At 46.5% G+C, this 143,709-nt stretch overlaps 1 protein-coding gene across 6 annotated transcripts; it reads left to right on the forward strand.

The window, feature by feature from the left end:
- The first annotated feature begins 2,528 nt into the window (after positions 1 to 2,528).
- PLPP4 (phospholipid phosphatase 4) lies at positions 2,529 to 118,831 on the forward strand. 6 transcript variants are annotated; one of them, XM_032313727.1, is made up of 7 exons: positions 2,837 to 3,062; positions 45,286 to 45,394; positions 55,414 to 55,504; positions 60,385 to 60,448; positions 62,083 to 62,207; positions 108,430 to 108,600; positions 118,284 to 118,831. In XM_032313727.1, the coding sequence occupies exons 1-7, from the start codon at positions 3,007 to 3,009 to the stop codon at positions 118,481 to 118,483; spliced, it is 816 nt and encodes a 271-aa protein (XP_032169618.1). In that variant the 5' UTR covers positions 2,837 to 3,006; the 3' UTR covers positions 118,484 to 118,831. The 6 variants fall into 6 exon arrangements, with proteins under 6 accessions (XP_032169622.1, XP_032169618.1, XP_032169617.1 ...); XM_032313726.1 differs by lacking the exon at positions 2,837 to 3,062 and adding an exon at positions 30,003 to 30,201; XM_032313730.1 differs by lacking the exons at positions 2,837 to 3,062; positions 55,414 to 55,504 and having other exon boundaries at positions 45,338 to 45,394; positions 62,118 to 62,207.
- The last annotated feature ends 24,878 nt before the right edge of the window (positions 118,832 to 143,709 follow it).

Consider the following 143,709-nt stretch of genomic DNA (forward strand, 5'->3'; position numbering starts at 1 on the left):
TAGTGTGAAGTTTCCACTCCTAGCTTTGGGATTGAGCCTGTGACCCAGACTTGAGGCCATCCCTCCATCATGATTCCCTGGCCACTATGATTGCTTCAGGTGGGGTGGTGCCAATGACCGTTGGTGACACTTTTGCTGGGAGCGCTGGGGTCAAGGTCAAGGTCGTTCCCACCAGATTTGATCCTGAGAGCATGTAACACTGGGATTCTTACAGCCAACTTGAAACTACCAACTACCTAGGAACCTGCGATGGAAGCCAGTACAGTGCGGCTGGAACGGACAGGTGGGAAGAACCAATAGAAAAGAGTCAGGCATCAGATAGGAGGCTGAACTGCTCACCTCTTTAGATGCGTGTGTTTCAAAGTCACTTCTTTTTTTTTTTTTTTTTAAAGATTTTATTTGTTTATTTGACACAGAGAGATATCACAGTAGGCAGAGAGGCAGGCAGAGAGACAGAGAGGGGGAAGCAGGCTCCCCGCCGACCAAAGAGCCTGATGCAGGACTTGATCCCAGGACCCTGAGATCATGACATGAGCTGAAGGCAGAGGCTTAACCCACTGAGCCACCCAGATGCCCTCAAAGTCACTTCTTAATGACTACAGCAGTGAGATCACTTGCCTTTCAAACTCCTCTGTAGGCGTCTCAAATACAAACACAAATGATAAAGAGAATGTGGCACAATGATTCGAATTCTGTGATCTTGGTGATGGACTCCGGTGAGCAGCACACTACCACTAACTCTGCACCATGAGCCTACCCTCACTTTGCCCCTCTGCTCCGCCAGGGAGGGGGACTGACTGTGCCCTCCAAACTCCTTCCAACCTTCTGCACCTACACTCTTGCCCTCACCCAGGATCTCCTCCTTTAGTGTTATCCTACTCTGCTTACAAGAACCAACTGTCCTCTACAAGGCTAGGTCCCTGACTGTCTCAGACCAAAGGAATGACTCTTAACTTCTGACCTCTGAGTGATCCAGTTTTCTGAAGCACTACTTTGGACTTGGTAAGACTGGTTTGCATAGTTCCTTGGCATTTCTTCATGACTCTTTGGCTCCCGATCTTCTTGAGGAGGATAGGGATTATGATTTTTAGCACCTAGCACTCAGCATTGCACCAGCTGCACTTGGCTGATGTTTAATAACATGGACTCTTGTTAGTATCCTCTCCTGGAGCACGGCCACCTGCCAGTCTCCGTTCTGGGTCATCAGAGTTTACTGGGTTGACTAGGGCATCTCCTACATCATTTTGCCAACCGATGGGATTCCAATTGTATCCAGGACGTTGCCGGGCCCAAGACACAGAGGAGACAGGACCGCACCTCCTCCCTCCAAGTTCTTCTCACTCCCCCCATACCTGACACCTCAGATGAGGCATATAGTGCATTCATTCATTTATTCACCGAAGACTCACCAAGAACAGTGTGCCAGGCCTTGGGTATCCAGTGATGGGCAAATCAGATGCAGTTCCTGCCTGCGGTCTTGATATGAAGTCCCCTCCACACAGAACTGGGATTGCTTTTCCTCTGCCTGCTTCTCTGTCCCTAGACCCTGAGATGTCTGGGCTTAGGTACTTGCTTGGGTCTGTCATCCCCTTGGAGGTAGGGTCTGTCTGTCCTTTGCTGATGCAAGAACCCTCCTTGGAAGGTCTTCTTTCTCCCTACCTATTCCCCCTTTTGTGCAAGACTGAGATACGGCTCCTCATTCCCAGGGACAACCCTCTAATCCATTTCTCCTGCTCACAAATTCCTGGCTAGGTCTCTCCTAAAACTCATGAAATCTGGTCTCCCCAGGGACAAATTAATGGTTAGTTTGAACTTTGCATCTTGAGTGTCCATTTGGTTTAAATTAGTAAACCTAAGGAAATACACTTAATCATGACAGGTGATGGGAAAATAAAGCCAAATTCCCTCTGGGCTCTGGCTTGAGGCAGTGACTCCAGGCCACCAGCCAGGGGTGATGGGTCTGGCCTTTGACTATGAACCCCAAGGATAACGCTCCGGGTCTAACCTGCAGCCTCAGCTGCCTCAGGTGCTCAGGACTGAATGCTGTGTCAGCGACTAGCGACCCGGATGGCCTGTCGTGGGCAGGGAATGTGCCAGTCTCTTTTTTGATTTTCACAGAGCGCAGCGGCTGTGAAAGATGCTGAGGGTGGGGGTCGGAAGAACTCGTCCCAGGGGCTGCCTGGTGCTGGTGGCTTGGCGAGGAGCCAGGCTCACCTTTGTCCCCAATCCGTGTGCCAGGGCGTGGAGCCTGGCTGGCAGTTCTGAGGCAAAACGAAGCTGCGAGTCTTCTCAGGGGAACTTCCTAGGGAAGGGGGGAAAAAAAACGAATTTCAGGTCGGAAAGGAGTAGGGAGAGCAAAAAGCGGGAGGGAGGGAGCTCTGTTCAGCAGGGTGCCGGGGCTTCCTGGGCCGGAGTCCCCTGGCGCGCCTCTCCCATCTGCCCACGTGCGGGCGGTAGCCGGGAGCCCGGGGCCGGAGAGCGGGAGTCGGAAGCCGAGCCTGGAGCCGCAGAGCAGCCGCAGGCGGGGACCCAGCGAGCGCGCTGCCCCGGGAGCCGAGCGCAGGGGCCGCCCACTGGCGGGGGAGCCGGGGAGCGCGCAGGGGAGGCGGCGGCCGCCGCGGTGGCAGCGGGGCTTCCCCGGGCTTCCCCTCCCATCCCCGGGCCGCGGGCGCACTGCTCCGACCAGGGCGCGGAGGCGGCGCTCGGCGCCAGGGCGCGGGGAGTCCCCAGGGCGCCCCCAGCTCGGCGCCGGGCTGCGGGGCGGGGAGCGGCGGACGCGGCGTCCGCGAGCCCCGGGGCCCGCGGCGGCTGGTGGTTTGGGCTGAGCCCTCCCCAGCGCCCTGCCCGCCCCCGCCCGGCGCCCGCCTCCCGCCTCCCGCCCCCGCCCGCGGCCTGGAGCGCGCCTCCCTCGCCGCCCGGGGTCTGGCGAGCCCGCGCCGGTCGAGCTGCGAGAGCCGCCGAGAGCACCACCGCCGCCGCCGCCCCGGGAGCTGCTCCGGCCGCACCATGCGGGAGCTGGCCATCGAGATCGGGGTCCGAGCCCTGCTCTTCGGGGTCTTCGTGTAAGTAGTGGCGCGCCGCCGGGCGGGAGCGCGCGGGCGCGGGGACCCACGGACCGAGCATCTCTGCGCCCCAACTTTGGTTTGCGCCACCGCGTCCCCTCGGGGCCTGGATTCGAGGGGTCCTCCCCGCCCAGTGCCGGTATGTGTCCTACGGGACCCTCATGATCCCCTTTCTGGGATCCGGGCCGCGGAGGACCCGAGTAAGCCGGGCTAAGACACGCTCCCGCCACCCCCACCGCGCCAGGGAGCGGGACCGGCCGCCGCTCGGTCCCCTCGCCGGCGCGGGTCGCGGGCTGCGCACCAGCTGCCCGGGGAATCGGGGCTGCTCCCCTGGAAGCGGGCGCGCAACCCCGCTCGCGCCCTCGGGAAGTTTCTCCTTGGGTGCGATCTTCGGAGCCCGACGTTTGCAGTCCTTCCTCCTGGCCCTTCTTCTATAGCCCCTCGCTCTGCCCGGGGCCGGACTCCGCCTCCTAACCTGTGCCTGGCTTTGGTGCCCCAGGGTTCAGGTGAGCGTTTTCCAAGGAGACGTTTGCGGTAGTTCTCCGGCTGGAAAACTGTTGCTGCGGGGGCTCCGGAAGTCGGGGGCCGCAGCCCGAGCCACCGGCTCCCTATGCCCTGAGCTCAGTGCGGAGCCGTTGTCCGCTTCGGGTGCAGGCGGGGGCTCTTGGGGACAGCAGCGAAATGCCCCTCCTGTCTCCGAGCGGCTGGTACCTGGAAATAGCGATCTTGGAAAGAGGAGGGGGCCCTGGCACAGACTCTTTCAGAGATGTCTGAACCCCAGGGCGCCCCAGGGACCCGCTACGACTGGCCTCCCGGGCCCAAGCGGCTGGGAGCGGTCGTGTCTCTGCCTTTCAGCTGCAAACCCTGATCACGCCTCATCAGCTCAGACCCACTCCACAGTCCCTTTGATCTCTTGTGACAGAGGGGCCGCACCTGCACCTGACCCTCCATTAGCTGGTCAGGTTCTCTTTTCCCATCTGCCCATGGTTGTTTTCTGACAGCGCTGTAAATATTAAAGTTGCATGAACTTTCTGGACTCGCTGTCTTCTTTTGAAAAGCCCAGGCAGCGGTTCCAAACAGGAGGCCCCTCTCTGGATTCCTGCCCCAATCTGGAGTCATTGATGGCAAGTGGGAGGCTGTGAGTTGACTTCTGTTCCTGCAGCCCAGGGTATACACATGGAAAGAAAGACCCTTTCTTGCATGTTTTCCTTTCCTAGGGATCAAATTCATCCAGAGTATTTATTCACAGCATCCTAAAGGATGGTGAGTTCCCCCAGATGCGGACAGGCCCCCTCTCCCAGCTTCTGACCAAACACTGCTGTTATTCAGTGGGAAAAAGGAATGAGAATTTCAGTTGGGTATTGATGCAGTTGGGAAAACAACAACAAAACAAAACAAAAAACACTTTTCCCTTCTCCTCGATTTTTCTACCTTTGGAATAGATATTAAAACTAGTGATAGCGTGTGATCAGATGGGGACAGTTTCCAGTTGGCAGCTAGGCTAAATCCCATTAAATTATTATATGATAGAAATGATAAAACAGTGTTCTGTACACGGTAGGATTTAGCATTTATTTGGGGAGTGTGTGTGTGAGTGATGCTAAAATAAAGTGAGGTAGGCTTGCAGGTTGCCTGGTTTGACTGTTGCTGGGAATTGTCAGATTAAAAAAAGACACGATGGTGTGCAAATATTTATATTGTTTACAGATTTCCCTTCACGTATTCCCGAAAACATTCATGAGCTGTTTACAAATAGATGATGGTCTGTGTCGTGGATTTGAAGATGTGATAATTATTGTTTTACATGCTTTTTGCTTCCTCAAAGAATGTTATGTAAAAATCAGGCAGGCAGTTTATATTCTTTTTTCCAAACTTCCCCTTTTATTAATTAATGGGGATCTGCTCTCACCCAAAGGGAAACACCTGGGCATTGATGGTGTTTTTGGATGATTCCCTGATTTCATATCAATTGGATATATTAACAGTGTGTCCAACGTGTGGCTCTTTGACCTGCGAAGACCAGCTGTGGTGTCAGTGGGAGACTCCCTGGGTGGGTGGGAATCTTGGATGTTTAGATGCTGTTATCATCGAGTCGATAGCCACCGTCGGAAGGACAGACTGGACGCTCACAGATACAGATGACCCTTTGTTTTCTTAGATAAGCTCTGGTGAGGTGACAGAGGTTGACTTTTGGAGGAAGTTTTATTGTTCCTTTTGCCAGTGCTGGTCTGATGGCAAGATTCCAAGGTTTGTACCCAACTCCGCTCGTGAAGGTGGTGATCTCGGTAGCAGGCCCTCACCTGAGTAGGTGGAGAAATTTCTGGGCAAGCTGCATCTACTTTCGCTGCTGCTGAGAAATTCATTATCTGCTCCTGCTTGGCGTAGGTCCCCTATTTCTCAGGTTAAGAGAATCATCTTTTGGGGGAAAGATACCTTGCTTCTCTGCTAACTCGTGCCTCTAGGGGAATAGCACCTGTGCACACACTTGTTCTTGGATTATATTTGCTCTGAGTGAGAGCAGGATCCCACCAGCTGATGCCCACCTGCTCCTAGGAGTGCAAAGTTAGCTCTAATGAAATGCAGCTTTGGACCCTTGGGTTGTAGGTTATATGTTATATGGCTATATGCTTTTTCTTTTTCCTTAGGGAACCAGTTCTCTGTCTCTAGACCAGGTGTAGTGCTGAGGTTCGGTGATTCAGGGTCCCAAGAGAATGCTCTCCAGGAAAACCCCATAGATCATCCAAGAGGTGCACACTGCCTTTTGGGCAGCCCTGCCTAAGAAATTCATGCCACTGGAAGAAAACTAGGAACGGGTACTGCAAAGCAGGGCTGGCACATAAAGCTTAACCTAACAGGAAATAAATTGGTTAGAGGACCCCAGTGTTTAGGAAAAATCAAAGTATAACGTAGCTTTGAGGCTGCATTTAGTGCTCGGAAGCTGGCGTGGAGACCCCTTTGCTCTTTCTTGTGGACCGTGGGCGGAGCAGCGAGCAGGAGCTCCAGGGGGCTGCCTCTGTCCTGCTGCCACCCAAGACTCCAGCAGAGATCCTGGGAGCTTTGGTGGACATGTGAAGCCGGCCCGGGACCTTGCTGAGCCAGCATGGTGTGGATCCGAGGAGGTCAGCCAGCCGCCCCGCAGGCAGGTGCCCTAGGACTGGAGTATATTACCTCCCCCCACTGCCCTCACTGGCACGTAAGTGCTGTTGATTGAAGACTTAGTATGTGCCAGGCGGTCATGAAGCCAGTCACACGTACCACCGAAGCCTTGTACATGCCCGATGGAAGGGTACATTGGCAGCTGTGCTCATGCATGCAGAGGTCGAAGCGCAGACTGAGGACCCGCCCCGGGCACAGAGCTAAGAAGGGCAGCTCTGAGATCTAAAGGTGCTCCTCTGTGTCATCGGGACACTCCATCACCTCACTCTACTGCTCCAGAAAAAATAACTGCCTGTGAGGGGCACTTGGGTTTATTGTGCAAAAGGCGTTCTGTGGGATTTCTCTGGTCTCATTGCGCTTGAGATGTTCTCCCCACTTTACAGGTAACCAACGTTTACAAAGGGTAGGTAGCTTGGCCGAAGAGACTCAGTGGCAGGAGGTGTAGTCTGGGTCTGAACAGGCGGTCGGCCCCGTGTCCCTGGGCTGCCGGCCACTGTTAGGGAATGGGTCCAGCACCAGGCTTCCGGGACTAGAGCAAAGGGGACCCGCATTCTAGAAGCCGTCTCCTTCTACAACCCGTTGTCTCCGGGGAAGCAAATGAATGCCCTGGAATGATGTGTGGAAAGGGCTGTCACTCTGGTTCTCACATTGGAGTCTCAGGGCAACATTTCAAAGGGGGGTGGGGTTGGTGAAGTTTCCCGTTCCCTAAGAGTTACAGATTTTGAAAGGTCTTCCTTAGGTCTCTGGAGCCCAGAGGGCGAGATGTGGAGAGAAAATTGCAAGTCAGAGCCTAAATGGTAGGCTCTAGAACCGATAGTAGGCCAGTAGGCTTGTGTACCTGTTGGCCTTTGTCTCCAGGACATCAGTCTGTCTGGAAAACCCTTTGTTTCTAGCACTGCAGAATGGGCTCTGGAAACATGAGAAATGCTGCATCAGAAATGCAGATGGAGGGGGAAGATGGCCTACCTCTTTCACCCGTGAATCTGTGTTTCCTGCGGTCCTCAGTCCTGCCCTCTTCCTCTTTCTCCCCTTTGGGGTTCCGGGTGACTCCCCGGCTGGGATGTCCCTCTCGGAGCTATGGGTCTGCTTGGGACACTGGGTTGCTCAGGAATGAACGCCGTTTGCCTCCATTCAGATCAGTCCTGCATCCTTCTTGGAGCCCTTCATGGGTTGGGGGCCTGTGCCGGGGGCTGGGGATATTTGAAGAAGGAAGACTGGGGGTGGGGGGGCCTCCCCAGAGCTCACAGTTTGGTCAGGTGAGCACAGAGTGCGCTGCTGTTCGCGTCTTTTCCCTGCTGTCATCACTGGCTTTGAAAAGTTTTGCCTTCAGACCTTTTTCTGGGGGCGGGCACTTGTGCTGGTTATTTTCTTCCCCTTGGTTGGTACACTTCCACTGGTAGGATTCGAACAGATCCAGGGAAACCTGGCACTTCCGCTGGTCCAGGCGGTTTGTTTGAGGGCACTGGCTGTCAGGTAGGTTTTTGGAGTATTGGCAGAAGGGAGCACACTTTCATTATTACCCCTCAGAGTCCCATCTGGGGCTGTAGGCCGGGGACGGTTGTGGTCGTAGGACAAAGTGCTCAGTTTATGGAGAGGGAGGGAGTAATGAGTCCTGGGAGGGAGAGAAGGAGGAGGCGGGGGCCAGGGAAGGCTGCCCAGAGCTGGCATCCCACCGAGTCTTGAGCATCGAGTGGCAGGTGTGGAGGGCCTGGCCCGAGGACATCCCTGCGGACAGTGTGTCTGGGAGCCAAGGCTGCAGGGTTTGGAGGTGTATTTCGGGTGGGGATCAGGTCACTAGGTGTGGCCTCAGCACAGAATGTGGGTTTGGAGGTGGTTGGTAAGAGTGGCAGGAGGAATTTAATTCAATTTAAATTTAATTAAAAAAAAAGAGTAGCAGGAGGTGAGTCTGGGACGAGAATGTGGGTGCCCTGACAGGGCACCTTAGAAGGTGCCCTTAGAAGCAGTAACTGGGGAGCCCGGGGAGGTTTGAAACGAGCAAGCCTCGTGCTCAGATGCTTGCCCAGGATGGAAAGCGATAGCTCCCTTCGGTGCAGAGGCTGTTTGCTTGTGTGACAATACCCAGCTCTGCCGCCGCCGCTGTGCCCCACTGGGGGCCTGTGTTCTCTTCTGCCTTGGGTTGTGGTCAGCCGCCTCCATGGCGGGTTCCAGACTGCTGACTGCTGGTCGGTGGGGGCTGGGACTCTGTTGTTATCTTCGTTGTTTTCTTTGTACTCCCAGCCAGGCCTTCTTTGGCATGAAACGTGGTCGGTGCCTCCTGAGTGCCCTCCGGATTGCACACGATTTTCTGGTGGTCATCCAGCCCTCCGAGCGATCAGCTTCAGTGCAGGGCGAGGCCTCAAGTGTGGTTTGCTGACCACCTGTGTCAGAATTGCCTGGGGCTCAGTTCCCACTTAACTGAATCAGCATTTGGGGATGGCATTCTGGGAATCCGCATTTTTAACAGCAGCTCCTTCTGTCCATCACAATCGGGATCTCCTAACATGCAGTCTACACCCTCTTGTGGTAGGAGGGTCTCCTCTGGTTCTTTTCTCCTTTCTGGCCACACAGAAGACTACCCTTCCTAAACCCCTGCTGTAAGGTGGGGCACATGTGGCACATGTGGCACATCGTACATCCTGTAGTGGCCTGTCATTGTCCCTCTCTGACGGTGGCGAGCATGGAGCTCCGTGTTGCGATGACAGAGCTGCAGCATGCGAGCTGTGGGACGGCAGCCCTGGAGAGCCATGCCCTTGGCCGTGGGCTTTGTGGGATAGAAGGAGATTTCATGTTAATGACGATATGGGGGCTTGATTAGCTAATGTAAAACAAGTCTGTTCCGTCTGGCTGATATACCCGGACAGTTTTGCTTGCTCTCTAGAAACAAAGAGTCACTGAGGCAAAGTAGGATAAGGGAAGCCCATGGACTTTGGAGCTAGGCAGGTGTATGTTTGGAGTTTGGCTGTGCCCAGTGATTAGCATGTTGCCTAAAATTTCTTCATGTGGGAAATGGGAACCATACTCAGCGTCACTGGACATTGGTAGATAAGATGCTCTAAGTGCCGACAGTACTCAGAACAAAGATTAGATGCTTCTCCCACTCCTGTGATTCTCAGGACCCATGAATGAGAGTGTTAAATGAGGGCATGTTCAGCTTAGCACAGGTGCTCAGCAAATGGTAGTTAGGACCACTGTCCTTTTATTGAGATGAATCCTTAATGTACACTGAAGAGAAATGCTATAGGCAGTTAACGATACTCAAGATTCAAATGATTCACTGCAGGATTTCTATAAAATAATAAACTTGTTTAAATATGTTTCAAGGGATTCCTTTTGCCCCCATCAGTGATGTACATGAGTTGCCATGAGCTCATTCAATGGATCGTCCCCCCCCTTCCCCCACATAGAGCAGTGTGGCTGGCTCCCTGTTTAACGAAGGGGTGGCCTTAGCACTGTGCTTTCTCGTTGGTCACTTCAATCGCCGGCTGTTTACAACAGTGATTTTAGGACACTGAATCAGAAGGGGTGTTAGCAGAATTGCCTCGGGCCATGGGGAGGGAAATGCTGCATTCTTATCCTTTACTTCTGAGTCTGTGCTCATCACCCAGGGCTCTGTGAGAAGCCCGGCGCAGGGACTTTTCCATCAGACACCCTGTCCACCCCCAGTCGGTGCTGGGCTGAGTGTGCCGAGTGCCTCTCCCCTCCCTGGGGAGGCTTCTGCCTTGTCATCTGATAAATGAAGCAGCCTTCTGTTTGAAATATTATTCGCCACTGTAAAGTGAGTCTGCTGAACCCGGAATTCTGAGAATTGATGATGTTTTGCCACAGGGAGATAAATGCTTGTAGCTTGGCAAAAAAGGAGAGCATTAGTTTCAGAACTTGTGGGTAAAGTTATCTCAATTAGTTATAAGGATTATGCCTTTTATGACCCACACAAGGCTCATAAAAGCGCCCTACTTTTATTTTTCTGTGATAGTGTTTTTAAATATGAAAATCATCTTAGTCATAGTTATTTCCTTAAAACATATAATCTTGGTGTTCCGTGGATGGATTAGGAGCCCTGGTTCGTGGCAAGGAGCTGGACTCACACAGAACCAGACCTGTCCGTGTGTTCTCATTGATCAGCTAAAGGCACAGAGGTATCGAGGGGCTTGGAGATGTTCGTGAGCAGGAGGCAGCTCTGCGCCCAAGGATGGCTGCATCACCAGCTTTCAGGATGACTGTGAAAAACCATCCTGCAGAGCTGAGGGATGAGTTGTTTTTCTGTCTCCACCGAAGACGAAGCAACGAGAAACAGGGTCAGAAGCCGCAGGAGCATCTAGGTTGGTTGTCAGAAAGGTAGCAGTCTGCCAGTCAGTGCTAGACGTTTCCTTTCTCCTTTACCAGCGGGTTTTAAAAACATTTCTATTCAAGCGTTAGTTCAAACCATATGCAGTTGCTGATATTTGACTGTCTTGACCTACAAAAAGAGGAATTGCATTTAGCTCAACCTAAAAATAATATACACAGAAAAAAAATGCATGATTTATAATTGCATGCTTCCCAGAATACGCTTTACCCATCAAGCCCCATCCCCCCCACTGGGGGGCGCCACCTCCCTGACTTTGAACATCATTTTTGAACTCCGTGTAAGTAGAAATCATACAGCGTGACCTCATTGTGTGTGGACCGTCGCGCTCAGTCTGTTTTAGAGGTTTATCGGTGTTGCACTTGTAGCTTGTTAATTCTGATCATTGTAGAGCCTTTCCTGGTATGATGGGACATCTTTCTTCTTTCACTGTTTATGGGCGCTTGGGTTATTTGTTGGCTTGGGTTAGCAAGCATAATGCTGACTGCTGTTTCTTGGTGAACATACTTTATAATTTCTGTTGGGCGTATACCTAGGCATGGAAAGGCTAGAGTTATTCATTTGAGGTTTTTAACGAAGAATTTGGCCTTTCTTTATCTACCTTCTGACATAGGGATGTAGTCCTGTATCCTGCTTTACTCTCCATCTTTCGAGCAGCTATTCTGTGAGAGTCCATGGTGGGTCTGGTGAATGACATGGGGGAGCCAAGGGCTGGGTCCCCACTTGGCAGGCGGGCGGGCAGCGTGGCTCAACAGGAGGGCTTGGGAATTATTTCCTGACTGCTGATTCTAAAGACGAACCTTAGCCTTCTCATCTGTAAAGTGGGGACAAGAGTATCACCCACCGGGATGCTGTACCATTGAAATAATGCAATGCGTGACAGGTGTCTCTACAAAACTGACACCTAGGAAGTTTCAAGCCAATCTCCGTCCCTTGCTCCATCTTCCTTCCTGTGGGGAGGTGGAGTTGGTGGTCAATGTAAAAATACCCTAATACCCAATGAAATAATAATAAGAAGAATGCAACTGGCAGCCCCACAGGAGAGCTGAGCCTTGAACTAGGATTTAGGAAGTTTCAGGGGACCATTCTAAATAATCTTCTAAGAAATCATTGAGAAGAAGACACGGCCAGTACATACATATGTGGAGGTATCTTTTAATTGAGCTGTATCTCCAGCTGTAGAGGGAGGAGAGAAGACAAGCTTTAACGCTTCCTGTATATCCACTTTGCTCTAGGCCCTTGTCACGCCTTGGATGATTTAATCTTTGCAACTTCCCAAAAGGCCATATTGTTGTCCTCATTTATAGAGTGAAGAGTTAATGCTGCTCCTATACAAAAAACTCTCACCAATCAATAAGAAAAGAGCTCTTTAAAAGAAAAATGGGCAGCAGAACTAACAGGGAACTAACAAGTATACAAATAACTAATGTGCCTTTAAAACTGTGCTTTCCATAGAAATGCAAAATACGCATCTGAAAAGAACAAAATAACATTACATATAGACTAGCACATGATTTTTATTGTGCCAGGACAAAAGAATGCACCACCATTGGAATTAGTGAGGTAGGAACTATCTTTGGCGTGGGAAGATACCCATACACCGTCGTTAGTGATAAAAAGTAGGTTACGTAAGTGTGCATAATTGTTACTTTAACGTGGTAGTATAATAAAATCAATTTGTGTTTACATCTGTAAGAGAAAAAGCTATAAAGATATACAACAGAATCTTAATGGTGGTTATTTTGTGCGGATGGGTTGTATAAACATTTACTTTTTTCTTCATACTATGTATTGTCACATTATTTACAGTAAACATTTATTACTTTCATACATTATCAGAAAAATCAATATAGGGAGTTTCCTGTTGTGGGGGAGAAAGAAACTAATGAAATATCCTTCCGTAGGGCACTGGGTGAATCCTCTGGGGACTGCTTTAGAAATATCTGAAGTGGAATGTGTTGAAGTCAACCTTTCTATATATTTTTTAAAAGATTTATTTATTTGAGAGGAAGAGCACGACCAGAAGAATGGGGGGCAGAGGGGGAGAGGGGAGAGGAGAGACAGAATCTCAAGCGGACTCTGTGTTGAGCGTGGAGCCCGACCTGGGGCTCAAACTCATGCCCCGAGATCGCAACCTAAGCTGAAATCAAGAGTTGGACGTTTAATCATCTGAGCCACCCAGGTGCCCCTCCCCCTTTCTGTATTTAACAGGAACTAAGATATCTAAAGGAAAACCAGAAAGTAAAGAGTAACATCCAGATGTACAAGACTGTGGTGAAGCAGATGGCTGTAGGCAGGATGTAAATAATTTCTTAAAAGAGTGGTGTTGCAGTGCACGGACAGCCGTGAAAGTATCCTGCCCTCTGACTTGAACTCTTAGAAAAATGTCTTGAGGCACTGATGTAAAAATCCTCATGTATGAAGACATTCATTGCTGTAGCCCATACAAAGCACATCTATTTGTCAAGCAAAAATAAAATAAATTAAAACTCAAATGGTCAACACTTGAAGAATAGTTTGATAAATTATGAACATAAGAGAATACTATATGCTACTTAAAATAATAATTTTGAGAATCAGAAGAAACATGGTAACATTTTACGGTGTGATCATTGAGAGGAAAAAGTACTATATGAGAATCAATCTCAGAATCAAATCTATGGGGAATATGTTTGATTTGCACAAATATTAGGAAGGATTACACAAAAGTGCATGTGTGTGCTGGCAATGAATGTTTCTCCTCAGGTTCACATTTTCTTTAAATTATAAAATAGTTGTGAAAGTTGAAACAATACAAAAGCGTAAAGACCTGCTTCGCCTCTGTGCCAGTTCCATTCCCTTGACTTTTAATTTTGATTTATTTTTTTACAACTTTTTTAAAGTAACATGGGGCTCTACATGGGGCTCAAACTCATGACCCTGCGATCTACAGACTGAGCCAGCCAGATGCCCCTCCTTTCACTTTTTAAAGTCAAATTTTTAAACAGTGTGTACTCTTTTGTGTGAGTATTTTGCTTGGCACGTACCTGAGATTCATTCATGTTGTGCTTTGCTGTAATTTATATATATATATGTATATATTACATATTTTACTTAATATATACATACAATAAAAATATCAGTACACATAACATAAAATAAAAACGGAATAAAAACTGAAAACACATTTTATATCTATAGTTGAAATTTTTTTACTTAGTTTACATCTACTTGAGTCTTTTTACTGGCTGTGCAGTGTTTCATCATATTAACCTATTCATGGAATTTGCAGGTGTTTTAATTTTTTCCTGCAGCACACAATGTTACGATTGTGCTTATGCTCTGTAGCACACCTGTTAAAATATCGCTGTGATAGACTTTTGCAAATGAAATTTCTTGGTCAAAGGCCATGTGTATTTTAAATTCTGCTGGACACTGCCAAATTGTCCGTCCAAAGGGATATATACACGCCTACATTCTGTTTTTCGACATCCTTGCCAATACTGGATGTTGGTAATGTATATTTATACAACATTTTTATCTTTTCACGCTGGTATTGGCTATTTTTCTTTTTTTCAGTTAAGTTTTCATTTTAATTCCAGTGTAGTTATCATACAGTTTGGGTCAGGTGCACGCCATAGTACTTCAACAACTGCCTACGTGACCTGGTGCTCATCATGACCGGTGCCCTCCTGACTCCGCGTCAGGTGACTACATCGCCCACTCATCTTCCTTTGGTGAACCGTCAGTTTGTTCTCTATAATTCAAAATCTGTTTCTTGGTTTGTTTTTCTCTCTCTCTCTCTTTCCTTTGCTTATTTATTTTGTTTCTTAAATTGCACCTATGAGTGAAATAATATGGTATTTGTCTTTCTCTGACTTATTTCTATTAGCATAATACCCTTTAGTTCTTTTCACATCGTTGCAAATGGCAAGATTTCATGCATTTTATTGCTGAAATTAGGTCCCATCATATATATCACATCTGCTTTATCCCTTCATCTCCTGATGAACAATGGCTGAGCACCACCCTTCTGTTTACTGTCTCCGTGAACTTGGAAGTCCCTTTATCTCTGTCCTCCAGTTCCCTGTTCTTCAATATGGGAGAGGGGCTGCTGTGATTTCTGTGTTTTGTAATTCGTTCTGGTTTCCTGTGTGGTCATATACACTGGCAATTTTTTGTGAATTTATACAGCTTGAACATAATAGTCTGTGTTTGGTGGTGACAGAGCTCTAAATATATTAAAGCAAGTTAACTGTACTATGCAGATCCTCTGTATTCTCACTTTAAAGAATTCATTCTTCTTAATTTGGTCTTTTCTTTGTTAAGTAATCTCTACACTCAACGGGGGCCTCAAACTCATGACCCTGAGATCAAGAGTGGCATGTTCCATCCACTGAGCCAACCAGGTGCCCCTAATTTGGTCTTTTTAATGTGAAGATAAGCTACCTCTCAACCTAAGGTAGTTAGAGCATTTACATTTTTGGGGGAAATAACTAATATTTTGTCATATTGCTGCCAGCTTGTTCTGTGTTTACTTTTCGTGGTACTCTTGCTCTTTCCCCCCTGATTTCTTGCTTTTGGCTGAATAGTTCAAGTTTGCTTTGCTGTCCTTTTTTTCCTTTAGTGATTTGGAGATCAGAATTCCTATATCTATCTGTCAGGTTAGTGTTCTTAAATCTTATCTCCTTCTGATGAACCTTTTAGTATTACGAAGTTTTCATCTTTGTGTTAATATTCCTTATCTTGAAGAACGCTTTATCTAATACCTGTATCTAATACCTATATATCTAATAGCTACATTATATTTCTTGAGATTAATGTCTGTACAGAATATATTTCTTATCCTTTTACTTGTAACCTGTCTGTGTTTTTAATGTATCCCTCTTATAAACAGCATTTAGTTGTATCTTTTAATTTTATTCAATATGGCTCATCTTTGCCATTTACATTTGATGCAATTATTGATATGGTTGAGTTTAAGTTTACCAGTTTGTTATTTGTTTCTTATTTGCCCTATCTGCTTTTTGTCTCTTTTTTTGCTTTTCTTTTAGGCTAATACTTGTTAATATTCCATTTAACTTCTTTTTTTTGTGACATATTTCTTTTTAATTTTAATTTTTAGTTGTGATAACAAACACATAGGAAAATTGACTGTCTTAATATTTGTAAGTGTACGTTTCAGGAGTGTTAAGGATATTCATGTTGTTTTGCAACAGATGTCTAGTACTTTTTTCATCTTCCGAGAATGAAATTTTATTTCTTCTTTTGTGAATTTTGGCAGATTGTTTCAGAGAATTGGTCCACTTTACCTCGGCTATCAAATCTGTGAACATAAGAGTTGTAGTTGTTCATAACATTCCTTTAGTCTCATGTTAAGTTTCCGTGGGATCTGTAGTGACATTCCCTTTTTAATTTCTGACATTTCTAATTTGTGTTCTCTTTTTTTCTCAGTGAGGGTGGCTAGAGGCTTATTGATTTGATTATTTTTTGGAGTTACTTTTAATTTCATTGATTTTCCTCTCTTGATTTCTTATTTTTGATTTCACTGATTCTTTTTTTTAAATTTATTTTTATTTATTTTCAGCATAACAGTATTCATTATTTTTGCACCACACCCAGAGCTCCATGCAATCCATGCCCTCTCTAATACCCACTACCTGGTTCCCCCAACCTCCCAACCCCCACCACTTCAAACCCCTCAGATTGTTTTTCAGAGTCCATAGTCTCTCATGGTTCACCTCCCCTGCCAATTTCCCCCAACTCCCTTCTCCTCTCTAACTCCCCATGTCCTCCATGCTATTTGTTATGCTCCACAAATAAGTGAAACCATATGATAATTGACTCTCTCTGCTTGACTTATTTCACTCAGCATAATCTCTTCCAGTACAGTCCATGTTGCTACAAAAGTTGGGTATTCATCCTTTCTGATGGAGGCACAATACTCCATAGTGTATATGGATCATATCTTCCTTATCCATTCGTCCGTTGAAGGGCATCTTGGTTCTTTCCACAGTTTGGCGACCATGGCTATTGCTGCTATAAACTTTGGGGTACAGATGGCCCTTCTTTTCACAACATCTGTATCTTTGGGGTAAATACCCAGGAGTGCAATTGCGGGGTCATAGGGAAGTTCTATTTTTAATTTCTTGAGGAATCTCCACACTGTTCTCCAAAGAGGCTGCACCAACTTGCATTACCATCAACAGTGTAAGAGGTTTCCCCTTTCTCCAGATCCCCTCCAACACATGTTGTTTCCTGTCTTGCTAATTTTGGCCATTCTAACTGGTATAAGGTGGTATCTCAATGTAGTTTTAATTTGAATCTCCCTGATGGCTAGTGATGATGAACATTTTTTCATGTGTCTGATAGCCATTTGTATGTCTTGATTGGAGAAGTGTCTGTTCATATCTTCTGCCCATTTTTTGATATTCCATTTAACTTCTTTATTTTATTTTTAGCTACACCTCTTCAAAAATGTTAACAGTTTCTCTAGAGATTACAATATACATTTTTTAACCTACCACTATTAAGTCAATATTACACCATTTCAAGTACAATGTAAAAATCTTATGACAACATATTTTCAATTCTTTCCTTATGCCTTTGATACATTGTCATAGAATTCGCTTCTATGTATAAATCACATAAAACATTTATCTTAATTGATATTCTTTTATAGAAATTATATAAAAATATTTACCCACATACTTACCATTTCCAATGATCTTTATTACTTCTTTCAGATTTGGTTTTTCCTTTAGGATTATATCCCTTCAGCCTGAAGAACTTCCTTTAGCTTTTCTTGGAGGGCATATTTGCTAGAAATGAATTCTCTTGGCTTTTGTTCTGTTAGAATTGTCTTTTTTTTTTTTTAAAGATATCTTTGTTAGATGTAGAATTCTAGGTTGACAGTTTTCTTTCAATAATTTAGAGATGGCTTTGGAATTGTCTTGTAGATTCCAATTATTTCTGATGAGAAGTTACCTGTCATGGTCATTGTTGCTTTCCTGAACATCATGTGGTTTTCTTGTTGGCTGCTTTTAAGAGTTTGTCTTCATCTTTGGTTTTTAGCAGTTAGACCATGGTATGTCTACGTTGGTCTCATTGTATATTTCCTGCTTGGTTTCCTGGACTTTCTCAGAGCAATGGTTAGATGTCTTTCATCAGTTAAATATTTATAAGACATTATTTTTTCACATACTTCTTCTGCCCTGATCTCTTTCTCCTTTCTTTTTGGTTTTTTCAGTTATACAGATGTTAGACAGCTTTTATTACTCCACAAGTCTTGGATGCTATGTTGTATCTTTTTTGTTGTTGTTGTTATCTTTTTCTTCCCTGTGGCTCAGTTTAAGCTAATTTCTACTGACTTATCATCACATTCACCTATTCTCTATTTTCTACTCTGTCTATTCTGCTGCCAAGCCCATGCAATGAATGTTTTATTTCTGATGTTCATTTTTTTTCAGTTACAGAATTTCTATTTGGTTCTTTTTTAGAGTGTTAGTTTTTCTGTTGATGTTTTCTTCTTATGCATCCATTCTCTTCATCTTTCCCTATAATCTTTTAATATATTTATAATAGAAAGCCCTTTCCTGCTAATTCCAGCATCAAGGTGATCTATGGTTCTGATATTTTTTCCTGTGGAGTGTGGGTCATATTTTACTGCCTTCTTCGCATGTATAGTAATATTTTGTTTCCTATTGGACATTATGGATCATAGATCATAGGAACATTAGATCATTACTGTCTGTTAAAGATTATTGGATTTTATTCTTATAGGAAGTTGATCTACTGTTAGGTCATCTTCATCCTTAGAACCTTGGTTCTAGGCTATATTTGTGTAAGTCTGTCTTGGTTTTGCCTTTGATCCTACGGTGCATCCTTTAGTTCTGGGATGTGCTTTTTATTACTGTACTTTGGCTCTTCTGAGGTCTCAGTAGAAAGTCTAACTTGGAAAAACTTCAAGTCCAACTCTATCTCCTGGGACTGGCTAGCTGCTGAAATTTCTGCTTCACTTTTAGACTGTGGCTGTTACATCCCAATGGGGTCTTTGGGGTCTTGTCTTACATGTTGCAATATCTGAGTTAGCCAGTAATTTAAAGGGAATTTTTACACAGAATTTTAGGTTTCCCTTTTCTGGCTAAACTTCTTTTCAGGAAGGTTTCATCTTTGTTGTATTATCTGGTATTTTATTTCTATCTGCTTTTTCTTTTTCATAGTTTTTTTCCCCTTCTTCTGCTTTGCTGATTGTTACACCTTAAGGTATAAGACCAGCTATGGATTTCTTTAGGTTTTCTTTCTTTTCAGTGGTGTTTTTTGAGAGGAAAGAGAGACAAAATGAATGGGTTCAATCAGCCATCTTAGGCTGGGTGTCTTTTTAAAATTATTTTGCAAATTTTTCTTGGATACAATGTTCATGTTTTTTAATACATAAATTATATTTTTTTAAAAAAATTCATTGATTCTTACTTTTACCTATGAATATTTTTGTGGTTTTCTGAGTCATCATTCACCTGGCCTCTTCTTTGCCCACCTAAAATCCTACAGGTATTTTTCAAGACTTGGCTCAGAATTTGCTTTTCTGTGTTATCTTGTCTGAACCTAATAGCCCTGAATGAATATGTATAGATAAAATGCTGATGACAGAGTCATATAGAAGACCCACATTTATCTTTTCACTTAATGATGGAAATATTTTGTTCCTGAATGTGTTGTGCTTTTTTTTTTTTTTCTTTTTTTTTTTTGGTAAAGATTTTATTTATTTATTTGACAGAGAAAGAGAGACAGTGAAGGAATACAAGCAGGGGGAGTGGGAGAGGAAGAGGCAGTCTTCTTGCTGAGCAAGGAGCCCAATGTGGGGCTCGATCCCAGGACCCTGAGATCATGGCCTGAGCCAAAGGCAGACGCCTAACGACTGAGCCACCCAGACATACCATGTGTTGTGCTTTAATTGAGTTTTGTGGACCAATGAAAAGATTTCAGTCATGTAGGGAGAACATATTAAACTTTAAAAATATGAACATGTACTCATGAAAAATAACATGAAACATAGATGCCTTGCTTTGATTTTTTTCGGGACACAGAGGATGCTCTTATTATTTGCTGAAAGTAGCCAGTTGGGGTGGTTTGGCTCTGGGGGGTGATGAAGATGATAACAACTAGTATTTATTGAGCACTTACTGTATGCTGAGTAGTGTGCTGTGGCACTTTGGACTCCTTATGCCTTCACACAGCCCTGTGAGATAGAAATTTACAATTCTTCTTATTTTTGGATGAGAAAACCAAGGCTCAGAGAGGTTAAAGAACATGCCCAGTGTCACACTGCTAATCAGTGAGATGAAAGTGCTTTCTGTGAAAAATTTAAATTGAGTATTTTAGGAGCTGGAACTAGGCACAGCAGATTTGGGCGCAGAGGGGATGCGAAGGGATTGGTAGTGTGGCTTTCTGATAATGAGATGACCCTGGCAGCCCCCATGAAGTCATGGACGTGAAGGGGAGAAAATGGAACATTGACATTTTACCAGAAGGCACCACAGAGTGGATTATATTATACCCAGTGTCTGACCTGGCTGGGCTCTAGGCGTTGCTCATCCATCTTCCTCTGTATTGTCTCCCAGATGCCCTTACTTAGATCCTCCTTATGGTTTAGGAGCAGAGCTTGGCCTAGAACCTCACTCTCTTGACTCCTGGCCACAGGCTGCTGGGGCGGCTGACTTCCTGTGCTGCTCCTGCGGCATGAGTTCTGCACAGTCGCGCTGGTCCGTTCCCCACCCTGTTGGGATCCCTTGAATGCAGCTGTATTTCTTTTCCTTTTCCTTTTTAAAAAGATCATTTATTTGTCAGTGACAGAGAGAAGGAGAGAGAGCACAAGCAGTGGGGAGCGGCAGGCAGAGGGAGAAGCAGGCTCCCCTCCGAGCAAGGAGCCCGATGCGGGACTCGATTCCAGGACCCTGGGATCATGACCTGAGTCAAAAGCAGACACCGAAGTGACTGAACCACCCAGGCATCCTTGCAGCTGTGTTTCTAAACAGCCTCTGGAGGGCAGCTGGAGAGGAGAGCTGCTTTTTATCAAAACAAGCTCTTGCTCAAAAGGAAGTCCTGTGGCCAACACTGGTTTCCCTACCACCATCCAGGTATAAGATGAGTAAGTTCTGGAAACCCAAGGCACGGCATAGTGGTTGTAATTAACAGTACTGTATTATGTATTTGAAGGTAGCTAGGAGAGTAAACCTTCAGACTTCTCATCACAAAAAAGAAATGATGGATCAGTGCCATGATGGAGGTGTTAATTAACACTAGAGCATAATCATTCTGTAGCATGTAAATGTATCAAAACAACACACTGTGTCCCTTACACATACACAGTGTCCATTAGATCTCAGGAAAGCTGGAAAAAAGTCCTGACAGTTGACAGTTCCCCCCTGAATTTATCACACTTCTGTGGCACACATGGGAGAGACGTGTCCACAGTCCCAGAGCACGTGAGGTGACAAGTGAGTCGTGCCTTCAAGTCTGTCCTCTCCTCATGGTTTCTGTGACCTAAAGTTTCCTGTGGACTTTGTCTTAAGTATCAGGACAAGGGATGAACCTGAAGTTCAGGGGTAGTTGTTTCTGGAGGTGTTTTTTTTATTGTTGTTTTGTTTTTGTTCTTTGTTTTTAGTGAAGTCCAGCTTTGAAAGCTGGAGGGCACTGCCCGTCACACTGAGAATACCTACACTTTGGATGGAGTATCTACGGATGGTGACACAGCGCTTTCCTTGGTCCTGTTCCCTATCCTGGGAGCAGCAGTGGGTCACACGGGGGCCGAGACTGCACTCCCCTCACTTCCGATGCTGTAGAAATCACCCCCATCCTTCACTCCGGCAGATTCATACGTGCCCTGGTTGTGTCCCATACCGACCCAGGCTTGAGAATGTGAGACAAGGAACAGCACACACCTGCCTCACCAGGCCGTTGGGACGCAGCAAGGCCAGTCCTTCTGGCTAGGGGAATTGGCGTTATAGGGGGACTGGCCAGGAGGTGGGAGGGTCCAGTGGAGTTGGGGTTTGGGTGGGAAGAATGGCAGTGCTCAGAGATGGGACACCAAATGGAGTGAGGATGTCTGGGAGCCGCGTTGCCCTGGCCAGCTGTGCCCTCCTCTGGGCAGACCTCACTCCTGGCTCTCCAGCCTTGGGGGCTGCCCTTAGAAGTGCTTCTCCAGGAGTAACAGCATCTTTCTTTTTGGATGCTTCCTCTGTGTCAGGTGAGGGTCTTTTTTAGCACAAGCACATTTAATTCATTTTAAGAAAATCTAAAAAGTGAAAAATCACGCCTAAAATCAGAATGACCTCATTAATATATTAAGAATTATATCACTCAACATCAGAAAGTATCTTTATTTTCGCAAAGAAACTCAGCAGGAGTTTCTGGAGAACAGCACAGCCTAATAATTTCATTGGCCACATTTTTCACTGTCAAATCGGTTTTGCAAAATACCGTCTAACGATTATTGTTCCACATCGCTGTTTTGGATGACCTGGAGAGGTCTCTATGGAAATTAGTGAATAGTCAGAATATAGGATTATTTAAAAGAAAGGCAGCTTTACGACTTTACAGAAATACAGTAATAACAATCCTACGTTTTCACAGTGCAACCGGGTGAGGTTCTCAGGCTTTGTGTGCAGTTAGCTCATCTAGTCCTTATGACACCAGCATGAAGTGAATGCTGTTACCTCTCCCCCTTTGCAGGTGGGGAAGGGCGGGGCGGGGTTGGTGATCTGTCTGTGCTCATTTGCCAGTAGGCAGTGGAGGTAGAATGGGTTCAGGTCTGCCTGGCTTGGGTAGCTGGCGGTTTCTGTCGCTCTCTTGCTGGGGTTGGGTGGGGTGATAGCTTCGTCTGCAGCCACCCACACATTGGTCTTCTGGACACTGTGCCCGCCAGGGGTCTTGGTTGTAACAGATCCATGGTCAGAGGCCGGGGAGTCTCGTGTCAGGGATCCCCGGGATCTGGAGCCAGACTGCACATCAGATGCTGTCTCCATCTCTGCTTAGATTTCTTCAGTCTCTCCTTTCTCAGTTTGTGAATCTGCAAAGTGGGGATAAAAATAGAACCTACCCAAAACTGTCAGGGAATAAATTCTGGCGGGCTGGTGCATGGCAGGCAGGGCACGTGCTGTAAACGTAAGCCATCATCATCATGGCGGTAGGCATTAATCTAGAAATTTCCCCACCCTGCTTCTGGTCCCATCTTCAGAGAAAAATGTCTCTTTGGGTGCATTTCTCCCAGGGGTCCTCTGGTCACCTTGACCTCATCTTGTCTGTGAGAGCCACATGTTTATAAGGTAAACCTGTTTTAGTCTACCATAATTGTTGTTTCTTTCTTGAGAAGAGAAGTAGAGCTTCTCTCTGGATGTCAGTGGGCCATGTTGGAAAACAGTGCTGCCTTAGAATAAGCCAACATAAAAAGCATCAAGAGCCTTGGGTGAAGCTTCATTAATTATCTGTGTACTTGATGCCTCAAATATGAATCATGGTTTTCATTTTCCTCTCAAGAATGTGAGCTGCCTGCTTTGAATTAATACAGGAGAACAGTGTTTTAAAAAATTTCCCTACTGCTTTGTCAGCATTCAGAATTACTGCCTGAGGGCTTTCTTCTTCCTCTTTGGAGAATCTAAAGGTAAGTTGAGTACTTTTTGGATTAAATTTAATTATTTCAAGTTTGAAAAAAAGAAATGAACAGAACTTTGTGAAGGTGGTACTCCAGAAAAAAGTATTCCCATTGTCAATTTTTTGTTTCTGAGGTGTTTTTAAAACCAGGCTCCTGGGTTTTTCTGCTGGCTTTGTGGGAAGTCATGAGCCCCTGCCTACAGAGGGAAGTCGGAAAGCAGGTCTCATTCTGGAGTGAGCCAGGTTCGACTTCACACGGAATGGAGTCAAGTCCTAAGTACAAATCAGTGTCAGATAGAAATGAGTCCAGACCTCATTTCTCTGTGTGGCTTCGGGTTATGAAAGCATTTGTCCTATTCCATTGCGAGCTTCTTGAGAGGGGGACTCTGACTTTTGTGTTCATCACTGTCCCTCCTACCCCTGATACATGCCTGGCATATAGTAGGTGCTCATGTAATATTGAGCTTTTGCTGAAATCACTTCACTACAGCTGGCACCTATGTCTATTGTGGGAAGGAACTCTTCCAGTTGGGATCCCCTGGGCCTATATACAGGAAGACAGAGGTCAAGGCTTGCCCTTTAGATGTACAGAGAAGCTCAAAGGAGAAGTCGAGGGAGACCATGGGGCACTCAAGTTGGACCACTTTTCCTCCTGAGGGAGAAATACAGTGAGGAAAAGTCCAGATGCTGTAGTGAGATACCCTGTGGGTTTGTGGCTCTGTCAGGTCCCCAGGAAAGGTGACTTCTGACCTTCTTCCACTGAGCTCTGTCATTTAGAGGCTGTGCAGGCTAGCACCAAGCAGGGAGATAGCAAAGGTGATGGTGCGATAGTGTGGCCATGTGTGTTTGATTAAATGTCTGGGCACACACTGTAGTCTGCCAGGTTTCCATCCCTGGCAGGGCCCATGTCCAGAGCGGACTCTCCACAGCCTTCTTGTGTGGAGTCCTCAGTGGGGTCAGACCCGTTTCCTCAGGTGCAGACTTCACACTCAATTACTTCCCATCTCTTCCTAGGGCATGGGCTTGTCACATGGCTGTGTTACCTCTTAGTCAAAGTTTACCTCTTCCAGAACTACAGCATTTCAAAATGTTACCTTTGCTAGAATTTTTTCCTTTTATTTTCAATAAGCAATATTTTAAGATTATAACCCAAATAAATATAAGCTCAGTGCAGGAAACTTCTATAATATGGAGAGGAAAAAGGGAGGAAAGTGAAATTATTTATGATCCTACTAGACAGAGAAAAACCACAGTTAACATTTTGGTTTGTATTCTTTTAGTGGTTTTTTTTTTTTTCCTTCTCCTCTGCCATAACACGTAATACTTTTCTGCACAAAAGCTCTGCCTTGTCTAAAATATAATTTTGTAACCTGACTTTTCTATTTGGCATTATACCCTCATTATCTTTCTATGCTAATAAATATTCATCCTCAACTTGTTTTTGTAAAAGCTGTGAAGATTAGCAGGATACACCACCCCAAAATATGCCACTTTGACATAAAGATTATTTTGAGTCGAAGGCAGCTGAGACAGATGAGGAAGGCTCCATGCCTTCCCCCTCTTTACCTAAAAGTGGGGCATAAATTTTCAAGAGTTCCCCCCTTCCTTCTGTACCAGGAAGGTCAGAAATTAGTCACTGGAGACAGCCTTGGACCCTATCAGTTTGGAGATGGCATTGGAGAAGTTCACATAACAAACCACCACTAGCTTTTATGTGCCATTAGTTTTCTCTCATATACTGACCTTCCTGCAGTTTGCTGCCCTTGAAAGTGCTAAAAACTCTTTTCCTTTGTCCTTTCATTTCTCCACAAATTTATTGTTCTTTACAGGGGATGCTGTACAAGCTGGAGTTCTAAGCACAGCTTTGAGCTACTCATTTTTCCTTGGGTATCTCCCATGTGAAACTATAGGATACATGTTAATAACCTCTTTTTTGTCTTTTTGTTGTTAATCTGTCTTTTGGCATAGGGGTTCCAGCCAAGAACTCAGAAGGGTATCTCCCCTATAGCTGCAACACAGTCCATTAAACTAAGGCAAATAATTTTATACAGTCAGCTTGCTGGTGGTGGACATCAGTAGGCTGTTCCTGGGTTCAGGTTGATGTGAACAACACTGAGTTGAACCTTCTGGCTCATGTGTTTTGTGCACATCCCTGATTATATTCTTAGACTTAATTCCTGGATGAAGAATTTCTGGGACAAAGCGTGTTTTTTCTCTACTTCTGCCAAAGGGCAGAAAGGTTATATCAGTTGACATTCCTCTTTGCAGTGCCTAATCTGTCTTGTTCTTCTCATCCTTTCTGCTCAAATGTCCCTTGCTGGAGGAACCTTTGCTGAACATTTTGTTCAGTGTCCCATCCCCCACCCTATTGCATTATCATATCCCCTGTTTTAGTGTTTGAATATACTTATTTTAATCAGAAATGATGCTGTCCATTATATATTGGCATCCTTGTTTGTTGTCTGTCCCCACTCAGCAGGTTGTAATCTCTGTAAGTACAGGAACCTTGCCTGTTGGGGTCACTGCTACTGGGCAAGGCCCTTCCAACCCCTTTCCATTTCCAACCTACCTGTGCATCTTGGTGTGCAAGACAAGTTTGCTGAATGAATAAATGTTTCCTCACACTGCAAATAACTCATATTATACATTTTTTTAAAAGTTGTTACCTTTATTCTAAAACAAAGGATGACAAACATAATATAATTTATTGCTGGTGACCAGTGGCCTCAGATGGTTCTGTGGTTCTTTTTGGTGTACTAAGGTGTAAGGCACCTTTCTCATGCACTAATGGAGGGTTTTAATTAATGTGGTTTTTTTCTTATAGTTTACATGTTTTTCTATCTATGAGAAAGGCTATGGACACTGTTTTCTTAAAGCAAGTGATGTTTCTACTATAATTTGCAGCTGCTAATCTGCAAAGGGCCTTGAAAGGAGATAGTCATCTTATTAGAACTGTGTGTAAAGTAAGAGTGACTAGGTTTAGCTTCAGGTCTAAATAGCTCTCCTGTGGTTAAGCGCGTGAGTATGGGGCATGCCTAGAGGCTTTTTAAATTGTTCACTGGTTCTTAGAGAGGAATGGCCTTGATAGTTGTGTTCTGCATGAGTGAGATACTACAGTTCTTGTTACTGAGTTTGTGTTCCCCTGGAGTACAGCAGGAGACTATATCATCTGGCTACTCTAGTAGTTAGAGGTTGAACAAGTAGCTCATCCAGAGAATACAAACAATGGCCGTGCATCTGGGGCACAGCTGGGTGACGCTGTCAAGCCCCATGCCTCAGGACTCTGAATCTGACCTGCTCTGTCTAGGGTTTTATCAACTACTTGGATAAAGACATAGACAGCAAGCTTATCAAATTTGCGAATGACACAAAACTGGGATGGAAGTCTAATATGTAGGATAATAGAATCAAGATTCATAAAAATCTTGGCAGGAATGATGGGTCTGAAACTAACAAGGTAAACCCTAACAGGATTACATGTGAAGCCTTGCAGCTCCCTTCTGCAGGGCCAGCAGCAGCTGCCAGCAATGGGAGAGGCCTGGCTCAAAGGCAGTTTGAGTACAGAAGACCAAGAAAGGACTTCAGGCCTCCTAGATGCTAATTTTTAAAATTAATTATGCCTCATATGCTTTTTAAAATTAATTATGTCTTGTATGCTATTGATAGCAGTAGGACCTTGAGATCTGGAGGATGGTAAATCTCCTCATAGCACTTCTTTCCTGGAGTCCTTTTCTGGTTCCTCTCTCCCACCTTCCTCTCTCAAACTGTACTGGCTTCCAGCCCTCAACTGAGCTCTGACTTTCTCTGGGCAGCTTCCCCTGAACCTGCAAGATGGACAGTACCCCTTCTCCCCATTATAATGCTCACCAAACCATGTGGCTGTTGTCTGATTGTCCATCTTCTGCTTTGCATCAAGGACACATAGGGCCTCTGTCTGCCTTATTAGATGCTCCTCCCTGAGCAGTGACCCTATGATTGGCTCACAATAGATGCCCAGTGGATGCTCTGATTGTTGGTATGACCCCTCTCAGAGTATGGGGCAGGATTCTAGACCTCACGCCATTGGATCTTGTACCCCACTTGCCAGTGACAGGTTTGCAGACCCTGTGCTGTGGGGAACAGGGCATGGAATTATAGATGCTTAACTAGACTGTGCCCAGGTGTGGACCGCCAAGGAAGGAGAGTGTAGACCATCCTGGGGGTTCCAGGACCTCATCGGGGATGTCAGAAAGAAAGGACAATGCAGTTCGTCGAATGAAAGAGCTTTAAAACAGGTGCTACTCTCCAGCCATGTCCCGCTGCTTGCCTGGTGGGCATCACCGATTAACTGTGCAAGTGGAGTGCTGGAGGGGGAGTTGAAACCCAGTGATTGTAACAGCCACCACATCAACAGCACACCCTGTTTCAGACCCATCATTCCTGCCTGGGCTCTCCCTGGCTGCCAAACACTTTGTGTCACAGTGCCCCCGGCCTCTGGGTGAGGTTTTGTGCTCCTGCTGTCTGTGTGGGACAGATGAAGACCTTCTTCCAAGCCAGCTAGTAAGCCCCTGATAACTGAAATCTGCTCCTACTCCAAGGGACACTGATGCTATGATTCTGCGGCCTTGGGGTTTAGTAACAGCCCCTCCAATGTCTTTAATTACAGAACTTCAGTGGCTGGGAATTTGTGCCTGCCTTGTAGAGGCCCCTTCTGCCTTCTTTGTCTGTTTTTAGGTGGGGAGCTGACCCTCTGGTGCCTCAGTATATGATCCTGGGAGGCTGGTGCTGGATTCCACTCTTCTCCCAGGATGGCAAGTGACCCAGCTCGTCTGCATTAACACAAGACACTTGTCCTCTGCAGGCCTTGAGGTGGTGTGGGGTGATGGGTAGAGCTCCCAGGCCCGAAGCCAGACAGCCCTGGGTTTGCGTCCCCGCTGCCGCTTAACTAGCCGCAGAATTGGCATCCGATCACGTAAACTCTCCGAACCTCAGCTATGAAATGTGGAATTAGTCTCCTGTTCTGTAGAGCACTTGACCCCGGGGCCCACTTGACAAAAGATGGTTCACGTTCCCGTCTGCTTCCAGGTTCTCAGCTGTGTGGCCCATGGGCGAGGTTGTTAGAAAGCTGTTGTCTAGATGAGCTGAGCCTTTCCATGAAAACCGCTGACTCCGGATTTCCACCTGTGTGGGGCTTGAGGGGCTTTTCTGCCTTGTAGGGTTGGAGGGGGTGGAGGGAAGGACGGGATCAAATCCTCAAACTCTCCTGACCTCAGGCAGCCCAGGTCAGGTCTGTGTCCAGGCCTCTCTGCCCTTGTCATCCTGGCCTGGCCATGCTTGGCCTTCCCAGTTGTCGCGTACATGTGCGTGTGCGTGTGCGTGTGCGTGTAGGACACCTACCTCATTTTCCACAACTCTCTCTCATAGCCAGAACTATGATTACAGACCATTTGTGGGAGGGGATATCAGCAAATGTATGAGTGTTTTCTTTGTTGTTTTTGTTTTTGTTTTTATTCTGAACTCGTGGACAGAGAACATCCGTTCCCCGACAGATTCTTTCCTCTGTTAGACGCCAGGTGAGAACTCTGGGTCCTGGAGACATAGCAGCAACCAGACGGAGAAAGTCTTTGCCCCCGTCGAGCTTGTATGCCAGTCCAATGAGAAAGACTAAAATAAGCACAGAAATAAAAATATAGTCTGTTGGATGGTGACGAACGGTTGATGAAAAGGCAGCCGAGGAGGAGAGGGAGGACTGGTTCGCAGCGGGTGCTGCTGTTTCATGCCGAAGTGTTCGAGAACACCGGGCTGACAGGATGCTATTTGAGCACCAGCGTCCCAGTGAAGCAAGTGAAGGGCGAGCCTTGCAGGTGTCTGGGGGGTATGTTCCAGCTAGAGGAAATGGCAAGGACAAAATCCCCGTGTGGGGGCACTCTCGGCAAGTTCAGGGGCCCCGGGGGAAGCCACGTGGCCGGAATCAAGCTAGAGAAGCACAAGTCCCGGAGGGATGTGGATTGGCCAGCCTGTGGATTCCAGACCCTGTGGGGAGGGCCAGATGCCATCCTTACCTCTGCTAGTCCTCACTGCTGGGCCAGTGACAGCCCCAGGATCACAGCTTCAAGTTAACAGTTCAGGGTCTAGTGTGGACGCACATGGCTCCCAAGTCCTTGCCATTCCCGCTGACGGGGCTGGAGCACGTCTTCCCCATCGCCGTCCCTGACCACATCCTCACTGTCCTGGTTCCCTGTGCCCCTGCCCCCAGTTTGGCGGACTCCTGGCCTGCAGAGGGGTGTCCCCCCTTCCCTGAGGAGCGCTCCCTGCTAGGGCTCCACGTCATCTTCATCCAGGTGAGAGTTGGGATAAATTAGACATATTGTTCGAGTTCAGGACAGGGAGTAGGTGCTGTCTTCCATCAGCAGAGGGGGGGCGACAGTGCCAGCGACCTTTCCCAGGCCCCACGGTCGTTTTGAGCGAGGTGGGCTGGAGTAGTTTTGCTCAGGTGCAAACAGCAGAGCTTAAAATAATGCCGAACTCTGTGGGGATTGTGAAGACTGAGTGCCGTGGCGTGTGTGACGCACTCAGGAGGTGCAGGGGCAGCGTGAGTCCTGTCCAGTGTCTGCCGTGGTCACCATGGGGGCCTGGGGTGGAGGGACATAGACACGGGCGCTGTGCTCACGCAGCTTCCAGCCTGGTGAGACGCCAGCGGTCCCCGGATATCGGTGTGGTAGTAAGTGTCACACAGGAAAGTGGACAAGTGTGATGTCACAGTGACTGGGCAGAGGTCACCTGTGTTATCATTTTGGGGACTTTCTTTGCATCTCTCTTCTTTTCCTGTTCATGTTTGCATGTCATGTCAACAGCAATGACAAAATAGGGGCGCCCGGAATCTTCCCTTCACCTCGCAGTGCGTCGTCACAGTTGGTCACCGTAAATGGCCAGCATGTGGCAGAGTCATGTCCTGCAGGGACATCCACAGCATAATCCCTGGAAACTGTGGACGTGTTACCCTACGTGGCAAAGGGATTTCAGGTCCCACAGGTGGGTAAGGCTACTCATCAGGTCACTGGGTGTTGGGGAGTGTTAGCAGGTGGGATCCGTCTAATCATGTGGGTCTTTGAAGCCGAAGGAAGAGGAGGCAGAAGAGGGGGCCAGAGAGGTGCGGGGCGCACAGATCCAGACCTACTCTTGCTGGCCGTGACGTTGAAGGGGGTCATGAGTTAAAGAATGAGGAAGACCTCTAGAAGCTGGGAAAGGCAAGGAAGTGATTGTCCTCTGAGCTTCCAGAAGGGAATGCAGCCCTGCTAACATGTCCATCTAAGCCCAGCGGCGAGATATGCAACAGACTTTTTTTTTTTTTTTTGCGATTTTATTTATTTATTATTAATAACGGAGAGAGAACACTCACAAGTTGGGGGGTGGGTCACGGATGGAGGGTGAGGCAGAAAGACTCTGAAGATATTCCACACGGAGCCCAGAGCTGGACCTGGGTTGAGCTCATGACCTGAGCTGAAACCAAGAGTCGGGAGGCTGAACCAACTGAGCCTCCCAGGCACCCCCGCATCCCACTTTTGACCTCTAGAACTGGGGTTGTTAAAGCCACTAAGTTTGTGACCGTTTGTTACAATAAAAGGAAACTAAAACGGTTGGGTTTCAGCCCCTCCCGCCCGCTCCCTGGCTCCCTGGGGATGTGCACTGTGCCTCGTTCACTCCGAATTCCCATGCCCGGGGCTGCTTTGGGCTCCGCAGACATTTATTAAACTCTTCGCACGTGCTCCGGGTTGTGCCTCCGAGGTCAGGGCTGGGGTGTGTCCCTTCATCTCTGTCTCCAAATCCAAACCCTTCTTGATGCTGCCCACTGGGAATGGCAGCCAGAGCTTAGGGACCTGCTGCTGGCCCAGGCCAATCTCAGCCCAGGACGGGGCAGCGCAGACCCTGGGGACGCGGTGCTGGCTTAGCTCATAGCTATTGAGGTCTTCGGAGGGGACTCCCTGCAAAACAGAAGGGCTCACGGGTGGAACGCAACACAAGCACACATGTGTTTTGGTGCCGGAAGCTGGATTCTTTGTCACATTTTCAGAAGGACTATTACGGATTGAGAGGTAAAGACAACATCAAAGAGAAAAAACACAGAAAAGAGAAAGGAGCAGAAGTTAAAGGAGACGTGTCCCGTGGGCCCCTCATAGCCTCCTGCCTGTCTCTTCCCTGCAGAGCGGCTCCAGAGCAGGGACACACCATGGTTCCCCAGAGATTCAGTTTGGGTTGGTCTGGGACAGGGCCAGGCCAGGGGTATTCTTACAAGTTTCTCGAGTGAGTGTGATGTGCAGCTTGGGGTCGAGAAGCGTCCCCAGGACCTTCTTGCTCTGTTCTGGTCTCACATCAGAAGCTCTTCAAACCCTAGAAGTCGTTCCGTGGTATTGCTTAGAGGCCACCCAAGGACTTTACACATGGAGGGATGGAGGTTTAGAGAAACACGTGCCCTCTGGAAGGTTAGGAGGCATGCTGGTGGCCTCATGGAGAGCAGGGCCTCCATCTGTAGACTTCCTGATCGGCGTTGCCAAATACCTCCGACCATGATGTGTCACCAGCTTCCCTCGGTGAGTGGCTTTCTTTCCGATTCTTTAAGGTTTTCTCACTTCTTCCCAAATCCTCCTTTAAAAGAGCAGCTGACCCTTGGATGAGAGTAGACCCCTCTGTCCCAACCTTTCCCTTGATGAGGCAGGAGCATCTGGTGAGCATGAGCACGGATTCTGAAGCCACACAGAGGTGGCTCAGAGATCTGGCGGCGCGGATGCTGCATGGCCTCTGAGAGCCTCAGTTTGACCCTCCGTAGAATGGAGGGAATGTCAGTCATACTCCAGAGGGTTTGTGTTTTTTTTTTCTTTAAGATTTTATTTATTTAATTGACAGGGAGACCTTGAACGAGAGCGAGAGAACACAAGCAGGGGGAGCAACGGGACAGGGAGAAGCAGGCTTCCTGCTGAGCAGGGAGCCCGACACGGGACTCGATCCCAGGACCTGACCTGAACATGAACATGATCCCAGCAACATGACCTGAGCCAAAATCAGATGCTTAATGACTGAGCAACCAGGCGCCCCTTACTTTGGAATGCACTTGGTGGTGGTCGGGCAGTGTACGCACATTGACCTGACGGGGAGTGAGTCCTGTCCCAGAGGGAATGATTGTGAGTTTCCAAGTGCATGTACGGTTCGAGGACCTCTGGCTTTGGAGCAGAGGCTCCTTGGGCATTTGCGCCTCATTTACACCACCTGTGCTGAGGTCCATCTCCTGTAGGAGCCCAGGCTCCCCGGGAAGAGCCGAGCCCCCTTGCTGTAGGATTCAGGGGATCGGCTGCCTTCCTCTGCATGTCTCTATTACATAAAAATTTTCCAGGCAAGTAATTGCAGAATGGGGTAACAAGGAGGATAATAGGGGGAGATAATTGTGAATAAATCAGCTTGATTACACTTTTCCCCAAACTCGATTACCCAAATTTGCAGCGCTGTGCAAAATCTCGAAAGCCAATTAAGACCTTCCAGTGAGGACCGTGGAATCTGGGGACGCCTCTCCGATAAGGCCAGCTGGCTGCCCAACAGGTTGAGAATGGCGAGAATCCCCCTTCTGTTTCTGCTTGGTTATATTTTGGAAACAGCCTGGAAGTTTTATTGTTATGTTTTTGAACAAAGCGATTGCATGCGCTGGTGAGAAGGTCCTGTCTCTTCTGCCGAGAGTGTGTAGAGCGGTTTAGAAGCACCTGCGGAATTCTACAAGGCAGTCATTCTTCTTTTTCTTTTTCTGTGTGCCGCATCTCTTTTTTAAATTTTAAATCCAATTTACTTAACATACAGGGAATTATTAGTTTCAGAGGTAGATTTGAGGGATTCACCCGTTGCATAAAACAGCCAGCGCTCATTCCATCACGTGCCTCCTTCATGCCCATCCCCCAGCCACCCATCCCCCGCTCCGGCAACCCTCAGTCTGACTGGCAGTATTGCCCCGCTGCAGTGGGTACTGATTCATGTGAAGACGCATGATAACACTCATAAAATAGCCAGCTCAAAGACTTGGAAATCATTTAAGGCAGAGAAGCAACAGTTGCCTTCTTTAGCAGTATACTGCTAACCTCCTTTTCCAGTATTCCTTGGTCTTTATGCTCAGTGTTTTCCTAGCTTTACTGAGCGATAATTGACAACAGTGCATAAATTTAAGGTGTATAATATGTTGCTCTGGTACATTTGTATATTGAGAAATGATTTTCACTGTAGTATTAGCTAGCACCTGCACTGTGTCACATAATTAGTGTTATCTTTTTTGTGGTAAGAACATTTAAGATCTATCTTAGTACATTTCAAGTATATAATATAGTAGTATTAACTACAATCACCATGCTATACACTAGATCTCTAGAACTTATTCATCTAATAGCTGGACGTTGCTACCCCTTGAGCACTGTCTCCCCATTTCTTCCACCCCCCACCTCCAGCCCTTGTTAACCATCATTCTGGTCTCTGTTTCTGTGAGCATGGCTTGTTAGATGCCACATATGAGATTATACAGTATTTGTCTTTCTCTGTCTGACCTGTTTCTCTTAGCATAATGCTCTCAAGGTCCATCCATGTTGTCACGAATGGCAGATGTCCTCACTCTTATGGCTGAGTGGTATTCCATTGTGTGTGTGTGTGTGTGTGTGTGTGTGTGTGTGTGTATCTATATATATCTATATCTATATATATATATATCTATACCACATCTTCTATCCATTCATCCATCATTGGACACATAGTGTTCTTCCCATATCTTGGCTATTGTGAATAATGCTGTGGTGAACATAGGCGTGCAGATGTTAGGGATGAAGATGTCAATTTGGAAAGACCAAGTTGGGCTGGCATGGTCCTGGGTATACATGTTGTCCCCACTACAGAAGAGCCCAAGTCCTGGGATGCCCTCCTGGGGCCAACATTATTCAGGGAGGGCCTGGAGGGAGAGAAACTTGGGAAGGAGAAAGTGGGCAGGGAGATGGATCAGAGCATAGGAGGATGGTGGCCCAGGAGCCCAGGGTCAACACTAGCCCCTTTGAGTAGAGTCACAGAACCTTCTCCTTAGGCAAGATGGTGAGGCTTGTTGAATGCACGAGTGAATGAAGGGGGAGTAGAAACTAGCATTTATTGGGCCTGCTTCCTCTATGCCAGTCATCTCATTGATAATAATTCTTTTCCAGATGAGAAACTGAGGCACACAGAAATAGAGTGATTTGGCCAAGGTCAAACCAAAGGATATGTATTTCAGAATCTGTGCTTCTCATTTAACTACCCTGCTGTACTGCAAACGAATGGATGAGTAAGTGAACAGATTTCCACTTTATTGATAAAGAAGCAATGCCACTGTAAGAGAGATCTTCCTACAGTTACAAGCTAATCAGCTCTTTTGATTCTTGGTCCAGTGTGCTGCTACCTAAAGCCAGGCTGATTCCCGTGTTCTGCTGGCAGACTCTGGGTCTGTCTGCTGCTCCCGGCACTCAGTGCTGCTGTCTGTAGCCTCCCGTGGTTGGTGTGCACAGCAATGTCCTCTCGCCCATACTTCCAGAAACAGGGACCTTGGAAATAGCCCAGGATCATGCTTAGAATGCCTGGGTTTGAGCTTCAGTCTTGTTGCTTGTCCTGCTGAATACCCAAGGAGGCTCTCTGGGCCTCAGTTTCCCTCTCTGGACAATGCGGACGGCAGTGCCTACTTTTTCATTGTGAGGAGTGATGGAGGGGAGGTGTAACGCATGCGCAGCAGGCTCCCGGCAGGTAGGAACTACTCAGACAGCGATCAGCTGACCCACCCTCCCTCGCTCGGCTTGCGCCCTCCCCTCCTTTCTGTCTGGATGCCTCTGAAGACAGCATCTCATTGACTGTGTTACTAGGAACCATTCAGACAGCCTGTGTGGGATCAAACCCAGTTCTCAGCAGTGCCAGCGGCTGGGGCCATGATGTCACTTGGGACAGAGGAGAAAGCGAGGCAAATTGGTGTTTCGGCAGGGAGGGGGAGCGGTTGCTGATGGTGCTGGTGGGGGTATAGACACGGCTAAATACACAAGTGCTGTGACCCTGTTCATCCTAACAAGCCAGTCAACAGATGAGCGCCCCACAAATCCAGGCTCCCCGAGAAGAGAGGGACACACTTGTCCACTGGGGGCTCTGGCCTCATAAAGTGGGGGCTCCTGGAGACTGTGAAGTGACCCCCACTCGGGGCCCAGCCAGCAGTCAGCCTACAGCAGCCACAGAGATGAGCCCAGATGTCACATTGCGGAGTCTAGCTGGGGGATTCACAGCCACAGCATGAGTGGGGGCAGCTGTGGGTGCTGGACCCCGGGCAGGCTTTGCCCACCCAAGTGGGCAGCTTCTTCTTAACTCCGTCATCAGCGGGTTGCTCTGGAGGGATGTGGGCCTGATGTTGCCAGATCAAATTCTTCACTGGAAGCCAGAGATTCAGATTTTGCTGTAAGAACTCCTGGTTTTTAAATATCGGCCATGAATTATACATTAAAAAAAAAAAAAAAAAAGAAAAAAATCTCTGAGCTGCCCAGACCAAATGTAGCCATAAGTTGCTTTCAGTCCAAGGGCAGCCAGGTGCCAGCCTCTGGCTGAGGATTCCGTGTGGCAGAAGATTGGGTCTTTATAGAAACAGCTGCCATGGGTTTGTTTAGTCCTGATGCAACATGTGTTTATTGAGCACTTACTGCATGCCAGGCACTGCCCTAAGCCCTGGGGCTACAGCTCTGATCAGAAGCGGACAAGAATCCCTGGTGCCCTCTTGGAGCTGGTGTTGTGCTGTGGCCCTTCCGCTCAGCCCGAAGCCGCTGTATCTTTGCAGCAGCGGTGATGACCCAGCTGTTCTCAATCCTTCTTTTAGGATGGTTTCAAGCGAGCAGATGGATCCTGGCCGTAGAGCCGAGTCATACTAACAGGCAGTGATTGCTAGGTCCTTGATTCTAGCTGGCCGTCTTTGGGGCCACAGAAACCAGCACGGGGGTGTCTGCGACTGTGCAAGGTCAAGCCCAAGTCCACAGGCCAATTTGACTCTGCATTAAGGATTTGAGGGTTTGTGTGCAAGTGGTCAGGAAAACACTTAATGATGCCTACAGACAACCAAAGGCTTTGGGGACCAACGTGAACATCCTTTATCTGCTTAAAAACCACAGGCTTGGCCATGCCTCAGGGTAGAGGGGAAACGTCTGCCTTCCCCAGACCTCAGCTGCCGAGCAGGTCGTCATGCTAAGGGCAGGTGTACCCCAGTGTCTTGTCTCATATGCTCCCCACATGCTCTCCACCCTGACCTGGCCCCTGCCATCAGCCTTTCCTCAGATCGTGGCTGCCCCCAGCCCTTAGCCTTCCAATCTGTGGCTGTTTTGTGTCACGCACGTGCCTCCTCTCATCTAGCAGCCCAGCTGAAGATCATTCTAGAACGTGGACAAGCAGGTCATGGAGAACATGGTCAGGGGCTTCGTTCAAGTCAGGGCTCTGCTGCTGTCTGCCAAGGACCTGGGTAAGAAAGGCCTGCTGCCTCCCTGCCGGCTGCCGACTGACACCAGGAGGAAGTCCTATGAGGCTGGAAGGAGGGAACAGCTCAGAGACACTCCAAGGGCCCCTGGCTCGTGTGTCTGAATGAAAATTCCAGCCCAGAAGCCCCTTCAAATTAAGTTCTGTCTTCACTGCGTTTTGTCCTGAGTGTGGAGTGGCATTCTGTTCTGCCCCAGTGTTCTGCTCAGTGTGGCCTGGTCCATGCAATGTAGGGAGAATGTTCCAGAGTGCTTTATGCTCTGGCTCCATTCCTGAAGACTTATTTAATCCAGGAGCGAATGCTTCACTGGGCATTCTGGAGTCAGAGCTTAACTGGAGACGAAGTCTGTTAGCAAAGAAATATATGCTTCCCTCCTGCTTCTTTTACTAGGTTGTTTGTTTGATTGTTTTTTTTTTTTTTTTTTTGGAGCGGCTTTTGTTTGCCTATGGCTCAGACACCGTGTGGGCAACATTTTCTGCTTGGAGATGTGTCTGGCTCAGAGGATGTTCGTTGCAGAGGGGAGAGCTTTCCTGGGGGAGGGAGGACTCTGAGCTCCAGGAAGCCCTGCATGCAGCCAGTGGAAAGCAGATTCCATGGGTTTCCTGGAGTCCCAAGCTCGGTGGCCTGGCTCTACCCATAGTCACCTGTCACCCACGGCTCCCTGTCACTGACCTCTCACCACCCTAGTTTTTAAGAGTCTGCTTCCCGACATCCAGTGTGGGCAGCATCTGGGCCAGGGAGAGGACTCCTCATTCCCTTGAGCTTGGGGCCCCTCAAGCTGAGGTCTAGGGATGCAGGTTTTGGAAGGAACCTCCTTTCGTGAAGGATGTGACCTCTTCCCTTGTCTCTCCTTTCTTCTTGCTGAGTTTTTTTCATTATTCTTTGTGTTGTCAGACTTGCCTGAAATGATGCTTTCCAAGAGCATCAGTTGCTTTTGTTGATAAAACACTTAATTTTGTAAGTATCTTTTGGGCCAATGAGCAAAATCATTAGAAAAATTTTTTTGGTGTGGAAATTGTCAAATACCCTCCGCCAGTTACCAGCACTTTGATTTCATCCGTTTCCCCCTCCCACACTGTTGGTGGAGTATTTTAAAGCAAAGCCCAGACATGGCATCATTTCATACGTCAATGCTTCGAAAACCTCAACCAATGAGAACTTAAAACAACAACAACAACAAAACTGAACCAGCTCCCCAGGAACACCATACCATTTGTAAACCCTGATCCAAAGAACACCAGATTTCTTTGAATCAGGACCCAGATAAGGGCCAAACATTCTTATGTGGTATGCATTTTTTTAGGATTTTTTTTTTTTAATCTGGAGTTTTCCAGTGATAAGTAGTCTTCATGCCAATCGTTGACTGCTTCACATGGACCCCAGTTATGATACCCCAATTCTCACGACATTTCAGGTGAGTGTGCTGCTCATTTTACAGATGGGGAGGGGCCTCAGCCACTTCTCCAGGTCATGAAGCCCCAGCTGGACCCAATATATTGGCTTTTGCAGGCTGCGTATGTGTAGACCAGGATTTTCTGTTCGAATTCAGACAATTAAAATGTTTTCCGTCTTCTGTTTACTTCCAGAGGGGAGGCACCCTCTGCGGAAACGTTCCGAAATTGGTGGATTAAATGTTTGGAGTTCTGGAGTGATGTGAATAGTTTTGAATATGGTGCTTCTGCAAAATAGACTTCCATGTACGCCCCTGCTCTGTGGCAGGCGGGTTTGGGTGTGTCCTGCTTTTTCCATGCTGTGGTTTGAAAATGCTGTTGTGACAGAAGATGACTCTTGGGTAGGGGGTGTCTGCTGAGCGCAGCACAATGGGCTCTATGTGGAGGTCCTTGTGCACGACCTCACTGTTCCTTCCTCAGTGTGGCCCTGAAGGCGGGGTCGGGGTGGGTGGTGTGCGGGGTATGGTTAGCTGCACTTCTAGAGAGGCACCCAGGGCTCAGAGAGCAGGTGTTCTGTGCCTAGGGTCACACAGGTCATAAGCGGCCAAGGTAGAACAGAAGCTATTCAACTCCCCAACTCTGCTAACACTGTATTTCCATTGCTATATTGCCTCTGTGCTCTTTCCCCCTTTGGGGGTTCCTGCTCCTGGACCCCTCTATACCAGCCTCTCGTCCTGACCAATTTCCAGTATACAGAAAAGTTGAAACAGTAGAACGATCTTCCATCCACTCCCCCTAGATGGGGCAATTAACATTTTACGCTATTTGCTTTATTCTGTAGTTATATGTTTTATGTACAATTTTCTGAGCTATTTGAGAGGAAGTTGCTGACAGATCATTATCCTAAGCTCCCTAAATGCATCTCCTAAAAACAAGGCATTCTTCGCCATATCCAAGTGCTATGACACTGAAGGAAATTAGTACTAGTCCCTGATGAGCACCTGATACCTGGTTTGGTCCAGTCCTTGTTATTACCTTAGTTACCCTCTAAATTTCTTTTTATGGCTTTTTTACTTTTTTGACCCAAGATCCAGTCAAATATATGTTACATTTGGTTGTTTTGTCTCTGCAGATTCTTGTAGTCTGGAACATTCCTTCTAGCTTTATTCCAGGACTTGTCTAATTATTTGTTTGAGGGCATTTGACTTGTTCTCCTGCCCCTATACTCTGGAAGTGGGATCCAAACACTTGATTAGGGTCAGAGTATACGTATTTGGGAAGAATGTTCCTTGAGGTGCCGTGTACTTCGTGTGTCAGAGGCACACGGGTGTCTGTGGTCGCAGTACTGGCGACCACAGGTAGGGGAGGCAGGATAGGGCTGTGTTCCTAAAAGCTGAAGAAGAGCTGGCATGAACAGGGAGTCTTGGGGCGGCGGCTTGGTTTTATTCATGCTGCCTCCTCTGGGTCCTTTCTCGCCCTTCCTGCAGCTGGGTAGGTCAAGGACATTCCCAGGCTTGGCCCACATATTTCCACCATGGTCTCATCCCATAATGTTCAAGAGGGCCTTGGCCAGAGGTATGTGCTCTGATACCCTGTCTTTACCCCATTGACGAGGAGGGATTCCTACCCTGGGGTTTGGGGATGGCTGTACGTGACACTGAAGATGGGACAGAGAGATGGACGGAGTTTCCTGGTCACATATACTCACAGCAGGAGGGGAGGATGCTGCCGGCTGGGCAGGGCTAGGATCCGGAGAGCAAACCAGCAGGGCCTGTGGGAGGCGGGCTCTGTAGTACCAAGAATGTGGGGTGTCCCCGGTTCCTGCAGGAGGATGTGATTGGCCTATTCCTGGGCTGGGAAGGGCTGGAAACCCAACACTCCAGGATAAGCAGAAATTGCACGTGGTCTCTTGATAAGGAGGATTGTTTGGTGGGGGGACCTTACCTGAGGAAGCAGAGGGGGCGGGGAGCTTGTGGTCAGCCTGTTTGAAGTCCCTGTGGTTTCAGCTGTCAGGGCAGGATGTGATACTGGGCTGTAGTGTAAGGCTTTCCCCCGCAGGCCAACAACATATGCCCGTGCCCTTCTAGCACTTCACATCTTCACCCTGTTTAGAATCTGTCCAAGCCCCCTGAGATAGGTGTTCTTGTCAGCACTACCTGGCAGAGGAAGAGACCAAGGCCAGGAAGGGAGGTGCCTTGTCCAAGGTCATGCAGCCAGTAAGGGAGAGTGGAAATCCAGCCCAGGCTGCCCCTCCGGAGTCTGTGCCCATGGAGGGGGAGGGGCATGAGCGTTGGAGCCAGGCTCTGCCTGCGCCTCGGCCCCGGGTAGCAGTCGCCCTCGCTCAGCCTGCCTTCTGTCCTTCGTGAGGCTCGCTGCAGAGAAGAGAGAGCTGTTCCTCATCTGGCCAGGCTGGTCTCCTGGATGACATTCTCCCAGGGGCAGGTGAGTGGCAGGTAGCTCTGGTGCAGGGGCACCTGCTTGTCCCAGGAGCCGGGAGGAAGGGGCTGGCGGAAGCAACTTCTCGGGGGCTTCACGTCTCTCGTGATTTCTTCCCTCCCCTCCTTCACGACAAACATCCAGCTGACCTCAGTCTTCCCCCGACTGAGAACTGAGATCCCGTGTTGCCTTTCCCAAGAGTAAGGCTCTATTTCTAATTGTGGAAAACGATACCTCTCACTAAAATAATTGCAGATGTCTTTACACTGGTGGGCAATGCCTGCGTGTGCGTGTGTGTGCGTGGGTGTATCTGCATGTTCCTTTCTTAAAGTTCCAGAGTGTGCTCAGGAGGACGTGCGATAGTGGACATTCCATGGCACGTGGAGCTGTGATGACTTAGGCAAGAGACCCTTCTCCTTGTGGCCTCAGTTCCCCCAACTCTAAAATGGGGATAACAGCAGTTGCTGTCTCACTGGGCTCTTACGGAGAGTAAATGAGTAATGTTGGAAAGCATCCAGTCAAGGGCATGGTGCAAGATGGCTCCGAACATGGTAACTAGCCATTTTTATAAAAATTGTTACTCATGCCTTTGGGGGCAGCCAGTGACCAGACTCAGGAGAAGGCTGTTCGGGGGCACGTCCCTGGCCTGCTGGCTCATAGAGATGATTTATCAGCATGTTCTCTCTGTAGCTTCATCTTACCCCAGCCCCAGGACTAATGGTAAATCCAGTCCCCTCCTCCCTCGGTAGCAGCTGCCTGTCTGCTGACCACATCCAAAGCCCACTTGTCCATGTTTGCCCTCTTGCACGAGAGAGGCCCGCTAGAGAGGACAAATTGAACTAGAGAGTTCAATTAAGAAATGGGCTTTACTTTGTTCTTGCTTGGAAAACTTCTCTCTCATGAGTCTTGATTTTCCCTCCTGCATGTTGCAAGGTTCAGAAGTGACTGCCCAGGTCCTTGTTGGCTCACAGAATGGCCCTGTGGTGAGTGGTAGTTGTTGACATCCTGTCTGATCTCTTCCCTGGGCACGGAACCTCATGCCCCCCGGGAGGGGATCATGGGAAGGGGTATCCTTCTCAGACCCACAGTGTGTCCTCAGCACTGTTCATGCCCACGTTGCAGGAAGAGAATTTGGCTGAGGCATCCAGTGCACCCAGACACCATCCCAGACCCCAACTTTTCTTACCACTAATGATAGCAATATTATTACTGCCCTGGAAGGTATGGTCATCCTGGGAGGGGTTGGGGGGGGGTATGAAGTCTCAGAGAGGTTAAGTGATTTTTCTCAAGCCACCCAGTGGGCAAATGCCAAAGCAGGGATTTACACCAAGTTTAAGGGTCTGGTTAAGTTCATGTTTCAGTATAATCGTGTGTTGTTTTCGGTTGGGAGTAAAGGAGGTAGAAATCTGTGTCTAGTATGTGACTGAAGTGTTAACCTTTTCTTGAAAAGGGTATGTTATCAAGGTCCATGACTTTAAGATCATTGGCAAGTCTGTGGAGTCTTTTAGAAGATAATGGGGAGATTCTGGGCCTTTGAGAACTTGACTTTGGGTTAGAAGAGGCATGGGGGACAGCGGCATCACTAAATCCTTGCTAGTATGATGTCAAGATGAGCCAGTCTTCTGGTTTCCTAACTCTGGGCTAAATCTGTTGGCACATTCAGTATGTGAACAGTGATAGATACACATCCTATAACATTTCCAGGGGTCAAGGTTCTTATAAGTGGCTCTAGCCTAGAGGCTCTCTCTTGGGTCTAACTACTGGAACGCTCCTAACCTGGCATCTCCTCAGAGCAGGGTGGGCTGGCGATCTGTGTAGGCAGCACTCTGATACCTGTAACTGAAGACTTCAACATCTCATTCCCCAATCAGTTGGCACTGAGGGTCCCCTGACTGTAATCTTTGCAAGAGCGGGGACCACATATGTTTTGTTCACCAGGGTTCGTAGAGCAATACCAGGCATATCACAGGCACTCAGTAAGGGTTTGCTGAGCGAGTAAACAGTAGGCAGAGTTGATGGTCTGCTGTCTGTCCCCTACCGCACTCCTTCCTATATAAGCAGATATCATAGGCTGTTTGAAGTCATGTTGGGCTGTGGAAACAGGACTGGCCACTAAGAGAAAAAGAAAGACGGGGGGCGCGGGGAGGAGATAGGAACCCAGCCAAAGGAGGACGTACACATTAATTAAAGAGAGAATTGCCCAGCATAAAGTTAGAATAACATCTTTGAATCTTCACAGTGTATGTTTCCCAAGTTCTTCCGACCGCATTATCAGAAAGCTGGGGAGAAGACAGAAACACGGTTCTCCTTTGCCAAGAATTGATATGGAGTTTGATTAAGATAATTGTCAAATTCAAACAACCAAGAAATGAAAGAAGCATGACTTGGATCCACATCCAACAGCAAGTTACCTGACTTTGGGCAGTTAGAATCTTCACAAAAGAAAATGTCATGTTTCCTTTAGTAGTAACTCCTTTCTTTTCCCATCAAAATGTTTTGACCTGCTTCCATGACCACAGCAGTGCTGGAGAGAATTTTATGGGCTTCGTGAAGTGATTTCAGAGGACAGATGGGGTGTCCCCACTTCCGCACTCATGGGGAGGGCACCTGCCGTTGGTCTTCCTTCCCGGTCCTTCCGTCCTCGCTGCCTCGCGGGGAAGCTCTGGAGGTCCTCCAGAGACAGGGCAGGCGAGACTCCCAGGCAGCAGTGCCGAAGTGGAATTTAATAGCAGTATTTGGTTTTCATTGTATATATTTTGACGTTTACCAGCTCTTTATGGAGGGAATGCTGATTTCATAATTAAGCCCTGACATGAAGTTTCTTCTAGGCTTTTAGTTTACAAAGTCTCACGGAAAGTCACGGTCTGGAAGGAGGGGGGATAGGGCAAAATTGGTTAACTTGGTTCTTAAAAGGCCAAATCTGGGAAGTACCCCATTTCCTGCTGGAGAGCTGTGTGTGTCTGACTCTAGGGCTCCTGTGCATCCCCTGGGGGTTTTTATTAAAAATGAAGTTTCTGATTCAGTAGATCTGGGCTAAGTCCCAAGATTCTGCATTTTTCATAAGTTTCTTGCCTGTGAGTTGGATGCCCTGGCCCCTTGTGAATCACAGGTTGACCACAGGTCAGCGGCATTGGCACCACGGGGCAGCCGGCTGGAGTTGCCAGCTCTCTGGCCCCTCCCAGGACTGGTTGTTCCATAAGTACAAGACTTGTGCCTTGAAAGCTGGGTTTCCGTTTCCTGGCATCCAGACCACCTCCAGAGAGCTTGTGGAAGGGGGTTTCCAGGCCTGCGATGTCCTTTCATGGTCACCACCCTATACCGTCTCCAGAACTTTCCATCTCACCGCGGGCCCATCTCTGCCCTCATTTGCTTTCGGAGACCCAAGTCCTCTGCGTAGCTGCCTCACTGTCTGGATTCTCGCAGGCAGACACTGGTGGCTGGAGCGTGGCTGGAGAAGGGACATCTATCTTTCTTGGCTCTGCTGCTCCCAGAGGATATAATTTGCTTGATAGATGCGTTCTGGCTGCAGCTCCTTGGGGTGGGATGTGGAAGTGTGCAAAAGGCTGGGTGCATGAGGCTTTAAAAAATAGCCAAGAGGGTAATAACATCTGGGGGACAAGCCGGGTGAAGAGGGATGTGCTCCGTGCTTGGCCAGCTGCGTGGGGAAGGCATGCAGACCAAGGTCCTGGGGCCTCTGAGAGGGGAGCCGTGGGCCCATTGCAGTGATGACAGCTGGGGGTTGGCATATCATTATTTTAAACCCAAGTCTGTCATCTTAAGCAGCCTCTCTCTGGTGGGACCTTGCTATATCCCTGCCAAGAAGGGGCATCCACTCCCCTCTTGAATCTGGGCTGACCGCATGACACACGTCACCAGATGACACCAGACCTCTGAGACTAGGTCTGAAAAGACATTCAGCCTCTGCCTGGCTCTGTTGGACCCCCATTCTGAACTGAGTTCGCCAGCCGGAGAACTGGGCTGGTGGGTCAGTCTGACACAGCAAACCATACCCCTGCGGGCTCTGTCCCCCCGGCCCCCTTTCTGCCCCGTTTTACTCTTGGTGGTGTTTGCTTTCCCTCCGCCTGGGTGTTGTGGGCTCCTGGGGTGTGGGAGGGGTTGGGAGGGTCATGAGAGGAGGGTGTGGGTGCATAATGCTGTCTGGTTTCTTGGCAGCAGCCCCAGAATCCTCCCCATGTCTCGTCTCTTTTCTTCCCTTCCTTTCTGTGCTCCTCCTGCCCAACCTAGTCTTCTCTGGGAGGCTTTTCTTGCTCACTCTGCCCCCTACTGGTGGAGAAGTGTCAGCACCATCAGGGGAAGGGAGGGAAGGAACCCTTGGTTCGTTCGTAACGTGGTTCCTGGCGCTCCATCACCTTTGCTCCATGTTGAGCACATTTCCTTCCCAGAGCTGCGCTGCTGGCCTGGCCTTGCCCCACTCTGAGACCCCCCCACCCCTTTTCTGCCCTTCGGCTCCTAGTTCACTTTGAAGTCCGGACTTCTACGGTCTTTGTTTGTCAGCTTTGCCGCTGTTCTTTCGTGCCCAGAATTGGGCTTTGGCGGCAGGTGCTGACAGAAGGTTCTACAGAGTCTCAGTAATTCTTTCCATCCATGTTCCCCTCCCAGGGCAGCCTGTTATTCCCTTCTCCTCCCCCAGAGGTTGGATTCTCCACCGAGGGCCTGTGGCCGTGGCCTTCTCGGGAACTACAGGTGACAGATGAGCACTCAAGCCCTCACGCATCTGTCTTTGTTTTGTTTCAGTTTCACAGAGTTTTTGGACCCATTCCAGAGAGTCATCCAGCCAGAAGAGATCTGGCTCTACAAAAATCCTTTGGTGCAGTCTGACAACATACCTACCCGCCTCATGTTTGTAAGTACCGTGATTTCATGGCTGATTTGACCAGTCTCCCAAGTATGAACCAGATGGGTTTCCGTTTTTGCTCTTCTGTCCCCTGCTGAAGACTGTGAGCTTTCCAGAAGAAAGAGGAGGGGAGCAGCCCGTCACATGAAACTCAGTTCCAGATCATGACGGACGCTGCTTGGTCATGTGAGAACTGGTAATCGACCTGCCACTTTGGAAAGAGAAGGGACCCACTTACCTGAGCTGGGCCGAGTTGTTTCCCAAGTATTTACAGTAAAATCAGACCAGAAACCGATTTCGCTGCTCCATCATCTTCTAGGATAAAACTCGATTTTACCAGACTCAGGCACCATCGAGGGTGCTGTGAATGGCTCTTCTGGTTCTAGCTGGACAGGCAACCACAGATGAGACTGCCTTGTATGACTCAGTCCCAAGATAGTGTTTTGTGTCTTTCTGCCTCTAGAGTAAATGGCCCAGCATCCAGAGAGCTGGTGGATATAGTGGCCTTACTTTTACCTCTTCACCTTGACCCCCCCATGGCAATCAAGGCCTTTTATATTTCATTTCCGATGTGCTGGACCCTTTGCTGAGAGCTTGAGAAAGAAGATTATCTCATTGAATCCCACTCATCATTCCAGTGAGAAAGTGGTTAGTCTTGTCCGCATTTGCAGGTGCAGAATTGCGTCCCAGAGAAAGGAGGGAACGTGCCCAGATCCACACAGCTAGTGAGTGCCAGAGCCAGGATTCAGATCCAAGCAGCCACCTCTGAGCCCGGTCTCAGCCCTGAGGCTGCCTTGTAGGGTAGGAGCCCAGTGTCCAGGACTCCTTGTGGATGCTGATTGCCTCCTGGGGAATTGCCATCAGGCCTTTCTGTAGCAGAGGAAATATTTAAGCTCCTCTTTGTTACAGAACAGTAATGTGACTTTTGGGTGGCCAGCCGTCTGGCTTGAAGTTTATCCCTAATGACCAGCCATTGTGCCTTGTGCCTCTGGGAACATAAGGGATGGGGCCAGAGATTTCTTAGGGCACACGAGGAATCTTTTGACATTTTGAAAGAAATCCCTCCAATGTTATGTAAGGAAATCTTATTAATTAGTGATGATTAGAAGGATCTTTGTGTCTGCAAACATCCTGAAATGCCCAGAACATCACATCAGCTTTGAAGTAGTATTTTAATTACTCTTTAAAAAATTTTTTTTATTTAAAAAAATTTTTTTTTAGATTTTATTTATTTATTTGACAGAGATCACAAGTAGGCAGAGAGGCAGGCAGAGAGAGACGGCGGGGGATGCAGGCTCCCTGCTGAGCAGAGAGCCCGATGCGGGGCTCGATCCCAGGACCCTGAGATCATGACCTGAGCCAAAGGCAGAGACTTTAACCCACTGAGCCATCAGGTGCCCTTTAATTACTCTTTAATAATTGCTTTTCCACTGGAAACTAAGCTGGGTTTTTGTAAATTTCAGGGAAATTGAAGAGTTTAGGCCTTACCTAACACTTGAATATGAAAATTAGACTTTTTCTATTTCTGCTCCAACTCAAATCTCCTATAAATCCTAGACATAGAGGAATTTGCATATGTCTAACTAGTTTACTCCATGGTTTTGAAAGGGGGAAGATCCTACTTCCCACTTATCCACATTCCTCCCAGGTTTCACATTTTATGTGCTATAAAACACAATTTGGAGATGAGTGTTCATGTGGGATATGGTGAGAAATTTATGCCTGTGTCCTAGATTTATGAACAATGGATTGTTTTGAAGTCTAGATACCAATGCCACAAAAATTCTGGCTGCAGACACAAGTAGGAGGGGGCGCATTTGCATGTTGGCAGTGGAGGACCCAAGGCAGTAAAGGAGTTATTCAGTGCTGTGATTCTCAGAGAATAGAAGTGTATTCAGCCTCAAATCCTGATTCCTACCCTCAAGTCCCCTAATGAGATAAGTTCAACCTTTCGTTTTGTTAATAGTAGTTGATGCATTTTATTCATTGGGTCACAAGATTTAGTACAATTCCATTATACCCAAGGAAAGCAGTAGATATTTTTATAATACACGTAACACAAAGAGGAAAAATACTTTGTTACCGCATTAGATTTTTTTCCTCCTGGATTTTAGTAAAAGTTTAATATAAAATATCATTTGTTTGCTTTGATCCTTTAAAGCCTTCAGATATTTATGGAAGACTGTAATAAAACATGTTTTTGTAATTTTTTTAATAACTATGTTGGTTACGTTAGAAAGCTCAAGTTTTGCTACTTAATAATAAAAAAAGTCCTGGGGTCTCTTTTACTTTTGGTTGGAATGTTTTAATTTAAAGGCAACATTTTTAACTTTTTAACCAAAGTGTTACTGGAAGACAGCTCGTAATTATCTAGATGTCTTTTGATTGGGAAATTAGGCCTCTGGAGGGGTGTGTGAGTGTGTGTGTGTGTGTGTGTGTGTGTGTGTGTGTGTGTACATGTGTGCATTTTAGAGGAGCTGCTTGTTCAGATCACAATGGTAGGGGATTGAGTTAAGCAGAGTGAATGGTGATCATATCACCCAGAAGTCCCTTCATTTGTTCTGTCTTTGGCACTTTGAGTGAAGATGAATATGTCTGTCAGCCTGGAAACTGAATGTAGTTGGGTTGTTTGATTCTGAGAGTTTGTTTCTCTTGATGACTCTGGGTTCCTGGTGAGCAGAGAGACAGGCTGAGATTTCTTTTCACATATACTCAGTCTTGAATTAGCATTTCCTGGGTGTTCACAGACCATTAGCTGTCTTTATGGAAGGCTGCTTCCTTATTCAAAAGATGTCATGGTTCTTTCCTGAGTGTGTGGGGTTTATCATATCATCTTTGGAAATCTTCTTTTTGGTGTAGGGAGACTTTGTGCTGGATTTTGCTTTTTAGAATACATTTTGTTGCTGTCTTAGTAGTTGTGTCTTTGTACATTCAGGGAACACTCCAGGAACCTGCTGTGGGTTAGGAAAGCCATAGGAGCTTCAGGTGATGGGAAGTCAAATGAGAACTCAGAATGGGGGGTTTCTTTAGGGATATCCTTAGAGGGTATCCTGGGGGAGATTGCACTAAAGAAAAACAGAATTTAGAAAGGGCTAGAGGCTCAGTCAAACTTATAGGGAGCCTCATCGTCACCCTTACCCATATCATCATCACCATCATCATCACCATCACCTCTATCATCATTATCATCATCACCATCATCTACCATCACCATCATCAGCATCTTCACCACCACCATCACCCATGTCCTCATCCTTAACTGTCATCACCATCACCGCCATCATTACCATCATCATCACTATCACCCCATCATCACCACCATTATGATCACCATCAACATCATCATCATCACCATCACCCCGTCATCACCACCATCATCACCACCATCATCACCATCATCACCACCACCATCACCCATGTCCTCATCCTTAACTGTCATCACCATCACCACCATCATTACCATCATCATCACTATCACCCCATCATCACCACCATTATGATCACCATTAACATCATCATCATCACCATCACCCCGTCATCACCACCATCATCACCATCATCACCACCATCATCACCATCATCACCACCATCATCACCATCATCATCACCATCATCACCATCATCACCATCACCATCATCACCATCATCACCATCACCACCACCATCATCATCATCATCACCACCATCCCATCATCATCATCATCACCACCATCCCATCATCACCATCATCACCACCACCATCATCACCACCATCACCACCACCATCATCACCACCATCATCATCATCGTCACGGCAGTAATAACAACATCTAACATCTCTTGAATACAGGAATTGTGCTTGACACTTTACAGTGGCATCTCAAATAATCTTCTCACCATCTGTTGAGGTCAGCACTTTTATAATCCCATAATTTCAATGGAGAAAATGAAACTGCAGTGAGATTTAGCAACTTGTCCAAGGTTATACAACCACCAGTTACTAGACCTGGATCCGAATGCCAGCTGCCAGAGGGCAGATCCTCACAGACCCATTCAGCTGTGATGTCTCCGTGAGGACTCAGGGGATGTGGAGAGGTGGCGAGTAGCGGACTGCACATAGAAGGGCTGGTGTGTAAAGGCACAGACATGGGAGAGCAGGGGCCATGTGGGCGCAGTGAATAGGAGTGTGTTTAGTGTATCTGTGTGTAAAGGGGGCAGAGGAAGGCAGGGATAGAAGCAGCTTCAGGTTAGTTAATTATTACTTAATTAGACCGACAGTTAGAAAGCACCTGTCTGAGCCAAGCATGGTGCTGGGTGCTGGAGGAGCACTGCTGAACAGTAGATGGTTCCCTGTCTCATGGGGGACACAGACGTGATTGGATGGTCACAGCCAGGCTCTGGAACAGGGGAACTCAAGTAGTGAGTTGAAGGAATGATCAGTGTTCCCAGTTGCTCTCCTTGGCTTAAAAAAACAAGTCTACCCAAGACCTGTCCTTTGTCCTGGCCACAGCAGGTCCAGAAGATTTACTTCTGTAGGATGTTACTGACATCGTGTTGATTTGATAACAGGGTTTCCTATTTTAGTAGAGAATGCTTCTGAGGAAGACAGAAAGTCAATTTTGCGGGGAGGAGGAAAGGAAAAGAGACAAAGCTGGCTCGTGATAGACAGTTTAATTTTTAGACTTTTTGGTTAAGTCTTAGACAGCTCTTTTCTCTGCAATGGGCTGTCATTGTTTACCCACAGCAGGCCCTTTCAGCTGTCTGCACTGCTCGTCCTGAGTTGTCTATAAGCACTTTTCAGCACACCTTTCTGTCAAAAGCCAGAAATTAAGGTACTTTGCGCCCATTGTTTGATATGAATGAACCCCAGTGACAAGATCTTCTCCAGCAAACATCCTAACATCAGGGCACTCTGGCTTTGACCCTTTGGTTGTTAAAAGTTCTTGATATACTTATGCCCCTCCCACTCCAGATGTGCTAGTCCGGCTTTGTCATTTTCCAGAAGCATCCTGGCCGCACTGTGCCTCACATCAGCGCCCTGGGTGGGGACTGACAGCACTTCCTGGGTTAGTTTCATTGGCCAATGCACAGGCAGGTCCTTGGTGGAGATGTTGGTCATGTAGGGAATGGTAGAGACCAGGCAGATGAGCTCTTCCCTGTCCCTGACCTCCAACCTGACTGCTCAGACCTAAGGGAAGAGTGGGCGGGAACTTAAAACGCTTTGTTCCCAAATGTCTGGTCTCAGGATCCTGGTTCTTCTTTACTGGTTTGGATCATTTGTTCAGTTTTCCCTGGGAAATAATGACATTGTAGTCAACAGCCAGCATTCCCTGGAGGCTAACTCTGCTGGACTCTCTGGGTGGGCAGGTTCCAGAGTGGATGGCCTGAGATCAACTTTGTAGCTTTGTGGCTTGGGAGAATGACCTCCCCTCTCAGTGCCTCAGTTTCCTTGTCTATAGAAAGGGGCTTTAATAACATTTGCCTCTCCCTCCTATGGTGCTGAAAGCATCAAATGGGGTGATAGACTTACAGCACTTTGCTTAGTGTTTAGGACATAAGAAGCATTCAGTAACTGCTGGTGAATTCAAATCTTAGCAACAATATTTGTTATGGATGTCATTATACCTCATCTTATGGACGAGGAAACTAAGACTCGGAGGGGAAGAGGTAGAGTGACTTGCTGATGGTCAGAAAGCTGGTAAATGTCAGGGCTGGAGCTTGAACCTGGCTTTCCTTAATCTGGGTCTGTTCCCTACATTTCCCTCTGCAGAGCTCTGGCTTCTCAGCCCGGTGCATAGCATCATGCAAAACCAGCTGCGTACTGGATCCTGCCTGATGATTTATATGTTATTCTGACGTGTGGGCTGTGTGGAGTACAATTAATCAGTAGCTTACAATTTTTTTTTTTTTTTTAAAAAGCCTATAGCACCCAGTATTCCCAGGCAGTCTCCCATCCAAGTACTAACTAGGCCTGACCCTGCTTAGCTTTCGAGATCAGACGAGATTGGGCACATTCAGGGCACGCTCAGTCCATAGAATACAAAATGTTTCTCAATGCAAGAATGACCTCAGCCTCAGTTTTCTCATCTTATGCCAAGATGAGGCATTTGGGCTTAGGCGATCCCTGTGATTCAAGACTCCAGTTCCTGGGCCCACCACGTGCATGCCTTCGGGAATTCACTTATTGCTCAGAGTTCTAAGTTTTGTGGGCTGTGCAAGAATAATGTTTCCTTCAAAAGAGTTGGGGCCCCTCACATGTACTAGGTGCTTAATCTGTGACACCTGCCACTGACATTTCTGTGGCTTATCTATGTTCCTGGACATGAGCCACTTACTTCCTCCTCCCATTTCTGGAGAAACGGCATTTACCATGTTTTATTAATGCTTCTTACTTCTAAGGTGAGAACTGCTATAACACCATGGTTCAAAGCACAGAACCTAGGGGTGCCTTGGTGGCTCAGTCATGAAGTGTCTGCCTTTGGCTCAGGTAGTGACCCCAGGGTCCTGGGATCAAGCCCCTCGTCGGGCTTCATGCTCAGTGGGAAGCCTGCTTCTCTCTCTCCTATGCCCCCAGCTTGTGTTCCCTTTCTCACTTTTTCTCTGTCAAATATATAAATAAAATCTTTAAAAAAAAAAAACCCAAAAAACTCTGACTTATTTTTAACATTAAAAAAGATAAAAGCACAGAGCTTCATTTAAACAGTCTAGGTACAAATCCTCACTTTACCACTTATTAGCTGTGTGACTTTCAGCAGGTTGTTTAACCTCTCTGTGCCTTAGCTTCCTATCCATCAAGTAAGGATGTATTAGTGTGTATATTTGCCTGAGGTGCCTAGAACAGACCATGGCCTTTCGTAAGTTTTCAGAGCACCTTAGCCCGGTTGCCTGACTTATGTACCTATAGTGAGCAGCCCCTTTCTCATAACTAGTGAGGGAAACTCAAGCCTGAAGAGAGTTCCCTCTGTCCCCTGCATCCTACAGCAGTGACTGGCTGGTTGTTCTGTTCTCTCTCAGGTCCCATTTAATAAGCACTAGCCATTCACTGTCTTTCCACTGGGCTCATTCCCAGGATTTTCAAAAGAATTTTGAAGCCATGGAAAGACTAACCCGAGGGAGAACTGTACCAGAGAAATTTTCCTGCCCCCTTTTGCCCTCCATCTCCACATCTGTTTGGAAGTAGAAGTAATCATTCCCCACCTCCCTGTCTCAGTGTCCATCTTCCCCTCATGGGCTCGGGTGGCAGAAGAGTGGCCTCTAAACGCTTGTGTGGGATTTGTGTGTGTGGCGGGGGGCGGTGCACCGGGATTTGGGGGGAGGGGCGGGACACCGGGTATAATTCAGTCTGGTTTGTCAGGTGAAAGGGGGATTCATTTCTCTTTTATTCAGTTCAGAGGTGCTTTTGCCCAGAAGGAAGTTGTTTTCCTAATGTGTTGGCTTCTGGGGCTAATCTCTTAACTCCTGTTTTCTAGTTAGAAAATATTAGTAAAAAGGGGAGCTCATGGTCAATGTAAATGTGTCTCTGTCTGTGCTGATTTGAAGACCTTGCTGTCTGAGGATACGACAGCTATGTATTCGGGAGGAAGAATTGGGATTGGAGCCCAAACATCATTAGGATGATGGCAGGAGAGAAAGACGGGCGTTGCGTCATGCACAGAGATTTCTGCGGCCTTCTGAGTGGGAGCTTCATCTGAGGGATTTCCTCCCGGGGAGCTCATGAGCTGGTGAGCCCTGGCCCTTCTGGGTGCCTAGCACTGGCCCAGGAAGCCATTTGTCAGTGCTTCTAGAAGAGAAACCAACATGAATCTACCTAGGAAAATCCTAGACTGGGTGAAATGAAGTGCAGTCTGGTTGGGCCATCAGAGTGAGGATCTGGTGGAAGCAGGGGAGCTGGGGCAGGGAGCAGTGCTCAGGGAGATCCCCTCGGCCACTAAGCTGCAGCCTGGAGCCACTGGGTAGCCGTAGTGCCTTCTCCAGCCCCTCTTTATAGGCCTGGAGCTGTTGGTCTCCCCTGTGGTGTCTCTGTCCCCTCTTGGCTGATATATTCCTGCTCATGATCTCCTGTAGGCAGCCTCCGAGGTAGGGAAAGTCTTGCCAATTTATATCTTTTCTGGGGTTTTATTCACTCTAGCCTTAGAGTACGTCATCTGGGATTGCTTTGGAATGTTTCGTTCAGTCGCACGTTGTTCTCATCTTTGACTGTCAGTGAGGTCATTGCCAAGCTGTTCACTGTTCAGTGAGCTGCTTTCCCCTGTTTGGGAGTGTGCGGCCTGCTCTGCATGCCTCAGGCGAGAGGAAACAAGGAGGTGGGGGCTTTTTTGACCTTAACCATAACTTTGGACGTCAGCAAGCAAGGGCTTTAGTCATCACTTTTCCACCACTGAATGTGTAATTCAAAACTCTGACGCAGTGTTTCTCAGTCACCAGCACCAGCATCATTTGAGATGCTTGTTACAAAGTGTCGATTGCCAGACATGTCCTGTGAGTATACTTGAGGGACTCAACATTGTAACAAGCCTGACTGTTCTTTAAGGGTGAGAGCCACCGAGGCACTCAGGGGAGCTTGCCTGTGTTTGCCGGAACTATTAATTCTCAAGTGAGTCTTGTCTTTTCCAGTTGCCTTTGGGGGAAATTCTCTGCTTTAGTTCTGAATCTCCTCTTCTAAAGCTGCCCTTTGATTTGTATTCTTCCAAATACCCTCCATGGTGATAGGACTTGCCCATTTGGTGTTTAAACAGCCGATTCATTTAGGGCCACAGCTGATCAGGAGGCTCAGCAAGCTGGTGACTACCATTGTGGTGGGAAAGAGACCGGCCAGTAAGGAGAGGGCTTTTTTCAGGTCTCATGAACTGCCTCCAAAGACAGTTCCCAAAGAGGAGACCTCAGGATGTGCTGACCTCTGGCAATCTGGTTGTAGCAAGTGTGTATCACATCTCCAGTTTTGAAAGACTGTGTTCATTTGGGTGATTTCTGTTTTTGTAACAGAAAAGTGTCTCCCAGCAGTGCCTTAGTCTGATTAGAAAGCCCCTTTCCACAAAGTGGCATTGCATTTGAGGACAGGTGGAGATTTCCAGAAGTGTGAGCATTGGTTACCATACCCCACCTTTCCTGCCGCTATTGGGCCAGTTGTGGATTTGCAAGATATCGAGTCACTTCTGATACTGTTATCCTGAGATGTTATAGTCATAAAGATGTAACTGAAATACTTTTTCTTCATTGTTGGAATGTCAAAAACGACTTACTAATTGTAGAATGCTGAATAAAGGCAAGATATGGCAGGCAGAAAACCTGATCTCCAAAGCCTAGCCTTGCTACTCACCAGCTTTATGTCCTTGGGCACATCACTGAGTCCCCAAACCTGCAAAGACACTCACAGAGTCATCAGAGGATTTAAGAGATGCCAGTGCCTGATGCTACCCAAACACAGTTCCTGCCTCATAGAGGGTTCTATAATGAGTGCTGCTTGCATCTGAATTCAACCAGCTTGATTCATTAAACACTTACTGCACTTTTGTGTGCTTTGCGCCAGGGGAGGGAAGGTGAGGGAGGAAAGGAAGAGAGGTGGCAAGCGAAAGGATTAAACTCTGCTTTGAGGAGGAAATGAAATTCAACAAAAGAACACCAAAGAAATGGATGAAATGGATGAATTGACTATAAGCAAATCCACCTTACTCCCATGTTGCCAGAGAGCTGGGGATGTGAGGCCAAGGGTTCTTGCACCGTTCTGCTGGGGAAGATGTGAGGGGGTTGCTGGCAAAGCTGAGTCATCATGATTATAGGCTATGCATTTCTGTTTAAAAAGCCACCACTTTAAACATGGCTCCCAGCAATTACAAATCAATTATAACCCACAATCAGATCTCTAATTTTTTTTTAAAGTCTTCAGAGTCTCTAACTATAGATATAAATCCTCTTTCTTTGTTTGAGGTCAGGAGTTCAGTAAGATCATTCAACTAGTGAGTTTGAATGAAACTAACTTGAACTAATTATCAGTCAGCCCTCTGATAGCAAACTGCTGTCCTCATAAGGGATTATTTGTTATTTTTTTCCAGGCAATTTCTTTCCTCACACCCCTGGCTGTTATTTGTGTGGTGAAAATTATCCGGCGAACAGACAAGACTGAAATTAAGGAAGCCTTCTTAGGTAGAGTATTCACAGTTCCTGCTCTAGGGGATGGGGCTGGACTTAATTAGATCAGTAGATTTAAAAAATCTCTGTTGCACCCAACTGATTTTTCTCTTGGTCAAATTAAGCTTGGGAGAAATAAGGAAAGATAAACTTTTAACCCTAAGAAAAGCCAATGCAGAGAAGTAAGCATCTTACCTTTAGCTGCAGTCTTGTCGCTGTCCATTGTGCTGAATGTGAATGTCCAAGTGTACCTCTGAGCTCTGTGCTGCTCAGACACCGCAGCAGGGTAGCTCTCAGCTATGAAGCAAAGAGAATCTGAAACTGTTGCCATTGGCTGTCCAATCCCACATCTGTGGCTAATAAGTCTATATTACGGGCAATTCAGAAATCAACTATAGACTTCTTGACCAGTCATCATTGGCTAGAGGCACAAAGGTCAAAAGCAGATGTAAAATATAATAGAAATTGGAAATAAACACCATAGCTCATTTTTGGGGGGAGGCATTTTGGCAGTTAAGCAGTTGTTATTGTATAAAGAGTGCCACAGTCTTTGCCATTGACTATGATACCGTTGTTAGAAATTCTCTCCAAGCTAAGCCATAGCTGCCTATGACATGAGCTTGACATTTTTAAGAAAAAACCAGGGATGCCTAGGTGGCTCAGTCCCTAAGCTTCTGCCTTTGGCTCAGGTCATGATCCCAGAGTCCTGGGATCGAGACCCACCTCGGGCTCCCTATTCACGGGAAGCCTCTTTCTCCCTCTCCCATTCCCCCTGCTTGTGTTCCCTCTCTCACTGTATTTCTCTCTGTCAAATAAATAAAGTCTTAAAGAAAAAATGTTTTTTAAAAATAAGATAAAAACATTTTTATGGTCTTCATATTAGTTAAATGAGTAAATGACAGTATTAAGAGAAAACAAAGCTAATTCACTTGCTTAGTAACCAAAATAAACTACCCAATAGTCAGGTTTTCAACTTTCTGATCATTAGAAGTACTGAATTATGTTTATTTTTTTGATATCCCAATAAAAACTATCCAAACCCTCACATAAACCACTTTTGGTATATTGTATAGACTTACCATTCATTCAGTTATATCTGAAAAATGAGATTTTCCACCTCCAAGAGTATGTTTGTAAATTACTGGGCTTTGAGGAAATGGAAATGTAGCAAAATGTGGTCTTCTCTTTTCTTGGTACAGGAGTGGGGGTGGTAAGGGCAACATCTGGGGTATGCAGAGCAGCGAAGGGGATTTGTGCTCTGAAGCAGAACAGGGAATATTTCTTACATAACCAGGCTTTGGTTGGGCTCTAACTGAACAGAACAGAATCACTCTCCAATTAGCTCATATAAATTAGGGGTTAGTTATAGGACTGTATGAGCAATCTCCCAAATACCCAAGAATGGGGGGAGAATGGACAGAAGAGCTTCGTGGGGACTGGAGTTGGGAGCTGGGCCAGTGGGGGTAGAGACACACTCCTCTCTATAATATGCCTTCTCTCTTCCCGTCACACATCCTGCCTAATCCTGCCCCTGCCTTTGGTTTCTATGAGGTTTGGGCTTGCAGGGGTGGTTGCTCCTGGCCCACACCCGTAGAACCATCATCTCCAGGACCCACCTCCAAATAGCTCTTCGTCTCATAGATGAGTCTTCCCAGGCAGACCCTCTGGCTCGACTCATTTATCATACTTGGACACAACAGTCACGAGTCTCTGGTCAGCTTGCCTCGGGTCAGATGTGTACCCAGGCTGCTTATCTGTGGTTTGGGGATTTGGCAATCACATGCTCAGATTCCCCTCAACCGAAGTGGCAGAAAGGTCAGGTTTTCCAAGGAGGGCATAGGTGCCCTCCCCATGTAGCCCGAGCAGCCAGGGCAGTGTTGGGATAAATATCCCGGTGGTGTCTCCAAGGTCCTGCTGGCAGCTCTCTCAGCTGACCTGGAAATCCCTTCACCTCACTTGTTATTCTAGTTGTTTCCCTGGCTCGGAGTCCCTAGATGATCTGACTGTGGGTAAGAGCTGTCATTTGTGGTTATGGTTATAATTTACTGCCAGCTGTTGGAGTTGGGTGTTGTTGTGGCAGTAAGTTACTTCTCTAGACTTTTTCATTTTCCACGAAATCTCCCTTAGATGACATTTCAAAATTGCAAACCACACCCTGCCTTGTATATGTTAACAGAGAAGGTTAGAGTCTTTGGATGTTCTGTTTGCTTAAATAGATGAAAGCCTGCCTGGGGAGCCTCCTGTTGTACACGACTTTTTTGTTTTTTAAAATCACTTCTTTTAGGAATCCTCAGAAGTAGGGGGTGAATGACTGATCTTTAAAAAGTCAGGACAGAAAACCAGGTGTAGCATTTCCAATGTGATCTAGAATTCAGGACTTTCTCAGTGAGAGTGATTTGGTGCTCAGGTCCCTGAATCCCAAGACTGCCTCTTACCTACACGTCCACAGTGGCCACCTTCACGCTTCTGCTGCAGATGAGACGGGTGAGGCTTGCGCCTGTGCAGCATCCTGCTTTTAGGAATTTCGGCTGCAGAACAGCCAGTCGATACAAGAGTCTCCTATTACAGAAATCCTGCAGCTCCAAATTCTCAACAACAAACAAAGTAACAACAGAAGCTCTCTAACCTCTGGGATGTGTATGACCAGTAGTGTTCTCCATACAGGCCACTTGTGGCTCACATGACACATTATTTTGAATTTCTTTATTGGACACAGCCTGGTTTGTCGGTTTGCCTGTTCTCTCAAACCCACAGTGCTGTGGGATGTTGTCAGCATGCCTCTTATGAAAGAGACCCACTGGGTTATTGTTAATCGGCAAGCATTCCTGATTGGGGCTGTTCATTTCCTGCTCAGGCAGCCCTTCATGCCTCTTGATCTGGTCTCAGCCTACCCTCTGCTCTCAGTGAGAGACCCCTTAGTGGTCCCCTAGGGGTTGTACTATTCAGATGAAAATAATCCATTCGGTTTACTTCCAGAATGAGGAGAGGACTTTCACCCTAAATGTTGTCAGTCAGTATCCCTATTGTTTTCTGTCTCCTTCAGGCTTCTGGATCAGAGAGGGAAGTTGCCGGCTGTTGGCAGTTACATCACATCTACAGGTTTTCTAGTTCAGTTACTTGAAACTTTTCAAAGAACTGCTCTTTGCTAGAATAAAGCCAACCCAGTGCTGAGACTGGGGAGGTATATGTGTTCTGCATTGATGTAGCAGTCTGTGAAGTTCCCCAAGGGCATTGGGAGATCAGCTGGCGATGCTTGTTCCCAGAGACCTCCTCTGTGCTAAGGCCATGCTAGGACCAGGATCAGAAGGAGGCCGGCCCTGCTGGGGAAAACAGCCGTGAGCCCGCCGAAGCGGCTCTACCAGGAAAAGACCCCAGTCGTGCTGGGTGATCTCACAGCCTGTTAATTGTCCTGGCTCTGGGGAGAATATGGCAGTGAAGAAAGCCCAGGGCATTTTCCCTCCTCTCTGCAAAGGCGACCTCTCAGGGGGGCTCTGAGCTGGCTAGAGAGAAGGAAGGTCAGCATTTTAGAAGGAAGGGTCTGTGCATGCAGAATGCTATCAGTAGATCTCTCTGAATTCCTACACACTGGTTTCCGGTTTATCCGTCCCAGTTGCCTGCTTGGTGTGTTAATGGCAGTGCTGGGCTGTGACTCCGGCTTGGCCCTCCCCGCACCATCCGTCTTCTTGCCACACTCAGGGCCCATTGGGGCCCATCTCGCGCTTAGGTGATTAGTTTTCCTTTTGACAAAGATATTCATTTGAACTGGCCCCTCTGTTCTCTCTGCTTCCCATGACTTGTTAAAAGCAGATAGGTTTTGTATCCGTCTCTGTGGCCTGTGCCCTTGGTGACGGTGGCGGCCATTGCGCGGTACTTTCTGTTCAGAGAACATGTTTGTCTCCCTTAATGGCCATGCATTGCTCTAGGCAGCTCCTTCCTGGAAATATCTCTCCACCTCTGTTTTCTTACATAAATCTCAGCTACTGTTGAACAGTCAATGGCTGCCAAAGGGAAATGGTAGCTCACGTGCTTTGTTATTCAACAAAGCATTGGAATGGGGCATCTGTAGGTTTTTATGCAAGGCATTTGACCTTCTATCACATTGATTCACCCTTTGCGCAGTTTTGATAAAATAGGAGAGACTTGTGAGGTACCCTTTGAATGATCTTAGTTTATCCAGCAATGTCCTTCCAAGCTACTAAGAAAAAGTCCCCAGGCTTTAATAACATAGTCCAGAATAATTATTAATTAATTAATAATAATAATAATAATGGACTAATAACATAGTCCAGAAGTTCCTACTGCCTCAGGTGGCAAAAAGCACCACCTAGGCAAACCTTCTCAGAACCCAGGGAGGTGTTGGGACTCTTTACCTTCTCAGAGGGTGATTTGCTTGGTAACAAAGGGACAGCGGTCAACAGGTGATGGTCAACACAGAGATAATCGCGGAGTGGGAATGTCCTACTCTAAAGGAGTCCAGCAGCTTCTCTGATTAGAATTATGTTTGAGAAGTTGCCAGAAACAAATTAAAAAGTTATGTTTTGAAAAGAACATGTGAAAGAAATTCAACATCCTGTAGTATTAAATCTGTTCATATCAGGCCAAAACATAATGGATAGCTTCCTTTCCAGTATTAAAAATTTTAGTCAAGGAGAATAGATAAATTTTTTGTCCTAGAAGCTTGGGATTTTATGAGCCATTCTACAAAGTCTTGCCTTAATGTATTTTACTCTCGCCACTCAGACTTCCCCCTGTCTTTTAAACTATTGGCTCTTATGTCCGTAGTCGTAATGAATAGTATGATGATGTAACAGTGATGACAATGATAATGTTGATGATGATGATTGTGGTTTGAGAGCCAGCTGGTTATTCTTCTGTCTGTTGGTTTTGTTTTGTAGCGGTGTCCTTGGCTCTTGCTCTGAATGGAGTCTGCACAAACACTATTAAGTTAATAGTGGGAAGGTAAGTTCCAGGAAGAAACAAAGGGTGGCTAAGACTCCCAAGGTCATCTGTGGATTGGCCTTTGAGCTTTGGCTTAAGGAACACTTCTGGTTGCCCCCGGGACATGATTTCTGTTCTCCATTTATCTTGCCTTTTCCCTCGACTGCTCCAGAAGTGAGCTAGTTTCCATAGAGATGAACTGTCAGAAAGACCTGGATCTGAGGCCTGACTTTGGCTGTTGGCCTTGGACAGGTTAGCTCCCATCTCAGAAGCTCAGCATTTACTGATTATCGGCCTGGGGGAGGGTGTTAGCCAGGCACCCTAGGGGGCAGAAGGTGACTACAAATTGGGCAGTGCCTGCCCGCGGGGCGGTGGTGTTCTCCCAACCTACTGTGTTAAGAGTTGTCTTGGGGCCCCAATAAAATGCTGGTTCCCAGGCCCTGTCTGCTCTGGGGTTCTGGTTCAGTAGGTGAATAACCACACTTGGAGAAACAGTAGCCAAGTAGGGGGGAAAGATTACCCCAGAAATTCTGAGAGATTTTTTGATGATGATCATTGATATTTTATTCATATTGACAGATTATTATTAGGCCTAGATCTCAGGGCTGGAAAGAGTTGGTGTGACCCACTATGTGCATAAAAGGGGCCGTGTGTTTTCAGCACCAGCAAAGCCTTGCCCATGGCTGGCCTTCAGCAAATATTAGCTGAATTAGTGGGAAGGGATTGGCCATCACCCATCTCTGTGAGAATCCTCACCCAGAGGAAGGCAGAAAAACACGGGTGAAGTGTGTCAGTGTAGGAATCCAATCACTGGGGCGCAGGCTTGCCTTTTCCACTTGCTGGTTGGATGTGACCTTGGACAGGAGTGTAATCTTTCTAAACCTTCATTTTTGCACTTGTCAGTTGAAGGAAGTCCCGGAGTTGGCATAAGAATCACGTAATACGATGGGGGTGCCATGCTTGGCACTGTGTGTGGTACCTGGTGATGGCTTCATAAGTACCAGCTGTGCCTGCGGGAGGGGGTTCAATCTTGGGCCCCACTTCTGCCCACGCCCCGTGAGGTCTGTGTCCCCAGACCTGGGCCAGGGAGGCCAGCCTACCTGGCCGTGTGCTCGGTACCATGGAGCTGAGCTGTTGGGTCCTCGGTCTCAGTGAGGTTAGGTGAGACCCACTATTCAAAGAGGGGCAACTGACCATCCAAATTCAAGATGTGGGGACCTGAGGAGCCTGGAGTCTGGGCTTCTGGAAGCAGCCGCTGAATGGGAGCTGTCGCTGGAGGCAGGAACTACCTTCTCCGCTGGCACCGTGCTTAGGTGCCTCCCATCAGTCCACTCCTCCAGCCCTCACGACCTCCCCTTGGGGCAGGTATTCATCTCCCCTTTTACAGATGTGGAAGCTGAGGCTAGGGGAGGCTATGGGACCTTCCCAGGGTCCGAAAATGAGTATGTGGCAGAGTGAGAGTTCCAACTCAGAGCTTTCTGACCCCGAAACCTGAGCTTTCCCCAAGATCACTGAGTTTGGAGTGGTGCCGGGGGAGCACTGGTGTGGACGGCAGGAGGAGGAGCTGGGGGCAGCAGGGAAAGGTGGGGGTCAGCTGGGGGTTCCTTTGTGATGGCAGCATTTTATATTGAAAATGTCCATGGTGTCTTTTGTAGACCTCGCCCCGATTTCTTTTACCGCTGCTTTCCAGATGGAGTGATGAACTCGGAAATGCACTGCACGGGTGACCCTGACCTGGTGTCCGAGGGCCGCAAAAGCTTCCCCAGCATCCATTCCTCCTGTAAGTTCCAAGGCTGGGATGCCCTTTAATTCCTGGTCATGTCTCCTGGCCACTTCCCTTGGGAGTTTCGGTGGAGAGGAAAGTGCTGGAACACGAGTGTTGAGCACATTTCATGTTTCTTTCCCTGTAGGCTTAGAAACACAAATTCAACAGGAAGTAATAAACCTGGGGATGAGGCTCTATAGAGTTTGCAAGATATTGTATATGTTGCTTCTGTGAGCTCAGTGGAGCCTGACATGGGACACTTGGCCCTTTGGCAGGATGATTCAGGAGCTTAACAGGGCAGGGCAATTTACCGAGTTCCCTGGCAACTGGCTTTTCAGCTCCATGTTCCCTCTGGCATATTCTTTCAGCGATGGTACTGTGTGTGTGTACATGTACATACACACACAATACACACACGTGTGTGGGTGCACGCCTCACTGTGTAGTCTGGTTATAGATGTGTGGGCTGGGACCAGCCTTAGAACCAAGACTAAATATTGCGATCAGGTGTAGGGTGTGTAGTGGAGAGGACACAGGTCTTTGTAGTGACAGACCCTGCTTTGCCAGGTCTTAGCTCTGTGACTTACCCACTCTTTCCTTAGCGCCTGTGGTGTACCGTGGGAACGATGATGCCTCCATTCCGGCTGGGGTGAGGGTTAAGAGAAGGACTTCTGGTCGCTGACATTTGGAGCAACTGCCGTGTCAGGGCGTGTAGGGCATTATCCCATCAAATGTAGTCACTGTGTATATGAAGTACTCACATACTTTAAATCAGCAGTACGGGGGCGCCTGGGTGGCTCAGTGGGTTAAAGCCTCTGCCTTTGGCTCAGGTCATGATCCCAGGGTCCTGGGATAGAGCCCTGCATCGGGCTCTCTGCTCAGCAGGAGCCTGCTTCTCCCTCTCTCTCTCTGCCTTCCTCTCTGCCTACTTGTGATCTCTGTCTGTCAAATAAATAAATAAAATCTTTTAAAAAAAAAATCAGTAGTATGTACCCGTATCGTCGTCTGTAACCAGAGCTGAGGTTCCGGAGTGTCCTGGTTCATTCCAGCGATGTTTTTTGGGTGACTGAGATGCCAACGGTGCTAGGTGTTGGGGACACAGAGATGACTAAGACATAGCTTGTGTTCTGGGGACTCTAGAGGCAGTGGCACACTGTATATTTAGGTTGGTGACCCTGGGATCATTGGAAAACTGTGGCCACAGGCGGCCACTTGGGAGAGGCTGTTCTTATGACCTGAAGTCCTTGATTTCTCACTGGTGTGACATTGTCAGCCATTGGCAGGCCTGTTACCTTGATCTTGTCTGTTTTTTCTAAGTGTGTAAGACATTTCCTGAAAGTGGCTTGATCAAAGAGTCTTTGGATGCCTTTTCCTGCCGTGTTTGTTGAATATTTTTCTCAGAGCCTTTAGAGACTGGAGCCCTATCAACAAGATATTGGGGTGCCAAGCACTCGACGTGAATGACTGTTAATCTGTACAGTGGCCTCACCAGGGTGGGTTATCCCCATTTTCCACGTAAGGACAGTGAAGCTCAGACAGACTCTGTAACTTGTCAAGGACATTTAGTTGACCTTCCTACCAGCCTCTAACTCGATAGTGTCTCAGGGCTTACTGTGATGAAATACAATGAAGTATCCCATGTTCAGGTAAATAAATAATTCATATTCTTGTCTGGTTTGTTGGACTATAGGGAGTTGAATAATGTTCCCCCTAAAGATATGTCCGAGTCCTAACCCACGGAACCTGTGAACGAGACCTTATTTGGAGAATCACCTTCGCAGGTGTAATTGAATTAAGGACCTCAAGATGAGATCATCCCGGTTTTAGGGTGGCCCTAAATCCAATGACAGACGTCCCCATTAGAGAAAGACATAAGAATATTTGAGACACAGAGACATAGGTGAGAAGACCACGTAAAGATGGGGGTAGAGATTGGAATGGTACAGCCACAAGCCAAGGAACGTGGAGCCACCAGATGCTGGAAGGGGCAAGGAAGGATCCTCTCCTGGAGCCTTCAGAGGGAGCATGACCCTGCCCACACCTTGATTTCAGACTCCTGGGCTCCCGATTTCTCTGTTGTCTTAGGGCATGTTTTGTCCTCCCAGAGGCTCAGTGCCAAGCTTGAAGGGGCTTCCAAAGCTCAAAGCTGAAAGAAGTGAAATCCTAAACGCTGGCTTTTAGATGGTTGACTGAGGCCTACTAGCACAGTTCAGTGTCCAGTGCTGCATTTGACCTTGGGCAGGAAACAGCTGTCGTGTGAGTAACTTAGCCCAGAAGACTGCTGGTCCTGGAGAGTAGAGCCCAGGCCCCACAGAAGGGTTCCTTGTGGAAGCACACCTTCCCTATCAGATTGTTTTCTGAGGGCTGCCTGCCGGCTGCCACGTCAAGTGCGTGGCTGATGTCCCATCTGTACTCCACCAGCTTTTGGACAGAGGCTGTTACTAGCTTCTGCTTAAGACACTGTGTAAAATGTTATGGATTTTTACTACTTGGCAGACATGGAATTCTACCCAGCCTCTAGGCTTCGATGAGAGTATTTTTATCTGTTCTCTTTCTTTGTTGTGACAGGTCAGTGATTGCCTTACAGGGAGTTGCCACATCCACTTAGAAAAGCCATCAGCGCTGTTGTTTGGATTTTGTGGCTACCAGGAAGTGGTTGGCATGACTCTTGGCTCCTGGAGGAGGTGCTGGACTCCGCAGATGACTTTAGTGGAACCCCGGGGTGATACACACACTCCTTCTCCCTTCAGTCAGATCAGCTTTGTAGGTTGCGCAGGAGTGAGTGGACACAGGCTTTCTGGGCCACAGGATCTCCGAAGATGAATTCCTCATGCTCAAGAATCACAGGCTTGCTTTGTAGATAACCGGTGACAGGAAGGTAGTCGATGTCTACATACCATCCTGCAGAGAAGTTGGTTTTCTTTGAACCTAAGAACCAACACTGGTTTCTTTTAGAAACAGAAGATCTTGTGCTTAATTGACCAGAAGCAGCCAAACAGCTCTCTACTAACGTGCTCACGTGGCATCCAGCCCTCCAACGGCCATCTTGTGGTACTTGCTCCGTAAGGAGTCCCAGGCCTCCTTTGTAGGAAAAATAGAGTCACCGTTTCAAAGAGCAAGTGGTTTCCTCCAGAAACCAAGAAGTTACCAGAAACTTGGGATTTATTTTTTTATTGTTTTTGAAGATTTATTTTGGACAGAGAGAGTGTGTGTGCATGTGCATGAGCAGGGAGAGGAGCAGAGGGAGAGAGAGAAAGAGAGAGAGAGAGAGAATGAATCTCAGGCAGGCTCCCTGCTGGGCGCAGAGCCTGACACAGGGCTTCATCTCATGACCCTGAGGTCATGACCAGAGCCGAAACCCAGAGTCAGACACTCAACCCACTGAGCCACCCAGGTGTCCACAGAAACTTGGGATTTAAAGCGGAGAAAGGCAATATAGCTTTAAAGCAGGGATATTCTGAAAAGGGAATTTTCTTTCATTGCAGTCTTGGGCTTTTTGATCGGGCATTATTTCACATTCTAGAAAGAGGATAGCTTTCAGAGAGAAGAATAGAAAGTAAGTGTTCTTGAGCATTTATTCTTGTAGGTATGGGGTTGGTAGTCCGGGAGGGTGCAGGACGGCCAGACATGGCCAAGTCCTCTTTAGGGCAAGGATGAATACTGGTTACGTAACCACAGTGGTCCAGAACTGGGGACTAGGAATTCCAAGGAGGGGACAGGAAGAGCTTTGGGAGGAAAAGCACTTTCTCCTATCATTTCCTAGGAGAGGATATATGAGCTGCAATATTTTGAGATACTTATGTTTGAAGTATCTTTTTTTCCATTCTTTTGCTGGATGCAGAATTCTAGGTAGAAAAATCACTGTGGCTCAGGATTCTCATTTAGAGAGTGTTTGAGAGAAGCCCTGTAGCATTCCTTTCCTTGATTTTATTTTTCTCTCTCTGGAACCTCTTAGAATCTTATCTCTGTCTCTGGCCATCTGAAGTTCCGTGGTCATGTACCTTACTGGGATTCTTATTTAAGCTGGAAGCACTAAGCTAACAGGGTCGAGCTCATTAATTAAGCTTCACTGAAGGATGAATGGGGGAGTGAGCCAGGTTTTCTCTGGTTGACCCCGAGTGTTAGCATCTGGCCTTTTCTTTGAGGTTATTTCTTTCCCCAGCGGAGGCTCCCTAGGCTCTTGGCAGGTGGACCTGCACCTGGCATTCTGGAAGCTGGGCTGGGAGGCTGGGGTTCTTGTAGGTCACCTTGCAGACTAAGCCTTCACCCTCGCTTCTGTCTTGTTCCTCAGCCCTGGGCTCTACTTGCCTGCTTTTCCAAAGTGCGGAGCCTCACATCGTTTAACCTTTTATCTTTAAGAATCAGGGAGGTGGCAATTTCCTTCCCAGTTTGTAGGATGGGTGTAGAGTTTAACTGGTCATAATAGAGACTTCCCACCTGATTCCCATCTCCATCCCCTGCCTTCCCCTCCCAATCTGCAGTTCCCAGGGCCTCCAGCTCAGAGCTTTGCAGGCCCTCGCTGGTGAATAAGGGACCTCCCACTTCCCATGGCACCAGCCTCTGCAGGCTTTAGACTCCCCTTTTCTGGCTCTGGGAGGTATCCTCTCTGCCAGCTGCTTACCTTGGCATTCATTGTGGTGTGGACTCCAGGTGCTTCTAGCTTCATCTGAGATAGAATGTGTGGTCCTGTTTGCATCAGTCACGGTTCTGCAGAGAAGCAGAACCGACAAAGAGTATGTGTGTTGGTGGGGGGCAGAGGAGAGGAAGAAAAGGGAGCAGCTATTTTGAGGAACTGGTTTGCATGGTTTTGGGGGCTGGCCAGTCTGAAATGTGTAGGGTCAGCCCGCGGGCTGGAAGCTCAGGTAATGGGCAATATGATAGTCTTGAATTTGAAGTGGGCAGAGCCAGTCAACAGGCTGGAGAGTCAGGCAGGATTTCCATGTTGCTGTCTTTTGAGGTAGAATTTTATTTGGGAAACCTCAGTCTTTTCTCTGAAGGTCTTCCATTGATTGGGCAAGGCCCAGCCCAGCTGGGGAGTGTGAGTGAAGCTCCTTAAAGTCCACTGATTGGAAGTGTTCATCACATCTAAAAATACCTTCCCAGCGACATCTAGACTGATGTTGACAGAACAACTGGGCACCAGGGTCTGTCCCTGATGACACGTAAAATTAGCTGTCTCACTGTTGTTCTTTCCTCCTTCTGACATTTAAAAATCCGAAACACCACCAAAACGCTCAAATACCTCAGTTACAGAGATACCGCACATCAGAAGGTTCTCGATCAGCCTCGGTGTTACTCTGATAATAGAGTCCTTGAGAGTGGAGTGCGCCCACTACGGCATCTTTGTAGGCTGAACGTCTGGGAGTTTGCTTTCCCTGAACAAATCTGAATGCATTTTAAGTATGGATTGCGAAATGATCTCAGGGTCCCATGTATGCTAACTGGCCAGGTGTGACTCCACGAAGCATGAATATTCAGGATTATAAACCAGCTGGTTCTTCAAGTGTTAGGCGAGCCTTTGCATAAAGACACAGGAAAAGGAAAACAGGAAATTCTAAGATTCATTTCTTTTGCACCATTGAGTTAACTGGAATTACCATCCAGGGGTTTTGCTGGGTGGGTTTGAGTAGATGAGAAACTTGAAAAATGCCCCCTTTCTCTTCTTTTAGAAACGGTCTATAATGGCATGGCTGCTGAGGTCATTGTTCTGGCCAGGACCGACCCATGGTCATGTGTCTGAGGTCACCTCAACTTGTGTGGTTTCCATTAGAACTTAAAGGAAAGCTTCTGGCATGTCGAGGGACAGCCTCAGACCCAGCAAGAGCCGCTCATGGCTTTTTCCTACATTTGTATTCTCCTACATTTCAAGCTTTGAAGGCAATTTCGAAGGTTCTGGGAAGTAACGGCTTCATCTGCCACATCTTTCTCAAGCAGAGGAAGACTCCCCTTTCTCTGGGGATGTTAGACGCAGGGAGGGAATGATTGCTGTCAGTAGGATGCTAGACCTCTTCATGGGAGAGGTTTCTTAATCTCTCTTCCATTATCACTCCTCCTCCTGGTTTCAGATCTTTCTCCCACGAATTCCTCCTTTCTACTGTGAGAGTTTAATGCCACCAATATTCTGTCTGTGTATGTACCATGGCCCTTTTGGGGGGGGCCACCAGCAATGATAATCCCTAAGACTTTTTCATCTCCCCAGGAGCCAGTTTTTATCCCCTTGGCAGGGGGCAGTGCTGTCCTGATTGAGGATGCCTGGTTTGGGTGGGAGTTATCAACTTTACAGTTTTACCCACCGGGAGACTTTTGGGAATGTCTGAAGAAAGTTGCAATTTTCACAAGTCGGTGGCAGGGGTTGGGGAGGTGGGTGGGCCGAGAATATCAAGTACACAGAGGTCACCCGTGCTGCTAGACATCAAGACACAGGCCCCACGACACAGACTTATGTTGGTCCCGATGTCAGTAGTGTCCGGGCTGAGAAACGCTTGTCTCAGGGAATTAGGTAGACGTGTGGTAGAAGTCAGTCACTCACATGTGAAATTTGTCCCCTTTCCAAGGTCCCGGTCTGACTGAGTAAGATAGGTTGAGAAATGGGCACTGTTTTAATGAATTCAAAATACTCTCCCCCTAAAACTCGACCCACTATTTGATTTCTATTTAAAAAGAAAAAAAAAAAGGCAGGGTAAGAGGAAAAGCTAGATACAAGCTGAATGCCTTTTTCTTTCTTTCTTTCTTTTTTGTTTTTTTAAAAAGATTTTATTTTTATTTATTTGACACAGAGAGAGAGAGACAGCGAGAGAGGGAACACAAGCAGGGTGAGTGGGAGAGGGAGAAGCAGGCTCCCTCAGTGCAGGAAGCCAGATTCGGGGCTTGATCCCAGGACCCTGGGATCATGATCCGAGCCGAAGGCAGGTGCTTAATGATTGAGCCATCCAGACACCCCTCTTTTTTCACTTTTTAATGATACAAAAGTTCAGACCTATAACAGAAGACAAATTGACTGAACACCCACGGCCCCCGCATGAGGTCCTGCTCTTCTTGCTTTCTGCTTTTCTTTGTCCATTTCCTACCACATTCAGTACTAATGATACTTTGGAAGAAATTATTTTAGTAATTTAAGGTAAAATTTATATCACAGTGCTAAGTCATCGCCATTCAGTTCCGACAGGTGCACCTATCATGTAACCCTATTCCTACGTCGATATAGAATATTTCCAAAAACCTAGAAAGAAAGTTCGTTTACGTCCCTTTTCAGTCCCTCCTCAGTCCCTCAGGATAGCTGCTGCAGGTTTTGTGTTTTTGTTTTAGTTTTTAAACTTCTGATTTGTTTTGCCTATTTTAAGACTTCATATAATTATAATCGTGCAGTATGTTCTTTTCTTGGCTGGCAGCTTTTGCTCAATATAATGTCTTGAAATTCTTCAGGTTGTCATGAGTATCAGTAATTTCTTTCTTTTTTTTTTTTTAAAGATTTTATTTATTTATTTGACACACAGAGATCACACGCAGAGAGGCAGGCAGAGAGAGAGAGAGGAAGAGAAGCAGGCTCCCTGCCAAGCAGACAGCCCAATGCGGGGCTCGATCCCAGGACCCTGGGATCATGACCTGAGCCGAAGGCAGAGGTTTAACCCACTGAGCCACCCAGGCGTATGTGTCCATTAAGTTACCATGGTGTCATTCGAAAATTTTTGATCCTTGCTTTTATTCTTTTTGTCTCGGTGTTCTCTAAGAATTCTCAGTGTTACTAAGAATATGGTGTGAAGCTCTTCAACTAGGACAATAGAGTCATCTGTTTCCTCTTCTAATTTTACTGGGTTTTGCTTCATATATTTAAGAGGTTTGTTTATAGGCACATACAGATTGATTGTGGTGGATTCTTGGTATTTTGACTCTTTAATCATTAGGAAATGTCCTCTGTTCCTCATCTTACCTCTTCCCATATTATGTAATGACTTCTTATAGGTGCAGGGCTCTTGGGTCTATCAACTGTGAAAAAAAATTTATAATAGATACCTCGTTCTTAGCCCTTGGAGAGGGAATAGACTTGAATTGTAAAGGAATTACTCAATAGACATCTCTTTCGTGTGGGCTCCTTTTATCTTTATATCAAACCATTGACTCTTAACACAGTCTTCTGAATATGGGCCCAGAGACCATTCAAGATGGTAGTTGGATTCCAAAAATAGAAAAATGGTAGTTGGATTCCAAAAATAGAAATTCAAATCATCACATGTCCTCTGTAATGGATATCTTTCAGATATGTGTGTATGGATGGAAAGAAACAAAGAGAAAGGGAAAGAAAGAAAAAAGGAAAGAAATCAATCAACCAGTTGATCATGAGCCAACACTGTCCCACAATCCCCTTCTCTGGAAATTGTCCCATTTCTGAGTGGATACCCTTCCTTAGATGGGGCCCTGCCATGGAAACATTACCTTTTGGGTTCAGAACCACCAGCGTTTTTCTTTGTGTCTTCTCAGATTCACATCTAGCATGCATATCCTTACTACCAGTGTGTTTTCTCTTCCCTTCTGGGTAGAACTCATAAAAGTATGTAAGTTATTCCTGTGGGGGTTTCCACAACAAAGTTTTCAACCCAGTCTTGCTTCCTATGTCTCCCGGTGGGTCTGGGGGCTGCCTCTCCTACCTCTGTTGGCATCTTCTTGGGAAATGCAAAGTCATTTGAATGTTAGCTGGAGCCAACTTAATTAAGAAGTGAAGTCTGCCGAAGGAAAATGAAACAGGATGATTCTCCAGCCAAGTCTGGGCAGCCTTCGGATGATTCAAACCAGCACTTCTTTGCTCCCATCAGTCTCTGGAGTCTGCTAATTAGTGCTAAATAGCACCTTCCTTCTGGGAGTGGATTCAGCTCTGGGGATCTGGAAGCCGGAAAAGTATTTCAAGCTTTTGAAGAGTATGACATTCTAGAAAGATGATGTCAGGACACCCCAGAGCTTCAAACTCTTCAGTGGCTTCCCAGGCACCTAAAGGATAATCCAGGCCCGGATGATGCTCCGGCCCCGACAGCCTCTTCAGTTTCACGTCCTTCACCCCCCTCCCAGCCTCAATTCCCGTGGTCTAGCTGCTCTGTCCTTTGGATGGCCTGCAAACAGCTGTCATTTATTGAACACACAAAATGTGTCAGGTTCTGCATTAACAGCTTTAAAGGACTCATCCCGTTGAATCCCCACAACATACCTATGAGGTCAGCACTCTCATTTGTCCTCTTATGCAGATGAGGAAACTGAGGCTGAGGAGGAAAATGATTGGCCTCCACACCACACAGCCTGCGTGTCACAGGGCTGGCATTTATACCCAGAGTGTCTGACTTCAGAGCCAACTTTTTTTTTTTTTTTAAGATTTATTTATTTGAGAGAGATAGAGAGAGAGCATGAAAAGGGGGAAGGGCAGAGGGAGAGAGAGAATCTTAAGCAAACTCCCCACTGAACGTGGGGACCTATGCGGGGCTCCACCTCACAACCCTGAGATCATGATCTGAGCCAAAATCAAGGGTTGAACACTCAACCAACTGAGCCCCCCAGGTGCCCCTAGACCCCAACTTTTTTTTTTTTTTAAAGATTTTATTTATTAATTTGACAGAGAGAAATCACAAGTAGACAGAGAGGCAGCCAGAGAGAGAGAGAGAGGGAAGCAGGCTCTCTGCTGAGCAGAGAGCCCGATGCGGGACTCAATCCCAGGACTCTGAGATCATGACCTGAGCCGAAGGCAGCGGCTTAACCCACTGAGCCACCCAGGCGCCCCTAGACCCCAACTTTTGACAGCTCCCTCCAAATGAGACATTCTTACCTTTCTGGGCACTTGCACTTGCCCTGCCCTCACTTCTCAGACCCTGTCAGAAGCCTGCCCACCTTCCTCCAGCACTCACGGTGCCATGCATACCCATCCAGTTCCCAGCCGCCAGCCCCTGCTTCTCTCTGCCTGTAGGTGACTGGGTGTGCCAGGAAGGAACGTGCACCTGTGCCCTCCAGCAGCCCTCAGCCTCTGACTCACACGCTGGTGTAAAACTATCCTGGCTCCCTTGCCCCGTAGGTGGACCAGGGCCAGAGGGTGGATTTTACTGTCTCCTAGAGCCCCAGCGGGGGTGGGCTCCTGCCTCCCAGAGTGGTAACCTGTGTTACCAATGTCATCCATCTATAGCTTCCTTCCCATCCAGGTCTTTCTTCCCCACTGGTGTTTTCTTGAATCATCTTCCTAACTGACAACTTGCATTTGAATCCACCTCAGGATCTCATCCTGAGGGAACCCAAATGAAGACATTACCCTGGCTAACTCCTATGACTTCCTTGAGTTTCAGCCTCTATGTGGCCTTAGGAAAGCAGCCATCCCGAACACCCCAGATGCTCTAGCCACCGTTTTTTGTTGTAGTACTTAGTTGTGTCTGTACGCAACCTGGTGGTTTGCTTGTTTTTCTCGACTCCTGCTCTGTGAGGGCAGAAACCTTGAATCCTCTCCAGCACTGATGTGTCCCAGGGCCCAGCACTGTGAATGCTCAGGATTGGTGCCCCAAATAGTTACTGAACTAACCAATCTATTGTCTTAACTGAATAAAGCTTTAACGGAAGCCATGTAGATGCTACAAATGTGTGAGCAAGACCCCAAATTCATCATCGATGCCAAGTCCCCAGAATACCCCACACTTTGCTTTGTTTAGAGTGAGAGAGACCTGAGCTGTTAGGGTCAGGTGCTCAGCTGTCCTGCCCCCCAGCTGTGAAGTCTAGCAGCAAACCCTTGACGGCTCAGTTTTCCCCTTGACTCGTAGAACATGAAGGAGTAGGGGCGGGATAGGGTGGCGTAGCTTACTTGGATTTTTGAGGCTCTGTGGTTCTCCCTTGGTGTCATCAGCTTTCTGAGAGGGTGTCATCAGCTTCTCTGCCAGAGAAATTCTTGTGAGATTGAAGGGCTAAAGGTGGGGAAGCACCTTGCATGGCGGCCGGCTGGTAGTCGTAGTCTGCCTCCTCCGGTGGAGCTGGGAATCTTGCTAATGACCGGGAAGGCCACTTGTGTCACTGGCGTCTGGAAGCCTGAGCAGGACCTGGGGACTTGGGTGTGTATTGAGGGGGGAGACAAGTTAACTTTAATTCAGAGTGTTGACACTCACGACTCCTTTTTTTTTTTTTTTTTTCCCCCAGTAAGTAGACATTCAGAGGTTAAAGGTGTTTGGGGAGCCTCTTTGTGCCTGCTTCTACCAGTAAATGGACTCGGTTTCAGGCTACAGCTTGTTCTTTTCCATAGGATTATTTCCCTTCGTTTTTGAGTTATGAGGAGCTCTGCAATATTTCATCGAGAAGGAAGGAAGAAAAGAAAGAAAGAGGGAATATTCTTTTTTAATATTTTGTTTATTTGATAGAGAGGGAGAAAAAGAAAGAGCACAAGTAAGGGGAGTGGCAGGCAGAGAGAGAGAGGGAGAAGCAGACTCCTGCTGAGCAGAGAGCCCAATGCGGGGCTCGATTCCAGGACCCTGAAATCATGACCTGAGCCAAAGGCAGAGGCTTAATCGACTGAGCCACACAGGCGCCCCAAAAGGGAATATTCTTGAGAGCCTCTGCCCGAACCTCTCCACATCCCATGGTGATTAGTAACCTTGTAAAAAATATGGATATTTCTGTCCTTTACGAATATAGCCTTTTGGTCCAATGTTCGTATAGTTTGCCTGGGTATTACTTATCATACCTTACAACTAAAACAAGCTTCCATTTATTTCCTTCTGGAAAAGAAAAGTGACAGGCATTTGCTGACTCTGGCAGAGTGGGGAAGCCTCATGAGCAGCCGCCCGTTCCTCCCTGTTCCTCCCCACGGCTGGTGCCACGGCCCCAGGGTGTGTCTCCTCCTGCTGTTGAACCTGCTGTCCTAGCTGCTGTGACAGGTGACAATGGGGACTTTGTCACCACATCTAAGGGAAACCTTCCAGGACTCTCTAAATGCTTTATAAAGTATTTACTCATTTCTGTCGTGAGTCAGTCATTTAGTGCCTACGCTTTGATCGGACGCCGAGTTCGTGCCAGGCCTGTGCATGGTGCAGGAAGAGATGGTGGGGGGTAAGACAGACCCAGTCCCTGTTGTGGCGGAGTTCAAGGCCAGGGCCTCTGTGAGCCCACAGGGTACTTGTGTCACTGAGGAGAACGAGTCTCTTTTGGCAGATGCACCACCAGGTACAGGGTGTAGAGGGCAGAGAGCAGCCTACCCTTGTGACGGGGCGCTCCGGGGCCGTGAGCATCCCCAACAGCCATTCCTGATAGCCCCGATGGACAGCACTGGCCATTAAACAAAAGGCCATTTAATTACACTCCTGACACACTGGGAGTAAAAATATATAATAGCTGGCAATTAAAGTGGTGTCTCTTACATAATCAGAGGCGTCTGGGACGGTTCATGTTAGGGGGAGTGCGGGGCAAGATCCGAGAAGAGGGGGTGAGAACATTTCTTACCGGAAAGACCCTGCACTCACCTGTCCCTTGTCACGACGCGTGTGGAGGAGAGGGCCATGGGTTAGCTGCAGATAGGGAAGAGGGCCAGCGCGTGTAGATCATTTTATGACTTTTGGATTCCCACTCAGAGTTCCGGGCATTCATTTATTTCCTCTTTCTCCATATGTTTGTAGCTACATATTGTTGGATGTCAAAAGAGTGCCATTTTAAGAGCTAGCCTGGCACTAAAAATGGCCTATTTGTTTTTGTAATCATTGGATTGCTCCACATAAATAAACACTTGCACGTTTAGCATTTCCGTATTGACTATGGTAGAGAAGAATGATTTTCAGACCCCGACAGACCCGAGTTTGGCCCGGCTCCAGTCCCCACAGTGTCGCGCAGATCATTTCAAGACTGTGTGTCTCAGTTCACTTATCTGTAGATAGAGTCCCAATTCCTACCTTTCAAGGTGTGTGTGGGGGGCATGAAATGAGATCCTTTATTGCCATTCCCCCTTGAACTCTGATTCTGGGGAAGATCGGAGAAGTCTGGTCTCTGTCCCCTTTGGCAGATGAGAAAACAAGGGAGAAACGGAATCCCCTGTCCCCACACCAGGTGTCTGTTTGAATGTGTTGGCTCCTAAGGCAGCCGTGACCAGACCGGACCGGTGCGGACCAGACCTGCGAATGGACCTCCGAGGTTTATTTCCCTACCACAAGGAACGGGTCTGACGATTACATGATGTGTGACTTCTTTCCTGGCATACGTGTTGCTGTGAGAGCCGTGTGATAAATTCAGTCAACGTAGACCTTTTGTGTTAGTTCTGATGTTTACACCTACAGTATTAATTTGAACCTAAGTATAGATCTACATGCTTCAAAAACACAGTGTCTTACAATTTTTGAAAAGAAAGTAAAACATTAAAAAAAAAATCATTCCCCAATTATGGTCTGCATTTACGAATGGCGGTGTGCCATTTTTGAACTATTCTTGAAAGCCATCCTGTGCTTCGGAGAGCCTCTCTCGAGCTGGACTAGGGGATGTGGCACAACATGGCACCTTGGCCTGCCAGCCTTGGGCTTGGAGGTGGGGAGGCCTGCTGGAGAGGTTCATTTCCAAGAACATCGGTTAATGCACACCTAGAAAGGTCACAGAGGTGGGGACACCCAGAGTGAGGTCTGTCTGTGGGTCCGCCACCATGGGCCCAGACACAAACTGCCGGAGTCACTGCCTGACCTTAGATGGTCCAGTTGAAAGTCATTATGCTGTTTCCTTCATTGTGTTGCTCACTAGAGGTGGAGAAAGCCCAGGAAGAGAATGATCAATCCATTTGTTAAGTGAGTAACATAGTTTATCAAGGCGGTTGCTAGAGATGCAAAAGAAGCCTCTGGGTCCAGCTGGGCCGTTTGTCCACAAAACTGAAAGGCAATGTGAGAACCACTGTTCCCTGAGCCTCCCCCAGTCTGTTTAGGAGGTGGGATTCGGAGCAGCACGGGGGTGATGACTTGAGTCTGTGGCAGAGGAGCTGGCTGCCCATGCCAGGGAAGAAGGTGCCCCTGAAGGGCTTTGGCCAACGATGGGGAGCCGTGTGAACCTCAGCAAGAAGTGATTTTGTGCAAGTCTGCTCGGTTTCTGCATCCAGCAGGCGCATGCATTCCTCAGCTGGTGCCGAGAAGTTGGCCAGTAAAAGCTTTCCATGCGGTGACAGCCACCCCAAACCCACAGTCGCATGACCGCCGATGCCACTCCCTCCTTGTCTCGGTCATTTTGGAACCGTCAGACACCTGCTTGCTGGTAAATGATGACCTCATTTTCCAAAGTTGTCAAAAATTCTCTCGGACATGTGCCACGCTCACTCAGATGGAGTTTTTCTTCTCCTGGGGCATTCCGCATGCTTTTATCTTAAGTGAGGCTGCTGCAGGAATTCTGTCCCCGGATGATATGAATGGTAGGAGGAGGTGAGGAGGCTCGCTTGCCTCTCCACAGCTTCCAGCATCTCTGGGACACGGGACAAACGTGGGTGTGGGCATCAGGGCTGGGCCCCCTTGCTGGAGACAGGCGTGAGGAGGAGCCGGGGGGCCCATTGGCCCCAGGAGTGCCCGCTGTGAGCTGAGCGAGTAATGTCACAGAGTTGCAGAAACCTGGAGGCCCCAGGGACACCCAGGGGATTGGAGTCCGTGTCTGAGCACCATCAGCTTCCAGATCCTTCTTGTCTGAGCAGCCCTGGGCTTGTGTGTAGATGGTAAGGCAGAGCTCAGGTGATCCTGCCACCGACCGTCATAGCTATTGGCCATGGGGTGCTCTGCCTGGGTGGTCAGCCTGTGGTCGCCTACCAGTTCCCGTGGTCGGAAGGGCCAGAACCTGCAAGGCCCCCTGAGACCCAGAGGTGGGTCCCCGGATGTTGTCTCTTCCCCTCCTCTGCCCTGGAAGGGGCCGTGTGGCATAAAGGTGTCTGGATAGAGGCTTGGCTGTCCTCCAGTGTTTCATTTCTAACTCCTGCCCAAGAAGGAGCTATCGGCCTGGATGCTGCCCCTCCCCCCCGGCCCCCAAATGCCCCTCTCGGCCTTCCTTCCTCTTCTGTTCCCTCCCCGATGCTGGCACCAGAAGCACTAAATGCTCCTCATGGCAGCGCCTTGAGAACGTGGGGACCTGTGTCACCCACGGTCACTCACCAGTTTCTGTAAGAATTTCTTGGGGAAGTTTCTTCTGGGGATCTTCCCAAACCTTGCTTGAACCCGCGTGAGTGTCTTCTCTGATGAGGGTTCTCCAGAGAAGCAAAACCAAGAGTGTGTATGTATAATGAGGATTGGCTTATGTGATTATGGGGTGTGAGGGGTCCCGCGATCTGCCGTCTACACGCAGCAGACGTAGGACCGCTGGCCGCGTGCAGTCTGGTCTGAGCTGGAAGGCCTGAGAACCAGGAGCTCTGACGGTGTGCAGCCCGGTCCGAGGGAAGGAGAGAACGGACGACCCCGCTCCAGCTGTCAGCCAGAGAGGAGAGTCCCCTCTTCCTCTACCTTTTGTTCTCTCAGACCCTCAGATTGGATGATGCCCGCCCCTGCTGGGGAGGACTGGTTCGGAAGCCGCCTCACAGACGTTCTCACGAGTAATGTTCAGCCAGATATCAAGGCACCCTGTGATTCTGTCAAGTTGACCCACAATATTAGCCACCAGGCTCTCCTGCTCACTTTGGGGGAGAGCACGCCTCTCTCCTTTCCAGCACGTACCCTTCCAGCCAAGCAGTCTCAGACCCCCACAGCTGCTGCCCTAGCCTATGGCTCACTGTCTTCCCCTCCAAGTCATGCCTTCCTGGCTCTTCCCATATTCCCCTTTCAGTCCTGCCTGGCACAGAGTAGGGCCGAGAAAGTGAGTGCACATCCTGCCGCCCCATCTTTCAAGGCCGGACGCATTTTCCCAGGTCTTCCTGCAAGCCAGCTGTGGTGATGAAGTCCCTCATTCACTTCTCCGTCATCATCCACCTTGTTTCTCTTGCAGAGCAGCTGTGTGGATAATGCTAGAGAGATCACAAGAAAACCGTTGCCCATTGTAAATTCAGATGCAAAGAAGAACACGAAAGCACCGTTCTGTGTTTTTAGCATGGCATGATTTGTTCTGTGCATTGAGTAAGAGGTGAAATGAACAGCAGCCGTTTACAGGGAATAGGACTAACATGTGTATCCGGTTTCCTGCTAGAGTTCAGGGAAGCCAGACAGTATGTATTTTCCTAAAATGGGTACTCCTGAAATAACTGCCTTTTATAAAAATAGTCTTTAGGAATGATGAGCAAAGATAATGGGAAGGAAAATTATTTTTCTCTATTGTCTAAAACAAGATACTCAATAAGAACAATACTGAAAATAGCGTTTAGTTAATCCCTAGTATTTTTTAACTAAGACAAAATAAATGGTTTTCAAAGAAATGTCTAGAAATGAGAAGGCAAAGCCTCACTCTATGAGGACCTATTACTACAACAATGGAAATGGCATTTTGATCAAACATCGCACGTCACAAGCTTGCAAGGGACGTTTCCCTTCTTTATCAATCACAAGTTTTGAAGTGAAAGTTGAAATTATATTTATTTTAAAAAATGGTAATTTGGAGGAGAGACCCAGTAGGAAATGATTATCAAAAAGTCAAAAAAGAGCTACAACCATTTAGACTTGACCAAAGTGTTGCTTCTGTAATTTCCACCAACAATAGCATTTTGTTCAGTATGGCATGCCCCTTCATGGCCATGTGAAAAAACCGAGGGACATTTTTTCTTCTTATGTTCCTTTTTCCATCTGCATTTATCCCAGTCCTATGGGGAGCCTTTCCAGAGGCAGGGTGCCCAATGCTGGTAATACGATCCTGAGTCATTAACTCATGGCCACTTTGAGGCTGAAGTGGGAAGTACACAGGTGTTGGAATCAGAAGGACATGAGTGTGAATCCAAAATAGCTTTTGTGTCTTTGGCAATGGCTAATTTCTCTAAGCTTCAGTTTCCCCATCTTCGAAGTAGCTATAATAATATTTCATATTGTTGTTAGGACTATTAGATCACTGAGTTTTCAAAATGAACTAATCTTTTCATGTGGTTTAGTCACATGCTGTTGAATTTCTTAGGAATAACGACTGCATGTGGGCCAAGATGATTGGTGTTAGATTTGGGGATTGCTTTTCATGGCAGCGGTTGTTTAGATTTATTTATTTATTTATTTGACAGACAGAGATCCCAAGTAGGCAGAGAGGGGGAAGCAGGCTCCCCTCTGAGCAGAGAGCCCAATGCGGGGCTCCATCCCAGGACTCTGGGATCATGACCTGAGCCGAAGGACGAGGCTTAACCCACTGAGCCACCCAGGCACCCCTCAACAGTTGTCTGGAGTACCAAAACTTTGAGATAAAAGACTTGCAATTCCACTGGACTTGCCCTTACTTGTTATTTCTTAAGATTTATAGAGTTGATAAACTCCTGGCAAGACTGATAAGGGCTAATAGAACGCACAAATGACCCATATCAGGAAAGAAAGCAAAGTGCCTCTTAAATAGACTGAGGACATTAAAAAGATAATAAGGGCATTTGTGGACAGTTGCCCGCCAACAATTCAACAATGCATGTGGAATGGTCAAATTCCTTGCAAACCATTGCTCATCAGAACTTATAGAGATGAAACCAAAATACAATTTGTAGTTCAAAACCTTTGTACAAAGAAATCTCTAGGCTCAGATAGTTTCCTTGGAATTTGCAGTCAAACATTTAAGAAGTAATACCAAGCTTCCACAAAACTTTTGAAAAGGTAGAACACCTCCCAGCTAGTTCTGTGAGACTATACAAATACGGTTATAGAATAATCCTGATAACAACATATGACAGAGATATTAGGGAAGAAATAATTATAGACCAATATCTCTCGAATATAGACACACAACTCTTAATAAATTAGCAAGTACAGAAATGCATACAAAATAATTGGAGTTTATCCTAGGAATGTAAAGTTGATTTAAAAATTAAAAATTGATTGTTACAATTCACCAAGTTAACAAAATATTGGAGAAAACTATGTAATCACGTCAATAGATGTAGAAAAAACACTTTCATGGTAAAAGCTCTCATTGAACTAGGAAGAAAATGGAACTTCTTTAGTTTGATAAAAAGACATCTATGAAAAACCTACTGTTAACTTTATACCTACTAGTGAGAAGCTGAATACTTTCCCCTTTGGATTGTGACTATCATAAGAGATTGTCTATTGTCACTGTATCTGTTAAAAGGTGGGTGGGGGTTCTAATCAGTGCATTTAAGCAAGAAAAAATAAAAAGCATGGAAGAAGTAGTTCTTTTTATTTGCAGATGACACTACTATTTATTTAGAAAATCTTAGGAAATCCATAAACAGAATTAACAAGCAGTTTTGAGAGATCATGGGTACAAGGCCAATCTAAAATTCAACTTTATTTCTACGTAATAGCAAGAAAGAATTAGAAAGTGCAGATTTTAAAAGTACCATTTACAGTAGCATCAGCTTACGAAAACACAAGAATGAACTTAACAGAAATTGAAAAATCTCTATATATTTTTTTTAAAATTGAACCATAGGGTTCAATTTAGAAAAAACTCAAAGGGCCTAAAATAGCCAAACAATTTTGAAAAGAAGATAAAAACTTGAAATAGTGATAGAACTTGATTTCAAGATTTCATAGAACTCTGTAGTAATCAAGCTAGTATAGCTTAAGGATAGGTAGAGATATGAATGGAGTGGAGCAGAGCCGAGAAATAGATCCACACATACGTGATCAATTTATTTATTTATTTAAAGATTTTATTTATTTATTTGACACAGAGAGAGAAAGCATAAGCAGGGGGAGTGGCAGGCAGAGGGAGAGGGCTCTGCACTGAGCAGGAAACCTGATGTGGGGCTCGATCCCAGGACCCTGGGATCATGACCCAAGGTGAAGGCAGACCCTTAACCATCTGAGCCACCCAGGCACCCCAGGTCAATTTATTTTTGACAAAGATGCCAAGGTAACTTAGTGGTGAAAGGAAAGATTAAAATCAGTGATACTAGAAAGCCCGAATAAAGTATGAAAAATAAATTAACCTTGACTCCTACCTCATATAATATGTAAAAATTAACTGATATGAACCATATAATAGGAGTTAAATCTAGAAATCATCTAGAAGATAATGTGGAAGAATATCTTTGGTATTTTGGTATAGTAAAAAATTTCTTAGAAGGAACACAAAAACACCGATAATAAAAACAATGACAGGGGTTGGCACCTGGGTGTCTCAGATGGTTAGATGTCTGCCTTTGGTTCAGGTCCTGATCCCAGGGTCTTGGGATCAAGCCCCACACGGGGCTCCCTGCTCCGTGGGGGGCCTCCTCCTCCCTCTCCTGCCCCCCACTTGTGCTCTCTTTCTCTATCAAATAAATAGATAAAATCTTTTAAAAAAATGATAAATTGAACTTCACCAAAATTTAAAAGTTGTGCTCTTCAGAAGACATCATCATGAAAAGAAAAGAGCAAGTCACAGACTGATAGAAAATACTTGGAATTTAAAAAAAAAAAGGAAAAAAATACTTGCCATTCATATGTCATACAAATGATTTGTGCACTCATATCCAGAATATGTAAAGAGCTCCTATAGATCAATAATAAAAAGATAACCTCATACAAATGCAGGCAAACAGAAGACTGCATAAAGAAAGGCGTATGACTGTCAGTAAGCATGTGAAAAGGTGCTCAGTTAATCACTTATTAGGGAAATGTAAATTGAAACCGCAGTGAGAGACCACTTCTTAGCCATTAGCTCATGGTTAAGTTTAGAAGAACCGGCAACACCAAATGTTGACGTGGACGATGCAAGTAGAGCTCTCATGTATTGCTGGTGGAAATTGGTGTAACTGCTCTGTAAATTGGCAGTCATTTTATTAAATAAAATTAATCATATAGTTACCCTGTGACTCAGCAGGTCCATTCTAACATATTTACCCAAGAGAAATAAAACCACATGTCTGTGAAAGGACTTAGATTGTTGCAGCAGTTTTATTCCCAATCAGCCCAAGCCAGAAGCAACGCAGGTGTCTATGAGTAGGAGAACAGAGTCAACCACTGGTGAATATGGCAGTCTAGGTGCACCTCAGAAATGCTACGCTGAGACCAGGAAGCAGGACACAGAAGAGTATCCGCTATAGTATTCTGTTAACGAGAAGTTCAAGAACAGTCCAGACTGGTCTAGGGAGTAGAAATCAGAGAGGTTTGTTCTGAGTGGGGCATCCGAGACTGGGGAGGAACTCACTTGAAATGGTGGGAGTATCTTTGGGGGATTTTCCTTATGTTCTTATCTGCGTAGCTTTACCCACAGGATTGAAGATCTATGCATTTCACTGTGTATAAATTTTATCTCAGTGAAAAAAAGCAAGGCCAAAAGCAGAAATTTTCAGACATGCAAGATGTACTGTCCACATATTCGTGAATCTCAAGGCTATTTAGGAACAGCTTGGTCATTGAGGAAGCCTTTCCCATAGCATTTATTTTAACTTGAAAACCCAGCAGACTATCAATTGTGATTACATTCAAGTGGCATTTGAAATGACATTGGAAAATAATAGGGTCACCTGAGGTCACTGTTGTCCGCTGACACAGTGATTCAGACCTGTGGGCTCTTACTGTCTTCTGCTCATCATCGGGTCATTCACAGCAACCAATGGATTTGTGATTACTCTTTTTCTTCACAAGTGTTAGAATAACTGTGTGCCACAAAGCCCTATAAAAATCTAGCCCATGGGGGGCCTGGGTGGCTCAGTCGGTTAAGCATCCTACTCTTGATTTCAGCTCAGGTTGTGATCTCAGGATCATGGGATTGAGCCCTGTGTTGATCTCCATGCTCAGCTGCTTGGGATTCTCTCTCTCTCCTTCTCCCTCTGCCCATCCCTGCCCAGCTCTCTCCCTGTCAGGAAAAAAAAAAAAAAAATCAAATCCATCTCCTGCCTAACCCTCTAGTTTCATCTAAAGCCATGACCTACTCCAGCCACACTGACCTGACCGTCCCTGGTTGTGTCAACCGCTCTGCCTTTCGGGGCTCCACTGCTGTTCCCTACCATGGACATTCTCTCTGATGCTCTTTGCATATCTAGCTCTGTCTCATCTTCCAGATTTATACAGAGAGGTGCCTTTGCTGACCCCACCCATCCTCCTCTCTTTCAAAAGCCTATTTGTTCCTTTCCGAACAGTTCACAGTTTATAATTATTTTTATCTTTCGATTTCATAAGACCAGGAACCAAGTCTGTTTCTTTGTTCCCCAGGGCTGAGCATGACACCTGGTCAGGCATAGAGCAGGAATTAAACAACTATTTGTTGAATAGCTTCATGATAAAACTCTCAACCTCATAAACCAAGGTGGTGATGGTGATCATTACTTCTAGTAAATGTGTGTGTGTGCGCGCTTCTGTGTCGTGTGGAGTCCACAGTTTCTCTAAATCCTGCAGGCCAGGATCTTATTCAATGACAAAAACTTGTGTCATCATAGGGAATAAAGTCAATTTTTTCTAAATTCAGATATTCAGCCGCCGCCACTTGCATGACCTTTCATTGAATCACAGCATCTCTAATGGCTGAAGCTAAAATCAGGGCACCGTGTCATCGTCCCTCCTCCGGATAGAAAATTGCAATCTGACTGGATTGCAGGGTTTTGACATTTTGCCCCCTATTTTATCACCTTGTTCATCAAAGAGTGTCTTGGGAAGATTCAGGAACTTTATCATTCCCTGTATCACACATGCACCCTTTATGCTCATTCCCAGGAAAGCAGCCGCTGGTGGACCAAATGGACCATTTGACTGAATCGACAAGGACCAGTGGCTGGCTCCTCCCATTCTTCCTCCTCCTCTTCCTCCTCCTTCTCTCCCTCCTCTTTCTCTTCCTCCTCCTCTTTCTCCTCTCCCTCCTCCCCCTCCTCTCCCCTCCCTCCTCTCCTCCCCTCCTCTTCCTCCTCCTCCTTCTTCAGCTGAACTGACGGACTCCATGACCTACTTTGGCACAATAGAACACAAATGAGCTTTCACCTCTGGGCTTCATTTCCCCAAAGCTGTAGGCTGGCATCAGTGATTGGAAAGGTATCTCAGCTATGCTGATTTCTCCTCTTCCAAGGAGCTGAGTGATTAGGGCAGCAGCTGCTGGAATCCACACAGGAAAAAGCCTTCAAAAGCTGCAATAAAAAGAAGCTGGGACCTCGGCCCTTAAATTCTCTTCTTCTGATGATTGGTACAGTATAGACTGAGCCCACTGCATTTGAGAGGAGCAAGGACATTGGGGTTCTCAACAACCAAATTATTGTTGTCTGATTCTTTGCAATTAAGAGCTTCATGGGGAAGCTGCCATCAATGTGCTATAGTAGTGAATCAACCACTGAAATTAATCTGCTCTCAAACATCTATGCTCTTGATGGGAACCTGCCACCCCTGCTCGGTTCTCAGTGGTTATCGGATGTCTTAATAGGACAGTATGGTGCCAGCACATTGCAGGTGGGTGGTGGAGGCAGACTGCACATCTTGAGAAAGATTCAGGATTTCATGAAGTCAGTGAAAGTGATGTTGCAGGACTGCTGGACCGAAGAGACCAGTTTAATGATTGAGAAGAGGCAAATCCAGTAGGATGAGGCCAGTAGAGTTGCTTCAGAAGAGACAAATTTGAATATCAAAGGATTATGAAATGGAATTGAGGGGAAATGATGAATACTACTGATATTTCTGTAACAAATGAGCAGAAAGTTCCTCCTAGTGATTTGGAGGGCAGAATGGGCACTATTGCTGCACACTCTTATTTTCTACATTGTGTCAAAAACAACCAAAACTTGATTTATTGTTTGTTGTAGAAATTCTTTTCGTTGCAATGGTAACCCAACTGTGTTAAATATAGATAAAGTTTTCCTAAGTTGTAGTTCAATTTTTTTGAGCTGGAACCTCAGTAAAACTCTTCTGCACTATTTAATATGAAAAGTCGCTTTCTGTTGTGAGTAGATTCACTTTAAGTAACTTTTTGTTGCAGTGAGATTGCCTGTCCCTGAGAATAAGTTTCAGACCTCCTGAGGCCCGTGGAGGTCTGAAGCTTTTAGAGAATCACAGGGAGGTAGAGAGATAGATCTGACATGGCCTGAGCTGCTCTCTTGACTTGGCCACTCCCCCTCCCCACCTGTTCATCTGGATGCATGGCAGCAGGCTCTGCCCACCTACTCTGGGCAGCATATGACTTCTTCCTGCCTTTAGGAAGTTATGAGAGTGATGATAATCTCCTAGAAGCTGTTGGTTAAACTGAGTGCCAAATTTGGGAAGTAGGTGTGGAAGGGAATGGAGAATAGTACCAGTAAGGGAGAAATAAACCCAAACCACCGTAAGAGGCAGGACCCAAATAGCAAAGCCCTTAGTTTTGCTTCTAGAGAAAAAAAGAAAAACCTAGCTTTTTTGTCATTTACCAAAATAGCACCTCACACCGCTCCCCACCCCCAGCCTCTTGCTCACTCTTAAAATTCTCAGGTGAGATTTTGGCAAACATACCTCATTAAAATTTAGACTCACTGAGAGTGTCATTGTGCAAGGCAGAAGCATGGGATTTGGGAAGTCTGACTAGCTTCATGCCTGCTTGAATGAATGAAGGAATGAATGAATGTAATTTGGGTTGCATGTCTGTCACTTTCAATGGTGACCTTGACAAGATTGACATTCATTCACACAAAGGACATGTATTGGTTCTTCCTGAGTGCCAGGCACCGAATTATGTGTCGAAGCCCAGTAAAGAAGTCAAGACAGTGTAGGAAGGAGCCTTCCAGAAGACTGACCAGGCTGTAGAGGTGGGCATTACCCCAATCCTTGGCTTCTGTAGATGAAGGGCTTGTGTGACTAACTCCCTCTCTTCTCTGTCTTGGGAAAATGATGAGCACTGTCAGGAGATCACACTCCAGGCTATGAATATTGCCAGAGACCAATGGCAGATGTTTCCATCATTCATTTCCAGAATTCCAATTTTCTCTTTAAGCCTTTTTTTTTTTTTTTTTTAATTATTTCCAGGGCACCTGGCAGGTGCAGTCAGTTAAGCATCTGACTCTTGGTTTCAGCTCCGGTCATGGTCTCAGGGTCCGAACATTGGGCTCTGTGCTCAGTGTGGAGTGTGCTTGAGATCTCTCTCCCTCTCCCTCTGCCCCTCCCCTCGTTTGCATATGCTCCCTTCCGCTCTCTAAATAAATAAATAAATAAATCATAAGGAAAAAAATTAAAGTCTTTCCTTGTCATCAGGCTTCTGGCACCTTTCTTGTTTTCCATGTTTTAGCAAAGTTTCCTGGAAGTCCTTTTCAGTCTCATAGGGAAGGGTTTTCAGTGTTTAGGGAGCAATTATTCCCTTTTTTCATCTTGGAAATCGCAGTGAGAAAAGAATTGTTAAATTATTTCTGGGCCAAGCATCTGTTTATGGGTACAGGTTGTGGTCTAATTTCATGGGTAGGACATCAGATGGTGTGAATATGAGTATAAAATTTAAGCTTGCCGTTTGCAATAGAAGGGACACAGGGAAGTTCATTTGGCGTGGAGGATTTTGAACTAAGCTTAGAGGTTTTCTCCTGACTCTATAGAGCTACCATTTCTTGAGGATTTACTATATTCTGGTCATGCACTGAATTGTTCTAAATGCATTGTCTTGGTCAATCCTCAGGAATACCATACCTCTGTATGGTAGATATTCTTATAAATCCCATTTTGCAGGTGAGACCCATAGGGTTAAGTATCTTGTCCAAGCTTCCAAAGATAGTAAAAAATGAAACTAGTATTCAAACCCAGGCACTTAGATGTTACTTTGCATCAATACATACCTACCTTATATCGAATGTAAGATGTTAGCTGAAAAAAATCTCCAGTTGATCATGTATGCACAAAGTAGTTGTTTTCTTCCTCGCAAACTTTGTAACAAGATATTTAATGTTCATGTTTGTGGAGCATGCTTCACTGCTAATCAATTTCAAAGAAAATAAACAATCCACATCCTGACTTAGCCTATTTCTGAGCCTGTGTAGATCTGGAACAAAAGACACAGAGTTGTAGTTGTGTGTTTTGGGATGTACAGGAGAAAAGGGATGAGGTCTGTCTTTTCACCCACAAGAAATAGTTACATTAGAAAAATAAAGTAGCAATGAAGCTTGAAAAACGTCCTAGTGTAAAATCTGTAACAGGCAGCCTGGCCAGTTTCATTTATTCTGTATTTATTCTCATTACAAGCCTTGAGCGCTCCCTGGGCTCTCTCTTGCTAAATCAATGTTTTCAGAATTCTCAGTGGCTTGGGTTTTATAATCTGAGAAATCAATCAAGTGCCTCGGGAGAATGCCGTGTCTTATTCTACTGGCAGCCTCCGAATGCCTCTTGTAATTAAGTATTAGTTGGAGTTGGTTGCACTTGAATAATGAGGCGATGTTCGGGTAGGTTTCCTTTGTTGCTTTTTCTTCAGGAGCATTGCTTCTGTTTTCTAGTTAGCAAATCACTGTTGTCATAGAATTGCAATAAAGTCTCCATTATTATGATACTTAGCATCTCCTAAAACCAAATCCAGTACTTTGGGTTCCCTGGTGTGTGACTCAAGCTGACACCCATACCCTGGTGTGCACAGTGCCTGCCCTGTGGTCATGGAGCTTTTATAGGTAAGCTTTCCAGTGAAAGGAGACCAGGGCAGGGGACTTGAACTTGGTGTCCCTTTCTTAAGTAGCCTGACTTACTTGATGACCAAATGAATGGCCGAATAGTTCACAATATATGGCAAACAGTTTGGTGGCTGTCTCTGTCTGGTCTGATCTGCACTTGTTTCTAGACTAGATCATTTTCTTAGTACCCTGCTGTTGTTTTATAGGGATGGTTAGTTAACAGTGAGATATATGTCCAGAGTCACAAATAAAACATATCTGTATGGTTTTGTAATAATATTAAATTTAGTAATAGTTACAACAGTAATAGTAATAAGTTAAGTAATAGCATTAATAAATATTAAATGATAACAGTAAACAGACCCTCGTGTGACCCCCAAATAGAATTGAAAAATACTCTAAGAATTCTGGTAGGACCCTTCATGGTGACTTATTGTTCTCTCTTCCACTGTTGCCATTATCTTGAGTTTTTAAAAATAAGTTATTTCTTTTCCAGATAGTCTTGCACACATGCACACACACACACGTGTACGCACACACACACACGCACATCCCTAAAATTATTGCTTAGTTTTGCCTATTCTTGAACTTGACATAAATGGAGTCATATAGAATGCATTTTTGTGATTTGTTTCTTTTGTTTATCATTGTTTTTGAGATTTTTTCTTTATTAATGCAGATTGCAGAAGTTTATTCATTGCCATTGCTGTGTAATATTCCAGGGCATGAATACCTCAGTTTTTGGGAAAAAAAAAATCATTCTGTTAACGGACACTTGGGTCATCTCCAATTTGTACCAATTATGAACAGTGTTGTTATGAACTCCTGGTGTACTTATTGCAAAAATAATTCTTAGATATATTTCTGGCAGTAAGATTTCTGGGCGTTTGCTCATCTTCTGAGTTTAAGAAATAATGCCAAAATGTTCTTATAATCTCACCAGCAAGGTAGGAGAGTTCCTCCTGCCCACAGCCTAGTCTGCACTTGGGGCCATCAGAATGTAGGTTTTATTGGTCTGGGGGTGGGGGTCTGGGGGTTACCATGTATATCTTCCTGATGACTATTGAGCTGGACCAACTTTTCCTCTAAGTTTAATGGAATTTAGATTTAGGCCTTATAAGACGTTACTCTTCCTATATTTTGCCTATTTTTCAGTTATGTTGCCTGCTTTTATTTCGCTGACTTCCAGGTTTTTTTGGAAAAAATATTCTAGATATTAGTTCTTTGTTGGTTATTTGTGCATTAAACCTCTTCTTCCTCTCTGTGCTTACCTTTTTCATGATCTTTTTGTTTATTTGTTTGGTTTTGCCTCCCAGATTTAATTTGTATGTTTATTCTTCTATTAATTCATTCATTGTAATAATTGTTTTATTATTATAGAAGTAGTACATGCATACAATGGAAAGTTACTCCTTCCCAGAAGTCAGCAACATTAAAACACCTTCGTGCATATTCTTCTGGGTTGGACAATGTGTGTGTGTGTGTCTGTGTTTGTGTGTGTTCAAAATGAAAATTCAGTCAATAATGTCTCCCTTTCCATTTGAGTACATGTTCATCTCATGACATATGCAAGCCATCTTCAGATATTTTCAGTGTTCACTAGTGGTCAAGCCAGTATCCAATGCAGGATTTTAGGTGAACCAGATGCTCAATAATAAATGCAGTCAGTTTTATCAGTCCTTTCTTTATGATTAGTACTTGTGGTGTTTTTATCAAAATACGTCTTCCAACCTCAAGCCTCTGCTAACTTCTAACTGCTTTCCATTTTGTTGTCTTTTTTAGGTTTGTAATCCATTTGGAATTGATTTCTGGGTATGGTGTATGCTTTACAATAGAGGTTCAGTTTTATTTTTTCCATATGGATCCCCATCTTTCCCAGCTCTAGTTAGTGACTTACACTGATCTATAACCCAGGCTGTGCCATATTTCCTGTCCACACAAGGATGGGTCTTTTCCTTGGCTCTCTCTGTTCTGACCCATAGATCTTTTTTGCTTATTTCTATAGCAATGCTACAGTGTTCTAATCACTCTGCATTACAATAATGTGAGATTTAGTGGAGCAAATCCCCATGTTGGGCTAGATTGGGCTGTCTTTTGAGTGTAAATTTCAGTGGCTTAAAACTTTTTAAAGAAGATTTTCTTGGGGCCATCTGGGTGCTCAGTCAGTTAAGCATGTGACTCTTGATTTCAGCTCAGGTCAGATCTCAGGGTTGTGAGATTGAGCCCCATGTGTGGCTCTGTGCTGGATGTGGAGCCTGCTTGAGATTCTCTCTCTCTTTCCCTCTGCCCCTCTCCACGCCACTCATGTGCATACTCTCTCTTAAAAAAAAAATTGTGCCTTGCTTATGTGACATGTATAACTGTAGTCACTCAGGGGCCCAGACACTTTTGTCATCTCACTATGTGCTCCCACAAGGGAGAATAGAGCTTGGAGGATCATGTCTTAAATACTTAGAAGTGGCACGTGTCAGTTTTGCTTGTATGTCATTGGCAGAACTAGTCACATGACCACATCTAATTTCAAGGGGGTTGGGGAATATAATTCTTTAATCATTAGAATTAGAGGATCGACTACGACATCTCTGACCTTGGTCTTCTTCAGTAGTGTTTTGGCTGTTCTCAACCATCTGCTCTTCCATATGCATTTTAGAATCAGCTGGTCAAGTTGCATGAAAATCCTAATTAAGACCTTGATTGACATTTTATTGAATCTGTGGTTCAATTGAGGAGCTGTGATACCTTCCTGTCTAAGTGCATGGTATAATTGTGTATTTCAGTCTTAATGTCTGTGAGTAGTTTTATTTCCACATCATTTAGCACATTAATTTTAGATAGTTATATTAATATTGTTACTGTAAATTTTATTTTTTAAATTGTGTTTTCTATCTGATTGTTTTCTGTTATTCAGGAATATAATTGACTTTGGTATATTGATATTTTAATGCAGAAATTCTTTCAAACTCCCCTAGTAATTCTGTTTACTTATATGTAAATTATTTTGGGTTTCCTACAAAGAAAATCTATTTACCTACAAATAATTGACAGTTTTATTTTTTCCTTTCCAATTCTTAAATCTTTTTTATTTCATTCTTCTATATTCACCAGCTAGGACCTCCCTATAGTGTTTTAGAAGTGGGGATAGCTAGCATCCACGTCCCATTACTGATGTAAAGGGGATGTTTTAAACATTTTACTACTAAATATGACTTTTTGTAGACATTTTTTTATCAGGTTCCTTTTATTTCTAATTTGTAGCAATGAGTTTTGAATTTCGTGCGTCAAAAAGTTGTGTGTTTTTCTCCTTTAGTTTGCTAATGTGGTGATTTATAGTCATTAATTATTAAAATATGAAACAAGTGTTAATTCTTGTAATTAACCCATTTTGGTTAAGCTGTGTTTCCCTTTTTTCTTAATGCTAGATTTGGTTGATAATATTCTGTTAAAGACATTTGTAAATACGTTCTGAGTGATATTGGTTAATAATTCTCATTTCTGGTACCGCAGTTGTCTGGTTTTGTAATCACTGTTACCAAAAGCAGACTGGAGTACAAAAAAGAAAGACAGGACCTACAAAATCCACCAAAATTGTTGGAAGCCTTATTCTTTATTTCAGTGACTGACAGGTCAAACATAAGTGGGAAAATATAGAAGATCTGAATAGCACAGTTAAGCTTCATAAAATGAGTTTTCCCTCATGTTTAATTCTTTGTAAAGAGTCTGTGTAAGATGATTTATTTCCTTTTGGGATGTCTGACAGGTAGGCCCATAAAATATTTGGTCCTAGAATTTAAAATACTGAATCAATTTACAGTTATAAAGCTCTTTTGTTTTACCTGTTTTTTCTTGAGATATTTTTGATAATTTGTATGTATTTTTAGATTAGCTTAGTCCTTTCACATAAACTTTCAAATGTACTGATACAAAGTATTTCATAATATCCACTTGTTCTCAAGTAATATCTGCATTACTAGTTTTTATATTGGCTATATGTGCCTTCTTTCTCTTTCTACCCTGAATTCTTTTCTTGTTTATCTTGTCAGAGTTTAATCTGTTACTCTTTTCAGTATGCCCATTTCCTATGAGCCTCTGTGCTATGTGTTTGCTTTACTTTTCATTATTCCTGTTGCTATCTTTAGTATTTCCCACTTGCAACTTTCATTTTATTCTGCTCTTTTTTCTTTTAACTTACTGAGTTAAAATTATACACATTGCTGTTCTTTCTTCCTTTTCTAACTTAAGCGACTTAGGCTGTGAATTTTCCCATAAATTTTGCTGAGCTACATTCTGTAAGTTTTAATACACAGTTCTCCTTAAATTTACTTTTGAAAATTTTCTAATTTCCATTTTTTTCTATGACTCATAAGTTGATTACAAGGCTTTTTAAAAAAATCCTGAACATATATTTTTCTTGTTATATTTTTTTAAACAATTTATAGTTTAATTGCATTGTGATTAGATTATGGGATCTGAAAATTACCAATCCTTTGATCTTGAGGCTAGCTTTGTGGCTTAGTATATGGTCTGTTGTCATTTCATATGGCTTAAAAAGGAATGTAAATTTTAAAATTGCAAGATCTAAAGCTGTACCTATGTCCAAACTTGTTGTGGTAGCCAAATCTCATGTGTCTAATTTTTCTGTTTATGCTTAATTCATTAATTACAAAAATGTGCATTAAAAAGTTCTACCCTCAGAGTAGATGTCATAGTTCTGGGGTCTTATAATTTTGAATATTTTTGCTTGTATACTTTGAAGGGCTGTGCAAACATAGTTTAGAATTGTCATATTTCCTATTCTACCTTCTTCTACCTTTATAATTAAGCCATGACTGTCTTTATCTCTAAAGTTGTTTTTATAATAAACAGTATCAGACTTTACCATTGAAATAAGCTTTCTCTTGGTTAATATTTACTTTTTACATCTTTTCCTATTCTATGCCTGTGCTCTGAGTTTAATGTATGTATTTTTTTAACTTTTAGCGGAGGAGCTAATTTTAATTACAGATGTTGTCATTACTTCTATGTTAGGGTTTATTTATATCATTCATTACATAGTGTTTTCTCCTTCCTTCCTGTACAATTTTTATGTTATGATTTCATTATTTTCCTCTTTTCTTCAGAGGTTCTATCAATTCTCTAGTTTAACACACATAGTTAACCAAGTCTTGAGTCATTTAATATCTTTGGTTTTCCCTTCTGAACATTTAGTACGGAGACACTGAGTGCTTTTTCTCTGACAATTGCATTCTCCCTTACCTGGTAGATCTCTAGTGTTTTCATTTGACCTTGATTCTTTCTCTCTGTCCCCCAACAGAACCACCAACCCATGTGTGTGTAACCCTTGTACAACCCATGAGCGTGTAACCCATGCACAACCTGGGTGTGTGTGAGCCATGTACAACCCATGCATGTGTAACCTGTGTATAACCCATGAGCACGTAACCTGCAGACAACCTGTGTGCGTGTGACCCGTGTGTGGACCGATACTTCTGCTTACCATCCCTTGTCCACCTCAGCCCGTCCACCTTCTGCCTCAAACAGAGCCATTACATTTCCTTCTCTGGTATTCTTTTTTTTTGATAAATGCCTTGTTTTTGATTTTTCTAAATTTCCTTTGTTTGACTTCACACTTGGCAGATGGCTTTACTGTGGAGTTCTAATTTGACAGTTACTGTCTCTCTGAACTCGGACGATTGTATTTCACTGTTCTCTTGCTTCAATTTTTTTTTGGTGTTTTTGGTGCTCAGTTGTAAGTCTTACTGCTGCTCCTTTGTTAATACTGTGTTTTTCCATCCCGGGTCCTTTTACCATCTTGCTTTTCTTGTGTGTCATAAAGTTTCATTATTATGTGTCTTGGCATGGATTTCCTTTCACATATCTTGTGCAAGATTCACTGGGCTCCCTAAATCTCAGGTTTGTGTCTGTCAGTATTCTGAGAGGCTCCTGCCGTTGTCTCTTGAACGTTGCTCCTCCCTATTTTCTATCATCATTGCCTCTACTCTGGAGCCACTGTCCGATTTTCTCACCGTATTATCCACGTCACGTAACCTGTCCTGCAAATTCTGCACCCCACCCCCACCCCCGCCTTCTAACTGCATTCTGGAAAAAATTTGAATCTGTCCTCCAACTTATTCATTTTCCATTCAACATGTCTCACATGCTTATTTAATCTATCAAGTTTTTAAGTTCAATTACTCTATTTTTTTATTTATAGAATTCTGTTTGGTTCTTTTAAAAAAATCTGCTTCATTATTATTTTTTTATAGTACATGTTCTTTGTCCTGCTTTTCTTGGCTTCCCTATAATTTCCTTAAACACACTGCAAATAATTATTTTATATTCTATGCCTTATAATATCTGAAGTTGTTATGAGTCTGTTTTTCCTATAAATACCCTGAAATCTTTTGTGTTTTGAGCTTTCTTACTCTGGCTTTTTTTTTTTTTTTTGGAAGATTTTATTTTTTTAATTTATTTGAGGCAGAGAGAGCAGGCAGTGGGGAAAAGGGAGAGAGAGAATCTCAAGCAGATGCCTACTCAGTGGGGAGCCCCGTGCAGTTCTCAGTCTCACGACCGTGAGATCAGGACCTGAGCCAGAATCAAGAGTCGGGTGCTTAACTGACTGAGCCATCCAGACGCCCATTAACTGGGCTTTTAATTTTTTCCTAAAACTTTGTTTGGAGGAATATTTTTTATGTCTGGATTGAGGGGGAATTTTTCCAGAGATCACTACCTGCTCCGGGTCCATCCAGACTTAGTTCTGCCCGTTACGTTGTGTGGGAACCATATGAGAAGCACAAATTGGACACCAAAATCCTGCGAGAGGCGTGTCACGGTTGTGAGGTCTCCACACAGCGCGAAGACAGAGACAGGCAAGGCTCCTTATTGTTTCCCCCTTCTTTACTCTGAGTAAGCTTTATTCTGGGGTCTCCTGTTAGACTCACCAGCTGGGTTAAGCCTGGGTTTGTGTCTCTTCACCCCAGGGCCTCATGGCGACCTCAAGGCAGGGGCTCCAGGTCTGCTGGTTTCTGTGAACACACTCAGGGCATAGTCTGACTTGGCCGTTTCCCTGTATCTAAGACCCACACTTTCCTTTCATTTTGAGGGAACTTGCTTTCATTAATTCTTCGCTGCGTGTCAGTTCAGTGATAAGCGGAAAAGATTGCTGCTCGCTTTTGTATTTCACTCAGCATTTAGTTACTTCCATCAGCAATGAAATCCTGGGTTGGGGACGTGTCAGCTCTTTTCTGTGCTGGGGGAGGAGACTCGTCCCGGACCGAGAAGCAGACAGATCTGGGTTTGAGGCCGACTGCAGGGTTTCTCATCAGTTTCTCCAGCATCTCTAACGCCACCTTTCCTTTGTATGGTGGATTTCTGTTTACCTAGTACTTTCACAAAAATCATGTTCTGAGACTTGGGTGAGACAGATCATTGTCCCCATTTGGCAACTAGTAAGACTGCTGGTGGGGTCCCCACTCTGACCCGGAACCCAGATCCTATAACACCTGGAGGAGTTCTACTTTTCTTCTATTTTGGGTTGATTCTGAGCCCTGCAGGTGGGATTCAGTTTGCCATGTAGAGCAAGTTGCCACTTGGATGTTGTCTTAAGGAAGGTCTTCTGAGATCAGAGATAAGGCCCGGGAGCTTCTGTCTGCATGGAGTTGGGGTCATCCTCCTGGTAGCTTCACCAGCCTGGGAGCTCCCTGAACCCCACAGTTTGGGGATTTTCATGGAGGCTTGATCATGTAGGCATGATTGGTCACCGGCTCTGTTTCCAGCCCTTCTCTCCTTGCTGGAGAATGGCAGGTGGAGCTGAAGGTCCCAAGCTTCTCTTCCTGGCTTGGTCTTTCTGGTGACCAGCCCCCATCCAGGAACCCAGCCAGAGCCACCGCACTAGAACAAGAGATGCTCCTAGGGCTTATCACCTGGGAGTTTATAAGGGTTTTAGGAGCTCTGTGCCAGGAACCAGGGGCAAAGACCAATATATATATAGTCTATCATCTCACATGTTCTCCTCTTGTGTGAGCTGAGATCCCTGATGCGGGCTAGTGCTGGGGTGGGTTAGAAGGCAGTTTTCCCCAACAACTGCAGGTAGTGTAATGTCCTTGACAGATAGCTGGGCAGTAGCCATCGTTAAGACTTCAAAGCCTTCTCCTGAAGTTCATGCACCCCATGGAGAGGCTGATCCAATGAACACACTGGGCATAGTCATGGCGACTGCCTTTTTAGTTGCTTCTCCAGCACATGCATTGCTACTGAAATTTCACCATCAAATTTATGTTCCGCTAAGGCCTTTGGAGGCAAAATAAAATTACTTTTCATTAAAATGTTATCTTGATCTGAAGCTGGCCCCTGCTTTTATCAGCTCCCCTGATAGTGTTATGGAAAAAGGTAATTTCCCCATTTTGAGGGCATATTTTTATATTTATGTTTCAGATCATTGTGGCATATAATCACAGTAAAAAAAAAAAACCAAAGTTGTCTTGGCAACTTAGGCCTTCTATAGGTCAGGGTGCTCTGACATGCAAAAGCACTTCCCATCTTGGTGACTGCTCATAGCTCTATCTAGGGTGACGAGCACCGTTTAGGACTCCTAACAAGGCTTTGTCATCAAACAGTGTAGGGTGTGTGTGTGGGGGGGGGGACTTCTGTCATTTAAAAATCCTTACTCCTCCTCTGTTGTTTCACCTGTTCCCAGGATGGTGCCTCCGAGGACTAACAAAGGGACCGCCACCTTCTTCCCCCAGAGTCCCTCATCTCCCAGCCACTGGAGCTCCCCCTGCACTTCTTGTGCATCGTGCCTGAGCTGGTCGTGGGTTCTTTTTCTCAGAACAGAATCCTATTTGAAGATGCAGGACTGGGGTTACACAAGGAGCTCCCAGTCTTTCCCTCTTCTGTTTGCGTTTCCTGCCCCTGACATTTGCTTTCAGACTAATTATGAGCTTTTTGGTTCCTTTTCCTTTTCCCCATTGCTCTTCCTCAAACAAGACAGTACTCTCATTTCTATCATGGGATGGGAATCTCATCTGGCGCAGGACGTTTAAGTGTCTCTCTGCCTAGAAATAGGGGAGGAAGGACGTGACCTTTCATGGCCATCATATTTTTCTGACCCCGAGGACCTTGGCCTGTTGCCGGAGTACTTGATAGAGTTCCGTTAAGTTTGTGAAATGAATAAATGGTCTCTATCACTTATATATTCATTTGGTTACCATGTGTTGATCACTTATCTTGCCAGGCAGTATGCTGTGTCCTCGGGCTTTGGTGGTGACCCTGAAATGTACACGCCTCCCGGGGTTATCAAAACAGATAGGCAGTTAGCAGTGCCGTAACTGTAGTTATGCTAAGAAGATTGTGATTTCTTGCTCCATGTAGAAATAATTCACTACTGGGTGTCCAGGTGGCTGAGTTGGTTAATCACCCGACTCTTGAGTTTGGCTCAGGTCGTGGTCTCAGGGCTGTGAGTTTGAGTCCTATATTGGGCTCTGCCCTGGGCGTGGAGCCTGCTCAAGAGTCTTTCTACCTCTCCTCTGCCCCTCCCCATCAAAAGAAATAATTCACTCATTTTAAGGGCTGTATTAACCTTCAGTTAGTAATTGGACCTGTCTGGGCCTCCATTTCTCATCCATAAAATGGGCCTAATACCTATGTCACTGTGTTGTCCCAAGGATGAAGTAAGGCCAGTAATGAAATCCAGCACAGTGCCTGGCGGATGGAGTCCCTCCGCACCGGATGGTCTTGCCGTCCTGACAGAACATTCTTGGAACCTGCTCAAGTCAGCTCGGGGTCCTCTTTCCTTCCTTTCTACTTTACTGAAACACCGCCCCACCTGTCTGCCTTTCAGACACTTGGAATCTTGTGTTGCTTCCCTTTCTATAGCTTCACTTCATCTGAGAACACTGTGAGCATCTCTCGTTGTGCCCTGGAATCTAGCCCAGATAGCTGGGGTGGGGGGCGGGTGCCTGTCTGTCCCTGGGGAACAGAGAGACTTCTGTTCAGAAGGCTCCAGGAGGATTCTGGGGTTATCCTTGCAGGGAGAACCTTGTAGGAAGTGTGTGTGAGAGACGAAGAGGGACTGACTCTGTAGATTTCTGGAGGGTGGGATGTGGCGCGGAAGAACTGCACGAACCCTCCAGCTTGTCTCCCTCACATATGTTATTCTGAGCCAGTGCCTGACTCTGCCCCTTCTCCGTCACGGGGTGCATCCTTGCCTCCTCCTTCTTTAGTGAAAGCTTCCCCACTTGTCAGAACTGCAGCCATTTATTCACTGTGCACACTTATTGAGCACCTAGAGAGAGCAGGCACAGGGAGCACAGCCTCTGCCCACGGAGAGCTTCAGAATCCAGGAGAAGGAAGGTAGATGCTAGGCAATCACATAAAAAGAAGAGTGTGGTGTTAAGTGTTATGAAGGCAGAGTAAGAGCCCAATACACCTGATGGGGGGCCCCAGGGAGGGCCTTGAGGAAGTGATATTTAAGCAAAGACTTGAAGAGTGAGTAGAGTTAGCTAGGCAGAGAAGGGATGCTCAACACTGTGCTGGCATAGAGCCCCCTGATCTGGCTTTTGTATTATCCTACCGTTCCTTCCTTTCATTAATGTGTTCCTTCACTTGTATTTTTTGAGCACCCATGACTTGTTTGGCACTGTCCTTGGTGTGGGTCATTTAATAGCAGAAGATGTAGACACCGTCTTTGTCATGGAGCCTTCCTGGTGCCACGGGATTCACATCCTTGTTACCTTGGTACGTGCATCTGCTTCGTTTCCTCTTCCACACTTGCAGATTCACTTTGGGAGGCAGCATCCTTTTGAGAAAGAGCATGAGTAGGAAGGAGGAGGGACGGGAAAGGGGATCAGGCGATCATAAAGAGCCTCATGCCTGCCATGCAGTTTGTCCAGTGTGTCGTGGGCACGCTATGATTGGTTCTTATAATCACTCTGTTGGACAGCTGCTGGCTTGTCCATTTTACAGATGGTGAGCCTGAGTTTTAGAAGTTAAGCATCTTTCCCTAGGTCACACAGGTGGCAGGTAGTGAGGTCAGGACGCATACATCAGTGCACTCAGCTGGGCTACACAGCTCTTCTCACCTGTGCTTAGATCTTCACTCCATCTCTGACTAGCTGTAGGTTCTCAATTCATGTAGCATCTCTGGAGTTGTATCCAACAGGTCTGCGTGGCCAGCTGGCCTCCTGTAGTGGGTCAAGGTGGTTCTCTCCATCCCTCTGGAGCAGACAGTCGGGTGGTGCTGGCTTCAACAGTCCCAGGCCCAGCCTGCCTTCCCCAAGCTGCTTAGGATCTACCTAATCTCCTTTGGTCTAACAGATGGCTTTCAGTTTCTCACCAACACACCAATTCTTATTAAATCTTAAGGCTGATAATACTAGAGTAAATCATTCTTCCTGAGGCTGACACAGCCACTGTGACCATGCGTAGACTCACAGGCAGTTCAGTGACAGGGTTGAATGATATTAGCTCCTGGATCCCAGATAACTGAGGTGGTTTTGCAGAAGTCTTTCCTTCTGTCTGTCTGCCAGCCTCCAATTTTATTTCCTCCATGGAGCGTCCCTTGTTTTCTCCTCCAGACAAAACTCCTCCAGGGCAAGAACTGAGTCTTATGCATCTTCCCACCACTGTGGTCCGGCAAAGTCCGAGGTTCCTTGAGGCCATCGGTAGATATGTGTTGAGACAGTGAATGAAGGAATGTGTGACAATAATATACCTTTGTGCTAAGTCCTTCCTCCATTCAACACATACTTATTGGGGCCAATCACTGTACTGTAGGACTGTACAGATCCAAGGGTGAAGAAGATAGTATTCCTGCCCGCATGGAGGTTATGGTCTAGTGGGATCTAGGTCCCAACAAAGAAAGGAATTATGTGTAGATGCTTATTACGGTAAATCAGGACCTAAATCCTTTCCCTTCATTTGTCTAGTTGAATTAGTTGATACTTTTGGGGCTATTGAATTATATTGATTGTGATGAACTCTTGTCCTTAAAAGAAACTTTAGAAGAATCATTGATTGATTTAAGATTAAAAGTATTTTAAGGATTTTGACAATTCTCTTTCTTTCACCAAAAAGTAGACTTTTTGCCTCCTTCATCTGAGCAGAAACAATCTAATTGCTCCTTAACTGAGAGAAGGCAGGCCACTTTTTAAAAATCACTGTGGTGGGGCGCCTGGGTGGCTCAGTGGGTTGAGCCTCTGCCTTCAGCTCAGTTCATGATCTCAGGGTCCTGGAATTGAGCCCTGCATCGGGCTCTCTGCCCAGCAGGGACCCTGCTTCCCCCTCTCCCTCTCTGCCTGCCTCTCTGCCTACTTGTGATCTCTGTCTAATAAATAAATAAAATCTTTTTTAAAAAAATCACTGTGGGTACTGAGTCTGCTCTGTGGGTTTCATCAAAATTGACCCTTGAAATTTTAACCCTGTTTGGGTAGTGAAATCCGATGTTAATGATCTTCTATTGATAATTTTATACAGAATAAATAGCTGTCATTCCTTAAATTCCACTGAATGGTTTTAGGCTACAGATGCACTATAGATCCACATTCTCTTTAGGATTTGTAGCAATCTACATTCATCTTTTTTTTTAAGCAAAAATCTCTTAACCAATATCTTAGAGTATTAATGAGTCTAGCTTGTCATAGAAAACAGAACAAGCATCTTGGGTACGCTGAACTGTGAATTAAGAAACTATGACATCAAAACTATGGAGGAGAAACTAGTCACATTAAGACATCAGGGGCCACAGCAACATCAAAGTAGGTTCCGACACAATGAAGCTTGTTCCTAGGGAGTTTTAGGAGAAAAGCTCTGTGATGGGTCACTTAGCACACACACAGCCTCCTGGCTCTCTGACCCTCTCATCTGAGAGCTTCAGGCATCCTGCAAAGTGGGATCAAAAAGATATATCCCCTGACTCATCTCCCCGAGTCTTCAAATCTGTTCATTTTACTGGCTAAGATCATTTTATATCTACTGAGAGCCTTGGGGGCTGAAGAATTTTATCAGCCTGATACCTAGCTCTAGAACTCTCTCAGAACAAGCATGCACTTATATAACTGGAGAACTGCAGATTATAAGAGTAGACTTTGTGAAGGTTTTTCTTGCAGAATGGAACTTTACGGAACCAAGGCTATGGGTTAGGCAATGATCACTTGGTGCCAAGGACTAAGCAAAGCATTATACAATTCCTCATGAACTAAATTGCAAGATAACTTTGTAAGGCAAGGGCTAGTAACCCTATTGCACAAATAAGGAAACTGAGACCCCAAGAGGGTGAGCTTTTATGGGAGTTAGGTGGCAGAGCTGAGTCTACACGGGTTTACCTCAAAAGCCCACACTCCCCAACAGCACACAATACAGATTTTCCTCAACTTCTGATAGGGTTACACCTCAATAAATCCATGGTAAGTTGAAAATACCATAAGTTGAGAAATGCATTTAACACACCTAAGCTACTACACTTCATAGCTTAGCCTGCCCCCCCCCCCAGACCATGCTCATACAGCTGGGCAAAAACATCTAACACAAAGCTTATTTTATAATCAAGTATTGAATATCTCCTGTGACTTATTGAATACTGATCTGAAAGTGAAGAACAGAAAGACTGTAAGTGTGCTGGTGGTTTGCCCTGGGGATTATGGGGCTGACCAGGGGCTGCAGCCGGTGTTGCTGAGCATCATGAGAAAGGATTGTATCGCATGTCACAAACATGGGAAAAGGACAAAATTCAGAAATTGAAGTGTGGTTTCTTTTGAATGCATGTTGCTTTCTCACCATTATAAAGTAAAAAAAAAAAAAAAAAAGAGTAAGCTGCACCCTTTTAAGTTGGGGACTGTCCGTAGTCCCTGCTGTTGAATGGATTCCTGAGTCCCAAATCTCCTGTGTCACTTAATTTGCTGTTGCTATTGGTTTAAACAAAATCATCCCACGCTCAAGTACTTCTTTGCTTTAGTGTAGAGAGCAGGGACAAATGGACTTGTAATTTTCAGCTCAGGCACAGGGGGGATTTAACCAGATGGCACTGGAAGACAGGGGTCAGGTGACCTGTCAAATTGGCAGTCCGCAGATCCAGCCGTGTTGGCTCATAGATAAGCTTCGTTTGGTCTGCACTGTATTAATTTTTGATGAGCTGTTAATATGTTAAAACAGAGACATTTACCGCACACATTGGGATTTCCCTTCTCTGCAGAAGATCAAAACTTCTAGGACCACAGAGCCCACATTTCTATGTGGCAGACACCAGCTGCATTTTTAAATGCAGGTGCATTGGACATGGCAAAGCTGCATCTTTAAATAGGCAGGTGCTCCCCAGTCCTCCCCACTCCCAGCTGTTGTCCCACCGTGGGGTCAGGTGTTAGTTATCATTTACCATCACAAATGAGCCATTGATTTTTTTCAGAAAGTGAAGTGTTATCTGTGTGCCTAACAATAGTGGAATAATAAAAGATAGACCCAAAAGGTTTTTCTGCTGCAAAAAATTGCCTCTAATACCAGTTTACTTTACTCCTGTTCCCTATCTGCCTGACCTCCATGGGCATGACTTGGTGGCCCCCATGGTTCAGTCTCTCAATTTACAGACCAAACTGTGGCCCAGAGAGGGAAAGTGACTTGCCCGATGTCATGTATTCAGTTCATGACAGAGCCGTGATGAGAAATGTCCGGGTACCGACCAGACATGCTCGTTCCCATGTCCTGGTTTTGGATGGTCTTGCAGAGATGCACTGATGTTCTCAAAACCCCCTTCAGTATTAAGATTTATTCAGCCATCTGGTATTGCCTTTCTCCCTCCTGGAGAAGAAAATTCTAGCTGTTTGAGCATCATAAAATGGAAAATTTGTACAGATTACCTCATCAGGGTACAATTCCACTTATGGTGCCAGGAATGATCAGTTTGCCTGGGGAAATTCATTAAAATTAGCAAAAGTGAAAAACACAACACGCAAAGCAGAATCTGTTCCCCCAATTCTTATCTCATTTTATTTTGAAATCTTTGTGTTTGTGCGTGCCAATTTTCTCATTTCTGGCAATCACTGGGGTCCGAAAGTCTTCAACTTGCTTTAAAAGTCAGTGAGGGGGATGGGTGGGGAGGGAAACCACATTTATCTCACCTAAGCTAACTCCATAAATAGAACTTTCTTTGCAAAGAGAGAGTTATAAACCTGTGGCAATTGGTCTATGAAGCCTGGGAGAAGAACCGGTGATTCCCTTTCAGAATCCCCAGGCAGGCAGAGAGTCCTGTACAGGGGAGGCGACTTGAGATGTCCTGGGCCAGGAGTTTCTATTGCGATGCTTTGCTTATCTCCTCTCATTGAGGACCGTGCCAGGAGTGTGGCTGAAAGTGCCAGAAACAGGGTGGGGAAATCATTCTCCTTCATCTGCTTCCTAGTTTACAGGCTCCAAGAACATTTTTGCTTTTCACAGCCAGATCAACATATAAATATTTACAATCAGCTGTTTCTAGTTCAGACAACCTGCTACCGGCTCTGAAAGCAAGGGGCATATGCTCTTCCTCATAGATCACTGTGAGAGCTTGTGTGTGTTTCAAACTTTGGAGAGCAAATGAACAAGTTTGGAGTCCTAGGGACAGCTAGAATCGCAGCACCCTCTTGCCCACTTGCTTGGGAGTGCTCTAATCATATTTCTGTTGTTCGTGATGTTAGCACAATAGGAACACATTTCCCCTATTTTATGATCTCCATCTTCTGAAATGTCCGTCGCCTTGACTGCTCTGCTCTCAGTTCCATTTCTTAATCATGCTGGAAGGGGGGGGGGTTGCCTGTGTTTAAGGGGAGAGGCCGGCAGAATGAACTGGGTCTCACCTGTTCTACATGAGCATAAAAGGTTTTTCAGCTCTGCAGGGTCTCAAGTGCATGTTTCTTTGAGAAGAGAATAGGGTGTCGCTTGGCTCGCCTTGGAAAGCCTTTCTTTAAAGACTTCCCTGTTTTCTTTCTCTCCCAGTTGAATCGAATCTGAGCCCCAGTGAGCCCCAGGATCTGAGAGCTGGACGGCTCCCGGGAGATTATAGGCTGGTCCCAAACCCCCAGCCCTCCCCGCCCCAGGAGGAGGCGGCAAAACAAAATGCGGGATCCTATGAATTCAGTGAGGTTTGGCAGAGGCTAGTTCTAATTCGAACAGCATTCGGGAAAGCAGAAATGCAAAGTGCCCATTGTGTCCGTGGCTCCCATGTGCCTTCCAGGCCACAAGACAGAGCCTCCAAAGCCCTTTGCCAAAGGACGTTTTGCTGGCTCAACAGCTGCCGTGAATGCCACTGAGAAAGTAACAAGCATGACGTTTAGCATGAATTTGGAGCCTGTCGTGTCATCTAGAAAAGTCAAGGCATAAAGTGCTGCTTTAAAAGTGTTGCCCAAAGGCCCAATAGAATATGTAGAAAAGCAGCTCCTGCTGGGTGCCCGCAGGATCTGGACAGTCGAACCCAGCCTTTAAAAATGCCTGTGAGTCAGCATAATCTCTTCGAGTCCATCCATGTTGTTACAAAAGTTGGGTATTCATCCTTTCTGATGGAGGCATAATACTCCATAGTGTATATGGACCACATTTTCCTTATCCATTCGTCCATTGAAGGGCATCTTGGTTCTTTCCATAGTTTGGCGACCATGGCCACTGCTGCTATAAACATTGGGGTACAGATGGCCCTTCTTTTCACGATATCTGTATCTTTGGGGTAAATACCCAGGAGTGCAATTGCAGGGTCATAGGGAAGTTCTATTTTTAATTTCTTGAGGAATCTCCACACTGTTCTCCAAAGAGGCTGCACCAACTTGCATTCCCACCAACAGTGGAAGAGGGTTCCCCTTTCTCCACATCCCCTCCAACACATGTTGTTTCCTATTTTGCTAATTTTGGCTATTCTAACTGGTGTAAGGTGGTATCTCAATGTGGTTTTAATTTGAATCTCCCTGATGGCTAGTGATAAACATTTTTTCATGTGTCTGATAGCCATTTGTATGTCTTCATTGGAGAAGTGTCTGTTCATATCTTCTGCCCATTTTTTGAGATCATGCTGAGTGAAATAAGTCAAGCAGAGAGAGTCAATTATCATATGGTTTCACTTATTTGTGGAGCATAACAAAAAGCATGGAGGACATGGGGAGTTAGAGAGGAGAAGGGAGTTGGGGTAAATTGGAAGGGGAGGTGAATCATGAGGGACTATCGACTCTGAAAATCAATCTGAGGGGTTTGAAGGGGGGTGGGGTGGGAGGTTGGGGTACCAGGTGGTGGGTATTATAGAGGGCACGGATTGCATGGAGCACTGGGTGTGGTGAAAAAATAATGAATACTGTTATGCTGAAAATAAATAATTTAATAATAATAAAAAATGCCTGTGAGTCCCTGCTTCTTTTCAAAGCAACAGACACTCCCACACTTTGGAGGGCTGTGGCGTGGGTCCCAGGGCATGAGGGAGAGTGCCTTTTACCTGCTCTCCAAAGAATGAGTGCCAGCCTGTGGCTGCCAAAGCTGGTCAAATTCGAGTTCCAGGGGGACCAGGAGGTGATCTAGTGCAGCCTGAGGGCCTGGCCTTGAGCTACCTGTCCCAGGTCTTGAACTAGAGGGTTTTCAGCAGCCCCTTTCCTTGCCCATGTTGTGCCTCAAGGCTCAGGTGGCTACTTGAGCTAGGACTTGTCTGTCCTAAAGTCTCCGAATCAATTTGCTTTATGGGGACGCAGACAAATTCCTGCCCTCATCGGCCTTGTACTCGTGGATGTCCTCTTTTTGGTTGTGTTTCTTTTCCCAAGAGATGCCAGTTTGGCAACACTTAAGGCTGCCTCTCTGATTGAAATCTTGGAGACTTTCATCCATAACCCTACACAGCCCCAGGACAGTTCTTTTATGCTCCCACAGTCAGCATAATTAGCCAGATAGACTTGCTAAGCTGTCTGGTTTGAGTGAATTCCATTATTCCCCCTTAAGAATTCAGGATGAGGCCAGTACCCACCAGAGCCAACTGTCCAGCCTCCCCCTCCCATTCTGCTACTGCAGAGGAGGGTGTAAATGGATAGAAGAAGCAGAGCAACGTGTGGGTAAGGACGGGAAATTAAGAACCCATCATGCTTGCTAGGATGGAGGCCAAAGGGGACCACTCTTGAGTGCCCGTAAGTCACTTAAAAACCTTCCATCGTAGCAAAAATGTAAAACAGGCCTGGACAGTGAAGCTCCTTACATATTCTTCTTTTAAATGGAATATTTAATATGCATGGGCACTGCTTTGCTGTTTATTTAAGTGCTAATCATTGTTCAAAAATGTTTAAGTGCTTCATTTTTATTCCTGAGATAAACCTGATTTAATATTGTTTAAAAAGGAAAAAAAAAAAGCAAAAACCAACCCCTTTCACTTACCTTAACTTGGTTGTTGGAAACATTCTTACTTTGGCCTAAGCTCATGTTTGTGCCTGGGGGATCCCTTTTAAGAAGACACATTATGGGGGCCACCTGGGTGGCTCCGTCAGTTAAGCATCTGACTCTTGATTTAGGCTCAGGTCATGATCTCAGGGCCGTGGGATCCAGCCCGGCACTGGGCGTGGAGCCTGCTGAAGAATTTTTCTTGCTCCTCCTTGCCCTCCCCAATCCCACTTGTTCTCTCTCTCTCTCTCTCTCTCAAAAAAAAAAAAGATACATTGTCAGAGATCATTTGGTAAAGCTACAGTTTAACCGTTTTTACATGCTGTGGCCAGGATTATCTTGAACCTACAATTTGAGGTCCAGCTCCTTCCCCTTAACATGGTACCATGAGGATGGTCTGTCGCACCGTGTGAGCTGTGGTTTTCCTGGGTGCGTCACAGTCCCCTGAATGGAAAGATCACAGTTTGCTTCTCTGTGCCTCTGCATTCCCCATCGTCCATTGTTCCCTGATTATAAATAACTCAGCCACGGTATCTTCTAGAGCTGTCCATATTTTTGGATTACTTCCCTAAGGTGCCCTCTTGGGGAGTCTTATAAGAGGCTGAGTGTGTTTGGGGCAGGCCCGCAGACTGGAGAGTGCCCGCTGGTCTCTCGTGGACCCTGCGAGATGCAGAGTCTAACTCCGCAGGTCTGGGCCAGTCTGATGTTCTTTATCCGTTCCTAACTTGGGGACGCTGAGGCTGCTGCTTGGGCTCCGGCAGTCTCTCCACGCCGCGGGTGGCCTGGCATCCAGAGTGTTTGCAAGACGGTTCTTACCAGGTCCCTGTGGGGGCTGATTACCAAGCAGTCTGCCCCTCTGCGGGATTTTCTCTCCAAGAGGAAAGCTTTGATTAGGCTGGTGTCTAGAGGAGGCAGGGGCTGCGGCTTCTACGAGTGTGCAAAGCTCAACCCTGGCTGGCGCTGGAAGCACTTGGGGAGTACACGCATGCATAGTCACACACGCACACACTCACGTATACATATGCTTATGCACACACATGCTCCTACGTACACACATGCACACAGACATGCTTGCTTAGACAGACATGCACATTCATGTGCACGCACATATACACGCTCACACATACAACTCATGTGTACTCACACACTCACGTGCATGCACACATACACCCTCAAACATACACATATACCCACACACATACACATACAGACACACTCACACCTATACACACATACTCACATAGACACACATGCACGTACTCAAATATATACACACGTACACACTCATACACATATACAGTTATACACATTCACATGTGCACACTCACTTATGCATGAACACACACACACACTCCCACACACATACATTCTCACACACTCACACTCACACACGTGCTTTAGACCAGCAGACCGGCAGCTGCAGAATGTTCAGCAGCGAGACAAGCTATGAGGATTTTGTAAAGCTTCCTAGGTTTTTTTAGGTTTTCGCCTTCCTACTCCATGGGTGGCCAGGGTTGCAGATCACTCTAAACCCACGGAAGACTAAACCCGCACAACACTTGCTTTAAATCTCACTGAGTTCCAGCTGTGTTCTAAACCTGACTGGGTAAGAAGTCTTGGAATTACACAAGCTACACCCGATCTCTACACTTTCAAAAACAGATTTAGTGTAGTCATGAGTTGTCTTTACAATTCTAAAAATCAATAGCCATAGTTTTTAGAAGAAAACAAGGCATTCGTCAATGCCAACCTCTCCATCAAACTCACTGCTCCATAGTTGTGCTGAACCCATCTTACTGAGCACCACCAAGCCCCAAATCTCTCCCTTTCCCTCACTCTTCAAATCTAAGGAGTCATCACAGTCTTATATTCTGTGCACACTTTTTTCTTATAGAACCCAACACATTATATTGAAATCCTCTCTACACATGGCTGTGTCTTTCAACCAGACCTTGACACCCTTGACACAGAAAGAGCATTGGACACACTTTGATATTCCCCCACCTAGAGCAGTGTCTGTCTAATGCACAGTAGCTACCCATTAAATCATTGTTGAGTGAATGAATGAATGAATGAATGAATGAAATAGAATAGATTTTGATCAGACACAAGCCTGGAAGGTCATTCTCATTGTTAAAAGTTTCATACCAGCGTGGTTCTAGCAAGAGCACAGATTGCCTAGACCGTGCCTGGTGCCAGTATGCCTTGGCCCTGGGGTGTGCAAGATGGTGGACAGGATGCCCAGGACGTGCTGTGTCCCTGTCGCTTACCACCTGCTAGTGTAACACCTGCTGTTTCTCTTTGGCAGTTGCCTTTTCTGGCCTGGGCTTCACGACGTTCTACTTGGCTGGCAAGCTGCACTGCTTCACCGAGAGTGGGCGGGGGAAGAGCTGGCGGCTCTGTGCCGCCATCTTGCCCCTGTACTGCGCCATGATGATTGCCCTGTCCCGTATGTGTGACTACAAGCATCACTGGCAAGGTGAGTCCCTGCCCAGGGCCTGCCTAGTCCTCATGGTGTCGTCTGACACTCTCCTGAAGGGAGGGGTGTAGAAAGGTACCCATTCAGGGAGAACCAGCTGCCCACTGTCAGACCAGTGTAGGTTGAAATAACCACAGATACAGTTTTAGAGAAAACCTGCCTGTTCATGTGAGCTCTGACCTCCATACTGCCCTTACTGGAGGTAGCACGAAAGCCCCTTTTTTCCCCTCTGTGCCCAGGTTCCAGCAGGAAGGCAGACCCTGGGCCTCAGACCCAACCGTGATCACCCTGCTCCATCACTTGCCTCAGTCTTTAGACTTGGTGCCAAGTGGTTTTTGGCTCCTCTCACATCTCACATCTGTCATGCAAGAACGTATCTCTCACCACAGATGCACTTCCAAAGGACGGGTCCAGCCCAGGGATCAATGCCAGTGGCATTCTGAGCCGCTGCTATGAGACCGTTGTGAGTTTTACCTGTACGTGACTCCTGGAATATCGGAGACAAGGGAAAGTAACAACCAACAAATGCGGGGCTGGAAAACACTGCAGCACGCCCTGTCCCCCAGCAGATGAGCTGCGGCTCACAGCCAGCTGACCGTCTCCAGCACCTGCCATGGCAAGCAGGGAGCAGGGCCAGAGGGGACGGCCATGGGACTCCGTGCCCCCAGCAGCGCAGGATGGAGGGCCACGTTCCCCACAGGGCGAGCCTCAGGTCACCTTGACCAGGCCACCCTGACACAGGAAGCCAGCTCCGGGGGTGGGTCTGGAGCGGTGGCCAGGCGTCTGCATTAACATGCAAGTCGGTTATTTCTGGTGAATTCTGAGTGGGGAAGAGCTGAGTGGGGAAGAGCTCCAGTGTGTCGACTTTAAGCCAACAGACTGAATTATACATGTGCCAAATCCAGTTTCCCGCGATCTGAATGACTTTCCCCATCAGCCTGTGGTCTGCCCGTCCTCTCCCTGGCCATTTCCTGCTGCCCGCAGGCGGTTCTCCTCCTCCGCCTTTCCTGTCTCGGCAGCCAGCTGCCTTGTGTTCCCGCACACTTCTGGCCTCTTCCCAGCGATTTACTCCAGGGGTGGTGATGCAGCAGATGAGGCCAGAGGTGAGGGGCGCTTCTAGCTGGGGACATCATCTCCCCATCTTTCCTGGGGCCTCCCACTCCTCCTGGTTCTTCTGCAGCTTCTCCTGCTCCTTCCCTGGCCTCAGCTCCACTCTCCAGCTTCCTGGAGCTCGTGCTCTGGGCTCCCTTCTAGCAGCAGCTTTGAGCTAAGAGCCAAGGCTTCAGGGTAAGGAGAGAGACTGATGCATGGTCTCCGTAGGTGGATGGGTCAAGTAGGGATCAGGGTCTTGAGGCCCTCCTGAGGCGGGCAGTCACTAGAAGCCATATGGCTGAGCCCTGTGCCCTCCCTTGCGATCTGCTTTGAACCACGACTCGGACGGAGCTCCAGATGACACAAAGCTCCAGCAGAGGAGGGCGGCAGGGGCAGAGTCGCCAAGCCAGCAGCCCCAAGGCCTACCCACCGCGCCCGGCACTGGTTTCCAACAGAATCATTATTGCCCAGATGATGAGGGCATCTCTCCATGAAGAACAGGATGGGCTGGCTGATGTCTTATGGACGCCTTTTTATTTATCCCTTGGAGCTGAAGTTTCTTCTGAGCTTGGGAACAATCACCCCCCAGTACTTCACATGCTTCTTTACAGACCGAATGAAATCATGGATCCGAATGTATCTTGTGAGCAAAAACATACTACACAAACGCAAATTGGTGGTGTTGTTGCTTCCTGCATTGTTTCTGGAGAATGATGGGTTGTGTTTCCCCAACAACTGATTTAGAGGCAGACGTGATTTTGGAATGTGGTCTGTTTGTAAGCCGTGAGTCCCCAGTTTGCGCTTTGATCGGGCACTTTGTATCTGTGAAACGATGAAGGGTTTCATCCTTGAATAGAGCGCTGCTTCATCTTACAAGGCAGTCAGAACTTGTCCTGAAAACTTCAGACCTCAGATCGGCCTCTCTTAAATACTTGTGGTCCTGATTGGTTTTCCCTCATTACCTTGCTGGGCCCAGTACATCAACAAAGGATGAAGACTCATAGTCCCAGGCTTTTCCGAGGTGGTGGGCTCGTGATGCAGCCGGGGCCTTAGAGGCCTGCTAGCAACAGGGCTTGAGACCTGTCTTCTCCAGCTGACGCAGAAAGGAGCTTGGAGCAGTAGATGGAGACTAGTAACACTCTGTGGGCTGATAGGAAAGCAGAGCAAGAGAATTTATGTTCGGTGATGTTTAGGGCCAGACTTGAGCTATACTAGACACCCACAGGCAAAACTGAATGTACGTGGGGTGTTCTAGGTCATTGGTGTGGCCCAAAGACCAGTTCACTGGTGTCGCCTGTTCAGTTCTTAACCCCAGAATCAGCCAGGAGAGGAACATGCGTGCTTTTCCTTGGACTCTTTAATGGGCTCAGAAATGAGTCTGGCTCATTTGACCTGAATTCCCTTTTATGAGGCCGTCTGTCGCTGTCGACACCCGTGGTCTCAGCAGGGGGTGTACCTGCAGGGGACATTTGGTAATATCTGCAGATATCTTTTCGGTCTGTACAACTGGGGGCTGGTGGTGGTAGTGGTTGCTCCCGGAGCCTGGTGGGGAGAGGTCAGGTTTACTGCTAAACCTCTTACAATGTACAAGACAGTGCCTCCCTCACAGCACAGACCTCCCCGGCCCTGGATGGCTGCTGCTGAGGTTGAGAAGCCCTGATGGTAAGAAGCAGCGGTGTCCAACGAGCGGGGAATTTTATTCATTGAACATTCACTCATTAAGGGAGTGATCAGGGAGGCCTCCCAGGTTTCCAGCTTAGAGAAGGGATGGGCAGCGTGGGTGTGCGTTTGAGGCAGGATGCCTGATGGAGAGAAAAAAGTTGTTTTCCTTCGCAGACTGAGCCCAGTGACCGTGGGCAGGCGCCGCCCGTCATGGTGGGAATCCACGCAGAGCCCCGTAGGCGTCAGCAAAACCCAAATCCCTCTCATTATAGACTTTAGTTAACAGCATTAAGATTATGAGGTTTTTATGACTCCATTTCAATTTTGACTTATACAACTGTGTCTAATATAGAAGTACATCCAATGACTCGATTATATATTCTTATCCAGTAAATAGCCCACAATCCCGAATGCCTCCCTCTTTCCATTACTATGGTTATTTTCTGTTATCGACACCCTTCTCATCTTTTCTGCCTTCCCAGCTCCACTCCAACCAGACAAGCCTGTCGTTTTATTAAGTGGAGAAGATGGAGGGCACAGGCCATGGCAGGAAGAGGCCTGTGAAGCATTTAGCAGGACTTGTGCAGAAATAAAGCCAGATGGATGGGTCCCGAGGCTGTACATGGCTGAGAGACTCCATGTCTTTGTGATATGCTGCCTTTCAGGTCAAGTGGAAGCTACAGGGTTTCATGGGTGAGGCCAACTGCTAAGCCCAGCACCTCAAAAAGAGGTTGACCTTTGTGATTAGCCACGTGTTTTCAAGAGTTAAATCTTACGGAACTCCCCTGCTGAGAAAAACGTGTGGAGAAAAATGTAGAGAAAGGGCAGAGCTTCTTACTGAACTCACTTCTGCCTCAACTCTCATAGGCTTGTGGGTTTACGATTTCTAGTCAGTGAGAAATCATAGGAGTGGCAGGAAGGTATTGTTTGTTATGTGACTGGACATAATCGTGAGCTCACTCTGCCCCTCAAATTCCCGTATCTGGATCTAGGCTTTCCTCATGCGACTCCACATTTGGGAGTAATCTTCCAACCGACACTGGTTTCTGGAATCATAATGTTGTTTAAGCGGCCCTGGGTGCTTGTGTGGTGTTTCACTCTAAGAAAGAGCATCTCCTCTGAATGTAATACAGGAAAGTGGGTCTCAAGGGAGGAAACGGTCCTTTGTTCCCACCCAGCCCGAGGTTAGCAAGCATCCGTGGCCGTCACAGATGCATATTTGTCCGGGCTGAAGTGTTCGGGGGCTACCACTGCCTTCTCCATGTTTCCCTGACTGGGCTGTGAAGGGTTTGTGATTTGAAATGAATTTTTGTGTAGTTACCAGACTTCAGGAGATGATCAGCCCTGCAGATGAGGTGGTTGGAAAGAGCCAGGAAGAGGCTGCTACCCCTTCCCCGCTAAACACACACACACACACACACACACACACACACACACACACACACAGAGTTGAGGGATACACTCTGTTGACCAGGTGTTTCCTTGGTCTGTCAGAAGCAGTCTCTAGATTTTCTAAACAAAGTGACTTGAAAAGGAGCCCTTGGCACTGGGTGTGGTGCATAAACAATGAATTTTGGAACACTGGGAAGAAAAATTAAATTAAATTAAAAAAAAAAAGAAAAGAAAAGCAAAGGAGCCCTTGAAATTATATTTCTGTTCCTAACAAGATCCCACCGCCTTGAGTAAAACAGAAACACTGATATTCTCCCACAGATATTCTCGGTGGAGAGTGAACTGATTTCAACCCATTTTCGCTCCACGGTGGGCTGCCCTCTGTGGCAGGATCCGTATTCACGTTCAGCATCACCTGCGGAATGTTGCTCAGGCTCTGGGAGCCTCTCGCCTCTTGGCCTTATGAGTCTGCCCACCTCTGCCTTCCTATCCTAGGCGTCCCCCACAGGAGGGCTGAGGCTGTCTGCCACCCCCGGTCATCTGCCCCCTCCCTCAGAACCCACTGGATGGCGCTTTGGGCCAGGCCAGAGGAGCGTGAGTCAGACCCTCTGCCCTCTCGGCCTCCAGGTTAGCCCTGGCCTTCCACTGTTGCTCGGTCCCCAGGGAAGAGGGAAGTTGGCTGCTCACAAGTCTCGCTGATGACCTCCAGGCTTCACGTCATTCCCATCCTTCTCCCCCTACTTCCCCTCATTTTCGCTGGTGTCTCTTGTGGGTTCTCTGTTCGGGGTATTTCTAGGATCCGACTCCCTCTGTAGGTGAGCCTCGCTCCCTTCCCCCTCCTAGCTTGGGCTCAAGTGTCCCCTTCTGGGTGAGGACGTTTTGTGATGACCGCTCTTGGAACCACAGCGCTTTTCCCATGCTCCCTGTCACGCTCATCTTGCTCACGCATCTCTGTCTAACAAACCGCATAGTTTGTGGTGTGTTGATCATTGTCTGTCCTTATCCACTACAACAGAAGTCTGCAGGCTTTTTCTGCAAAGGGTCAGACAGTAACTATCTTGGACTTTGTGTGAGCCGGATGGTCTCTGTTGCGACTCCAGAATTTGGCTGTGGTCGTGTGCAAACAGCCATGGACAACACGGAGCTGGTAGCTCATGCGATGCGTAGTTGGGAAACTCTGCAATAGAGTCTAGCCTCCATGCGGGCAGGGATTTTTGTCTCTTGTTGTCGTGACACATAGTAGGTGCCTGTGTTCGTTTCCTTAGGGTCTATAAAAAGATCCCCAGACCTGGTGGCTTAGAACAATAGAAATGGTCTCACAGTTCTAGAGGCTGGAAGTTCAAAGTCAAGGTGTGAGAAGGGCCACACTTCCTCTGACACCTGTAGGGAGAAGATCCTTCTCTGTTTCCTCCAGCGTCTAGTAATCCCGGATGTTCCCTGCCTTATGGCGCATCATTCCCATCTCGACCTCCCATGTTTAACTTGAGTTTCTTCCCATCATCTTCCTTCTGTGGGGGTCTGTCCCTATGTCCAAATTTATCCTTTTTTAAGAACACCAGTCACAGTAGATGAGAGCCCACCCACAGGATCATTTTAACTTGATGACCCCCGTATAGAATCTGTACTTAGATGAGGCCACGTTCTGAAGTACTGGGCTTAGGACTTCAATTTATCTTTTTTACAGGGTGGGGAGACACAATTCAACTCCTAACAGTGCCCAGTCGACATGTTGAATGAGGGAATGAATGAATGAATGAGTCTTACCAAATCATGTTTCTTTCTTAGTAGCATCATCTTTTTCTTCACACCGGTTTTCTTAAATTTGGGGTGTTATTAAAATTAACCTTTCCTCTACAAGTTCTTTCCCTTCAAAAATGAACAAAAAAATGTGACTTGAAGCCTTCATTCCATCATTATGTCACTTGTGCCAGTGTCCCAGACATATTCTCCCCCCGATGTGTGGTGTTGAGAAAGACAGACATGGCGGCCGCCCTTCCAGCTCCCGGTACACCAGCCAGATCTTCTATCCTCTGTGCTGTGGAAATTCTTTCATAGAAGCTCAAAGTCACAAAAATAGGAAGCTTCACTAGTAGTAGAATGAAAGGAACAGAAACTCTCATGTGGGGTTGTTGAGTTTGTCAGAGCTGATTTTTTCTGTAGTGTCCTGGGTCATACAGCCCAAGGCATACACGTTCCCAAGTCAAGGTGGCTCAGTGATATTGGATGTCGCCATGGTGACAGAGAGGGATGTGTTCCCCCAGGGGACTTGACAGCCCAGCTTCAGAGCCTTTCTGTTTGTTTGTGCCAAGCCCAGTGGGATCCTCTCTTGTCCTTTGACCTCATGAGAAGGGGGAGGGGGTCATGCCCATTTTATAAATAAGATTAAAATTCACGTTGCCTGATGCAAAGCCTCTTTCTACTACCACTGGAGCCCCTCTAGTGTTGTCTCCCGCCCCCCCCCCTTTGTTGAGGTATAATTCGTAACTTAGAATCCACCCCTCTTAAAGTGCACAACTCTGTGGTTTTTAGTATGTTCAGAGCTGTGCAACCATCATCACGTTCAGAGCTGTGCAACCATCATCACTATCTAATTCCAGGAAATGTTCTTTACCCCAAAAGAAACCCCAACCCCAGCCCTTGGCAACCACTAACCGTTCTTCCTTTCTCCATGGATTTCTTTATTCTGGGCACTGCACATACATGGGATCACAGAGTGTGGGGCCTTTTGTGGCTGGTGATGTCGCTGGTTTAGGGTTTCCATCTCGTCAGTGTGGGTCGCCGCGCCCCGGCTCACCAGACATTTACCGAGTAATGACTGCTGGGCTCTGGGAAGCGAAGACAAGGGAGGCCATCAAGGGGAAGTGAGCCCTGAGTGGTAGGTGTAGGTTAAGAACTGTGCACAGTCTCCCAGAAAGCCAGCGGGGTCCCTGGTCCATGCTTGAGGGTACACGGACTACCTGATGGCCAACTTCTGTACTACGGAATGATAAAGACACCAGACCTTTGTAAAAGATGGTCGGTCCTTCTGTTTCCCAAATTTGCCAAGCCCCTTCCTTCTGTCCTCTGCCCGGAAGACTGTAGGCATGCTTGCTGTCTCCACTTTTCACTTCTCCTGGCTCACGCCTGCCATCCTGCAGGCCTGGCCTGGGGGGCAGGGGGCAGTGCCCTCCATGAAACTCACCTAGTCCGACGGGACTAGCCTGGGCTGTTCCTCTGTGTGTTCTCACAGACCCACGCTTCTCCTTCGAGATGTGTATCATGGCTGTGGCTCACGGATAAGCTTGTCACTAGTCAAGGTCCATCTGGCCCCTTCGGACTGTGAGGTGTCTGTGTTGTTCAGCCTCATGCCTGAGGACCAGACATCGCACCGGACACCCGATACCCATGTGGAACACAGACGTGGGAGGAATGGAATAGCACTGATGCTGAGTAAGGAGACCGGCATCTTGTTCTTCAGGGACGCCGAGATTCATTGATTCCCCTTTTGAACGCTCCAGTCCCATGCTGCCATACGTAGGGTAAAGTCAATCCCAAGCTGTTTTTCCCATAATAACGTCCTGCCTGTCCCCTGCCTGCTTTTCTGTTAGCACAGGCTGGACAGGATGTGAAAGTGATTTCATCATCATAACAGTGGCCCACTTGAGGCACTTGATGACCATCTCCCTCCTAAAGGAAGTGAGTTTTTGGATCTCGTTCACCACCTTTGTAATAAACAAAGTGCCGCATGACCCAGCCGAGAAGGCAGCTTGCCTGGACCTTGTGTTGCTCTTGTTATTTCTGGTGACTCCGGTGGACCTGTGATACCACGTCCCCCTCTTCCCGTTCACTGGGAAAGCAGCGTGGGCGGCCCTCACCCCGCCCTTGCGTGCTGCTCCACCAGTAAGCCTGGAGAACATTCGCTCCGGATGATTCTATGTCCCATGGCCAGTGGTGCACCTAAGGAGATGCCCTACCCCAGAAACTTGCCAGCCGAATGACATTATTTGTAGGCTTTGCTCTTTGGTCTGCTCAGTAAGTCGGTGACTCAAATGCAGGTGCCGTGGGTCACTGCAGACTCGAATAAGAAATCACTGCCCCATGCGGCTGCTCCCTGGTGTTAGAGAAAGATCAAAACAGCAGTGGAACTCTCCGACCTCAGACCCTGGAGTCCTGGCATATTTTTATAGGCTGCTGGCCACAGGCGCTGTGAAGAGCTTCTCCTTTTGAGGAACTTGGTATAATCCTGTTGATTATGCCTTGTCTTAATTTTATTTTTCCCTCCCTTCCCCATGATCTGTTTTGTTTCTTAAATTCCACATATGAGTGAAATCATATGAAATCAGAAAGGGAGACAAACTATAAGAGACTCTTAACTCTAGGAAACAAGCAGGGCTGCTGGAGGGGAGGGGCTGGGGGGGATGGGGACTCAGGAGGGCCCTTGATGGAATGAGCGCTGGGTGTTATATGCGCCCGATGAACCCCTGAGCTCCACCTCTGAAACTAGTAATATGCTATGTGTTAATTAATTGGATTTAAATAAAATAAAATTTAAAAAAAGAAAAATTATGCCTTGTGACCTCACTCAGGAATCCATGATGCTATTTGCCTCTAAGAGGTGTGTGCAGCCCAACAAGATTAAAAATGTGGAAGCAGAAACCCCAAATGGAGAATGAGAGTTCATCCTGGCAGAAATCTTCGAAGGAGTCCCCAGTTTCTTTTGTTAGGGAAGGTTTTCCAGTGTGCTAGGGTCTTTCTGGCAAGAATAGCCCACAGACACAGTTTAAAGTGGCAACACGTGCACATCCACACACAGGAAGTGAGGGTTGCTGGCGTGGACTGCTCCGATGCGGTCTCTGTTAGGCATCAGCCGAATGCCTGCTTGGGCAAGGGGCTGCCCCCCACTGCCCCGCTGTGGAGGGGCCTGTTCTGGCTGCAGATGCCCCCTCCTGCCTCCACCTCCCCGACCCTCTTGATCCCCCAACATGATGAGATGCTGGAGGGACTGGGATTCTCACAGCAGACATGCTGAGTTGCCAGGCCTGGTGCGCCATAAAATGCTGACGTTTGCGACTCCGAAGTGTATTTCTTCCCTGAGAAATCACTGACCGCAAGGCAGAGACCGCACGCCCAGTGGGTTTCCGTACTCTCCAGCAGTGCTGGCCTCCAGCAGGAACTTGCTGAAGGATAGGAAAGCACAGCCCCCCACCGGGGTGTCTCAATCCTATAGACATGGCTGGACTTCTTCCAGAACCTAGAAGTGGTTTTAACATCCAAGAATGCAAATCTGAGTTCATGGGATGTTTGGGTCCATATTAAAGACCTAAGAGCAAATCAAGGAAGCATTTTCAAGGAATCTTTATGTCCTTGAAATAGAAAGATCTGCAGAGGCCACCAAGATCTAAACCTCCAGCGTGGTTTCTCTTTGTTTTAGTCTCTCAAGGGGTCCAGCAAGCAAGCCACTCACGGCAGCAGGTGAGCAGAGGGCTTTCTGGAAAACGCAACGGGCCACATTTGAATGCGTCATAACACTTTTCTCCTGTTTTGCTCTTTCTGCCTAGATTCGTTTGTCGGTGGAGTCATTGGCCTCATTTTTGCCTACATTTGCTACAGACAGCACTACCCCCCTCTGGCCAACACAGCTTGTCACAAACCCTACGTCAGCCTCCGGGTCCCGACGTCGCTGAAGAAGGACGAGCGGCCCACCGCTGACAGTGCGCCCAGCATGCCTCTGGAGGGCATCACCGAAGGCCCCGTATGACCAGGGTCTCCAGGGGACGGACGCTGAGCCCGGGGCACGCTCTCCCGCCCCGCACCCTAACGCAGTAGAAGAGGTTTTTCTGTAGCGTGTTTCTCATCCGTTGTTTCTCCAAGTTTTCCTTCTGTTTCCATTTTGCTGGTGGTATTCCTGCTACTTTAAATGTGTCGTCTCAACTTTCCCGAATTTGCAAAGGGAGGACGCAGGGAGAATCTGTGAGAGACCTAGGGAAGGAAGCCGCGGGGACAGGGCGGGTGCGACGCGGTCCGGTCCTTTATCTGAAATGTTCGCTGTAACCGCCACCGTCCTGTGTTTTCATGGTCGTAAAACCTAATAAAACCTCCCACTTGGAAGACACGGTGTGGGCTGGCCAGGGCAGCCAAAGTCATTCGGAGACGCCGAGGCTGGGGTGGGGAGCGGGTCCAGGTCTGGCTGTGGGTCATTTTGGGTGCCAAGCTTTGGAATCTTTCTGGAAAGTCAGCTTACCAGGGCATAGGCTCCCGAAATGGAGCTGAAGTTTGAGGCTCCTGCCTGGTATTTCCAGAGCCTTTGAATCCTGGAATTCAGAAGGAAATGAGACGAATGAGTTCACACAGAGGCTGTCAGCAAATGCAGGGAAAACAAAGGGGCCTGAGGCCAGGATGGAGAGGAGGTCACTGCGGGTTTTCTGAGGGCCGGGGGGCTCTGGAGCCTTCGCAGGGAGTGGCTAGGTGACCTCTGGCAGTAAGAGGTGGCCTCCGGGGAGGAGTTTTTCCCTCTAGGACCTGAGTTTTGCAGGGCTCTGCTAGAGGTCTTCCTCAGAAAGTGGCACCTTCCCACTCCAGTCCGGCCAGTGGCATTTCAGCACGGTAGCCAGGTTCTTGTAGGAAGTACAGGAACAGAATCAGGAATGCCCTGTTCTAGCTCAGCCTGTCGAGAACCCTCATCAGTGTGAGAGCACAGCCTGCTGCTCCTGGGCCAGTTTGTTCTTTCCAAGGCAGTGAGCCTTCCCTTCGTTCTGTTCTGAGCAGACACACCTGTGATTCTCCAGGTCCCTGGGCCTGCAGCCAAGGGGCACAACTTTGATGACTAAGGACTAAGGCAGCAGTTGCTGCCACAGACTGTCTCTGGAAAGACTCATGTGGCTGTACAGATAGATTGTTGCCTGGACAGCTCTGGGCTGGGGGTGCCAGTGAGAACCACCAGGATGTTCTGATCAGCTGTCTACACTGCAAGCTCAGGCCTAGAGTGCACACACCACGGTGCGAAGCGAGCCCCTGTGTGGCCCTCTCCAGCTGCAGTCCTTCCAAACTGGGCTCAGCACAGGGCTGTGGGGAGACCCTCCCCTTGTGGGGTGGGGGAACAGAGGGCTTGAGTTGGCTTTCATCTGAAGTCACACTTTTGATTTCGAAAAATTACAGCAGCTACACCCATAAACATCTTCGAAAACAGATGTGATATACTTAAAGAGCTTAATCATAGCCATTTATAAGACATGATTTGAAATCCAGAGCTCAAGTTCATATAATATTAGAAAATTAAATAGTCTGATTCAACTAAATGTTTATAATTTTCAAAAATAGTTGAAAATGAAAATGCAGGAAAAGGAGCCTTTGCTACTGTTTAAAACACACACACACACACAAAATCAAAACTACCTGATGTAAGTCAAATACTTATTTGATTCTATACTTACCAAAGTTCTACTTAGTAAGCAGGAGGAAGGTAAGAAGAGTTACACTTCACACTGAGGACTTAAAATCCTGGGCCACGTAATGTAATGTAAATTTAATATAAATACTTATATTTACAGATCAATGGAAGTATTCTGAAAAGTAATGAAGAACAGAGCATTATTAATGCTAAAAATTGAATGGAAATTTCTCTGATGGGCCATGTCAAAGCTTTCATTAAATTATAAAGTGACAGAGGATGTGATAGCATGAAGCTCTGCACAGATTATCACTGTGTCCGTTCACAGAAGGGTGATTTTGTGAATCCGTATATGTTAATTTCATGCTCTTTGAACGTGAAGGCTCAGTAACACCGTAGTGCACGAATGAGGCATTTCTGTCTGCCCCAGTCTCTTCTGGACATGAAGGGCTCCTAATGCAGGCTCACGGGCAAAGCAGGCGACACAGTGTTGCCAAAAGATTCCACCCTGAAGCTGTGGTCCCTGAGATGTTTCTTCCTCCAATGAGTAAACCTGCTCAGATCAATTCAGAGACCAGCGGTCACAGGTCAGACTCCTGCAGGGACTAGCAGAGGAATGACCTGAGAGAGGAGGTCAGGATTCAGGAGTGGAGGAAGCCTTGCACAACTCAAGCACATGCACCCCAGGTAAAAGGAACTGGCTCTCTTTAGTTCCGGGTTGCTGCCAGGTAGGAAGACAAGCCCAGTGTTGCCAGATCTTCTGATTTTTCGAGAGAAGTCAAGAATCTGCGTTCTCATGTAGAAATTCTTGGTTTTACATCAGATTGCTATTTCCACTAAGATGCTTTAGGATGCAAGTAATAAAAAACCCAGTTGAAAATAGCTTGACCAATAGGAGTTTATTAATATTATAAAAAGAAACTGGTGGGGCGCCTGGATGGCTCAGTGGGTTAAAGCCTCTGCTTTCAGCTCAGGTCATGATCCCAGGGTACTGGGATCGAGCCCTGCATTGGGCTCTCTGCTCCGCAGGGAGCCTGCTTCCCCCTCTCTCTCTGCCTGCCTCTGCCTACTTGTGATCTCTGTCTGTGAAATAAATAAATAAAATCTTTAAAAAAAAAAAGTAACGGGGAGGTAGGTGGCCTCAAAGGCCCCCAGTTCTTCCCATCCTCTTGCGCGATCATCTCTAGTATGCCAGTGATCCTCTCCTCATGATCACAAAGTGGCTGCAGTATCCCCAAGAATCACATCTCCATTCAGTCATGCTCAGATGTAGGAAGAAAGGAATCCAGTCATGTGACAAGATGAATGTTCTCATGAGCTTCTCTTTAGAAGGAAGAAAGTGTTTCCCAACACTGCCGAGAAAAATTCCCTTTGCCTACATTGACTAGAATTGTGTCACATGGCAATTATGGCAATTAAATCCCCTGGATTTAAGGGGAGCTTGGAAGGGAGAGTAACCATTTTCAGCCTGTAGGTTGCTGGGAAACACTTTTTTTCCCTTACCAGAGTTGCTTTCCATTGCTATGACCAAAACTGCCTTTAAAGAATTTTCATTTCATTAGTCACCACTCTCCAGAATTGGAGGGACTGTTTACAAGGAGTTTGCAGAGATCCTATCAATGACACCAGGTTTCAAGTTCCACTCCCAGCTTTCAAACTGGGCTCTCCAAAGATGAGCCCGTCCATCATGCAAACTCCAGCTGGAAATTTCAGAGACTTCCTGGCAGGTGGTAATCTAAACTGGGACATTCCCCAAGTCTCTAGTGGCGGGTGGTTCCAAACTCTGGTGCACGCACTGAGCAGAACACCCAGCACAAGCTAAGACAAGGAAGACAAGGAGGAAGTGCTGAGGTGGTGCTTTGATCTTGCTCTCTGCCCCCTCCCCCACCCCTGTGCAAAACAAAACAAGCCTCCCCGCATTTCCTAGGTTTAAAAAAGTGAATTGCTAATCTCAGTGTAAAATTTCCCATGAATTTTAAAGATGTGGTGCTTCTCTGAGGAGTCTTTTTCCCCTTGTATGTGTATATTTGTGCTTTGAGAACTTTGATGGGCAGGGGCTGGCTCTTTTCATCATGCCTCTTGCTTGGGGATATGGTAACCCCACTATTATCAAGCAGAAATATTGATATATTTGAAAATGACCTTGATACCCGTGAATACCACCATCCTAATGCAAAGGAATCCAATCTCTATTAGAGTTAAAATTCAGGGTGATTCATACCGATGATGCTATCTGGGGGGCAGAGAAGATTGAGTACTAGAAGTCCAGGGGAAATTCTTTTGGGAGGGAAGAAAAAAGAGAAGATGTAACTGATATTATACTGACATTTCCCAAAGGGACTTTCACAGAACTGGTCTGGCTTTGTGAAAATACAGTATGATATGATACATACTAAATACAGTACAGTATAATACAATACCATGTAATATAGTATGACACAGTATAGTACAGTACAGTGTAATATGCAGTATAGTGTAGAGTATAATGCAGTATAGTATAGTCTAATACAGTATAATACAGGAAGTATGATATGATATGATACAGTATAGTGCAATACAACACAGTATAATATAGTACAGTGTAATACAGGTGGTTTAACTCCCCCATAGTATCTAAATGTAGTAGCATATTAAAGGCTCTGAGAAGTCCTGCACTAAAGAAACTGACCATTTTCATTCTCAGTGACTCCTTTTGGCACCAGTTCTGGCTGCAATGTGCTCATGACTGCTGGTGGATTTCTGCAGATAACCCAGAATAGTAGTTCTCCCGGGGAAAATGTGAGAGACACCTTCATGCAATGAATGTTGTGTGGTGGGTGAGCCCCTGGGGATGACCCTGCTATTCTGGTACAGCGTCTTATCTTGATCCGTCCTAGAAAACTCCCTGGACTGGTGACAAACCACAGGCATGGATGCCCTTGGCTCCTTCCACACCATGGTTCTGGACACCTGCTTTTGTCTGCATACTTGTGCTTAGTCATCAACAGATGCTCAGCCCTCCAGGTGCTGCGGGGAGAGTAGGAAGCACTCAGAATGGGGCCAGGCAGCCCTGGAGCAAAGGGCTTCAATCTCGTTGAAACTCATTGCCTGCATCTGCAAGGTGGGAACAGCAGCAACCTTGGGAGACTTTGCAGGATAGCTTGGGAATCCGGAAGGTAAGAAGCTGGACCATGACAGCTGTGCTGCAGAAATCCTGGGGGTTCTGAGCAAGCAGTCTGGGATTAGAGAACCCCTTGAAGACTATAGGATCACTGTAATGCAAATAAGGAGAGCTTTTCGGGCAACACTGTGATGACCATCTAGTATTAAGGCCCTGAGGTATGAGCCTTCTACTGATGGCTGCTGCCACCAATAGGCACCAGCTGGTACAGTTTATCCTCTTAGGGAGCCCAGATCCTCACCTAAGAAGCTTGAGTTAATATTATAGTAAGTTTCACTGTTGGTTTTTATAAGAATTTGTATCTCCAAGAGGGGCTCACAGTAAGTCATATGTCGCTGCAGTGGGAGAGGAAAGCCAGCCCTCTGTAAAGGCAGCATCGGCACTGTGGGGAGAGACCTGTGGGCCCTCGTCTCCCCGCCCAGGGAAAGGAGAAGAGTCAGGAAGGGGGAGGGGGGACCCCTGCCACCCTAGGAAGAGGAAGCAGCGGAATGGGGTGGGGGGGTGGGGAGCAGGTGGAATTATTGGAGAAAAGCATGGAATTAGGAAAAGCTACAGAAAGACTCAAAGGCTTGGGAGCTTCATAAGGGTCCAGAATGTTGTGGTTCACATGGAAACAACTCTGGCAAAATCATGCTTGTACCTGTGTGCCAGGTACAAAGAAAAACCTTGAGCTAGAGAGTGGATGTGTCTGCAGAGGGGTCAGGAAAGGGGAGTGTCGTGAAGTGGCGGCCCAGATTTATTTTAAAATGAGAGTCAGACCCCCTTTTCTGTGCATTTGCACGCCCCCCTCCACCCCCCCCCCCCCCGCCTCCACCACACATGGAGATTGTCTGAAGGTGCGGCGGTTTCATAATCCTCACCTGGGCCTGCTGCTGCCTGAAGCGGACGTTGTAGAACATTCTGATCTTCGGCTGGTCATCCTGGCCTGCCGCGTTACCTTACATCTGCACCTGGTCCCAGGAGGGACACTTGGACTCGTGGCTCACTGCTGACATCTCAGAGGAAATTTAAACCGAAGCAGCGGCTGCCTTTTGAGACAGACTTGAACAGGTGCTAGCACAACACTGTATTAAGTTCCACACACACAACAGGTAGGAGTTGGCTCTGGGCTGTGCTTGGGTTTAAGTCTAGCTCGAAAAGCTCCATGAACAGGTCACAAAGCCCTTTGAAGTCTCAGTATTCTCATGTGTAAGATTGGGTTTTTGTCAGCATTAAATGAGGAAAGCGTGTACAGAAAGGTCTTACTTAGCGCACAGCTTGGTACACAGTAGGTGCTCAATAAGTGTACGTTACTCTTGTCCTTTGTGCTCTGTCACTGTGTTGTGTGAGGCATGGGGTGTTCCACATGACTGGATTTTCCTGAAAAAGAGCATCAGATGTCGTTCTCACCTGGTGACCATTTTTGTTTAAAATCTTTGATAGATGAATTCTATACCCTGAACTCTCCTCGCCCAGAGGTTGCGCCCTAAAATATTACCTTTGCTTGAAGAACCCGGTGCCATGATTTTGAAGAGCACTTGAATACTGTATAATGGGTGATACCAGGGTCATTCATACAATTTCTACCACTTTATAGATGAACAAACTGGGGCTCAGGGAAGGCAAACCATCTGCCCAAGGTCACACAGTTTATGAAAGGAAAGCGCTGGCATCCAGGCCTGTGTGACCACAGAGCCTGTGCTCCTTGTGGCTCTGCTGCAGCGTGGACAGTGTTGTTTCTGTGCTGTGGATCTGTCATCTCCCACCTCAATGTCAGGAGGAAGGGCCAGGCTCCTGGGGAACAGACCGCTCAGATTCCAGGAGGAGCAGAGGAAGCAGAGATGGCCTAGAGGCCACAGGAGGGCCTAGCAGGTGCTTTCTTTCCGCAGGAGTCTCCAGATTGCCAAATGGACTTCCAGAGGGGCCGGCCGTGGGCAGATGACTAGGGAGAGGCGGGGAAGAAGGTTCTCTGGGGAAGAAGGGGGTGGGTCTCCCTACCCAAAGAGCTGAGCCGGGGTTCCTCAGCACAGAAGTTTAGGGTCTTGTCCAGCCTAAAATCTGCACTCAGGAAAGGCCATCCAGCTGGTGATATCTGTGTGGCACTGTGACTGGGGTGTCCTGTTTTCCTTCCTCGAGAAATGGTCCCTGTATGTGATTACTGCTCCTCAGACAAGCCTGACCTGCTTTCCTTGTGCCTCTGGCCGCTGACTATCCTTGCAGCGCGGGGCAGCCATCAGGGCCTGGAGGGAAACTCCCGACTCCAGACGGGGATGGGGGTGGTCCGGGAGGGTTCAGCGACAGGTGACCAGGGGCCTTGTGACCAGGGGGGTGGGGCAGGAGTGGCTTGAGACAGCAGGCTGCTGGAAAGCCCTTGGAGCGGAGGGGGTGAAGAGTCACAGTAACACTAGCTCCCTGAGCCCTCACTGTGTCCAGGGCTGCCCCAGGGGGCCCTCGCAGGCTCGCAGCCACACGTACGACAGCTTTGTGGGGGAGGCACTGAAGCCACCGCCGGCGTGCTGCTGAGGACTGGGAGGCACAGGGAGGTTCCGAAACTTGAGCTGTATCACACGGCAAGGGAGGATTTGAACCCAGCAGTCTCCCCCTCAAACCCACCCCCCGAGCTGGCACGTGTACTCACGACACACACTTCCGGCCTGTGGCAAATCTGCGTGTCCTCCCGCCCGCCCGGCCGGTCAGCGCTCCGGCCTCCCCAGGGTCCCCGTCAGCTGCCCCCTGCGGGCGCGTGTTGGAGCAGGACAGGCCGATGCGGTCCATCCCAACACGGAGCGCGCACGATACGGCTGAGCGCGACCTCTCTTCTGCTGTGTCCCCCTCTCCGACTCTCTGGGAGGGGCGACTGGCTGGTGGGTGACTCCGCGGTCATTGTCACAGAGGTTCGGGAGGGAGCAGCGTGAACACAGAGGCTCAGCTGCTGTGCCGGGGGACCACTCTCAGCTCACCTGCCTGAGCCGGACTCCCCGACATCGTCCCTGCTGCTGTCTGTCCTTTGTCAGATCCTCAGCCAGTCCTCTTGGATCTGCCTCAAAACACACCCCTCGTCCCCTCCTTCCCGCCTGCGCTGTCGCCTTCGTGCAAGCCGCTCTCCCCCAAACTCCGGTGACGCCGCTCCATCCCCCGGCCACGTCCCAGTCAGGAGCCGAGCGCGGCCCCGTGCGTGTGCGTGTGCGTGTGCGTGTGCGTGTGTGTGTGTGTGTGTGCCCTTTCATTAGGTAGTATTTACGTGGAAGAAACGACACCGATATTAAGTGTGCTGTTTGTTAAATTTTGATCATTGTAGACAGTTGTGGAATCGTCCCAATCAAGATCTAGAATAGCTTCCTCATCCCAGAAGTTTCTTCTCGGCCCTCTGCTCCCCATGGCCCTCTTCCTGCCCCTCGTGCCCGGTGACCACAGATCTGCTTTCCCTTAAACTTACCTTTTACAGAGCATCATGTTGCCGTTTGTCTCTGACTTCCAGTTTTGATTCACCGGCCTCATCGCCTGTCTCCTCGCCCCTTTGCCTGAGAGGCTGCTTCCTCTCTCTTCAGTACCTACGAGGCGGGCAGTTTCTTGCCTCTGCCCTGTGTGCCCTCTGCACCCGCGGCTCTGCCTCAGCTTCTTCCGGCCCAGCTCTGTCTTGAGGGCTCGGTTCGACGCCCCCTCCTCAGCGCTCCCGCCCCAAGCCGTCCCCCAACTCTACCACACACACACTTATTTTTCTCCTGTATTTTCCTATTTGGTTCCTTATTTAGTTCCTATTTTCTTAAATAGTTCCTTATTGTTCCTTATACTCTCATAAGTTGAATTGTGTCCCTCAAAATATATATTTTGAAGTCCTAACCCCAGGACCTTAGAACGTGTTTGGAGACAAGGTCTTTACAGACGTAATCATGTCAAAATGAGGTCCTTAGGGCGGGTCCTCATCTAAGGACTAGTGTCCTTCCTTGTAAGAAGGCTAAGACAGACATACACAGAGGGGAGGCCATGTGGAAGGGGCCATCGGCAGGCGGAGGGGAGAGGCCTGGAACAGCACGTCCTTCCCTCCCAGGCCTTGGAAGGGTCCAGCTTTGCTGACACCTTGACCTGAGACTTCCAGCTTCAGAACTGCGTGTGAGACGATGCGTGACTCTCGTTTAGGGCACTCGCATTGTGGTCTGGGTTACAGCAGCCCTAGCGAACGGGTATTTATTTAGTCCCTCTTCCTACCCTCACCAGAGGGTGGCGCTCATGGGAGCAGGGATCTCCTCTGTCTCCTCAGTCTGTCCCCATGGCCGGGCACAGGCTGGCACAGAAGGGATCCTTGACAGGTGTCTGAATTAATGAGTGGACACTTCTTTTGCTTTTTTTCATCATTACTTCTATAAGCTTTGCTCATCACGGTTTGGTTACCACTGAAGGTGGCACGGCTAAAAGCAAGAGAATTCCTGATTCTTGGTCCTGCGTCATCTCAATGACTCCATAGTTCCCCGGGGTCCTTCCTGAATAAAATAAAATCTCCTGCCCTTCCTTCTACAGGCTCTGGAATGCTTATTCTCTGAACATGCTTCAGAAGGTTCAAAGCCATTTCCTTTGGGCTGTGGAGGCAGAGGCCAAAACCAAAAACATAGCAACCAAACCCAGACACAAGGTTATTTACCTTAAAGCAAACCAACTAACTTGACAAAAGCCTTCTTTCCTTAATTAAGTGTTGACCATCACACTGATTGATAAAGCAACACCCCAATCCGATCCCATATAATTTATTAGAATTTGATTGACCGAGATCTTTCCAGAAGCTGTCTGTCCCACACGAGGAGCTGCAGGCCCGTTGGTTAAGACATACCTGCACAGCAGGAGGCATTGGCTGGAAAGGTCAGGAAAGGAGATGCCAGCGCAGCTTTAATCCAGGGCCCAAGAGCTGTGAGGAGGCAGGTCCTAAGCATCGGGTGGCCGAGCATCTGGGCAGTGCGGGCAGAGCGAATAGATTCTTTCTCCAAGTGGCTGAGCCTTGAAGCGGGTTTGCTGTAAGACAGCCCATAAAATGAAATCATTTTTTCTAAGCTGCCTCAGTGGCATGGCCGCTGCTTTAATGCAAAATTAGTTAACTTTGGGGAATGACAGAACAGCTAACTGGTCGTGCAGGCCTGGTGTGTTCTAACTCTTGCTGTTTGCTTTTCAGCGGTGCCTTGTCTGTCTCCATGTCCTTCAGAAGTGCCTTTTCTGGGACTCTGTGTGTCGCCATGTGTCTGTGACTTCTACACTCTGTCACCTCTCTCCCCACTTCTGCCAGCATGTGTCTGCCTCCGGATGTGGCTCGCTCTCTCTGTCTCTCTCTCTCTCTCTCGTATCACTTTATCTGGCTGCCTGAGCTAATGGGTGCTGTGCTTGTCAGGATGCGGAGACCCTCGTCCGCCTCCCCCACACAGAAAGCTGTGCTCTTGTGTGGAACAAAAGAGCCCTGTGGAGAGTAAAAATCCCTTTAACTGTGTGAATGGTCTCATTATCTTGGGGCTGAAGAGAGGAACCTCTCAAACTTCGTCATTTTAGTCAGAAAGACCTTTGAAAGCTATAAATGACCTTCACACACGTGTCTGTTCCCCCAACGGCTAGAAGATGGGTAAATTAGTGCCAAATGCTCATTGGCTGGTCCATGAAGGGTGAGGCGATTTATTGAGATACTACTTTGGGTTCTGTCTTTGCTGCTGAAGAACTAGACAGAATGAGCACCTTTCCCATTCCATTTTCCAGGTTCCTCTCTCCCCCAGCCTCTGAGAACCTGCTTTTCTTGATGGCCTGAGGTCACTGTGAGGATGGGGTTAGAGAGGCAGGAAGGACCTTCTGGAAGGGGCAGCAGTCTGTGTGCCAAGCTCTGACTTAGGCACTGGGAAGGCATCTGAGCACAAAACATTCCTGCACTTGTGCTCCTCATACTGGGGAGGTGACAACGAACCATGATGGGTTCAGTAGGGGGAAGAGGACCTCTGGGTAATGCAGGAGGCAAGTGGAGGTTTAGCTGGTTGGTCTGCCCAGAGGAGAGGGACACCTATGCCTGGGAGCCCTCAACCTCAGCAAAGACTGATGCGTGCAAGAGAAAGCAGCAGAGTTTCTGCATCCGAGTAACCATGTAGGTTTGGGCTGTGAGTGGGTCGGCAGATATTGGAGCAACAATGAGACCCTCTCAAAGGTTCTCCAGGGAAGACCCCCGAGCCTTTCCAGAATGCCAGGTAGGGATCAGCCCCCCATTCACTGAGCCAGTCAGGCCGGGAGAATTGGGGTGGGCGCCCTGAGTCAAAATTAAAGATTTAAAGAAGATAAAAGTAACTTGACAAGTCTTGTCCATTTAATTTGTAATTTCCAAGTCTTACCCAGACTATGATGAAAGTTGTGTGCTTAGCAGCACTGTGTAGGTGGGTAATTTTTTTCACTCTTCTCAGTATTGTCCCTTACTCCCCATATATTTGTTAGCTCAAGGCTGGTTTGGTTGGAAAAATATAGCTGAGTGGGTGGGTTAGAGTGACGGTTCTAGAATCATTGCGATGTTTGCTCAAACACAGACTCAAACCCACAGATTTATGTCCCAGCCCTACAACATGGCCTTGCATAAGTTACTTAGATTCTCTTCCCCTCAGTTTGTCCATCTGTAAAATGGCAGTGAGGACAGTATTCACCAGAGGGGGTTACTCTGAGAATTAAGTAAACAGTGCGTGGAAAGCATGTTGAAAATGTGCTTGGCACCTGACAAGTACCTGAGAAATACTGGCTCTTTTTTATTTTTTTTCCTATTTCTTAATACTCTTAGAGAAAGGAATTAGTGGCCACCAATAGGGAAGCTTTGAACCAGATGATTTCTGAAGCTCTGTCCTTCTCTGAATCCCATGGACATAGGGCCTAACATTGGGTAAAAGCCATGATTCCAAACTGGACTAACAATGCAGTGGCTTAACACTTAAAGAGAATGATCTGGGGTTCACAGAAGACCAACCAATAATCCGAGTCACGACAGGGAGAGGATAGAGCAGGGTTGGGTTGTGTGTACCGCCGTAACCTCAACAGAGTTCACAAGCACATCTTTCCTCCTTCGGAACGCTGAGATCTCCAGTAAGCAATGATAATTGCCCCAAAGAGTGAGTGACAAAGAAATGAAAAAGAAGAATAAAAGAAAAGGAAAGACTTTAAAGCAAAGAAGGTGGTTCATAAACTCACAGAAGAAAGTTTGCCAGAGGGTGGCTGCATAAATTCTAGGTGTCTGTTGGTGTGGGCATATTGGCATATTCAAGGGCCCTTTGGCCACCTTACATGTTGGTTCCTTGTGGGGGTTGAGGGACAATGGTTTTTCAATAGGCTTAGAGTGTGAGACTGTGCTATAGGAAACATGAAGAGAGCAGGGGTGGTCGCGGTCCTTAATATGCAGATGATTTTGACTGATGGGAATTTGCAGAGCAGACCCACAGTCTCTTCCGTCGCTCTGAGATGGATTCCTGAAGCGCTAGAGGGTCCAAGATGGCAGTGTGAGCCTGGACAAGCCTTGTCTTCCTACCTGTAGGCTGGCATGGATACCTGCCCTGTTTAACTCTCAGGGTGACTTTCAGGCATGTAGGGGTGACGGAAAATCCCGTCCACCCATCCGGGTTCTCAGCTGCCGTCTGTAACAAAGCAGACTAAGAAGAGTAAACAAGTTTGTTACCATGTGTCATGCACAGGTAGCACGTGGGAGTGCCCAGGGGTGAGTGGCTCAAAGAAATGGCTTAGAATCCAGGCATATATAGCACCTTCAACAAAAAGTAAGTTTGTAGAGAAATGACAGGACAAAGGAAAGCGGTTTTAGGCTTCTGAGGGCAACAAACTGTGAAGTTCAACATAGGGAAAACTAATGTTAGATAAAGCCTCGCTAGTAAAGTTTTTTTTTTTTTTTTTCCTTTTTCAGGGGGCAGGAGAGAGAGAGAATCTTACGCAGGCTCAGTGTCCAGTGGGGGGCTTGATCTCACAACCCAGAGATCATGACCTGAGCCAAAATCAGGAGTCAGACGTTTAACCGACTGAGCCACCCGGGCACCCCTAGTGAAGTTTTTCATGTAGATTCCTCTGTCTGGTGTTATCTCCACATTGATAATGGTCTAAAGCTGTCTCCCTTCCTGACAGAGACAGCGAAAGGGACACTTTGTAAATTTATGTCCTGCTCTTAGGGAGATAGGGAAGAGCAGAGAGCTTTCTTTCGGTAACTGCTTTGTCTTAATTGCCTTGCTAAAAACGAAGCCGAAGCCGTAGGCCCAAGGTGTTGTCACTCATCCCCGGGACAGAAAACCAAGATTTAATTGCGGTTTTAACCTCTCCAGTAGTAGAATTTTAAGCCAATCAATCTGGAATTTTCTGGTCAGCACCAGCGAGGTAATCTGTCACATGGACTCTGTCCATTTCCCAAACGAAGGTGAGGTAATGCACTTGATAAGACCCCCTGCCCTTATCCCTAAGGGAAGGTGACCTCGCCTGATCAAATTCCTTCTAGTCTTTTGCTATTAACTTCTTGTCCCATCCTCTTCCCTATAAAAAACTTCCATTTTGCACAACTCCACAGAGCTCCTCCCTACTTGTTAGATGGGATGCTGCCTGATTCATGCATCCATTAATAAAACCCATTAGATCTTCCCATTTATCTGGTTAAATTTTGTTAATAGTCTTCAGCCTTAAGTAGTTGTTATGCCAAAGTCACATTTTGAGGTGACATTTTGATTTCCTTCAGGCTCCTGTGAAACCATAGGAATATGATCAGAGGAGACTGCATGTTCTCTCTCTTATTCACTCATGCCCTGATATCTGTAGTCAGGTGTTTGTGGAATGAATGGCTAGATTAGGAGTGGAACGGGTAGTCAGAAAGAAGAGTATGGAGGTTAAAGTGACACTTTTGGCAGTGCCAGCGAGGGCTATGCCTACTAGCCAAGACTGGTCTCTCTTACTTGACCCTGATCTGCTGCCTGGGAGTCACAAGAACTCTTTGCTGTATAAACATCACTGAATTCTTCCATCAGTTGAAACAGCCATATGGTAGGGACCTGCCTCAAGGGAACTTCCGCCCAGAGACGGAATTATTATGAGTCAGTAGGAGTGACTAACAGATTCTAGAGAGAAGACATTTCCTCTTGGCCTCTTAAGTGAATTCACCAGCCAGAAGCCTCCTGTCTGCTCTCGGTGACTTTCAGAACAATCTCTCCCAGTTGTCTAGTATTAAGAGTAATAGAACACTTGGGAGAGGCATCAGCATAATCGACAAACTTAGAAAATGATAATCCCTGGTGCTTCTAATAAACCAGAAAGAAACAGAAAAGCATCTATAACTTTACAAGTTCACATTGGAAACTCAATGGTTTCACTATTGAGAGTGGTTTCACTCTCAATAACAGTGGTTTCACTATTGAGAGTCAGTAAAGAAAACATGGAAGCTTAGCGAGCTGCCAGGAATAAAGGCAACCCCTGTACATTTTAAGCATGATCGTCCTCAGAACGTTTGACTACCAATGAGGACAAATTCATTTCTGTCTTGGACAATCTCATGCTTTTATCCTGACAAGACCAGGATGGAAGGTACAGGACTTTGGCAATGGCAATGACCAAAATGGTGGCTGGAAGGAGCAGAACACGAATTGGGTACAGAATCCCCAGAACGTGTGGGTTCACCGGGGATGACGGCAAAAGAAGGCAGCATTTAGTGCTATATATAGCAGAGCCTTGCCATGCATAAACTCTACCCTGGCCCCTTCAGTCAATTTTGTTACCGCCATGTGGCTATCTACTTCTGTTTTCTGTCCTTCACACTTTCCCCTGATAGCATTTAACTGTGGGGGGAACTACCCATTCTTTCCTCTGTCCAAGTGGTAAGAGTAGAGCTGGCCCCACCTCAGTGTCAGAGGAGAAGCATGTGCCAATCAGAAGATCACATACCTCCGACCTAAGTGATTGGCTGAGAGGTGGACCAATCAGAGCAGCTGAATTCCAGGACTTTTGTGGGAACCGCAGAAAAGGAAGCTCCTTATTGCTTGGGGTCGCTGAGAGGATAAGATGGGAAACTCGAGGGGCTGCAGGCATCTTACCAGCAGAAGAAGGGCATCTGCTTGTAGATGGAGCCCACACAGGAAATCAGAGCCAAAAGACGGAGGGAGCAAAACGGTGACGTCACCTGCTCCCCACCCCCAGCTGTGCAGGAAACCAGCCCTGCCCCTGGCTTTCAGCTCCTTGAACCAGCGAATCCCCCTTTCCTCTGGTCCAGGTGGTTTCATTTTGCGCTTTATGTGTCTAAACAAAATAGACACTGCTTTCAGCGAATGCCAATGACAGTGAGTCCGAGCCCTGCAATGCCCAGCAGTGCCCCCTTGGTCTCCCTTCTCTGGAGTGGGAGTCTGAGCCTTGAGGTTATTTTAAGAGTTTCATTTGCTCCCGGTCGGTGGCTTGCTCTCCTCCAGCCCTGGGGCTAGCTAGCCGTGGCACTCCACCGTCCAGCTGATGCTTGGAACCTGTGGAGTGGGATTTTGTGTTACTCAACTTTCGCCATCATTAGCACACTGTTGTTCTGTCTCCGGTGATGCAGGCGGAATGCAAAGCAGCAGGCTGGTTTGAATTCCACCGCCCGCATTCATCAGCCAGAGTGTGTCCGTGCAGCTGGGCTGCAACTGCCATTTCTGGCCTATGGCTCAGGGCCGCAGTTTCACCGTGTTACTGATACCCATCATGTCAGTTTGTAAAGCGTAGGGATCGGGCTGTCCAATGTCGCCAAATATGTGCATAGAAGTAGACAAATATACATTTAAATCCGCTCGCTCTTAGATGTGACCGGAGGAGAAAAATGAGGTCTTCGTGGTTTGTTTTCCATAGAAACGAGAAGAAAGTCGGATAACACGCCATCAATATAGCAAGTAATAACGACAGGCAAATACAATTTGTAATTTATTTTTACAGTTACGATGATTGTGTTTCGTAAGGGTTGTCACAATTGCCTCATTTCATGAATGACACATCCCTCTGCAAGCAGATGGGAAACTTCTAGACTCTCAGCTGTTGGTTATGAAAAGAGAAACACCACGATTTAGTGGGCAAGAGAGTCACTGAGCTGGGTGTACACTCAGAGGCCATGTCTTCACATTGCATGGTCATGGGGAGGCTTTGAGCACTTATCAGAGGGCCTCATGTTCATGAAATGCTTTTTCTTCTATCAGTTGCTACGGTAGACCAAGAAGTTTGTCATATGAATTGAGCCAAGTATGTGTTTTGACTCTCAGGCCCATCTGTGCTCAGATGATGTATAGAGTAATGAAAAGTTGAGGTCTGAGTCTGATAAATATTGACATTCTGGAAAAAACCAAGATGTCAAAGCATGATTCCTTGGGTAAATAGGACCTAAAATTCTGTTTTTAGGAAGAGAGCTGCCCTTGTGTGGAGCAGATTTGGATCTAGTACTTCCACAGGGAGGATTGTGATTGTGTTTCTGAACAGTGTCTCAAGTGCAAATGTTTTTTGATAAAAAGAAACAAAGGAGGGAAGGAAGGTAGGAAGGCAGGAGGAGGAAAGGAAGGAAGGGAGAATGAAGGAAAAACCGAAAAGCAGGAAAAGAGGGAAAAAGAAGAAGAAACAGAGTCAAAATTCTATTGCAGCATCCTTGGCTGGAGCGGAGGATGCTTGGCGGTTGACACATCGTGGGGGATGGTTGAAGGGGTGGGAGCAGCATCTGACACAGAAGCCATCATGGAAATGGAGTAGACTCGTTTCTTGAATGGCAGAAGAAAGAATTAGAGCCAGTAAAGGAGAGCTACTTCAGTTCGGTTTTAAAAATTTTCTTCACGGAGAAATGGGTTTCCGAGTGAGGTAGTGAGCTCCTGTCTGAAGTTGTGCAAAGCAGAGACCAGGCAACATAGAGTGTGTGTTGATGAAGAAATTCATACATTAGGAAAAAATATTAGACGAGCTAACAGCTGAGAGTCTGTGTTCATTTGACTTTTGGAAATCTTACTGGTGATCTTAATGGAATACCTCGAAGGAGCTCGAGCCGCTCGGGAACAATAACTCCTGGGCTCATGGAGAGTTCAGAGGAGGAAAAACTATGGCAGCAACAACAAAACACACACCAAGCCACACTTCGCCGTAATGAGGAGGTGATTACTTCCCTTCAAAAACCCCACAGGGAGCGATAGTAGGTAAAAGTTAAATCACAGGCATTTCCCCTCATTATCTGGTAAATAACTTGAGTTGCCTTTCTAATTAGCTGTGTGCTGTCAGCTCTGGAGAGCTCTCGGAACCCAGTGAGATGGTTATAAAAGTCGCTCAGCCCCAAACTCCGCATGGTCACTGTTGGCCAGAGCACTGCCACCCACACAATGACATGAGTAAGAGGCACGGCAGAAGCACTTACACTCCAGGACATATGGCATAATAACATTTGGAACGATGGCATGGCTCTGCCATTCATCCATTTTTTATGAAGCTAAGCAAAATCTAAGTTCCTAAACTACTACTTAGAAATCCAGATGGAAAACATTTCCTTCTCCCACCTGTTCTTGGCACACTGTATTCTACGGACCTAATGGCTGCCACTTTCTGCAGGCTGTGCTAGGTGGCAATTTGTAAATCATCATTATTAAATGTTGGGTCACTTCTTAATGTGCCCATTAAAGAAAAGAAATCTGGCATAATTCCCCAGGAGTGATAGAGAAACCAAGGTACCATCCTGACAAAAACTCATTTCTACAATTCCCAGCTTTCTTCTTCTGAGGGTGGTCAATATTTGTGCAGTGAGTTCTCATTCATTGGCTTTGAAATCACTAAAGGGGTTGGGATAGAGACAATATTACAAGGGCCAGGGGAACTGAAAAAGAAATGGGCATATCATCTCCCTGGAAGGAATGTATCTAGTGTTTATTATTCTCCTGTGCCATGGTTAAGCAGATTTTCTTGATCTTTCTAGCAAGCCCAGCCTTTGGCTCTTGCTAGGCAGGGGCTGTCAGCTGGCTTCTGAAATTTTTTTGTAAATGTTTAGTTAATTAGATGTCAAGCACATCAGATGGTCGCTAAACAGGAGCAGCTTCATACTCAAAGAGTCTGATGGGGATAAAAGCAGTTGCTAATTATGAGAAGAAAATTTTGGATAAAAGACAAAAATACACTGAAAGAGTTAGTTTCTTGCTCTCCGTTTCTGTGGACTAATTCACAATCTCAGCAGCATTTAGTATAGTCAGTCTTTGTAAAACTTTAGCCATTCTAGTGGGTAAGTTTTTATATATAGTTGGGGCGTTAATTTGTACCTCAATACCATAGCTAATGACACTGAGCATTTTCCTGTGTACTTACTGGTCATTCGTGTGTGTGTGTGTGTGTGTGTGCACGTATGTGCATGTATTTGTATGTGTGGAATGTATTTCTGTTTTCAATATTTTGCCCATTTTTAATTGTGTGATTTGTCTTGGGTTATAGGAGTTCTTTATGTATTTTGGTTATGTGTCCTTTTTCATATCAACATATTGCAATTTATCTCTCCCAGCCTGTGGTTTGCCTTTTCATTTTTTTTAACAGGTCTATCAAAGAATAAGTGTTTTAAACTTTAATAAAGTGAATTCATCATTTTTTGTTCTTTATGATAGGTACATATTGTATTCTAAGAAAACTTTGCTTTCTCTATTCTTCTACACATAGCTGTCCAATTTTCCAGCACCATTTATTGAAGAGACTGTCTTTTTTCCCACTGTATATTTCTTCCTGCTTTGTCGAAGGTTATTTGACCATAGAGTTGAGGGTCCATATCTGGGCTCTCTACTCTGTTCCACTGGTCTATGTGTCTGTTTTTATGCCAGTACCATGCTGTCTTGGTGATCATAGCATTGTAGTAAAGCTGGAAATCAGGCTACATGATACCCCCAGTTTTGTTTCTTTTTCAACATTTCCTTAGCAATTCGGAGTCTCTTCTGATTCCATACAAATTTTAGGATTGTTTGCTCCAGCTCTTTGAAAAATGCCGGTGGAATTTTGACTGGAATAGCATTGAAAGTATAGATTGCTCTAGGCAGTATAGACATTTGAACAATGTTTATTCTTCTGATCCATGAGCATGGAATGGTCTTCCATCTTTTTGAGTCTTCTTCAATTTCTTTCATGAGTGTTCTGTAGTTCCTCGAATACAGATCCTTTACCTCTTTGGTTAGGTTTATTCCTAGGTATCTCATGGTTCTTGGTGCTATAGTAAATGGAATCGATTCTCTACTTTCCCTTTCTGTATTTTCATTGTTAGTGTATAAGAAAGCAACAAATTTCTGTACATTGATTTTGTATCCTGCCACATTACTGAATTGCTGAATGAGTTCTAGTAGTTTGGGAGTGGAGTCTTTTGGGTTTTCCATATAAAGTATCATGTTATCTGTGAAGACAGAGAGTTTGACTTCTTCATTGCCAATTTGAATACCTTTAATTTCTCTTTGTTGTCTGATTGCTGTTGCTAGGATTTCTAATACTATGTTAAACAAGAATGGTGACAGTGGGCATCCTTGTCATGTTCCTGATCTCAAAGGAAGGCTGTCAGCTTTTTCCCCATTGAGGATGATATTTGCTGTGGGGTTTTCATAAATAGATTTTATGAGGTTGGGGAATGTTCCCTCTATCCCTATACTTGGAAGCGTTTTAATCAGGAACGGATGCTGGATTTTGTCAAATGCTTTTTCTGCATCAATTGAGAGGATCATGTGGTTCTTCTCTCTTCTCTTATTGACTTATCACAATTATTGATTTGTGAATGTTGAACCACCCTTGCAACCCAGGGATGAATCTCACCTGGTCGTGGTAGATAATCTTTTCAATGTACTGTTGGATCCTATTAGCTAGGATCTTGTTGAGATCTCTTGTTGAGAATCTTAGCATCCAGATTCATCAGGGATATTGGTCTGAAATTCTCCCTTTTGGTGGGGTCTTTGCTTGGATTGGGGATCAGGGTAATGCTGGCTTCATAGAAAGAGTCTGGAAGTTTTCGTTCTGCTTAAAAAAGAAGGAAAACTATGCTTTCTCTAAAGTGGCAAAATTTTTCTCTCATATTTTCTCCTAAAAGTTGGGTTTATTTTTACATTTAAATTTGTGACTCATTTTGAATTACTTTTGTTTAAAGGAAAACTTATTGTTTATTATAGGATTTATAACATATGTAGGAGAAAAATATGGCATAATAATAGCACATATAATGAAGAGGGGCTAGAAGGATGGAATTACATAGCTCCTAGGTTATACCTGAAGTTTTCTAATGCTATTTGGGTTGCCTCTGGTTAATTATAGGCACATATTTTAAATCCTTGAGCAACCACTTAAAAAAAAGAGAGTCGATAAGCTATTAGAGGAGATTAAAAAAATGAATGCTAAAAATATCCAATTAATAGAAAAGTAGGCAGGAAACCAGAAACAAGGACCAAAGACCACATGGGACAAAGAGAAGACAAAACAAGATGCAGATTTAAACACAACCGTATCTATACTCACATTAAATGTAGATGTTATAAATACTCCTAAAAAGTAGAGATGGGAATGCCTGGGTGATTCAGTTGGTTAAGTGTCTGCCTTCGGCTCAGGTCATGATCCCAGGGTCCTGGGATGAGCCCCACATCTGGGCAGGGAACCTTCTTCTCCCTCTGTCTGCCACCCCTCCTGCTTGTGCTCTTTCTGTCTCTGACAAACAAATAAATAAAATATTTTTTAAGAAAAAAGCAGAGATGAAAAAAGATTCAATTACATACTTTCTATAAGAAATTCTCTTTAAATATAAATATAAATAAAAATATAAATGTTCAAGGTAAAGGACAAACAATAATTGTAAGAAAGCTGGAGTGTTTATATTAGACTAATGATGAAAGAATTGATTTTTTCTGGAAGATACTTTGATCTTAAATATGTATACACTTAGTAACAAAATTTCAAAAATGCATTAAGCAAAGCCCCATAAACCTGATTGGAGAAACAGACTGGTCCATAGTTGCAGATGGAGATTTTAGCACTCTTTTCTCAGTAATTCATAAAACTAGTAGACAAAACAAACAAAAATAGTTCAGGATAAAGAAGATTCAAGTGACATTACCAATGGAATCAGTGATGCATTTTAGCTTAGCTCTTGCAGAGAGAGAGCAGGAACATATTACATCACCCTTTGCTCGGTAACATCTACATTAGTTATGTCCGGCTTGCAGGGCCTAAGCAGGTCATGGAAATGAGTGAAGTGGTGGGTAAGGTGGAGCCAGGCAAAGAGAGTATGAGCTTCTGAAACATTAGCAACTCCTTGCCTCAAACTATTTGTGACCACACCTGAATATGGGCCCGGAACTGTCAGACCTTCTGATTTGGCAAGAGATGCCAGTAGTCTGGCTTTTAAGTAAAATATATTGATTCTTAAATATTGGCACTAATTTAAACTTTTTAATAAAGCACTATCCTCATAGCTCCTCCCTCTCGCACTCATTCTACCCAGAGCCGCCTGAGTAACCTTCCAGAGCATTGCTCATAGCACCCCCTTGCTCAGGAGTGAGAGGTGCCCGCGTCCCTCTCCCCTCTGTCTCCCGTGGCTCCCCTGTACATGCCCACATGCCTGTTCCTCCCTCCTGTACCACCTTCATTTATGATGCACCCATCACCTTTGCTCAACCTATTCTTTCTCCCAGAACATATTCCATCCTCTCTGCTGTCAAAGCCACACCCCCAGACTAGTTCAGTCTTGGTGAGACCCCATGGACATGTTCTGTACCCTTTGGGGGTGTTTTAAACTGCCCAACATGAGTACCGGGCACTGCTCTTTCCCTCATTCTGCCCTATTGCCTAGAAATCTGTGACCTGTCATCTCTTTCAGCCCAGGAGATAGACAGGTACCCATTCTCTTACCTGAAGGCATCCTACTTAGGAGACGTATCCTTCCCTGGGCTTCTTTCTCTTGCCTCCTTAAATCATGTTCATTAAATCACCCAGCATGTGGGGCATGCACAGCCCCTTCATAATTACAGCTTTTCTCCCTCTCTCTGGAATAATCATCTCTCCACTTCCATCCTCCGCCCAAACGCAGAGCAATACCCCCCATTCAGCTTCCAAAATAGCAATACTTATTTTATTTTAAAACCAGTCCTCCCTTCACGTCTTTCCTCGCCCCATTCTCTCTTCTCTCTCTTCTTTTCAAATACAACCAGTGGACTCTCTTTGGCACTTCTTCCAAATATTCAGAGGAGGAGGCGCTGTCTCTTTCTGGAATGCCTACTTCAAAGTTACTTGTGTGCATGCCCATCTTCCCCTTAACTAGTCCTTAGCTTAGGTGTTCAGCTAACTTCTAATAATAGGTCATGATAATACGTAACATTTATCCAGTACTTTCTGTGTGCCAGGTGTTCTGTCACTGCATCTCATTTCATTCTGATAACATCATGAAATAAATAGTATTTACTAACCTGGTTGCACAGAAGGGAACATTAAGAAATCATTTGTCTGAAGTTGTACAAATAGAAAATGACAGAGGCATGACTCAAATCCAAATCCAGGTTATTCCGACCCCCAAACTAGCACTATATGCCATTCCCCAACCTGGTCACCAGTTACAAGGTGTAGTAGTTTCCTGTGATGGCCAAAACAAAGTTTCATAAACTGCGTGGTTGGAAATAACAGAAATTTTCTCTTTCACAGTCTGGAGACCAGAAGTCTGAAATCAAGGTATTGAATCAAGGTTGGTTCTGGGGGAGAATTCATTCCGTGCCTTCTCCTGGCTTCTGGCGGCTGCCGGCAACTGTGGCTCTCTCTCCTTGGCTTGCAGACTTACCACTCTACTCTCTGCTTCTGTCTTCACCTCATCTTCTCTGTGGGCTTTCTCCTTTTCTTTTCTCTTAGTGGGATACCTGTCATTGGATTTAGGATTCACCCTTATCCAAGACAGTCTCATCTTGAGATCCTCAATTACCGTGAGAAGATCCCAAATAAGGTCACATCATAGGTTCTAGGTGGACACACCCCTCAATGAGACCCCACTGAACACATATAAAAGAGAAATCTACGTAGGACACATCCTTCGATGAGACCCCACTGAACACATGTAAAAGAGAAATCTACGTAGGGCAGTCCACGCTGCAGAAACTTCTGCCAAATACAGATTCAGTGTATCACTTCCCCTTAACAATATCCAAGATTTCTTTTAATTTAATTTCGGAATTTTAAGAGAATAACAGGAGCCATTAAAGATGAAATTCACATTATAATTTACACACACACACGTTAAGTAGATATGTAGTCAGTTTTAAATGCCAAGCAGATTTAATTAAATTAATACATCTGATGGGCAGTCTCTACCAATGAAAACCTTAGTCTGAAATGCTGCGGGTTCTGCTTCCCCTCTGGCCTGGATCACTTTCTTCCTTCATTCTCCTGGTCCCAGATCTCCTGCCTGTTCTGCTCAATTGCATGCCTACCCTGGCTGGGTACCAAATCTTACACCTGCACTACAGAGCTCCCAGAATTCCATCCTCAGAGTCTCTTGCCTAACTACACTTAGCCTGAGAGCTGCTTTTCCCTGTCACAGTCACTGCGGTGCCTGCGACTAATTCCCAAACCCCTGCCGTGGAAGTAACAGCCCAAGGGACATGCTGGGCTTCGTGCTGCTGACATAATGCCCTCCGCCACATGCCATGGCAGCCAGAGGAGGGTTGTGGCCCACTGGGGACAGCACGGGAGATAAATCCTTCCCCAGCTGTGTGCTACTGCCAGATTGATTTTTACGCTTTAATTTTGGCGTAGTTGGTGCCTTATGGATTGTTACAGAGTCAGATCCCACAGAAACGTCTGTGAAGCTGGGCAGCTGAACAGGGGAGTCAGCAACTTGGGTTATATTATGAGGCTCTTCCCGAAAACGTGCCCCAGCTGGTGTTCCGTGGAAATGAAAACTGCAAGGGAATCATGTTCTGAGTTATCTCTAGACCCTATCACCTCTCTCTTTGGGTGGATGGTTGTCTAGAGCTCGAAGTACCCCCGGGTCCTCAGGAAAGCTGCAGATGCCTCTATGAGTTTGCAAGAGACAGGCAGAGTCCAATTGCACACCCCAGAAGAATGGAGAGACTTGGGACTGATATCTACCAGGAAGACCCCACTAGGGCTAGAACACTGACCTACACCCTGTCCCTGTGCGGCCTGGACAGTCCCTAGGACCCAGCACGTCCATGTAATTAACTACCAGCAAATTAACATCTGACCCAGCAGGGGGCCTCCAGGCGCTGGCTCTGAGTAGTTGATGCATTGTAATTGCTTCCTAGATGTTTGAAATCGCCCCTGAGGAACAGGAAAGACGGGAATCAGGGAAACTGTGAGGTCCCTCGGCAGGAGGGTACCAGGCTAAGGGCCGTGGGGTTGCAGCCAGAAGCCCAGAGGGAAGCAGTGTGTCAGTGACTGTCTCTGAGCTTGTGTTTCTGACCTTTGCTACAGCTTCTGTTAGACCTGTCATGGGCTTGGTCAGGATTCTTGAGGGGATGTGAGAGGGGCTGAGCGCTTGAACAAGGCAAAGCTGACCTGCAAAGGCAAGAAGAACAACATGCACTTGGGACAGACACCCATGTGCTGAGGTTCCAGGATGTCCGTGGGCTCAGAGACCCAGAGCCCCACTTGCTTGGGAAGGGATGTGTTCCAGCCAGTGAGTCCAGCGGGCAGGGCAGACAGGTTATAGCTTACCTTACTTCCTCGGGTGTGGGGATCATCTGGAAGAGGAGAAGTGTTATGTTTAGCCACGCTTTCCTGTAGAGAGAAGAGAACTCTCTGAGGGTGAGGAAGACTGAAACCGTAGTGTCTCGGAATACCCTCGGTCCTCCTGGACAGTTTGCCCCCTTACACTGCCCCCAGGTCTCCGCTGTCAACAATATTGTTGTCCAGGGTTGGGCTTTGCTGTGCTTGTGCTTTCTAACAATATGTGCCGGGCATGAGCCCAAAGGCCACAGAGTGAATCAGACTCTGGATTTACTTTTGAACAGAGCTCAGTAGCCAACATCAGCACCTTCTTCTCCAGAGGTATTTCCTGCCTGGTCAAGGGCATGCCATTCCTCATGCCCAGTCCATATCTTTCCTAGAAGACTCCTACTTTTTTGTCTTATACTTTCCTGAAGTTTGGATTGTGCTTCCTTGCTCTGCCCATGAAAGGGCCCCTCCCCAAATACTTGCTAGATGTTTCCATCTGATGGTCAAGATCCCCAAAGAGCAAGAGCTTCAGACTTCTTATCTCTAGTTTTCTGTTGAAATTAGAGACTGATGCATTTTCTCACAGTTATCTTTCCAGAATAATCCATGGACCTCAGTTCTCCAATCTGTAAGACTGAAGGAGTTGGGCTAGATGAATTTAGCATCTGCCATTATCATTTTTTATGATATTCTCTGCTTATCATTTTTTAATTTGCTAATAGAAGCTAGTCTGCAAGTCACCTCCATGGGAGTTCTAAAGTGGCCTTTCTTCAGAACAGAGCCTCATTCTAGG

Source organism: Mustela erminea, chromosome 14 (assembly GCF_009829155.1).
Source record: "Mustela erminea isolate mMusErm1 chromosome 14, mMusErm1.Pri, whole genome shotgun sequence".
NCBI lineage: Eukaryota > Metazoa > Chordata > Mammalia > Carnivora > Mustelidae > Mustela > Mustela erminea.

What these genes read in the sequence shown, in the direction of transcription:
- PLPP4 (XM_032313726.1), top strand. Translation starts at nt 30,095, where the DNA reads ATGGCCAGCATGTGGCAGAGTCATGTCCTGCAGGGACATCCACAGCAT. An exon ending in AGGGATTTCAGGTCCCACAG is followed by an intron (nt 30,202 to 45,285) that starts GTGGGTAAGGCT and finishes GTTTTGTTTCAG; the next exon opens with TTTCACAGAGTTTTTGGACC. An exon ending in ATTAAGTTAATAGTGGGAAG is followed by an intron (nt 60,449 to 62,082) that starts GTAAGTTCCAGG and finishes TGTCTTTTGTAG; the next exon opens with ACCTCGCCCCGATTTCTTTT.